We start from the raw sequence: 143,241 nt of genomic DNA, 5'->3' as shown, positions 1-143,241 counted from the left end.
GACTAGGGCTGGGTAGCGGGTAGCTCCTGCACTTGGTGTATGTGTACAGGGAGCGCAGCCTGGAGTGGGGCTGTAGCAATGGGAGGGGATGTGAGGGACAGGACAGTAATGGACAGGACAGTAATGGACAGGACAGTAATGGACAGGACAGTAATGGACAGGACAGTAATGGACAGGACAGGACAGTGGGAGGGGGTGTAATGGACGGGCGTGTGGGAGTGGCGGTGATGAACTGTGGGTGGGCTGTGGCAGGTTGCTCGGAGAGGCGCGGGATTCTCCTCCCTATTGCAAGAAGTAACATTGTTTTTGTCGATGTCTTATGAATGTCCCCTAAAGGAGCGATAAAGAAACTTCTGCATTATAAAACATATTCCAAAACCAATCACTTTTAAACTTTGTAAGTTTATGACTGGAAAATCTTTTGAGGGTAAGTTTAAGCGAAAATATATTTTTCCAAAATTCTTTGCATAAAGTTCCAAATGTTTTTATTTATGTCATATGGTGCAAGATGTAAAGCTAAATTTATCAAACTGTGATCGCTTGGTACTCGTGATTTTATAAAATAATAAATTATTCGCATTTAAATAATCACGTTATTTCCACAGGACTTTTTCAAAGTGGTTCACATCCGATTATTTATTTCTGAAATGAAGTCAGCATTGTTGTTTTGTAGACAACTGTGATGGTCACCCTTTTTCCCCAGGGTGGAAATGTCAAAGACTGGAGGGCGTAGCTTTTAGGTGTGCGGGGCAAAAATTAAAGGAGATGTCCGAAGCCAAATTTTCTTTTACACAGAGGGTGGTGAGTGCCTGGAACGACTGGTGGACGCAGATAAGAAAGTGGCATTTAAAAGGCAATTTTGGAAAGGCACATGTATATACAGGGAATGGAGGCACATGGATATTTCTGTGGTATACTGTTCTACGTTCAATATAGACACAGCAAAGTCCCAGGATGAGTGAAATGACCAGAAAATTGAATCGAGGTGGTTCATTACTCGAGTTCATAACTGATGCATTGACTAATCAGAACACATTTGTGGTCTTGAAAGTGGTGAAAATAATCCAAAATATCTCGTGTTTGGGAAGGAACTGCAGATGCTGGTTTAAATCGAAGGTAGACGCAAAAAGCTGGAGTAACAGCGGGACAGGCAGCATCTCTGGAGAGGAGGAATGGGTAACATTTTGAGTCTAGACCGTTCTTCAGACTGAGTCAGGGGAAAGGGAAACACGAGGTATAGACGATGATGTAGAGAGATACCGAACAAATGAATGAAAGATATACAAAAAGTAATTATAAAAGTAGCAGGCCAATGTTAGCTGTTTGCTAGGTGAGAACAAGACGCTGGTGCAACTTGGGTGGGGGAGAGATGGAGAGAGAGGGAATGCATGGGTTACATGAAGTTAGAGAAATCAATATTCATACCACTGGGTTGTAAGCTGCTCAAGCAAGATATAAGACCAGTGAGTGTCTTTCACCTAGTTGATGGACTTCCAGCAGCACTTGATATCGGTCTCCAAACTTGTCCCTTGAAACAGCCCGTACGTCAGAGAGTCTTCGGTTATGAAGCTGTTCAAGATGAACCATGACAAGGAATTGTGTATCCTTCTTCAGACCCTCTTCCCAAATCCACACTCTGCAAACTAGTGGGCAACCGTCTCTTCTCCTTAGCAGCTGTCCCGAGGGCAATGTGCATTGGCAGTAAGACTCTGATGGTACGAGAAGGATCTCACTAGGCAGCACCCTCTCACTGCCAGCAGAGAAGGGTCTTGATTTGTTCTCATTATCCATGTGGTCCAGTGCAGAGTGGTTCGTGATCTATTGTGGAGCCAGACAAATTGTCGTGGGTGTAGCAGGAGTTTATATGTGTCATAACCAAAGGCACATGGATTATCTGTAGACTGTCTCAAAGCACTTCACTGCAAAGGACAGGACTGCCGCCCGTCGCAAGTCACTTTACCCGTCCTAGGTTTCGGATATGCAAATAAAGGAAAGTAGTAAAATAAGTGAGAGGATGAGAATGCTCTGAGCCCGCATAGCCCTCAAATTACCTCATTTTATGTCGTAAGGAAATATGAAAGAGACTAGTTAATTACACAACAATAATTATAATACATAACAGTATGTTTAGTAGTTTCCCAAAGACCTTTTATGTGTGTTTTCTTCCAGTATTTTAAAACACAGATACATGGATAAGAAATGTTTAGGCAAATATGGGTCAAACCTGGACAAATGGGGCCAGTATAGATGGGCATTTTGACATGGATGAATTGGACCAAAGGATCAGTTTCCATGCTGTACAAGATTATGACTCCATATATTTTCAGAGATGGTGCAAACAGAGACAGCAGAATCATTATCAGTAACAGTTAGTCCAAAGATTGGGAGCGGTGCTTATGATTCAAAGTTATTAAATCTTGTAAAAGATCCAAAAGGTTGTAAAGTGTACAGATGAAAGAGTAGGTGTTGCCTCTTGAGAATGTGCAAGTAAACATTACAATCCTGACAATAAAGACAAGTTGGAGTCAGGTTGAGGTTAATTATGCCAGGATCTGAGCAATAATCTAACCATGACAGAGGAAACCGGGACTGCCAACTCCACTGCCCTGACTCAGAGGTAATTATTCAAGGCTGCCAAACTGTCAGTCTCAACTGAGTCACATCTAAACAAACCCTGCACAAAGTGGAAAATGCAGGAACTACTCAACAGGTCTGGCAGCATCATGGAGAGAGAAACAGGGTTAATGCTTCGTTGATCGTTTACCAGTGGAAGATCGACAAATTGAAACATTAACACCGTTTCTCTCATCCGCAGAAGATGCAACACCTGTCTCTGTACCTCCTCCCTCGACTCTGTCCAGGGACCCCGACAGTCTTTTCGGGTTAGGCAGATGCTCACTTGCACCTCTTCCAACCTCATCAACCTCAGGATATGGACTTGTATACCAAACGCAGACTGGATGATCGTTTCACTGAACAACTTTGCTCAGTCCGCCTGAACTTACCTGATCTTCTGGTTGCTAAACACCCAAGTCGCACCAGCTTCTCATTCTCACCAACAGAGCTAACAATAGCCTGCTTCCTTTAGCATCATTACTTTTTTGCATATTTCATTGTTCTTTATCTCTTTTCTAACCAATTTCATGTGGTTCCTCAGTCCATGGCAGTTCCACCTTTCCAAATTTATTGAGGAGTTAAACCGGTGGTTAAGGGAAGAGGGAGAGTTGGAGATTCGGGTTGCAGGGTGATGCAGCGGTAGAGTTGCTGTCTTACAGTGCCAGAGCCCCAGGTTCGATCACGACTATGGATGCTGTCTGCATGGAGTTTGTACATTCTCACAGTAACTGCCTGGGATTTCTCCAGGTGCTCTGGTTTCCTCCAACACTCCAAAAACATACAAATTTGTAGGTTAATTGGCTTCTGTAAATTGCCCCTGGTGTGTAGGATAGAACTAGTCTATGGGTGATCGCTGGTTGCCACAGACTCGTTGGGCTGAAGGGCCACACTATGTTTCTAAACTAAACTAATTATTTACCACTAATAGATTAAAGTCCCTTACGTATTTTAGTGGGAAACTAATTTTAGTGGATGAAGACAGTTGAATCTTGTGTGCTCCAGTAACTCCTGGTGTTCCTCACATTTCTTCAATGTAAGAAATATGCAGAAGAAAATTCCCTTTTAAGACATTGCTCTGAGCTCTTTAAATGCCATCTAACCTTACTTGTTGCTTCAGAAGTGAACCCTACTCAGCAAGCTGAACCTGGATTTCCTGAATGGTAAAGTTATTCCCAAAGCTCGTAAGCTGAAAAGATAGCTGCTGATTGAACATTCTCCCAATGGTAGGCTCAATTTGGGGGTGGACATATTCCCATTCCCAATCTTCTTCTTGTGGTTCCAAAAGCCAGACTTGGATTCTCCAATTTTAGGTAACCTATACCAACCTCTTCACCCCACCCCACCCCCATGCCTCACCTTGACTCGCACCTATTTCTTCCCTTGCACTCCAGCAACATTCCTTCCTCTGGCCTCACAATTCACAACTCTTCAATCCTTTTGTCTCATGCTTTCTTCTAAAAAAGATCTCCTGGTTGCTAAACACTAAGTCCCTTTCCCATTCCCATACTGAACTTTTGGTCCTGGGCTTCTTCCACTGTAATCATCATCACAGCACCTCATATTTCACTTGGGCAGCTTACACCCCAGCGGTATGAATATTGACTTCTCTAACTTCAAGAAACCCTTGCTTTCCCACTCTCTCCATTCCTTCCCAGTTCTCCAACCAGTCTGACTGTCCCCCTGATTAAATTTTATCCCTGTACGCTTCGTTGTCACTTTCCCCAGCTAACAATGATCTATTCTACATTTTCCTTGACCTCCAACCCCTTTGATGTCTCGTATTCACACCTTACACTTCCTTATCACAGTGTCTCCCTCTGCCCTGACTCGCAGTCTGAAGAAGGGTCTTGACCCGAAACGTCTTTCTATCCAGAGATGCTGCCTGTCCCACTGAGTTACTCTAGCATTTGTGCCTATCCCAGAAAAAACTCACGCGGTCACGGGGAAAATGTATAGACTCTGTACAGACAGCACCCATAGTCAGGAACGAGCCTGGACCTCAGGGGGTGCAATGCAGCAACTCCATCGCTACTCCACCAAGCCACCCTATGTCTGCAACAGATAAGGGCAAAACGCAACTAAAAACATCCATTGATTGCTTAGATCATTAGTGTAATTAATGAAGGTCCATCGCTGAAGATTTGGAATGCTACCACAAGTTTTAGAAACTTGTTGAGACGGGGCTGGGAAACTCATCCAGTTCAAACATCTTGAGGAGACCATGGGTCATTGTTTGAGGGTGCTGATGTAGAAAGGTTTAAAGACCCTGAATTGGAGCCCAGATTATAAAAAAGTGATTTAAAAAGTCTAATGGGATGTTGATCATGAACTCAAGATGGCTGCAACACAAAGGGGCAGAGGCCAAGCTACAGTCAAATGAAACTCTGCTAAGACTGCACTGTGAGTATTGCATTCACTGCTGCTTTCTGGGCTGCAGAAAGGATGCGTTGGCTGTGGATGAAGTGAAGCACACGATCGCCAAGCTGATCCTTGCACCAAAAGTGGTGACTTAAAAAAAGTTAGGTTGCACAAACTATTCTTATAAATTAATCGAGGAATATTAATGGTTGATATTTGTAATTATTAAAGAAATTGTTAGGAACTATTTTCTCTAGCAGGGCAGCCCCCCCAAAAAAGGATATGGGGGTTAGAAGGGAGTGGGTGAGTTGTAGAATTAAAATTAGTTTAGTTTTGGTTTTCCTTTATTATTGTCTCATGTACTGAGGTACAGAATTAGTTATGGTTGACGAGATTCTGGGAAGTGTAAAAGGTAAAGGAAATCTGCATCTCCCTCCCCTAAAACTGAGACTACTTTAATTGCAAAATTCAAATTGGTTCTTGAAACTTGGTCACATTTGTGTTCCCACTTATAGTCAATAGACAATAGAAAATAGGTGCAGGAGAAGGCCATTCGAGCCAGCACCGCCATTCAATGTGATCACCCTCTGACAGCTCTCTCCACCTTCACCCTTCCTCTCACCTGGCTCCACCTGACTTTCTTTTATTCATCTGCCTCCACAGTCCCTGTACTGTGTGCTGAACGTTCTTTGTAAGTGTACAATGGTGGCCACGAGAATGTGCACAGTTTGAGGGCATTTGAATAAAATTTAAGAAAGGAGATTTCTGACGGACCACCCCAAAAAAGAGAAGCTGACAAAGTAATTGGGCAGCACAGTGGCACAACTGGTCGAGATGCTGCCTCACAATGCCAGAAAACTAAGTTCGATCTTGACCTCGGGTGCTGTCTGCATGGAGTTTGCACGTTCTCCTGCATGGGTTTCCACCAGGTGCTTCGGTTTCCTCCCATAGCCCAAAGACGCTCGGGTTTGTAGGTTAATTGGCCTCTGTAAATTTCCCCTAGTGTGTAGGGAGTGGATGAGAAAGTGGGATAACATAGAACTAGTATGAACAGTGTGATCTGTGGTTGGCATGGACTCGATGGGGCAAAGGGCCTGAATCTGTGCTGTATCACTACCTAAATGAAAGATTTTGGTGTGATAGATGGTTGACTATCTAAGTGACTGTCCTCTGTGATTCACTGGCTTCAATCAGATTCCCTGCTGGGTCACTGAGTCTGAAGAAGGGTCTCGACCCGAAATGTCACCCATTCCTTCTCTCCAGAGATGCTGCCGGACCCGCTGAATTAATCCAGCATTTTGTGTCTATCACTGATTTAATTACCGTCTCGCAACTCAATGCCCGCCAGCTATTGCCCATTCCGTGATTGGCTTTATTAAAACTTGCAATAGCTGATATATTGAATATTCATTCAAGGGCCCAGCTTTTTTTTGGGGGGGGGATTTGACAAATAGTGGGAGTGACTCAAATCTGGCACTGAGCGGTTCAACACAGGTCATAACCAATTACATTATCCACAATATTTCAAACAGAGTTATGGATGTTAGCAATATGGAAAGAAGCTCGTAATTCATACCTACCCCTCTCCCCTGAGTGCCACAGCCTACCTTGCTTTTATTCCGTATAGAAGTTAAATACATGGAGCTCGGGTAAGTAAAAGTAACAATAGGGTTTGTTAAAGAACACGAGTAGCAAGCAAATTAAGACACGGAATACTGGAGTAACTCAGCGAGTCAGGCAGAGAACATGGGTAAGTGATGTTTCGTGTCCCGATCCTTCTTCAAACTGATCACTTTGTATCAGGCTGAGTTACTTCAGCACTTTGCGTCTTGTTCACCAGTAAACCAGTATCTCCAGTTCCCTTGTGCGTTCAGCAAGCAAATTTGAACAGGGCAACGGAGTGCCCCGAAAACATGGACTGGATTTCCCGGTGATCAGCGAGGGATGCAGGCCGGAATCACACGCCGGACCACCAGACTGTGTGGGAAAGCTGGCCGGGAACAACGTGGATGCCACGGGACCCAGCATCCGGAGTCAGGAGAAGAGACGTCCCAGTGTCTAATCACTCAGAGAACATGGTTTGATGAAGGTTGTTTGGAGACAACACGTTGTTGTCGTCCTTTGATCTGTTCTGGAAAATGGGCTACTTGGCCATGGAACTGGGGAACTGTTGGCACACCACCGGCAAGATTCAACCGCCCCAGAAGATCAGACATAACATGAGACCTCATGATCCTAATATGTAGCATTGGGAAATCGGGTCACTCACAACTAGATATGAAGGGTCTCGACCATCCCCTTTAATGTTTCGTTTTCACACCTTACACTTCCTTATCTCCGTGTCTCTCTCTTCCCTGACTCTCAGTCTGAAGTAGGGTCTCGACCCAAAACGTCACCCATTCCTTCTCTCCAGAGATGCTGCCTGTCCCGCTGAGTAACTGCAGCATGTTTGCGTCCATCTCCGGTTTAAACCAGCATCTGCAGCTCCTTCCTACACATGTTTTCTCGCCCCTGGTTGATAATGGTGTGGCTGCTACGGGAGCTTGAAAAGAAAAGCGAGAGAAAACCTCGGTGCGCGAAACACGACAGTGGCAATGAGCGATGGAGAAGTTGCAGATTGGTCCTTGGACACGAGGAGCGACAGGAGTTGCGGGTGGGTCTCGGCCTAAGGTTGCAAAATGATGCCAAATTCACACTTCTTCTGATCCAGTCAAACTCGTCCCGCTGCAATACATTGAGTGCAAACTCTGCTCGCTGCCCTATTGTTGAAATTCGATGATAAATATTTTGGTCTATATTTTCAATTCGCCATTCCACGGGGAGAACTGGTTTTCAGTTCTGCCCAAGATAGAAAATGAAAGTTATGTAATGGATAGGAAGAAACTGGGTTCTGCAGATGCTGGCTTACACCGAAGATAGACACAAAATGCTGGCGTAACTCAGCGGGACAGGCGTCACCCATTCCTTCCCTCCAGAGATGCTGCCTGACCCGCTGAGTTACTCCAGCATTTTGTGTCTACGAGTTGTGAAATGGGTTTGGCCGTTCGCTAGTGCCTGGTTCGCGCGTCCGTCTCAAGAGCAATTTCGCTCCCTCCCTGAGTAAACTTGAGACGATATTAGTTGCACATAGGAGTGGTCTCTGCATTACTTCACTGGATGCAGACTGAGCTCGGATGCAGTCTCAGGCTTTCATGCAGGTACGTTTTAAAGGCTTACACGGGAGGCAGACTCGTTCTTCCTCGCACGGGCACCTTCCTCGGCGGAAATCACCAGTGAAACAATTGATCCGCTTCTAATAGGAACTTTCGACGAAATAATGTTCGGATTCGTTTCCTGATATTTAATTAAGCCCGTTGCAAACAAGTCAGCCTGGCAGTGAGTCTGAATAATCTGCAAGAACGACTTGTAATTAAGTTTTGAAAGTTGCAAATTAATTAAGCGTATTATCATTTCAAGGGTGCATAAGGAATGTAACATTTCAAAGCAAAAGATTAAATGAACTTAATTTGCTAATGGTTTCCGTTTAATGTGGAAATATTGAATATCCTGTACACATATATAGGCAATCAAGGCAAAGTAACGTTGTTTCCTGCGTTCGGCTGTGTAGCAGATGTGGAGGGTTCGGGGCTGCCACCCCCTGGGGGAACCGCGCAAGTGCAAGCGCGAAGAGCAGTGTCGGGGTAGTCAGCGAACGAAGGCGATGTACCTGGTCAATATTAAAAGCAAGTCATCGTAACGGGACAGACGGGGAGGACACTTGATAAGATTTTCAGGGGGAAGTTTTAGAGGTGGGAAGTAAATGAAGAAAGTGGCAGAGAAAAGCAAGTAACATATTACACCAAGTGTTGGAGCTGAGCTATTCAGCAGGTCTGGCAGCATCGTTGGAGAACATGGATAGATGACATTTTGAGTTGGGACGCCTCTTCAGGGACCCAGAAACGTCTTCAGACCGAGGAAACACCACCTACCCATGTTCTCCAGAGATGCTGCCTGACTTGCTTAGTTACTCCAGAACTTGGTCTTTTTTTTTGTAAACCAGCAAATATAGTTGCCTGTATCCTAAAATTATCACATTTCATTTAGCTAAATACAATAAACTCAGACAGGGAAAGACAAAATCACATTTAATTCACCCGACTTGGTGGGAGACATTGGAGCAGTAGGAATGAAGAGTTAGCATTGATTTAATAACTGCTCCTTGTGTTGTGCACTCTAATGCTACCAAGCTGCTGTGTGAACGTGTCTTGCCATGTCCAATTTAGTGCAATAAACTCATCGCAGCTGCCTGGTCCTGCCTTGACTTTAACATTCTGATCTTTGCATTTGGACTGGGCGTCCCTATGTTTTATCCTAATTCTGCAATCCGAGAGTTCTGCACCTCCCTAAGTCGGGGTTTTCCCTTATGTCTTGTAGACACAAAAATGATGGAGTGACTCAGCGGGACAGGAAACATCTCCGGAGAGAAGGAATGGGTGACGTTTCGAGTTGAGATCCTTCTTCAGCCTTGCCATGGCATGCCTTCAACTGACTGTGGGCCCAAACTCTGGGAACCTCACCCTCTCCCCCTTCAGGCACTAATCGGGAAGTAATTAGGAATCATGAACCGAGAGCCTCTTACCTGTCTGAGAACGTTCCAAGTTTGGCAATTTGGGATATACAAATTTAAATTGTTGTTCATAGGAGAACTGGATTCCCTCTTGTCCCCACTGTTGTAAACTGCTTTGCCATTGGGAGCATTTTTTCAATAAAATGGAAAAAGGAAACATGCTCAGATTTTATCTTTTGAAATGAAGGTAATAATGCCCGACTATCCTTTCTAAGTTTCATTAAAGGTTTTTTTTTTAACAGAAAATTGTCACGCTGGTAATGGCCACATTCCAACCAACATCAATAGGCGAGGAAGCTTGGTGCCGACTGGAAATTTGATCCCAAAGGGATTCCATGGATTTTGGAAAGTATGAGCTCCAGGAGCCAAATATATTTTAAAAGGTGTTGGCTGAACTGTGAGTAACGTAGCAAAGACATCACTAGACCATAGCAGCATGCCCTAAAACAGTTGTGATTTCCTTGCCTGAAGAGTTGAACATCAAGGGAAGGCTACACAAGCTGGAGTAAATCAGCGGGACAGGCAGCATCTCTGGAGAGAAGGAATGGGTGACATTTCCGGTCGAGACCCTTCTTCAGACTGGTTAGGGATAATGGAAACGAGACGGTGATGTGGAGAGATAAAGAACAATGAATGAAAGATATGCATAAAAGTAATGATGATAAAGGAAACAGGCCATTGTAAGCTGTTTATAGGGTGAAAATGAGAAGCTAGTGTGACTTGGGTGGGGGAGGGATAGAGAAAGAGGGAATGCCGGGGCTACCTGAAGTGAGAGAAATCAAATTAATACCACTGGCTGTAAGCTGCCCAAACGAAATATGGGATGCTGATCCTCCAATTTGCATTTAGCCTCACTCTGACAATGGAGGAGACTGAGGACAAAAAGGTCTGTGTAGGAATGGGAAGGAGAATTAAAGTGTCCAACACCAAGAAATCAGTCTGAAGAAGGGTCTCGACCGAAACGTCACCCATTCCTTCTCTCCCGAGATGCTGCCTGACCTGCTGAGTTACTCCAGCATTTTGTGAATAAATACCAAGAAATCAAGTTGGTTCAGGCGGGCTGAGCGAAGATGTTCCGCGAAATGATCGCCCAGTCTGCGTTTGGTCTCGCCGATGTATGAGAGTCCACATCTTGAACAACGGATACAGTAGATGTGTTTGGAGGAGATGCAAGTGAACCTCTGCCTAACCTGAAAGGACTGTCGGGGTCTCTGGACAGAGTCGAGGGAGGAGGTATTGCATCTTTTGTGGTTCCTTTAAGTGTCAAACTCTACAAAGATACTTTAAATATATCAAGATATTCATTGAGATTGAAATATATTGAAAGCAGAGTATTAATAACTACCATGTAGGAAGGAAGTGCTGATGCTGGTTTACGCCGAAGATAGACACAAAATGCTGGGTTAACTCAGCGGGTCAGGCAGCATCTCTGGAGAAAAGAAGTAGGTGACTTGTTGGGACGAGACACTTCTTCAGACTATTGCTGCTCGAACACTTATTTTAAAATCTCACAGTGACAATGGGGTTCTGATGAAAGGTCATTGCTGTGCCTCTGTCTCACTGCAGATATTGCCTGAACTGTTGAATATTTCCAGCATTTTCTGTTTGTATTTTATAATGGAAGTGAATTTGATGGAAACCAGGATGAGGGCAAGGAATAACCTCAAGTAACAAACGGAATGGAGGGACATTTTTTGCCAAAATTTTCATGGGAATTGCAGGTTGGGCCATGAGGATGAAGTGGGGTCTGTACTGAAAATTATCAGCAGCATATTTAGGTTCCAGATGAGAAATTATTCAGTTATGTTCATGCAAAAGAATTGCCAAATAATTCTAATGGAGCAGTGAAATTTATTGTAAGGCATTGCCCAAGGAGATTGAAAATAAACCTGTAGCTGAAAATCACTTGCTGTAGTTTGAATGGATGAATCTGTAGCTTGCTTGCAGGATGTTCGACTAAATCAATAAATAACAAAGCAGCAAGTGGCTGCTTTGAAACTGTTCTTTTGCTAATTCTCTGGTTACTGATATTCTTTCTGGGACTTTGGGCTCAGTAAACAATATCTTTAACTGAACAATGAAGACCAGAAGGAAGACAGGCACAAAGCGCTGGAGTACCTCGGTGGGTCAGGCAGCATCTCTGGAGAAAAAGGATGGGTGACGTTTTGGGTCGGAACCCCCCTTAAGACCAGAGGAGTCTGGGTTAACTTCAGAAATGGTGGTGAGTTAACTACTCTGAATTTACCACTCCGAGCATCAGCTCTGCAACACTCGTACTAACAGAAAAATCACACAGGACTTCCAGTCTTCTTTACTGATATCTGCTCAAATGAGGGAGCACATGGACAATGTCTGGCAGTCGGGTGGGCATGATCAAACAGCTCGCTGCCTTCAGCATCCAGTTTATAATCTCAGGTGGAGTCATTTGGATAGTTAGGATCTAGAAATAGTTCCCAACATGAGAAAACCGGTTCTCTTGGTGAAAAGAAGGGCAATGTGAACAGGGGCCTTCCCACGTTATCAGCGGATACTCGGTTGGATTTTTTTTTACTGGTGACTTGTCTTTCAAAGGCTTAAACGCCTTCACTGCCTACGAGGCCGTGACCATGCGAATGTATTTAAATTACTCACAGAAGTGGGGGTTGGGAGGGCAGGGAGACATGGATACCTTTCTACTCTCCAGCAAAGACTACAGGCAGCTGCTTTACGCTTGTACTGGGGACCGTGCCAACAGCAGTGAAGTACAAAGTTCAGTTCATTATTTACTAAAGCATTGGAAACTTCAAACAGACTGTGTGGTAATAGGTAAGCACACTTCATTTTTGAATGATGATAATATCTATTGCATTATAAACTTGAGCTGCATGATGCAATGGGAGCGGCACTAAATAAGTGAACTCTTTATTTTATATCTACAGACTCTATGAATAATTAGGAACAGCATAAGCGCACAATTTTTTAAAAATACAATTATTTTAAATTGGGCTTTTAACTATTTGCTGATTGATACAGGGAGAAGGGAGAGAGTAGGACATTGGGATTAATTTGGGATTTATACAGGGAGTTAGGGAGGGAGGAGGGCAGCGTGATTAGTTTGGGGATTAATACAGGGTTGTGCGATCAGTATGGGATTGATACAGTGCTGTGCAAAAAGAATGGAGACGTGGGATGGGTTTTGGATTGATGCAAGCCTGTGGGGAAAGAGCCAAGATGACCTGGGTGCCTCAATGTGCCAACCTTTCAAATCCTGTATTTCACATTGAAGATCAGTATTGGGAGAGGCCATTCCTATGCTACAAAAAGCTCATAGGATTGTATCCGTTCATTTTCTCATCAGCTTGCCTTTTATTGAGTGTCTGCAGGAAGTTTTTCCAGAATTTGTGCCGGAACTTCCACCTCTTCTGGTACTTTGAGGAGGTCAAGACCAGATGCCTAAGACCTGGCATCCACAGGACCCTGGATCTGTGTTGGTATGCATCAGTGACTTGTTCTGTATAAACGTGGCTACCAAATCCTGAAAGTCACTCCCGGCTTTAGGTCTCATGAGTTGTTGGAAAAGTTTCTGTCTAACCTGCTGCGAGATTGATATTTTGTCCTGCTGTATGAAAAATAAAGCTAAAATATTAACATGTTCCCAGCCTCTTCACAGAAGCTGAGACTGTCGCAGAACCCATGTAATTCTTGGGTGAAACCATGAGAAGCACAGAAACACGTAATCCTGTGCATTAAATTTGCAATTTGGTGCAAAACCTCCATCTGTGGTTGAAATTACTGCTATTACCTCAGACTAGCTCCTTCTATGTAAAGACATTGTTGCCAGGCCAAAGTCCAGCAGAGAAAATAACCCATTATAGTCAAAGCAGCACCTAAATTAAACAGATGATATTGCGTTTAAAAATGTGCCTTTTATCCACAAAATAAAGATTAAGGCTTTGTGTCTTTAGTGATAAAGTAAGGGGACAAAACAATATTGCACCGATCTAGCACCTCGGCACATCCTGGTATACATCCGGGCAGAAATATGAAACAGTGTCTGGGGCGCAGGCTGTTTTCTTCTCCTGGTGTCACTTGAAGAGTTTGTTCAAATTAAACTTACCTTCAGGTGCTGCCTGTGTGAATCCTGGGGCTGGCTTGGGGGATATGTTGAGGGAAAAGAGGGATGCCGCTCGAAACTCCTGAGTTACGCAGGATTCATAAGAATGACGATAGAAAACGTTCAAAAAAATTCTGCAGGCGAGGCAACTTTGGCAGAAAGAGAAACAATGTTAATGTTTCAGATTGAGACCCTTTGTCAGTAATGGAGAAGTGTTAAAGAAAGTTAGAGGGTGGCGAGGGATAGATAGAATCAAAGGAATTTCTCTGAAAGGGGAGGTAAGGGTTACCATAGCGATGCGCTGTTTACACAGCCCGTGGGTTGATGGATTAATGAGGGCAGGTAGATAACAAAGGGTCTTGCAAAAGCTGTGAAATTCAGCTCACAACTGTTGCAGAAAATTAAAAGCAGAAGGAGATGCCCAGCAGACCAGGCAGTATCCACGGAGAGAGGAGAAAATGTCAAGGACGAGTCCATTCTGACACAGAGAAAAAGATTTACCTGAAATCATTGAATTTGGCAATGAGACTGGCAGACGGAAATGTCCCCGAATAAAAGATGAGGTTCCTCGAGATTACATTGAGTCTTAAAAGGACACAAAATGCTGGAGTAACTCAGTAAGCCAGGCAGCGGCATCTCTGGAGAACATAGATAGGTGATGTTTCAGGTCGAGACCCTTCCTCAGACTGACTTACATTGGGTCTTGTTGGATCAATGCATTCAGGTAGATCAGCGTGGGATGGAAAACTAAACCAACGGGCAACTGGAAACTCAGGGACATTGTCACGTACAGAATGAAGGCACTCAACAAAGCATTTAGTTCCTTCATTGGAAAGGAAATCATTTCTGGAGCACCCAATGTATTGGAAGAATCACCGTTTCATCTGGAAGGATGGTTTGGGGTCTTGTATGGTGACAAGCGATAATGCCAAAGAGCATCTGTTGCATCTCTTGGAGCTTTGGAGAGGTTTCGTAGAGGTGGGCTTTGCTTACATTTGAAAGAGAATGGGCTACTTAAGCCCAGTCAACATAGCTTGGTCGGAACCAGGCCATGGCTGACAAACTTGACTGATTTTTAAGGATATACCAAAAGGTAGGGCAGTGAACGTTGTCTACGTGGACATCCGCAAGGCATTTGACAATGTCTCTCATAGTTTGCTGATCTTGAAGGTTAAGATGCATGGAATCTGTGGTAATTTGGAAGTTTGGATTCAGAGCTGGCTAACTCATTAGAGGGGAGACGGTGTGTTGGAAGGGCATTACATCTAGCTGGAGGTCTGTGACCAGTGGTATTCTGCAAGGATCATTGCTTGGACTTCTGTTATTTGTGAAATACTGTATATGATATATGTTATAAATGACAGACAAAAATGTAGATGGATTAGTTAGTAAGTTTGCAGATGACACAAAAAATGGTGGAGTTGTGGACAAGTTGTCCACAAGGCTGTCAATGGATACATCTGGATATAAATCAGTTATAGATATGGGTGGAGAAATTGCATATGGAGTTTAATGTACGCAAATGTGAGGTGCTGCAGTTGGGAGGTTGAATGTAAAGGGAAAGTATATGGTTAATGGCAAGACCCTTAACAGCATTGGTGTGCGAGACATAGAAAGGGCAGATAGTTAGAAAAAAAGGGCCTCGACCTGAAAAGTCACCCATTCCTTCTCTCCAGAGATGATGCCTAACCTGCTGAGTTACTCCAGCATTTTGTGTCTATCTTCGATTTATACCAGCATCTATATAGTATAGTTGGAATCCTTATCCCATGGTGGAAAGTCAAATACTAGATGGCATAGGCTGAAGGGCAGAGGGAGAGAGTTTAAATGAGCTGTGCACGGCAAAATATTTGTACAGAGATTGGTGGATGCCTTAAATGTGCTGCCTGGGGCAATGGTGGAAGCAGATATGGCAGTGATGTTTAAGAGACTTTTCGATAGACACATGAATAAGCAGGAAATGGACGGATATGTATCACGTGCAGGCAGAAAGGATTTATTTAATTTGGCATCATGCTCGATACAGACATTGTGGGCCGAAAGGCCTATTCCAGTGCTGTGCTGTCCTAAAAAATATTCAGCCTATTGAGTATATGTTGTCTCTCAGAACAGTTCTACTGATCCCATTTCCCTGTAATCTATTCTCTCCCTTCGAAACAAGGGGAAATGTATGGTAGCTGATAAACTCACCAACCAGGACAACGTTTGATTGTGGGAGGAAACGGGAGTACCCAGGGAAAACCTACAACCGTCACAAGGAGAATGTGCAATGCCACACAGACAGCACCAAGACCATATGTCACTGGAACAGTGAGGCAGCAGCTCCATCTGCTGCGCTTCTATGCTGCCATCTCCCTGTGGAGAAAGTGCTCTGAAAAGCTTGGAAAAAGATGCTTTGGTTGTTGATAATTAAGTTTTATTTATTCTTCAGAGTAAGGGTCAATCACTGTGTACCAATGGAGTGCTCTTGATCTTTTTTTTTTGTTGTAGCTTTAGGGTTATTCACTGTGCAACTATTATAAAGTTCTGTTTTATCCGGCAAGGTTAAGGGTCGCTCACTGTGTAACTGTTGAATTCATGTGTACTTTTGAGGGCCACGGTCATTCACTGTGGACTTGTACGAGCATTTATTTATTCAGGAAGGTAACATTACACATTACATAAATGTATGCAGTTCCTGTTTATTCTGTAGGGGAAAGATCAGAGGACATGCCGCGGCAGTTCACTGAAGGATGTGAATGATTCTTCGGCAGTGGATTCAGAACTGAAAGAGAATACGCAAACTTGTAAAGGTCCCAGGAAATACAGCCATTTGAAATATGTTTGTGAATGTGCCTTCTACAATTTCAAAACCTCTAGTGTTACAGATCGGTTGGGTTATTGAAGGGACAATGGAAAATACAGCTTAGTATTAAGTTTCCTTTATAAAACTCTGCTCCTTTTTCTATTATGTCATGTCTGCAAAGCAGAGGTTCTGAGATTCCTGACTCTGTTTGTTTGTGCGTGTGTGGTCAAAGTCTGTAAGCGGATGGTTGTGTTTGGGGAGGGGGCGGGGGGGGGGGGGGGGGGAGGGCTTTCAGAAGGGTTTGGATTTCCACCCCAAAGTTTACAATGTTCTAAATATTGGCAGATTTCAGCAAAACCGTGGGAAATTGAGAGATAGGAAAAACTGATGCCATTTGTTCAAAATTCAACTTTCCCATAAGCCCATTTAGTTTTCAACCTTGATAGAATAATTGCTGGGACATATTTTTTATTACGGTTATTGCATTAGTACGGGCAGCATTTATTGTCCATCCCCACTTGCCATTGACAAGCATCCGACCAGGTCATTTTTGCTGAGAACCAGTGAACTCAGAACAGTTTTTCTCTCTCCACAGATGCTGCCTGGCTTGTTAAGTCTTCACGGCTATCTGACCATCTCAATTTTCTGTCATAGAGTCATAGAGTGATACCATGTGGAAACAGGCCCTTCAGCCCAAATTGCCCACACCGGCCAACATGTCCCAGCTACACAAGTCCCACCTGCCCGCGTTTGGTCCATATCCCTCCAAACCTGTCCTATCCATGTACCCGTCTAACTGTTTCTTAAATGTTGGAATAGTCCTAGCCTCAACTACCTTCTCTGGCAGCTTGTTCCATACACCCACCACCCATTAGGTGAAAAAGTTACCCCTCAGATTCCTATTAAATCTTTTCCCCTTCACCTTAAAAGCACAGAGCACAGAGTCCTGTGTCTGTAAGCACAGAATTATGTCTCACTCTTCTAGCATTGTGTTTCTTGTTTCTCCCCCCAGTTTGCATTTGCGACAAATGTGACCAACAAATCTTCACACGTCTCACAGGCAGCAGGACCATCACTATTTGCACAATTCAATCTAGCCTCCTATCGATCACAGGCATCCTTCACACTCCCCTCCTTCTCAGCAACTTCAATCGCACAGGTTTGGTAAGTTTTCCTGCTTCTGATGAACGTTCATCAATCCATAGTGTTAGCGCTGTTTCCCTGACCAAGATATTGCCTGATGCCTGACTGACTGAATACTTCCAGCATTTTCTGTTTTAATTTGATTTCTTGCATCTGCAATCTTTCGTGGGTTTCACCATAATCTGATTGGGTTATCGTCAAACACTTAATTGCAGACCGATTCAATTCATTATCTTAAAGTCAAGAGTCATGAGTCAGGATGTTTAATTGTCATATGTACCGACAGCGGGACAATGGACTTCTTACTTGCAGCAACTTAACAGGTCTTGTTCTCTAGCACGTCGGGTAAATCAGGTTATTAATCTATTCCTTTAGATGACTCATACACAAGCTGTGCTGTGGTGCCATTTGGGAGTCATACTTAGAAAAATAAAGCATAGAAAATGGGTGCAGGAGTAAGCCATTCGGCCCTTCAAGCCAGCACCGCCATTCAATAAGATCATGGCTGATCATCCAAAATCAATAACCCATTCCTGCTTTCTCCCCATATCCCTTGATTCTGTTAGCCCTAAGAACTATATCTAACTCTCTCTTGAAAACATCCAGTGAATTGGCCTCCACTGCCTTCTGTGGAGGAAAATCCCAGATTCACAACTCTCTTGGTGAGAAAGTTTTTCCTCATCTCAGTCCTAAATGGCCTACCCCTTATTCTTAAACTGTGACCCCTGGATCTGGTCACCCCCCAACACTGGGAACATTTTTCCTGCATCTAACCTGTCCAATCCCTTAAGAATTTTATATGTTTCTGTAAGATCCCCTCTCATCCTTCTAAATTCCAGTGAATATAAGCCCAGTCGATCCATTCTTTCATCATATGTCAATCCCGCCATCCCGGGAATTAACCCAGTGAACCTACGCTGCACTCCCTCAATAGCAAAAATGTCTTTCCTCAAATTATGAGACCAAAACACAATATTCCAGGTGTGGTCTCAACAGGGCCCTGTACAACTGCTGTAGGACCGCTTTGCTCCTATACTCAAATCCTCTCGCTATGATGGCCAACTTGACATTTGTGTTGGATCCATTCACTAAAAATGGGTCATTTGGTTTGCTGAAGTCCAGTTTCATTCAGTCTTGATGTTTGACACTTTGCCCATCCAGATTCTCAGAATCACTTCAGCAAAAGAGTCAAATGATAAGATGGTTGAGGAATTACAAGATGTTGTTCGCAAAATATTCATGATGAACAGTGTTATTTTAATGCTGCTATCCCTTTAAGGGATGTCATGTGGCTATCTGCTCTATGAGTTTCAACAATATTTATAGAAAGTTTCAGAGATGGCGTGTTGAAAGTCCTTAAACGTGGTGAAAGGAGAGGCAAAAAAGAGACGTTAGGGCAGTATTACATGAAATTGGAGAATTCAACGTTCGTACCATTGGGTTGTAAGCTACACAAGTGGAATATGAGGTGCTGTTCTTTCCGTTTGCATGTGCCCTCACTCTTACAATGGAGGAGGCCCAGGACAGAAAGGTCAAAATGGAAAGGGGTATTAAAATGGTGACATGCAGCAGACAGAACGCAAGTGCTCAGAGGAACGGTTGCCTTGTCTGAACTTGGTCTCACTCATGTATAAGATGCCACATCAGGAGCACTGAATGCAATGAACAATGTTGGAGAGTTCACATAAACCTCTATCCCCACACCTTTCCGTGTTATGGAGAGATCTGCCTCTCCTGTCTCCTTCCACCCAACACCCCCTTCCACCTCTATCCCTCCTTCAGCTTTACATTTCACTCCTCTTCTGTCCTTATCTGGCACCCTTTTATCTCCTTTCCATCCATCTTCCAATTGCCCACCCCACCTATATCCATCGATGCATTGCCAGGCTTTACCCAATCTCACCTCTTTTTTCCAGCTTTTTTCTCCCATCTTCATCATCTCTCCATTCCCTTCACTGATGCTGCCTGACCTGCTGGGTTCCTCCAGCAATATGTTTTTTGCTCAAGATTTCAGCACCTGCAGTTTCTTGCGCCTCCATACCACCTACTAACCCGTTGTCACACCCTTTCCCTGCTCATCTTTATGCTGGCTACATTCTCTCTCCTTTCTCAGTCCTGATGCAGGGTCTTGGCTTGAAATGATAATAGCCTCCTCACCCTCCACTGCCTCCACTTGTTTTATTCCTCCAGCAGTTTGTGTTTTGCTCCAAATTCCAGCATCAACTGTCGCTTGTGTCCCTTGTCGATCTTGGTCTGCACCTTCTCACAGATTTGCTTTCTCAGTTTACAGTTCTCGAATTCTTGACTTGAAATGCAGGTTCTGTTTCTCTCTCCACAGATGCTGCTTGACTCGCTTGGTGTCACAGCATTGTTTTGCTCTTGTTTACAATTAAACCCCGCATGACGAAAGGAGTTTGCTAATTGGCAAATCATGTCACTGAATGGAATGCTATTTGTCATGGCTAAATTGCAAGCATTTTTGGCAGCCATCCCTCTATTATCGAGCAATTATTTTACACTTGTACTTCCAACACTTGTTCTTTTGTTATCTAACCACTTGACAAATTTAAAGAAATCAAAAGCTTTGGGGAAATGGTTCAAGAATTTCTCTTCATTCCTTTTTAAATTCTGCTAAGTCATAGCTGATAAAAAGTTTTTGTTTAGAATTCAAAGTAAGTACTCTACTCCTTTGCTGTGTGATTAACGACACCGATCTCTATGCCAGTGTAAGTGAGAGAGGTATGAATGTGCCCATGCATTTTTTGGGTCTGCAACGCTGCCTTTATCTTAATGTGCGATTCACCACCAGTGGTAACTTGATACTGGCTGGCAGTGCCTCCAAGTCAGATCCATCCTGTACAGTCAGATTCTGACTCGGGATGATCACCATGGAGAAGAGAAGATTGGCCACCACTTTACAATTTATGGATGTGTGAAGAAGGTCTGGAGAAGAATGGAGGGGTCCTTGTCATGGTTCATCCCTGAGCAGTTGTGCAATAGAGGACCCTCTGATTTATGGGCTGTTCCCAAGTGCACTAAAGCTTGGTCCAGCCATCGCATAGGCTAGGTGGAGAGAACCAGTCATCGGTCTTTACATTCCCTGGCTGGACATTGAGGGGCTGAGTACAGTGGGGACACCCCTCAAACATGGGAAGGAATATCATTCCAATGCACAGCAGAATTGTAATCAACAGAATAGTATAGGTACTAAGAATGTTTGAAGTTTTTTGCATGTTTTTGTTTTGTAGATGTGTAGAAAGGTGCTGCTGGTTCCTTGAAGGTCGAGTCATAGGTAGATAAGATGGTCAAAAAGGCTTTAAGATGCGGTGAAACCACATTTAGAGTATTGTGTTCAGTTCTGGGCACCATGTTATAGGAAAGATATTGTCAGGCTTGAAAGGGTTAGGAGAAGATCCACGAGGATGTTGCCAGGACTAGAGGGTCTGAGCTACATAGAAAGGTTGAGTAGGCTGGGTCCCTATTCCTTGGAGCGCAGGAGGATGAGGGGTAATCTTATAGAGGCGTATAAGATCATGAGAGGAATAGATCGGGTATGACTATGACTCTATGGTGCTGGTTTATACCGAAGATAGACACAAAGTGCTAGAGTAACTCAGCGGGTCAGGCAGCATGGACAAAAAGGATGAGTGACATTTCGGGTTGGGACCCTTCTTCTCCAGGCTGCCTGACCCGCTGAGTTGCACTTTGTGTCTATCTTTGTATTGTATATATTTTTTATTGTGAAGAAAGTTTATATTTTGGAAAAAAAGATACTACACCCCGACCAATCCATTCCTGGACTAATTGAAATCAGGGTGCTAATGACATGAGGGTACACACCACTAATCTGAAGCACACCAAAAACATTTGTGTGGCTGTCATCTGCTGAGGTAGAGATGAGGAGATCCTGCAGGGACCTAATGTGCTTCCCATTTCACTGAATTCCATTTGCACATGCTACCAAATAACGTGACAGGGAACAGCCACGGTGTGAAGTTACTTCTGAGATGACATTTCCTCCAATTATTCACATGCAGGTGGAATGGTTGCAAGTATACATCCCGGAACAAGCACACGTGCAAAGACACAGCCATAGATCAATGTTAGGTAGTGTTTGAGGGTCTCATGGTTGCTGACAAGAAGTTATTCTACCCACATTCCCATCAACATCCTGAAAATTTGTCCTTCCCCAGTTTAGTGAGTCAGTATTACCCCCATTTTGAACATCACCTGGAAAGACACACTGAAAATAGAAAGAGACAGAGCATTCTCCAGACGGAAATCCTCAATGTGCATCATCATGCACTGTAACTGAATGAGCTGCAGGGCCTGAAGAAAACAAGCTTCATCTGGGTCTCTAGGAGCTAAAGGGAAAAGCACCAGATGAACAAACATACACGTCCACTCCAATCACCACTGATCGTTAACATATCGGCTCAGTGTATTAACATAGGTAGTTGCAGATCGTAGAAGCTATCATGGGATAATGCTTTCTGATTAAACAAGGTGGTGCAGCGGTGGAGATGCTGCCCTACAGAGCCAGAAACCCGGGTTCAATCCTGACTACGGGGGCTGTCTGTATGAAGTTTGTACTTTCTCCCCGTGGCCTGTGTGGGTTTCTCCGAGAACTTTGGTTTCCTCCCACACTCCAAAGACGTACAGGTTTGTAGGTCGATTGGCTTGGTATAAATGAAAAAAATGTCCCATGTGTGTCGGATGGTGTTAATGTGCGGGGATCGCTGGTCGGTGTGGACTCAGTGGGCAGAAGGGCCTGTTTCTGTGCTGAAAGTGTGACACAGGTAGCAAGGTTGATGAAGAAGCCATTTGGTGTGGCTGCCTTCATCGGTCAGAATATTGAGCACAGGAGTTGCGATGTCATGTTGCACCTGTGCATGAGTTGGTCAGGCCACAATGGAGTACTGTATATGGACCTGATTGCCTTGCTATAAGAAGGTTGTCATCAAACTGGAAAGGAAGCCAAATATACAATGAGTCTGAAGAAGGGTCTCGACCCGAAACGTCACCCATACCTTCTCTCCAGAGATGCTGCCTGTCCCGCTGAGTTACTCCAGCATTTTGTGTCTACCTATACAATGATGTTACTGGGTCTGGAAAGTTTGAGTTCTTTGGATAAGCTAGATAAGCTAGGTCTTTTTTTCCCTGGAGCGTAGGAGACTGAGGGGTGACCTTGTAGAGGTTTATGAAATCATGAAGGGTGTAGATAGGTGAATATCCATAGTCTTTTCCCTGAGGGAAGTGGAGTTTACAACTGGAGGGCATAATGCTCCAGACATTGCTGCTGATAATCTTGGTTAGCAGTGTAAACCTGCACCTGACACTCTAACGCCTTTTCACCCTTTGTACAGGTCAAGAGCTTGATGGAATACTCTCAATGTTCCTAGATTAAAGCAGCTGCATTGATTAGCCACCTATCCACCACTGTAAGCTGTCACTACCTCCACCATTTTAACTGCAGTGTGAGCCATCTACAAAATGCAATGTATTCACTCACACAATCTGACAGCAGCTCCCAAACCTGATATATCTGCCATCAAGAACAAGGATACATGGAAACACCACCACCCATAGGTTCCCCATGGAATTGCACTCCATTCTTCCCTGGAAACATATCCATGAGATATCATCATAGGATCTAAATCCTGGAATTCTCTTCTCACCAGCATTGAAGAAGTACCTTAATCTTACAGAACAACAGCACTAAAAGAAAGTGGTTCACTACCACCTTCTCAAAGGCAATTAGGGACTGGCAGTATGTATTGGCCTTGCCAGCACTGTCCATAACCTAAAATATAAATTGAGCAAAATTACTACATTTCATTTGGGCTTAATGATAGCAATATCTGAGGTATTGCTGATCATCCACATAAATAAAAAACATCCCAAGTGCAGTGACGTGACCCAACAGGGACATAGTTTTATATAGTTCCATGCATAATTTAATTTCTGTACAAAGAAAAAACACAAAGTGCTGCCGTAACTCAGTGTAACTCAGCATTCCTGGAAAACATGGGGAGGTGACATTTTGGGTTGGAACACTTCTTCAGATTGAATAACCAGATCAGATTGGAATCACTTCAGATTGGATACCCATCCAGAAACGTCACCTATTCATGTTCTCCAGAGACGCTGCCTGACCTACTGAGTAATTCCAGATCTTTGTGTCTTTTTGTAAACCAGCATCCACAGTCCTATGTTCCTTGAGCATTCAGTTAACCTTTTGTCTTTGTTAATGTTCATACTCTGCAAGTGGTAAGTGATTAATATATCTCTAAGGATGCATGGATCCAAACTATGGATATTTATTGACCTTTTCAAGGCATTTTCAAAATTTCCCCGTCTTTAAACTCTGAATTCTCATCTCAAATTTCCAACTGTTCTCTTTCTATACTGGGTTTTGGTGAGTTTTGTTCAATTTTATTTATTCATCAGTTCACCCTTAACCGGGTGAATGTGTCCATCTCTGGGTGTCACTTTTTATGAAAGATGTGAATCCTCCACAAAAACAGTATACAAAGAGATTTACTAACATTTTACCAAGGGTTAGAGACTTTATTATGTGGATACACTGTAGAAGTTTTGGTTGTTCCTCCTGGAACATAATGCCATTGCAACGGGGCCTGACAGAGGTAATTAAGATAATGTCAGAGTAGATGGGCTGAAACCTCCTCCATTTGCCAGGAACCAGGACACATAGAATTAAAGAAATTATCAAATGAACTGAAAGTGATGTAAGAAGCAACTTTTCTAGAGCAAATATTTTGGCTCTGGAATGCACTGGTAAGTGGGAATGGAAATAGATTCACTGATAGCATTCACAAGCGAGCCAAATGGGGAGAGAATTGGGAACTGTGACGAGATGGATTGCTTACATGGAAACAATATCGACCTGATGTGCTGCAATCATTCATCCCCTTATGATCATTCTCTTTTGTTCACTCAATCAGAATCTTTCATTTTATTTTAAACATTTGAATGAATTACAATATTTTTATTCGTTACATTGGAAAATTCTATCATCTTGGTGAAGATTTCATAGCGTGTCAGTGTTTATTGGCAATGCCTGTAAATGTTATCATTATATCTCGAGGTAAATGATTTTACAAATAGGGTGAGCTTCAGATTATTAATACCATATTTCAGCATCCATACAGAGAAGCAAAAGAAAATTACTGAAGGGTCTTGACCCAAAACGTCACCCATTCCTTCTCTCCAGAGATGCTGCCTGGCCCGCCAAGTGTCTCCAGCATTTTGTGTCTGCAAAAGAAAATTACTATGGATATTGAAAATTCTAAGTAGACAGAAAATGCAGTAAGCACTCAACGGGTCAAACACAATTTACTGAGAGAGCTAATATTTTGGATCAATGATGTTTCACGGGAACTGATGAAATCAGCACATCAGATGCATCACAGAGCCACGAGATGGCAGTAGTGGAGTTTTTTTTCTCCTGAAGATAGGAATGTATTAAGATATTGAAGTAAGTGAAGAGCTTGTGAATTTATAAAATGCTGTGTTAAGCTCATGCAAAGTAATTATTATATTATGTTTTCCTTTGCTGCATCAAGCCTTCGCTGCCTGTATCTTATGGCAGTTTGCCAAATGTCCGATGCTGCTTTTCTTCTGCACAGATGTGGTTCTGTAATATTATCCTCTGAATTGATTTAAATATTAATGTAAAGGATTTTATCTTGATTGTTAAGCAAGTTCCCTGTTTTACTATTCTTGTAATATAGGCAGTGAAATAATATGCTGCTGTTAGCCTTAATAAATTGCTTACATAACATTTTAGATCTTTGACAAACTGATGTGGGAGCTCAGCAGGTCACGGATCATATGAGGAGGCAGAGGGACACTCTGCACATTTCCCTCCACAGATGCTGCTGAACCCACTGAGTTTCTCTCGCACTTTGTGTTTTGCTCCAGATTCCAGCATCTGCTATCATTTGTGTTATTTTACAGTTGGTATGCCGATGTGGCATTGGATGTTATACCTGGTTGTCTGGAGATAGCGAACCTTGATGCCCCATTCATCATTCACCAGTGACCCCGGGTCGGGGCTAGTCGAACCAATCTAATATTAAGGAATTTGAAGCAATTAGAATGCACTGATTTTGTGATATCTTGCATATTTTTCTTTTTAATATTTCTGCAATGAAATTTATATTAAATTATTTTGTTTATTCATATGTTTTAGCTGATTTATTGCTTATATTAATTCATTATTGGGCGGCACGGTGGCGCATCGGTAGAGTTGCTGCCTTATAGCGAATGCAGCGCCGGAGACTCAGGTTCGATCCTGACTACGGGTGCTGTACTGTACGGATTTTGTACGTTCTCCCCGAGACCTGCGTGGGTTCTCTCCGAGATCTTCGGTTTCCTCCCACACTCCAAAGACGTACAGGTTTGTAGGTTAATTGGCTGGGCAAATGTAAAAGAAAATCGTCCCTAGTGGCTGTAGGATAGTGTTAATGTGCGGGGATCGCTGGGCGGCGTGGACCCGGTGGGCCGAAGGGCCTGTTTCTGCGCTGTATCTCTAAATCTAAAAATTAATGTCTATTTGACAGCTGTCATTTTCCAAATGTGAAAGGTGAGTCCAGGGGAACTCTATCCTTGTTCTATCTGGGGGGAGAGGGAGGGAGATCAGAAGTACAGGACACAGAGGGGATGCAGATGAGGGATCCATTTATGACAGCGGAGGGAAAACCACGTTTACTAAAGAAAGAAGGCATTTCAAATGTCCTAGAATGAAAAGACTTATCTTGGGAATAGATGCAGTGGAGGTGGAGAAATTGAAAGTAGGTGATAGCACCTTTGCAATAGGCAGTGTAGGAGGACGTGTGGTCCAGATAACTGCGGGAGTTGATAAGTTTGTAGTACATGCCAGTCTATAGTCTGTCCCGTGTGGTGGAGACCGAGAGATCAAGGAAGGGGAGAGAGGTGTCAGAGATAGTCCAGGTGAATTTGAAGGCAAGGTGGGTCAATGGCAAAGTTAATGAAATCAATGAGTTTTGTACAGGCGCAGGAGGCAACCCCGATGCAATCGTTATTGTAATGGAGAAAGAGTTGGGGGTTGGTGCCAGTGTATGTTTGGGACAAGGACCGTTCAGCTCAACTAATGAAAAGGCGGGTATAGCGAGCGCCCATGACTACACTTTTAACTTGGACAAAGTGAGAGGAGTCAAAGGAGAAGTTGTTGAGCGTGAGGACAAGTTTCACTAAGCAAAGGAGACAATTAGTGGTGGAAAATTGATTAGCTCTCTGTTCAAGGAAGAACCGGGGGGTCTTGGGACATTCCTGGTTGGCGATAAAAGGACTGGAGGTCGGTGGTAAAGATGGAGCAATGGGGGCCAGGGAGCTTAAAGTTATTGAAGAGTTGAAGAGCACAGAATCTGAAGGGACTGGACAAGGTGGGAGGGGGGAAGGAATCAAGGTATTTGTTATTGAAATACAGCCAAAACGGTACACTGTAGTGCCACAATTTTAGCACCACCTTAATCACCATTGCCTTGTGCTTCAAATGATTCTTATATTTTAATTTTTTTCCACTTTTTAAACATTAAAAATCACCTTCTTAAACTTTAAAAATACCTTTTCCACCTACCATCCTCGTCTGCCGTGTATGATATCACAATCGAAACCCAACGGGTCCACGTGTTTGACATCACAATGGGAACCCAACGCGTCCTTGCCTGCGCAGTTGGGGCCCGTTGATCTGATACTTACCTAAGATCGCCACCGGATCCATGCGTGCGCAGAACAAATGGGTCCATGCCAGCACAGTTGGGACCCGTTGATCTAATACTTACGTAAGATGGCCGTCGGATCCGCACGTGTGCAGTTGGGGGAGGATTGCCACTCGGAGGGGGGCGGATCCCGCCCGAGTGACGGGAGTGGCGGCCAGGGGAGGGGGCGGGGAAGAGGGGGGGGAGAGGATGGGGGGGGGATTGAGTGGGTGAGTTGGGGGGGAGGGAGGGGGGGATGGAGTGGGGGAGGAGGGGACGGGTAGGGGGGAGGGAGGGGAAGGAGGGTGGAGGGAGGGGGATGGAGTGGATGGGGGAGGGGGATGGAGTGGTTGAGAGAGGGGGATGGTGTAGGTGAGTGGGGGGAGGGAGGTGGGGATGGAGTGGGAGGGAGGGAGGGAGGGAGGGGGATGGAGTGGTCATATTGGGGGGAGGGGGGATATTCATTGAGATTAATTTTATTCTAAAAAAAAGCCTGACCCTAACCCTAACCCGAACCCCTACCCTAACCCGAACCCACGATTTTCATTGAGATTAATTTTATTCTAAAAAAAAATGGATCTAATACTTACGTTTTCATTAATAACTGAAATTGTGTTTAGATTATTTTAAAGAACAGATGTGATTTTCCCATGTCACAATGGAAACCCAACAAGGAATGGGCCCAATGGGTCCACTTGGTCTAGTATATATTAAAAATCCCAAAGAGGTATAAGATGAGGAAACAAAACATTTTTAATATGATGTTAATTACAGAATATATATCATGTGGAGTATGTAATAAAACAGCATTCTAAATTTAACCTATTAGATAGATACTTTATATTAAATAGATGAAAATAAAACAAACAATTATATAAAACAAAACAAATTAAAGTGGTTATGCCCAATCTGGATGGTTCTATTCTTCATCATTACTGTTCATAGAAAAAGCAGTCATCATATTTGTTTAATTAATCCTTCTTGCAAGTGAACTGCCTGGTATCTTTAATCTATGCTCCCAGTGATAATAATAGATACATATGGCCACATGTTCTCCATAAATGAGTGAACAATATGGTTAAATATCTTTAGTACCGATATTTTCATGTAACCAGCTATGGGTTTGCACTTTAGTTTGTGGTTCAGAATGTAAGCAATCTATTGCTTCTATATTTCAAACTTCTCAAACCAGAAATTATTTATACAAAATGTTATTACATGATAATGATGTTGCTGCTGAGGGGGTACACTGCTTTGTACCAATAAATTCATTTGAATAAGGAATATTCTGCAGTCTTTTAAAACTCATAGCTATAAATATTAGTATGTGCAAGTTGTGCTTCCTTTACTTATCCAGAGAGCAAATGATATAATTCAAGTAATTTAAAACATTAAAGTCATTTCTAATAACAAACCTCACTTTACAGCAAAACCTGGAGCAGGATAACTTCAATGAAATTTGAAAATGTATAGTTTTGGTAAAATGTATTAATGGAAAATATTTTTATTGAAGCTTTCAAAAATTATTTTATTTTTCTACTTCAAATTTTCAAAGTCTATGAAGATCCATCAAATTATAAACTCAAAGCGAGAAGTTGCTTTGCCCACCAACACTTAAAAAATATTCTGTTGGCTGCTGTTTTATTGGTGATATAGTTTCCCTAATGATGATGTAATTACATTTTGTAACAAACCTCTGATAATGCAAGATGCATAATACTCACAAAGCCAATGTAACAAATCAAATATAATGCAGTTTCCCCTGAAATTAAGAAAAGCTAAACAAATATATTTCACTCAGTCTATTTTGGCCTGAGGGAGGTTAACCTATTAGTACTTTGGTTGCGATCACTTTTATGCCCATTAGAAAATGCAATATTGCAACATTAATTCATTTTTAAGATACACAAAGAAAGTTGTGTAAAATTATTTTATGTGATGGAATCCAAAGTTACAGTATAGTATTTTACATTGATAGCAAAAGAATCCACAAATCAGATTCTCCTTCCAGTTTCTGCATATACTTTACATGACTACAATGACGGATTCAAGAAAGCAGGACATTCACTACAGAAATTCGACTGTTTTTCAACAGAAACTACAAAGAATAATTGAATTAATGCAATATTAAAATATTGTATTTGAAGAGTTTAACTAAATACTATTTCTGCACCATTTAACTTTTAAGTATTAGCTTAAAATATAAAACTTAGGTTTTCTGAAATAATACAAGAAACTAAAGTAAATTAGAAATCAGAATATTAAATACTAATATTTAATGTAGAAAGTATAACTTGTAGGCTACTTATAGTAGTTAGATGGCTAAGGTGAGAGCTGGGGAGAATGGCTGGCTTCTGTCTCCCAAACACAAATATCCTCCTCTTTTTGAAAGTGATCCTGGTTACAGGCCACATCCACAAGAAGATGAAGATCTAATTGAAGCAAAAATCTAATTATTAAACTGTTTAGAATTGTCAAAATACTGCATGAAACGTGTACATCATCTATTTTGAATACAATATTTTTACATTGGTTCATAAACAGTTTAGTTGTACAATTTACTTTCATAGCAATGATATTGTTATATTATGATGAAATAACCTTTTAACAGAGTTAAATACTCAAGTACAATAACCCATTTTCTTAACTTTGGTCATGGATAGAGAAGCGTAATGGCAATAATTGAATTATATTTGCTTGTTTGGTTTGTATTTCTTGGGTAGTGTCTTAGACTGAGATGAATGACACATCCTTTTTGGCACTTTCATAGTTAAGTAACATTTAACTATTTTATAGATCTCGAATCAAACGTTGCTCACTTTAGCTGGCTTTCTGGGGAGCAATGGCTTTGTGTTATTGTTGTAGTCTCTTGAGCTAAGCACGCTAAAGCCTGGTCAATACTTGGTCAACTCCTCAGACAAATGGGTGTTGTAGAACGACTACCAGGGAAAACTAAAGATCCAATTGCAAAGTAAATTCAAAAAACATTTCAACATATTGAGTCATTAAACAAAATGGCTTTTTCAACATTTTTACAGAGAGATAGATCAATAACAGAAGGCAAAATGTATCTTTTCAGCCCCCTCAATTTAGTTTCCTTAATCCATTTTGGGGTTTATATATAATAAAGAAAAGTCTGCTGATAGGGAAAGGATTTAAGCAGATAAATATACTTCATAGATGATAATCCAAAATTCTAAACAATTTGAGGAAATGGGAAAGATTTGTCTATACCATTTTTCTAGTGTTAATATTGAACAGATAGCTAGTACCATTTTGTTTCAAATAGTTTCAAAGAAAATATTCCTTCAATGCAATGTCCTATGCTCAACTAGTTTCAGCTGCTTCATCAATGAACATCACTAAGGGAAAGAGGATGACCTAAGTGAAAATAGTGCTGCTCAGAAACCAAAGCAGACTTCTGTGTGTGGAGCTGCAGGAAATGGATAAGGTCCTCAATATTTATCCTCTCTGATTTTACCATGGAGAAGAGCATGAAGACTAGTAAAGTTGGTACAGTTAATGGAAATGTCTTGATTGTACAGATTGTACAGATTGTACAGATTGTGCTAATGTCAAGGAGACTTGGTTGTCCTAGGGTGTACGCAAGTACTTCAAGGACAAATTGGGAAGTTAGAGAAGTAATTGTGGGAGTCCTGGCTCAGATATATGAATCATCATTAGACACGGGTGAGCTGCCAGACGACTGGATAATGTCTATTTAAGAACGGCTACAAGGTAAAGCCAGGGAACTAGACCATTGAGCCTAAAATATATGGTATGTAAGTTACTAGAGAGGATTCAGAGGATTTAAAAAATATATATATATAAACATAGCACAAAAAGTAAGGAAATTTGTGTTTGGTAGATTATTTCTTTGTTGTAACAATGCTTCTTGGCAATAAATCTTATACAGTTGGAAAGCCTGTTTATTTCCCTTTTAAATGGTGCCACATTTGTAAGGAACATGCATTTGTGGGATGAGCAGCAGAGCTGAGTATGTGGGTTGCGCCCATGAAAAATCTGCCAAATCTTCTCTGCCAATGCCAAACAGCTTATTCTGCCATTGACTCTTGTTCGGTGTTGTTTGGTGGATTGGATGATTGAAGTCTGAAGAAACAAGACATATTGGCAATTTAACAATTTATTCATTTAATAAACAGGAGCCTCAGCAGTGGGAAGAACCATACACAGCCACAACAGCCTGGCACCTCCTCCTCATGCTGGTCACCAGCCTGGTCACACACTGTTGTGGAATGGCATCCCATTCTTCAACCAGCATTTGTCGCAAGTCAGCCAACGTGGTTGTGTTGGTCACTCTGGCACGAACACCACGCCCAAGCTGATCCCACAAGTGTTCAATGGGGTTGAGGTCAGGACTGCTGGCAGGCCATTCCATCCTCTCCACTCCCAAATTCTGGAGGTAGTCTCTGAGAAACCCTGCTCCGTGGGGGCGAGCATTGTCATCTTGGAGGATGGAGTTCGGTCCCAGACTGTGGAGAAATGGGATTGCCACTGGTTGCAGAATCTCATCTCGATATCTCTCTGCATTGAGATTGCCTCCAATGATGACAAGCCTCGTTTTTCCAGTGAGTGAGATGCCGCCCCACACCATCACACTGCCTCCACCAAAAGATGTTACTCTATCGGTGCAGCAATCAGCATAGCGTTCTCCGCGTCTTCTCCACACTTTGACCCTATGATCCAACTGCCGTAGGCAGAATCTGGACTCATCGCTGAACATAACGTTCCTCCACATGTTCAGGTTCCAGTGCACGTGTTGCCGACACCAGCGCAAACGGGCCTGACGGTGAAGGGCAGTCATGGCAGGCCTCCTGGCAGCCCTATGAGACCGGAGATCGGCTGCGTGCAGTCTGTTCCGAATTGTCTGGGCAGAGAGCCATCGGCCATATCGTCCTGCAAACCTTGACTGCAAATCTGTGGAAGACAGCCTACGGTTCCTAAGTGCTGACAGGGTGAGGAAACGGTCTTCTTCGGGTGTCGTCTTCTTGGGATGCCCACTTCGCGGCCTGTCTCTGACATCCCCCGTTATATGGAACTTGGCCTTCACTTTGGAGATGGTACTAGGACTCACTCCAAATAATGCCGCAACTTGGTTTTGCGGAACACCAGCTTGAAGTTGCCCTATCGCACGGGCTCTATCCAGATCAGTCAAACGTGGCATGCCGATTCTTGGAGCAGACACCTACTGACCACTGTAGCAAGGCCCATGCTCAGAGATGCTGCCAATCAGGTGCCAATCAGGCACCTGATTGTCAGCACCTGGGGGCACCAGAAGCTCAAAACAAGAGTCAATAGCAACAGCAGAATAAGCTGTTTGGCATTGGCAGAGAAGATTTGGCAAATTTCTCATGGGCGCAACCCATATACTCAGCTCTGCTGCTCATCCCACAAATGCATGTTCCTTACAAATGTGGCACCATTTAAAAGGGAAATAAACAGGCTTTCCAATGGTATAAGATTTATTGCCAAGAAGCATTGTTACAACAAAGAAATAATCTACCAAACACAAATTTCCTTACTTTTTGTGCTATGTTATATGCATTTGGATAGGCAGAGATAGTCAGCACTGTTTTGTAGGCGGTAAGTGGGTGGTATCTTAGAGAGTAAAGATTGTTATCAAAATTACAGCAGGCTCTTGACCTGCTGGGTAAGTTAGCTGAGGAATAGCTAATGGAATATAATGCAGATAAGTGTGAGGTGTTGCATTTGGGAAATCAAACCAGGGCAGGATCTTCATAATGAAAGATAGGTCTCTGGGAAGTATTGTAGAGCAGAAGGATCTAGGAGTACAGTTACACAGTTCCCTGAAAGAGGCATCTTAGGTGGATAGGGCGGTGCAACATTGGCCGTCATCAGTCAGGGTACTGACTATAGAAGTTAGGACAAGATGTTGGTGAGGCCACACGTTCAGTTTTGGTTATTTTACAAGAGAAAAGAAGTCATTAAGCTGGAAAGAGTGCAGAGTAAATGTATGTGGATGTTGCCAGGACCTGAGAGGCTGAGCTAAAGGGAGAAGTTGGACTGGCTAGGACTTTATTCCTTGGAGTTCAGGGGGCTAGGGAATGATTTTAGAGAGGTGTATAAAATTGACGAATACTCTCTTGAACTTCGGTAGAGAGTATATTGGCTGGCTGCATCATGGCCTGGTGCGGCATCTCGAGCACCCAAGAATGAAGATTACAAAAAGTGGTAGATACTGTTCCGTCCATCACTGGTACTGACCTTCTCAGAGGAGGAGGCGTTGCCTCAAAGAGGCAGTCAGCATCATCAAGGACCCACACCACCCTGGCCATGCTCACATTTCACTTCTGCCATAGGGAAGAAGGTAGAGGACTCTGAAAACCGGGATATGGGTCAAAGGTGGGCAAATAGTTCTAGCGTAGATGGGGGATGTTGTGTCCCACACCCAGCAGGAACTACAGTCACTGATGGACCGCTTCTATCGGGCTTGCAAGGACTTTGGGCTGACCATCAGCCTGAAGAAGACGAACGTCCTGGGGCAGGGTACAGAGGCATTGCCTATTATCACCATTGACGACTACGAACTTCATGCCATCCATCAGTTCACGTACCTCAGCTCCACCATCACCGACAACCTCTCCTTGGACACAGAGATTGACAAGAGGACCGGGAAGACAAGCTACAACTCTCGCTCACCTCACAACTTGAGTGTGGACCAATCCAAAGCTGACAGTGAAGTCAAAGATAGCAGTCTACACACCTGTATCAACAGCATGCTGCTGTATGGCAATAAGGCATGGACTACATATGCCAGACTGGAGAGAAGACTCAACACTTTCCACCTGAGAAGCATCCGCCGTGTCTTGGGTATATCCTGGCAAGACGGAGTCCAATGCCGAGATTCTGTCTCGCGCTGGCCTTCCGAGTATGTACACTCTATTCAGGCATCGCAGACTGCGGTGGCTGGGCCATGTCCACCGCATGGAGGATGGCCGTATTCCAAAAGACATCCTCTATGGAGAGCTAACATCTGGGAGGACAATAGCGTAGGAAAATAACTGCAGATGCTGGTACAAATCGAAGGTATCACAAAATGCTGGACCCGAAACGTCTCGACCCGAAATGTCACCCATTCCTAGATGCTGCCTGACCTGCTGAGTTACTCCAGAATTTTGTGATACGTTCGGCCGCCCCCAGCTAACTTACAAGGATGTCTGCAAGAGAGATTTGAAGGCGCTCAACATCGATATGGAGTCCTGGGAGAGCCTTGCAGCTGACCGCACGAGGTGGAGAGGTACCCTGAACCAACATCTCAAAACGGGGGAAGAAAAACTGATGAACGCAGCAGCAGATAAACGGGCACGCAGAAAGGAGCGCAGCAACTTCACCAGACCAGAGAACACACACAAATGTGACCTTTGCAACAGAGACTGTCACTCCCGCATTGGTCTCTTCAGCCACAAGCGACGCTGCTCTAGCCGGGGTTTGGAGCAAGCAGCCAACTAGGATGCATCACCCATGGTCAGCCATGACCGAGGGGGGCTTAAGAAGAGATGGGGGATGTTCATTGGCATGGATGTGTTGGGCTCAAGAGCCTGTTCCAAGCTGTATACTTTGTGACTCTATGTGATTAAAAGGACCAAATGTGATATTTCCAAAGTCGCTGTGACAATATGAGTAATGATGAAGATACAGGTAGGCTTCAAGGGGATATGGAAAAATTAAATGTATAGATGAGAACATGGAATATATAAACATATAAATTAGGAAGAATATTTGATAAAGCCCCTCAAGTCTGTTCTCCCATTTAATAAGATCATGGCTGATCTGATTACAGCCTTACTTGCATACATGTCTGCCCACAGTAACCTTTAATCCCTTACTCAAATATCTCTGTATATCTGCATAAAAAATATTTTAAGGCTCTGCTTACACTATTCTTTGAGGAAGACTTTTCCAAAGATCTAGGATCCTGTGAGAGAAAAAAATGCATCATCTCTATTTTAAATGGGTGTCCATTATTCTTAAAAATTCAACACCAGTTTGAGATTTGCTGAAGAGAGGAAACATTCTTTCTACATCTGCCATGGGAAGACCCATCTGGATGTTATGTTATGTTGAAACGTAAGTTCCTCTCATTTCTCTAACCCCCAGCAGCTAAACGTTTAGTCTGTCTAACCATTCCTCATAAGTCAATCCACCCATTCCAGAAATTAGGTTTTTGAGTTTCGTAAATAATCCTTCTCCTTATCATCCTTCTGTAAATAAAAAGACTAATACTGCTGACAACAGTCAAGATGTGGATTCACTAATGGCCTTTGTACTTTTGTACTTAATCCCCATTCAATAAACAACAACATTATGAAAGTTTTCTTAATCATTTACTATAGCTGCATATTAGTCTTTTGCAACCAAAGGTGCTCTGCATCTCTAAGTGATGAAATCTTTATCATCTTTATAAAATGTTCCTTTCTTTTTCCTGCCAAAATGGCCAATTCCACATTTTTCTTCTTTAAGCCTCATTTGCCAAATCTTGGGCCATACACTTAACCTCCCCATATTTCTATAAAGCATCTTTATGGACTCTTCACAACATAATTTCCTTCCTGTCTTTGTGACTTTAAATTTATCACCATTCTTTTAATGCTTTCATCCAAGTTATTTATACAAATTGTAAAAAGTTCGGGCCTCAGCACTGATCCCTGTAGCAATCTCTGGTCACATCCTGCCAATCAGAAAAAAGCGCACTATGTCTACTCTCTTTTTCCTGTTAGGTAGCCATTGTAGTCAAGTCAAGTCAAGTCAATTTTATTTGTATAGCACATTTAAAAACAACCCACATTGACCAAAGTGCTGTACATCTGATTAGGTTCCAATGGGAAAAAAAAAGAAACATACAGTAGCACGCAAACAGTTCACAGCGCCTCCTCAATGAGCCTCAAACGCTAGGGAGTGGAAATTGTAAATTGTCATTGCAAAATTACTAATCATGCCTTCTACATTTTCATCCAAATTGTTGATATAAACCACAAACAGCAATGGGTCCAGCACCAATCCCTGAGGCACACCACTAGTCACAGACCCCCAGTCCAAAAAACAACCTTCCACCATCACTCTCTGCCATGTGGAACCTTATCAAAAATGCCTTGCTGAAGTCCACATAGACAATATATACTGCTTTGCCCTCATCAACCTTTTTGATTACTTCTTCAAAAAACTCAATCAGTTTTGTAAGACATGATCTCCCATGTACAAAAAAATGCTGACTATCCCTAATCAGCTCCATCTTTCCAAATGCATATATTTTCTTTACCCCATACAATACTCTCCAGCAACTTGCCTACCACAGATGCTCGGCTCATTGGTCTGAGTTCCTGGGCTTTACCTTGCTATCATGACAATGAAGAAAAAAATTGTCAGACTAGTTCCTGGGATAGCACATTCGTAATTTCAGGTGCAAATGAATGGGCTCCCTATTCTCTGGTGTTAAAAGGATGAGAAGCAAGCTCAATGAAAATTCTTAGAGCTCAACAGTGTAAATAGGGCATATACAGGGAGAATATTTCTCTTGCTTACGTGGTTAGGTATTTGGGAATGAAATGAGAAGTTTCTTCACTCAAAGGGTAGTGAATATTTGCAATTCTCTTGGCTCTAAGGTCTGTGAAGGATCAGCCTGATTACATACAAAAACAAAATTTCTAGATATTGAAGGAATCATGCAAAATGGGGATAGGGTGGGAAAATGATGTTTGAGTTCAAATCAGTTTCATTATCTTATTAAACAATGGATCTAGCTTGAGGGGTCCAAGGGTCTACCCTGCTCCTGTTCTTATAGTTTAATAACCTAGATGAGGGTTTTAGATCTCACTGTTCTGGAATAGCAAAATCCTGGTCACAGCTGGCAGCATTCAAAGTCCTTCTTATGTTGTATGCACGAGGGTGTTAAGCTTAAATCTTCATGGAAGGTGCCTCATCACTCAGAACCACATTATGAAATGGTTATTGGTGTCCCATTGTTCATGTCTCCTCCTAATTAGCCATGATGCTCTCATTGCTATACAGAACTCATACGAAAGTTGGAAGATGGACTGCATTTCATCAGCTGACAACACACCATCAATTTCAGTGCACAGCCTTCTCGTGAGTGTTTTCTAATTGCCTTATCTGTCGCCCCCAGGATCATATTTTGTGTAGTTATCATCTGTGCAGTTATCACCTTGTGTAGTTATCATCTGGTGAGCCCCTGCCTCTGATGTCAATTTATTCCAAGTGTTCCCTCCCATGCATGTATCCACCTGACCTACTTTCATTTTCCCTTGTGTATCAATATCTGAGATGCCCCTATGCATATGTGATGTTGCAATGACACATTGTGCTTTTCATCACCATCACATTCCTCTACCACCGTATCTTTCTTAAATGACCTCCAGCCCAGGTGGATGGGGAGTTAAAGGGCATGTGAAATAAATGAAAATAAGTGGTTGGATGGAATTGCTTTGAGAACTGTTGTAGACTTGTTGGGCTGAACCGCCTCATTGTATGCCGTAAAGAAAAAATATCAGTGAATCATGGAGGGTTGTTTATTTCATATATTTCATGGAAGAACTTCAAACGTTTGTGCCCATCCCAGGAAATCACCTGGCACTAACAGGAAATTAAGTATATAGCCATATACATATGCTTATCAGAGTATAATGATGATCATTGTATAATTGTGCTTGTCTTGAATGTCTATTTGATTAAAAATAACATGCTTATTTTATAATAATTTGGTGAAATCAGGAACTCTCCACTGTATGTATAACATTTTATAATTCAACATGTGCTCACCAACAGTAAACAAAATTGCATTTTAACCCAATAGCAACACAATCAAATTTTGGACTTTTGTTGGAAGCATCTGTAACTATTACTAAAAACATTTAAAAATATTGAGAAAAGATCATGGAGGTCAATACATAAATACAATAATAGTCAAACAACACATTGTCTATCAATTGAGCAAAATGTACTAAAGCTGTAAATGTATTAGCTATTTTAATGATAAATAGTTCTTCCTATCCTTACCTAAAACTTACAGAAACAAGACTTTATGAATTCTGTAACAATATTTTTGAATTCATACTTTACCTTTTTTTTAAATTATGGAGAAGTAAAAAAATACAGAGGCATGACACACCCGTGCATAGGTTCAAGCTTATATTTAATTTAGATTTTCTTACCAGGAGACTTAGCCTGCTGGCTACTGTTTTGTCGTCTTGATTTGATAGGAGTAGATCCAATAGTATTAGCTGCAACTGTGTCTTTTGGTATGTCAAAGTCAGATAGCAGCGCTGAAATAATGGTTCTTGATCGATCAGTGTTCTGGATGGAATCCAAGGAGCCAGTTTGATAGTCAGTACCATGTACCGTCTGCAGGAATGAAGATTTACATAAATTTAAATAGCATAAACCAATTACATTGTTACGCTTTAAAATAACTGAATTGATTGTCATGATTTAAGGCCTTTGGCCTTGAAAGATGCAGTGTAAAGCAAGTATTTTATTTTAAACAGTTTTGATCCACACTACTTTGAACTGATTTAGGAATACTAGTTCAGAAATGTCTTGGCAAGTGTTTTAAGTGTTTTAATCTGTCAAGGGCGGCACACCAATAACCAATTTATTTGTGGGTCCACTATTGAAAATCTAGAAATGTCTGAGGTACAAGGGATCAGGCACCACTGACTTAGTCTTACATCAAGATATTAAAATGCAACAGTACAATCTATTTGAAAGACATATGTAGAAAAAGTTACAAAAGAAAAATTATAAATGTTTTTCAATTATTTTCAAGAATGCCAGATTAAAGGAATGTTCATTTATGCTACCTTTTTCATCGTGGAATTGTATTATTCAAGTTATTTCTATCCGCAGGTTATATAAATGTTTCTCCCTCTTTTGTAAACAAAGCGATACACAAGCAGAGGAGACAACAACTCATTATGGGGTACAACCAATGTTACGTGATCTTACCTGGATGGAGTAGACGGAGCTTACCATCATTGGAACAGCTATTGCCAAAGACTGCAGAAGATGATGTTACATTTTATATATTTGTTTGCGGATTTTGGGCGGCATTGGCATTATCAGTATTCATTGTGAGCTTCTAATTGCCATTGAGAAGGTGGTGGTATGTTGCCATTTTGAGTAATTTAAGTCCTATAGGTGAACCTAATTCTCCTTCTCATATGCCATCACCTACTCACTCCACCGCTTCTGAATTAGAAAGTGCAAATTGTATAGACATGCACTTCCTGCATTCATGCTCAAATCCTTAGTACATCCTAACGCATTTCTCCTTTGAAGTATCCAAGAACTGTAACACCCATCAACTGGTTACCAACACTGGTGAACATTGCTCCTCTGAAATCAGAAGCCTGGTTCCTGTCATTTGCTTTGTCTATCACAGATTGACATTTCCATCACACTGATCCACTACAGAAATGGAGATATGCCAAGATGATGGCTCAAAACAACTATACCACTTTAAAAGTGACTCCAATTATATACCATGCATTCATGAGGAACAATAGAGGTCATGATACAACCAGACCAACGACTCATTCAAAGACTACATCACCAACCCAATAAAAATGTGCCTGGAATAGTCTGGTAAAAATGTGACTTTTTTTTACACTGACAAAAGCTCAAATCCTCCTAATTGTGAATGCTGCAACTAAGATTAAATATCGGAAAATATCACCAAAGAATGCTATCTGCAAAATCCTTATCCTTATCCTAAAATTCCATGGTTGCCATGATGGATTTCAAACTCATACCTCTGGCTCAACAGTTTATATGCAGAATGACGTGGAACAGAACATTCAAAATATGACAATTAAAGCCTCTTGACCTCTGGACTCTTAAAATCTGGTTGTTACTCCAGCAACTTAACCTCAAGAATTGACCTGAAGACCCTGCCACAATATTATCTGCAACACTTCTCTGCACTCATGCAAGAACATGGATAACTCTACCCTGACCCAACATTGAAAACAAAGTCATGGAGTATCACAAGCAGGCCTGATCTAGTGCTGTAGACACAAAATGCTGGAGTAACTCAGTGGGACAGGTAGCATCTCTTGAGAGAAGGAATGAGTGAAGTTTCGGGTCAAGACACTTCTTCAGAACGAAAGTAAAAAAGAAGTTTGTAAGGACTTTCAAAAGAAGCTTTCAGGAAGACTACTTTCTTTGATTTCTCATATTTTTCTTCATATAATGAACATTATAGTTTGATTCCACCAAGATCTTCCACTTCATGTCTATCTACAGACACTGTTTGCTCTATCTTTCTGATATCACTTCGATGTGTGATTCTATATGTAAGATAACCACGAGGTGTTCTTCTCACACAAAATGATTAATATTCCTATTATACTAAACCTATTTTTTACATTGCAAAAGTTAAATTAAATTTAAAAGCTGTAAAATTCTTCGAGTAAGTCCCCCACCACTGACAAATTCCCCACTTGCTCTTGTGACAGTGTTATATCATCTTGTATTTTTCTAAAGTTGTTCTTGGTGCAAATCATAGTTAAAGAGATGAGAAACACATCAATCTGTGCATGAAGCATGTCACAAAATAATAAGAAGCAGAAGAGTGGTCAGCTGAGGTTGGGCCAGTAGAAACTAATAATGTTGTATAGAAATGCACCTGGTACAGTATAGACTTTCAAGGCAACTATTAAGATTGTAGGAGCTCATAGTCTTCTATGGGATTCACATGCTCTTCCATGATAGTCAGCTTCTATGCCATGAGTGGGTCACCACCTGTTTGGAGGGATAGCCTGAAATTCCTGGCAACTTTAGTCTGGAAAAAATGTATTTGTGAAGGTATGTGTTTGCAGTTACAGTGGATAGCAACCCATAAACATCTAAGAGCTGCCTGATGTTATATTCTGGTGGGCCTCTACATGAAACCCACCTAACTGAAGCAAGCATAAAGCTGCTTTTCTATTGTAAACTGTGGTTGTGGGTCTCTTGCAGTGTAAGTGTAAAATATAGTTAGAACCTTTTGGAGATATTTGGCAATGTGATTGAAATTTGCAGGAAGTTTGTTACACTCTCTCTAGCTGGAGATAGCCTTTATCAGGCACATGCACAAATGCAATGTACCTGTTAAAATCTAAATATACCTGTTTTTTAGTTTAGAAGCATGGCTACTTCAATGTCAGATGGAATGATAATAGACCAAAATGTTTTTATGTTTAGATCACTTAAAGGAAGGTTTTCAACAGAAACAGAAAATGATTAGCAGGCATTGAAAGATATCTTAGAACAGAATCTAGCAATGGTAACTATCTCAGGTGTATGACTCTAGTCTCAGAAATTTCTCTGATTCCCAGTGACTTCATTTACAATTCCTCCTTCGAGCCACATACAGATAAAATGCTTGAAGAAGAAAAAAATTAAGGACATGAGGAGAGAACAGGGTTATGGGACTGAATAGACAGCTTGCTCTTCAAAAGACCTGAAAACAATCCATGTACTCAATGGGATGCTCTGTAATTTCCTCTGCTTTAGAGTAACCAAATACAGATTTGGTGATTGCTTTGTGAAAAGCATGTATTCAATTCAAATGAGTAACTCTGATCTTCCATCATGAGCCTACTTTGACCTCTCTTATTTTGGCATTTTACAGTCATCAAATTTCAACTTTGAATTCAAAAATATCATATAATCAGCCTTTAGTTTGTCTTTGACCTGGCCAGCCCCAATGAAAGATCATCAATTGTAATGTTAACTCAGTTTTTCTCTCCCAACAGATACTGCCTGTCTTGCTGCTATTTTCATAATTCTCTATTATTTCAGATGTACAGCAATTACCTCACAGTATCTTACAGCATCAGCACTGATTTCTGTTATGCTCACACCTGTTCTCATTCATTTTCTTCTATATGCATTCCTCTGTTTGCATTCCAGTCTCTTAGTTTCCACATTTTCAGCGAGATCTTCTTCTTTCCCCTTCTGTGAAACTTGAAATATGCTTCTTTTATAAATGATGATAAATTATCTATCTGAAATATTAACTGTTTCTCTCTATGCATATGCTGCCTGACCTGCTGAGTGCTACTCACACATTCTGTTTTTATTTCAGATTTCCAGCATCTAAGGGTATTTGCCTTTTGTTTGTTTCCGTGCTGCACTTATCTATGATTCTTTAAAATAAACTTGACAATTACTATCAACAAATGGGATTGCGTGCTATTGGAAATGCATAAGTAAATACTGCATATGAATACTCTAGATGGACTGAAGGACTTCAATCCGTAACCATATTGCTGAGGTTATTGATATACTCTTGACTCTTGAATACAGTTAAGTGACACAGAATATCACAAATAACACAGCAAGTGATTCAACATCTGCAAGGTAAAGGACAATAAATGTTCTGGATTATTTTCTTTTCTCATTTCCAATTTAGGTTGATACTTGAAATATTTGACTACCTTTTCACTTTAACATTTGTACTACTATCTGTATTTGTTCCAGATTTTCAGCATTTGTCCTTTTTCCGTATATTTCGAGAAAGTATGATAATAAATAAAAACAACACACTCTGTGCTCCATCTGCTAATTCAACAGAGATATTAACATTTTATTTTTTTAAATGGGAGATATTCATATCTGATCAGAAAATGAAAACAAAAATGTTTAAATGATAACTTTGTTTTTGTCTGAATTTCATTGATTTATGTGAGGTCAAAGCTAGTATTTACCACTATTACATACTAACAAATCCAGCTTGGCCTTTCATGGCCTTTCACACTTTAATAGAATGGTGAAAATAAATTCCTGTTGAAGAATTTCATAGAATTTTATCCAGACTTGATGTGCAGAATATATAAATATATTTCTTTACAGCTATGAAGCAGAATATTAATACAATTGGAGATAGCATTGTAACGCTTATAAAACTGGCTTTCTTGTGTTTTTCTAGTGATGATATGGTCTATTATTGTAAGAATGATAACTGCTCCTAAACAAATCCATTAATCAGTTTGCTTACAACATGTAACTTTTTCACATACTGGGTTAACAATGTTTCTCTTATAACTTACTCTTTCAGAGCTGGATTCTGGTCCATCCTCAACAAACACTATTGGGTGCAGAGATGCATTATGGCACAGCTTAGACACCTTGCCTTGAGGTAGACATTGATCAGGAGGTACTGATTCTGGTACAATGCTTAGAATGGTTGTATTCTCAGATGGCTGTGAAGTAGTTGTATGCATGCTGTCAGCAACTACTGGCAGTGAACATGAGAGTGGCTGGTCTGTTGTGGCTGCTACCACAAAAGACTTAATCTCTGAGACTGCGGAAGTGAGAGACTGAATTTTCATTGCTTGTTCATTGGCTCCTGCATTGTCAGTAAATGTTGGAGTGCTAGGGGTCTGCTGGGTGTTCCGTGATTGTTGCATTGGTGATGAATTCTCAGTGGTATCCATTTTCACCAGCTGAATCTTTGGAGAAGCTCTTAATTCATCCACTATCTGAAAAACAGTTTCCAAGTTAACTTCAGACTTTTTGGATTCGTCTGTAGCAGTGCAGTGCCAGGCTGCTGGATTGTTGTGTAGAACATCAACAGGATATGAAGACTGCATGGCAGCATTCTAAGGGCAAGAAAATTGAAATTTCAATGTGCATATTGCAATATAAATTTGGCTTAAAAAAACTATAATTGTATTTGTTTAAAACACTGAAGAATTTTTACATTGTCTATGCAGTATATATAACTTAATTTTTTAACAATTGTGTACTTCCTTTTTGTACAACTAGACATCTTGTTGATTTTATGTCAATATTATTCCATCAGAAATTCCAGACCCTGGTTCATAATTCAGATGAAAGCAGGTGGGGCAGGGGTGAGTGGATGGGGAAAACAAAAAAAGAGAGCAGAAAACAGGGTAGGCAGGTGAGTATATAATGGGAGTAAAAGATTGAGTGTAAATTACTTGAAATTAGAAAATTCATTGTCCATACTGTTGGATTGTAAGTTCCTCAAGCAAAATATTAAATGTTATTCTTCTAATTTGTATTAGCCTGTCCATAGCAATGTGGAAGCTGAGCACAGACAGATCAACACAGGGAATGAGAGTTAAAACAGCATGCAACCACAAGCTCAAGGAGTGCAAGTGTTTTACAGTAGTTGCTTATTCTCCATTTGTTTTCCCCAGTATGTTCTTTTCATGTAAATACCAATCACGATTCCACCAGATCTAGATTTTTCCTCAACAGCCTTTGACATTTTTGGCATTAAATTCATCAGCCGAGAATCCCATTCAATTATCTTACATAACTTGCATAAACTTATCCCCATCAAAACAATATTGTTCTGATAATGGTCATATTTCAAACAGAATGATCTTTAATACAACAGATAGGTAACAAAACCAAGCAATTCATGGACTTAAATCAATCAAGATAAAGAGCGTACACCTAAATACATGGGATTCAGCGGAGCAGCAAAATATGTTGTCTATATAAAGGCACACAGAGTCACATGGATATATCACATGAAATGAAATTTAACTGTAGATCTGTTATCTATTGGCATGTACTTAGACAAATGTGAGTCTGGTGGATAGTCAGAATAATATAATTTGAGGGAATCCTTGCATTCGCAAGGCCAGGTGGTAAATCAGCGTGGAGAACAAAGGGAAGTAATGATAAGAATAAGCACAGTTTGGACTTAAAACAACACATTTTCAGCTGCAAAAACACTTGTTCAATACTAGTAGAAATACATCACTGGATCATTGGTGGATTGACCACCAAGGTACCTGTGAGTACGTGGGGTTAAATTCATAATTTAAAGAGAGAATATATTGGAAATTGCTGTTATTGTAATGTCTCAATATAAGTAAAAACAAACCATTAAAGAATAATAAATTATAATTTGTTGCTATTCATTAAATTCACTGGATTAGATTCCTGTACAATTGATTACTCGTTCAATTCCCAATGGTAGAAACACAGCCAGGTTTAGTGGAGGTATTTCATCTACATGGGGGTATACTTTAATGTGAATATAGCTAGAGAGTGATGGAAGAATGAATGTAAAACTCTGAGTACAAAATAAATAAAAACAGATGTAGAACATTTATTTCTTCTGTGTCTGCTGTGATAATTAATAAGACCATGGCTGATCTTTTACATTAGCAAAACTGCCTACATTAACCCAATAAGCTTGATTCCCCTAATATATGAAAAAAAGAATCTCTATCAATCCCTGGCCCAAATATGATTAGTAACTTAGCCTCCACACTCATTTTGGGTAGAGAATTTCAAATTTTCATTATTCTCTGGAGGACATTTCTTCTCATCTCTCTGAAGACTCAAGAGAGTCAAAAGTATTTTATTGTCATATGTACCAGATAGAACAATGAAATTCTTACCAGCTGCAGCAGAAACAGAATATATAAACATAGTACACTGTACACAATATGATAAACGAGAAAGAAAAAAAGTTCATACTCACAAGTACCCAGACATATGATATAAACACCGATCAGCCAAAACATTATGACCACTAACAGGTGAAGTGAATCACATTGATTATCTTGTTACAATGGCACCTGTCAAGGGGTGGGGATATATTAGGCAGCAAGTGAACAGTTAGGCAGCAAGTGAACAGTTAGGCAGCAAGTGAACAGTTAGGCAGCAAGTGAACAGTTAGGCAGCAAGTGAACAGTTAGGCAGCAAGTGAACAGTTAGGCAGCAAGTGAACAGTTAGGCAGCAAGTGAACAGTTAGGCAGCAAGTGAACAGTTAGGCAGCAAGTGAACAGTTAGGCAGCAAGTGAACAGTTAGGCAGCAAGTGAACAGTTAGGCAGCAAGTGAACAGTTAGGCAGCAAGTGAACCGTTAGGCAGCAAGTGAACCCGGAGACTCGGGTTCGATCCTGACTGCGGGTGCTGCACTGTGGGGAGTTTGTGCGTTCTCCCCGTGGCCTGCGTGGGTTTTCTCCGAGATCTTCGGTTTCCTCCCACACTCCAGGGACGTACAGGTATGTAGGTTAATTGGCTGGGTAAATGTAAAAATTGTCCCTAGTGGGTGTAGGATAGTGTTAATGTACGGGGATCGTTGGGCGGCACAGACTTGGTGGGCCGAAAAGGCCTGTTTCCGGCTGTATATATATGATATGATATGATATTATATGAACAGTTAGGCAGCAAGTGAACAGTTAGGCAGCAAGTGAACAGTTAGGCAGCAAGTGAACAGTTAGGCAGCAAGTGAACAGTTAGGCAGCAAGTGAACAGTTAGGCAGCAAGTGAACAGTTAGGCAGCAAGTGAACAGTCAATTCTTGATATGTTGGATGCAGGAGAAATGGGCAGGAGTAAAGACCTGAGCAAAGACCTGAGCGACTTTGACAAGGGCCAAATTGTTATGGCCAGACGACTGGGTCAGAGCATCTCTGAAACGGCAAGGCTTGTGGGGTGCTCCCGGTCAACAATAGTGAGTACCTACCGACAGTGGTCCGAGGAGGGACAAACCACAAACCAACGACAGGGTGTTGGGCGCCCAAGGCTCATCAATCCACGAGGGCAATGAAGGCTATCCTGTCTGGTCCGAAATGGCAGAAGGTCTACTGTGGCACAAGTCACAGAAAATTTTAATGGTGATCACGGGAGGAAAGTGTCACAATGTACAGTACATTGCATCCTGCTGCGTATGGGGCTGCACACGGAGGACCAACAGCATATTTGGTGAATGTTTTGGCTCATCAGGTCATAATGATTTGACTGATATATATATACACACACATATATATACACACATGTACTCAAAAAACAAATAATAGTAGTGCACTAATAATAATAATAATAATAATAGTCTATTGTAATTCAGAGCTTATTTGAGGTTGTAGTGTTTAATAGCCTGATGGCTATAAGGAAGAAGCTGTTCCTGAACCTAAACATTACAGTTTTCAGGCTCCTGTACCTTCTTCCCGATGGCAAGGGTGAAATGAGTGTGTGGCCAGGATGGTGTGGGACTCTGATGATGCTGGCTGCCTTTTTGAGGCAGCGACTCCAATAAAGCCCTTCGATGGTGCGGAGGTCAGAGCCGGTGATGGACTGGGCAGTGTTCACAACTTTTTGCAGTCTTTTCCATTCCTGGGCATTAAAATTGCCGAACCAGGCCATCATGCATACTGTCAATGTGCTCTCTACTGTACAGCTGTAGAGGTTCAAGAGAATCCTCTCTAACATACCATATCTCTGTAATCTTCTCAGGAAGTAGAGGTATTGATGTGCTTTATTATTATTATTTTTTTATTTTTTATTTTTTAAAGCATATGTACAAATAATAATAAACGACAAACTGGTTATAGAGTTCTTACATAGCTTCAGTTTTTAAATTTTTAAAGAAAAAATAAAGATGAAAAGAGGCTGGAAAAAAAGACTATAAAGTAATAGAGAGCAAAGAAAAAAGAGAATTACTAACATAAAGATTATGGGGATAGATCCGGGAGTTAATGAGTATAGTTGTACATCCAACCCTAAACTCAAGTTTTAACTTTAGTTTTAAATTTTAGTTTTGTGACAAACCCATTTACCTTTTTAAAAATTCAATAAATGGAGACCATATTTTAAAAAATAGATCTGGTTTGTCAATTAAGGCAAACCTTATTTTTTCCAAATGCAAGGTTTCGGTCATTTCCGTAATCCACATTTTAATTGTGGGGGTTACTGTTTTTTTCCAAAATTTAAGTATTAATTTTTTCGCAGTTATTAAACTGTAGTCAAGAAAGCGTCTCTGACTTAGTGTAAAGTTTGTAATGTGTTCTGATAATCCTAAAATGATTAATTTTGGATCTAAATCCAGTTGGTTATCGATAACTTTAGAAATGATTTTTAAAATATCGATCCAAAAATTTTGCATGTTTGTACAAGTCACAAAAGTGTGAGTTAAATTGGCTTCTTGAAATTGACATTTATCACAAATAGGAGAGATACTTGGGAAGATCCTGTTTAATTTTGTCTTCGAATAATGTAATCTGTGTAATATTTTAAATTGTATTAATGTCTAGTGTTTAAGGAGCATTGATGTATGTGTTGTAAACTTTCGTCCCATATGTCTTGCGTTATGGGTTGAGCCAATTCGTCCTCCCATGCTCGTCTATATGATTCTGATGACGGAATGTCGGTATCTAAAAGAGTGTTATAAATATAAGATATTAATTTATTTGTATTGTAGTGACGGTTCAAGCATTCATCAAGAATTCCTGGGCCTCTAAATCTATATTCTTGTGTATGTGATTTTACATAATCTCTGATTTGTAAATATCTAAAAAAATTATTAGCATGTAATCCATACTTCTGTTGTAATTCCTGAAAAGAGAGAAAAGTTCCCTTATGATAGAGGTCTCCCACCATTTTAATTCCATAACTTTTCCATTGAATGAATCCTCTATCTGAAACAGACGGTTTGAAAGAAGGGTTATTTGCAATGGGTAGGAAGAGAGATAAATTACTCAATTTTAAAGTGAGTTTTAATTGTTTCCAAATACGGATAACACTATGTATAATCGGATTTCCTCCATATGTTTTTTTATTCAAAGTTATTGGGGCGAATAAGATCGCACCAATATCAAATGGTAAGCAATCCTCCTTCTCCAACTTTAACCAATCTGGTTGCCGATCAATGTCGTTCAGCCAGAAGGTTATATTTTTAATATTAACTGCCCAGTAATAAAATAGGAAGTTTGGTAAAGCAAATCCTCCATTAGTTTTAGACTTGCATAAATGTCTTTTATTTATTCTATGGGTCTTATAATCCCAAATAAAATTAGTAATAATTGAATCCATTTTTTTGAAAAAATTTTTTGGAAGGTGTATCGGAATTGCTTGAAATAAGTATAGTAGCTGTGGGAGGAAGATCATCTTCCTGTATGAAACTTTCCAATCCGCTCCAACCACAGTACTGAAACTGCGCTCCTCAAAATCACAAACGACCTTTTCCTCTCCTCTGACGCTGGCAACCTCAACATCCTCATCCTACTTGACCTCAGCGCCGCCTTTGACACCATAAATCACTCCATTCTCCTCACCCGACTTGAAACCTCCTTTAACATCACCGGCACAGCCCTATCCTGGTTCAAATCTTACCTCTCTGACATCCTCTACCTGTTCCCCCTTGGTCAATTAATCCGCCGTCATGGTCTCAACTTCCACTGCTTCGCCGATGATATCCAGCTCCTCATCTCCACCAAGTCAATCTCCACCACCACACACTCTACACTGACAAACTGCATCACTGAAATAAAATCTTGGCTTCAATCAAATTTCCTCAAACTCAACTGCAACAAATCTGAAATCATCATCATTGGTCCAAAAACGCTCACCAAATCCACCCAAAACTTCATCCTCAATATTGATGATTTTTAAGTATCAATAAAATTGTCCCTAGTGGGTGTAGGATAGTGTTAATGTACGGGGATCGCTGGGCGGCACGGACTTGGTGGGCCGAAAAGGCCTGTTTCCGGCTGTATATATATGATATGATATGATATGATATGATGGTCTCCCAGTATCCACCTCCCCTCACATCCGGAATCTTGGAATCATCTTTGATCAAACCCTCTCCTTCGACAAACACATCACAAAGACAGCCTTCTTCCACCTCAAAAACATTGCCCGTCTCCGTCCATCCCTCTCCTCCACAGCTGCAGAAACCCTCATCCACGCCTTCATCACCTCCCGTCTGGACTACTGCAACAGCCTCCTCTATGGCTCACCCTCAAAAATCATCAGTAAACTTCAATACATTCAAAACTCCGCTGCCCGTCTACTCACCCACTCCCCGATCCGTGACCATATCACCCCCGTCCTTTACAAGCTCCACTGGCTCCCCATCCCCCAGAGAATCCAGTACAAAATCCTCCTCATGACCTACAAAGCCCTCCATAACCTGGCCCCATCCTACCTGACTGACCTCCTCCACAGGCACACTCCCACCTGCACCCTCCGCTCTGCTGCTGCCAATCTCCTGTCGTCCCCCCATCCGGACCAAACTCAGATCCTGGGGGGACAGGGTTTTCTCCATCGCTGCTCCCACCCTATGGAACTCACTACCCCAAACCGTCAGACTCCTCCTCACTCACCACATTCAAAACATCACTGAAGTCTCACCTGTTCAGCACTGCCTTCAACCACTGACCGTCACCTCACCTTCTGTCTCCTTTTTCTGTTCGTTTACTTATTTATCTATTTACTTATTTATCTATTTATTTACTTCTCTATGTTCTAGTAATCCCTGTAAAGCGTCTTTGAGTGTTTGAAAAGCGCTATATAAATGTAATGCATTATTATTATTATTATTATCTTTATAGCATTAATTCGACCAGCTAGTGAAATGGGGAGTGTTTTCCAAAATTGGATATTTCTATGTAATTTAGTAACTAAAGAAGGGAAATTTGATTTAAATAAAGAAGTATATTTCCTAGTCACGTAGATTCCAAGGTATTTGAACTTTTCATAGGCAATTTTAAAAGGGAATTGTTGAAGTATAGCTGGATTTTGTTCCGTAATTGGCATGATTTCGCTTTTGAACCAATTAATTCTATATCCGGAGAATGAGCCAAATTGAGTTATGAGATTTAGTAAATTCGGAATGCTAATTTCAGGGTTTGTGATGTATAATAGTACATCATCCGCATATAAGGAAATTTTGTTAATTGTATGTTTAGTGTTGTAGCCGTGAATGTCTGGGTGTGATCTGATACTCTCGGCGAGTGGTTCTATAACGAGGGCAAATAGAAGCGGAGATAGTGGACATCCTTGTCTACAACCTCTGGATAAGTTAAATTTTGGTGACAACATTTGGTTTGTCAATATTCTAGCTGTTGGAGTTTTATATAAAAGTTTCACCCATGAGCCACGAGTTGGAATTTTTCCATCACGGAGAAAAGATAGGGCCATTCCACTTGATCAAATGCTTTTTCAGCGTCTAGCGAAATGATTGCTAAGTCTTCGTTTAATATTCTATTTGAGTATATTATATTGAACAAACGTCTTAGGTTATAGAAAGAATATCGTTTAGATATAAACCTGATTGGTCAGGGTGTATTAATTTATCAATGACTAAACTTAATCTATGGGCTAAAACCTTAGCTAATATCTTCTGATCAGTATTTAAAAGAGCTATGGCTCTATACGAACCAGGGTCTTCAGAATCCTTATCTTTTTTAGGGATAAGTATTATTGTTGATTCAGTCAAAGTTTGTGGTAATATCTGTTGTTTAAAGGCGTAACTATATACAGTTTGTAAGCGTGGGGAGATCAAGTCACTAAATATTTTATAAAATTCATTATTTACCCCATCAGGACCCGGGGTCTTCCCATTTTTCAAGGACTTAATGACATCTTCAATGTCATTCGTAGTTATTTCTGCGCCCAGTAAATTTCTCTCATTGTCATTTAAACCAGAGAGGTTATATTTCTGCAGAAAGTTTTGCATATTCGCAGGGCTATCTATTATGTTTGATGAGTATAATGTCTGATAAAATTGCAAAAATCTCTCGTTAATGTCCTTGGGTAATTTAAGCAAGTCTCCGTTGTCTGATCTGATTTTATGAATTGTGGATTCGTCTTCTAATTTACGGAGTTGTCGGGCTAGCAATTTCTGTGGCTTATCTCCAAATTCAAAATATATTTGTTTAGTGTGCTGAAAAAGCCTTAAGATTTGAGCTGAAAGTATATGATTTAACCTATATTTAAGAGCAGCAATTTTATTATGTATTATCATATCATATCATATCATATCATCATATCATATATATACAGCCGGAAACAGGCCTTTTCGGCCCTCCAAGTCCGTGCCGCCCAGTGATCCCCGTACATTAACACTATCCTACACCCACTAGGGACAATTTTTTACATTTACCCAGCCAATTAACCTACATACTATATTATAATGGAAGGAGCGATCACGTTTGTTGTGTCTAGCTGTTTTATCTGTCTTTCTAGCTCATGTTGTTCAGCTCGGTTCTTCTTTTTTTGGGATGCCTGAAAGGCAATAATACATCCTCTCACAAACGCTTTGAATGTTTCCCAGAGCAGGGAGGCAGATGTTTCAGGGAGGTCATTTGTCTGAAAAAAGGTTTTAATCTGCAAGTTGAGATAGTCGTAACATGCTGTTTCGTTTAAGATTTGTGGGTTGAATCTCCAATTAGTCTGTTTCTCCGTTACTCCTTGTAGTTTTACCCTAAATGTTAGAGGGGAATGATCGGATATAATAATGTTATGATATTTTGAATTATACGTATAAGGAATGAGTTTGGAGTCCACTAAGAAGTAGTCAATTCTTGAATATGTTTTATGCACTGGTGAATAAAAAGAATACTCACGGCCTGAGGGGTTTTCAATTCTCCAAACGTCTTTTATATTTGCACTGTTTATATATGAATTTAATCATTCACATGACTTGGATTTTATTTTCCTTTGAGTTGACGATCTATCCAAATAAGGATCTAATGTACAATTTAAATCTCCTCCAATTATCAAATTGTATTGTCCAAATTCTGGAATAGTATTAAATATTTTCTTAAAAAATAGAGGGTTGTCAAAGTTTGGTGCATAGATATTCACCAATATCAGTTTTGTAGAATACAGTTCACCCACTAATATGACATATCTACCTTCAGTATCAACAATAGAAGAGGTATGTTTGAATGGTATACCCTTACGGATTAAAATGGCTACCCCTCTTGATTTAAAGGATAATGATGAATGAAGCAATTTGTCAATCCATTTGCCTTTCAGTCTATTATGTGCCACGTTTTTGAGATGGGTTTCCTGAAGAAACATTATATCAGCATTAATTGATTTTAGATGTGAAAGTACTTTACCTCTTTTGATTGGTTCATTAATGCCCTTGACATTCCAGCTACAAAATGTAATACCTTTACCTCCAGATTTCGTAGTAGTATCTTGCATCTTAAAGATTAAATGGTCTGTGATAAAGTAAATGGTTTGTCACACGAACCATAGCATTCTTCTTGAGTGGAGGTTGGGTGGTCTTTTGTGATATTCGGAGTATCACCCGAAAGTATCTCCCAAAATGATATAAATACTTAATAATAACATAGTGAAAAAAATTAGAAGTAAGATAAGAACGTAGAGAGTTAAAAGAGTGCAGGAAAAGAAAAGAAACATCTAAAACTACAACTACAATTAGTGCAGTTAGTGAAAGCCACCCTATGGTGGCAAAAAAATTAAGGACTTCCGTAGCTTGTGACAAAATTAATACTAGCTCCGGTTTAAAAATATATATATTTTTAGAAGCAAGGGGAAATAAACAGGACAGGCCCAAAGGAATTTAATCCAAAATAGGCCCCTAGGGTGTATTAGTTAAATGTTAAAAGTAAAATTTACATGAGTCAAGTGTTACTTGAACTTCTTATTGGTAGTGATTAATAATATTTTTTTGTTAATAAAGATTAATAGTCATATAGCTTATTCACTGGTCTTGGAACTTTAAATTATAACGCCTTATAGCCCAATCAGTTCTCTGCCAGTGATTACAGCCGTGAAGTGGTATTCATCCCTTCAGCGAGTTTTCAATCTCTCGGGTGAATTCGAATGCTTTATTTTGATCAGTATAAAAGGTTTCTGTCTGCTTGTAGGTGACTCGCAGTTTGGCCGGGTACAACATTCCGAATCTGAGCGATGGGATCTTCCTCAGAATTGATCTTGTCTCATTAAAAAGTGCTCTTTTCTTAACCACCTCAGCAGGATAATCTCTAAAAATACGGATATTGTCGCCTTGGAATGATAAGTTTCTGTTGATAGCGATTCTCGACAAAATATCTACTAAGACGTGAGAGTAGTGTACCTTTAATATCAGATGCCTTGGGGGAGCGTCAGCAGCTGGCCGAGCTCTCAGTGCTCTGTGGGCTCGATCCAGCAAAGGTTTTGTGTCCAGTTTCAAAACATCCCGTAGGAGTTCAGCAGTGAAATCACAGAGATTTTTATCTTTCTCTTGGCCTTCTTTAACTCCAACAATCCTTAGGTTCTGACGTTTAGAGCGACCCTCTAAGTCAATGCATTTCTCGGTTACTTTCGCTAGTAGATCAGATAGGCGTTGAGTCTCCGTTAATACCCTTTTTGTTGTTTCAGCACTTGTCTCAGCTAGAACTTCCAACTCGCGTATAGCCTCGTCATGTTGATGTACCGTAGTAGTAATATGCTCCAACTTACTGGTAAAGTCGGAATCCAGCTTTTGTAGTTTAGAGTTTACTTCCACCATATGTTCGTTCATACTATCACATATTTCTTTCGTCACTGATGATAACTTCTCACTGATGATAGTTGATATTTCTCCCTTCAATCCTTTCAACGATATTAATTCATCTTTCATTTCCTGAAAATCATCCTTCATACTTGAAAGCTCCTCACCAACTATGGTTCGAAATTCCTCCAATCCAATTTTTTTAGGCTGTGGCTTTCGGGACTGTTTGGGAATTTCTTCTTGGGTCGGCACTGGAATTGAGGCTGAGGCTGAGGCTGATGCTTCCATCTGACCTGATTCCTCTTCCGGCAGCCTGGCCTTGCCAGCTCGTTTTGCAGCAGTTTTTAACGGGGGAGTGCGACTTATCGACATATAAACGGTAGGAGTCACGATCTAATGACTTCACTCACCCTTCGTTGAAAGTTATCGCCAAATTTCAGTGGACCTGTCCCGTTCTTTCCCCTTTAAGATCGGATTTTCTTCGGAGCTAGTTGACGCGTGGCTTTATCAGAGCATAGCGCCACCGGAAGTCTGATGTGCTTTATTTATAATTGCATCAGTGTGCTGGGTCCAGGAAAGATCTTTGGAAATATGCATGCCCAGGAATTTGAAGTTTTTGATTCTCTCCACCATGTTTGATATAAACAGGATTGTGGGTCCTCATCCTTCCTCTTCCAAAGTCCACAATCAGTTCATTGGTTTACTGATATTGAGAGCCAGGTTGTTGTGCTGGCACCATTTGGTCAATTGGTCGATCTCACTTCTATACTCTGATTCATCACCATCTGTACTTCTGTCTTCACTAAGGAAGATACAAACAATCTCCCAGATGTTCTAGTGGCCAGAGATCCTAGGGTAACGGAGGAACTGAAGGAGATTCACATTAGGCAGGAAATGGTGTTGGGTAGACTGATGGGACTGAAGGCTGATAAATCCCCAGGGCCTGATGGTCTGCATCCCAGGGTACTTAAGGAGGTGGCTCTAGAAATTGTGGACGCATTGGTGATCATTTTCCAATGTTCTATAGATTCAGGATCAGTTCCTGTGGATTGGAGGGTAGCTAATGTTATCCCACTTTTTAAGAAAGGAGGGAGAGAGAAAACGGGAAATTATAGACCAGTTAGTCTGACATCAGTGGTGGGGAAGATGCTGGAGTCAATTATAAAAGACGAAATTGCGGAGCATTTGGATAGCAGTAACAGGATCGTTCTGAGTCAGCATGGGTTTACGAAGGGGAAATCATGCTTGACTAATCTTCTGGAATTTTTTGAGGGTGTAACTAGGAAAATTGACTGGGGAGGATGTGGTGTACCTCGACTTTCAGAAAGCCTTTTACAAGGTCCCACGTAGGAGATTATTGGGCAAAATTAGAGCACATGGTATTGGAGGTAGGGTACTGACATGGATAGAAAATTGGTTGACAGACAGAAAGCAAAGAGTGGGGATAAATGGGTCCCTTTCACAATGGCAGGCAGTGACTAGTGGGGTACTGCAAGGCTCGGTGCTGGGACCGCAGCTATTTACAATATACATTAATAACTTGGATGAAGAGATTAAACATACCATTAGCAAATTTGCAGATGATACAAAGCTGGGTGGTAGTGTGAGCTGGGTGGTAGTGTGAGCTGGGTGGTAGTGTGAGCTGTGTGCAAGATGCTATGAGGTTGTAGGGTGACTTGGACAGGTTGTGTGAGTGGACGGATGCATGGCAGATGCAGTTTAATGTGGATAAGTGTGAGGTTATCCACTTTGGTGGTAAGAATAAGAAGGCAAATTATTATCTGAATGGTGTCAAGTTAGGAAAAGGGGACGTACAATGAGATCTGGGTGTCCTAGTACATCAGTCACTGAAAGGAAGCATGCAGGTACAGCAGGCAGTGAAGAAAGCCAATGGAATGTTGGCCTTCGTAACAAGAGGAGTTGAAAGAGGTCCTTCTGCAGTTGTATAGGGCCCTAGTGAGCACCTGGAGTACTGTGTGCAGTTTTGGTCTCCAAATTTGAGGAAGGATATTCTTGCTATTGAGGGCGTACAACATAGGTTTACTAGGTTAATTCCCGGAATGGCGGGACTGTCATATGTTGAAAAACTGGAGCGGCTAGGCTTGTATACACTGGAATTTAGAAGGATGAGAGGGGATCTTATCGAACCATATAAGATTATTAAAGGGTTGGACCCGTTAGAGGCAGGGAACATGTTCCCAATTTTGGGGGAGTCCAGAACCAGGAGCCACAGTTTAAGAATAAGGGGTAGGCCATTTAGAACGGAGATGAGGAAAAACTCTTTCAGTCAGAGAGTTGTAAATCTGTGGAATTCACTGCCTCAGAAGGCAGTGGAGGCCAATTCTCTGAATGCATTCAAGAGATCTAGATAGAGCTCTTAAGAATAGCGGAGTCAGGGGGTATGGGGAGAAGGCAGGAACGGGCTACTGATTGAGAATGATCAGCCATGATCACATTGAATGGTGGTGCTGGCTCAAAGGGCCGAATGGCCTACTCCTGCACCTATTGTCTATTGTCTATTGTCCAACAACGGTGATGTCGTCAACGAACATGAAGATGGAGTTCGCACTGTGACCGGCTACCTATCAGCAACTGAGCATCAACCCTAAATTAATTGCAAATCCATGTAAGAATTTTGCATATTTCAATTAAATTACTTCTCCGTTTGCACTCTCGGAGATGCAGGTCCACATATATTTAGGTATCTGAGATGCAAATATTTTTTTTATCACAGGTGAATTCTAGTGCTCTAACATTAACTGAGACAGAGTCAGTGTAAAAAGATAATACATGCAGAATTCTCATAAAGAATTATTAAGCAATATGTGCATCTCAACAAGAGAGTAACTCTGGACTTAGTTTTAGGCAATGATTCTTGTTAGGAAAATTAACAGTAATGGGGAGTATTTTGGAGATAATGATCATAATTCAGTTGTATTTAGAGTAAAGGCACACCAGCAGTAAATGCTCTAAATTAGAGTAAAGGCTATTTTACGAGGCTGAGATAAGATTTCTGAAATGTTTTTTGGAAACAACTAATTGGAGTAAATCTGTTTCAGAAGAGTAGAAGCATTCAAGGAAGAGACAACATTCTGATCAGATTTTTGAGAAGTTAATGTTTTTAAAAGGTTCTAGGACTAATTACTCTTGAGATAACAATTGTGATGGTGAATAACCTTCTTAACTGGATGGTTTATAGTTGGTTAGTTGGTTAAGAGCTAGAGATGAGTCACATTGCTAAAGGTCTGGAATCACATATTGGCACGGATAGATTAAAAAAAAGTTTTCATCCTCTGAATGGCAGATGGGAATTAATGATGATCTAGTAGTTTGTTGACTGACATAGCATCTAAATTTAATTCCAAATCATTGAATTGTATGCCACTAAAAGTGAGGGATCAGCACAAAGCTCACCATTGATGTTAAGCTGATTAACATTTTATTACTTGGTCTATTCCTTTCATATCCCTTTCTTCTTAAAAGGTCTTTCAGTCCTCCAAAGAGGATTGCAAAATTATGTTCAGACTGCAATTTTCTTCCTTACCCAGTTTACTTGGGACACACATCCACTTTTAAAGAAATTAAACTTAAAATTTACTCGACTTAGGGGATATGGTATGATTTAAAAAGTTGGGGATGATATCAAAACTATCTCTGTGGTTAATTATAATGGTACTTTGTACCTCTAGGAATCAAATTAGAGAGGTGAATCTAAGTGCCTGCATATTGTAGCTATGATCGGTAATGGGCAAATTTACTTAGTACCCTGTTGAGGCAATCAATCCATACATCATCTGCCTTCTGCATTTATGTGATGACAAATGTGAAAAGCTTTCCAAAGGTGTCTGGAACAAAGAAATAGAAAATAGAGGGAAATTATACTACCTGCAGTCATATGTCTAAATGGCATTTAAACAGGGATTGCGTCTATCACTGTGAGCTGTAGAAGTCAATTATCATTTAATGTGGCAAACACATCCTGCAGAAGCATTGTTTTTCTAAGAGGTCAAGGAAACTGAGCTGCAATCTGTAAACGTTGTAAAGTGGGCAGTCTCTGATTTGATCTTGGATTTCTCCTGTGCATTGTAGATTGTAGAGTGGCATTTGAAAATTGCAAAAATTGTGTCAATTTAGTATCACACATTGATTGTTCTAATAATTTGTTGACTTTGCACCATGCCAACAGTCACTGCTTGTGCTTCAGAAAACCCGTTCATCAATAGAGCTCCTAAACTGACAAAATTGTACAAAATATATATTTAATAATAATAATAATAATGTATTTTATTTATATAGCGCTTTTCATATACTCAAAGACGCTTTACAGAGATTTAGAGAACATAGGGAAATGAATAAATAGATAAATAAGTAAATAAATAAACGAACAGAGAAAGGAGACAGAAGGTGAGGTGACCTTCAGTGGTTGAAGGCAGTACTGAACAGGTGAGACTTCAGCGATGTTTTGAATGTGGTGAGTGTGGAGGAGTCTCTAACGTGTTGGGGTACTGCCATAGTTGACGTTGACATGGACTGCAATGCAGGCATTTGCAAACATCATCCTACAGCCTCTGTCCTAACTTTACACAACTGAATATGTTTTAGGAGACATTCATAGACAAGTTAGACTCCCATTCCTTTTGTGCTTGTTTTCCATGTTCATTGTGCAAACTTGAGTCGCTTCCACAATTATTGCAAATTATGATTGGGCTTATTTTGTTACTGATGTTTCCATTGCTTCTGTTCTTCCAATCCACAGTTTTAAATGAATGACAGCTCTATTTCAATCAAACTAATTACAGGCACTTGTTAATGATTGCCAAATATTCAGTTCCATATTTAGCATCTCTGGAAATAAACTAGTGCATGCTTGCAGCCCTATTGACTCTATAGATATAGGCTGGCAAGTGACATTGACACAAAGAGCCTGCAGAAACACCATCACCTGAAGGTTCCTCTGTTAGATACACATCCTGATTTGGAAGCATATTATTTTCCTACATTACCACTTAGTCTAAATCATTAATATGTCCCAAAATTCCTACTGAACAACATTGTAGGTATATCTTCCTCAGAAGGGATTACCTTCATCACAGTGGTTCAATTAGGTGTCTCATCACCAACTTTTAAGGACAACAATGGATGGGAAACATTGATGGTATTGGCAGCAATGCTCAAATCCCCCAAATCAAAGAAAGATGAACAAAATAAACCCCTCTCACATTCAGGACCACATCGCTTGTAGGAATTTTGGCTTGCTTTTCTCCTCTTGTCTGGCTCCAACTGTGCAACTGGTCATTTGCCCTTAGTTTTTTGCACTGGTGAACTTCAGTTGCCAACCCACAACCAAGTAGTCACTGGTATGTTGTTCAATGATCATTTAGTGTATCTTTGAACATTCAGATTAATTTCTAAACCAACCTTTCCGTTCCTAATAAATTCACAGGGTTAAAGAGTGCTTTATTCCTCACTTTTTAAAAATAAAACCTCAGGCATCTCTGTTCTCTGTTCCCCACACGTACTTTCAGAAATATATGTTGGTGCTTATGACCAAAGGCAATATTAGTCTTAGTTTACAATAATGTTAGATGTAATGAACACCAAGAATGTTAATTGCTACAACAATAACAGATATAATAGGTCCTCCAACTGAACTTGACATTTGAAATGGGACATTTCATCAGAAGATTGTGACTTTCCTGATCAGTACAGGTGTCAGAGGTTAAGGGGAGAAGGCAGGAGAATGGGGTTAGGTGGGAGAGATAGATGAGCTATGATTGAATGGTGGAGAAGACTTGATGGGGCGAATTGCCTAATTCTACTCCTATCACGTATGACCTTATGACTTAATTTTATTTGCAAATAAAAGGGGGCAATTTAAAAAAATGTGTCACAGAAACTTTGATTTAAAATTATTACTAAGCCATCTTTGAATAAATTGTAAAGAGGTGTCAAAATAAATACACTTAAAATCAAACTGATTTGAAAGGAGTAATGGAATGATTTAGAAATAGGAACTAGAAAGGAAGAAAATGGGCCAAGGTAACTGAAGGCAGGCATTGGAGTGAGACAATCCATTTATCTTGTAAAACAAAATAGTGCTGCACTGTTTCTAACACTCATAATGGACCATGCATGACTTTTTATATATTATGGTGAAGCCCTTCTAGCATTTTGAGTAGATGTAATATGATATTATGCAAGAAAAAGAGAGTTCTGTCATCCTGGTAAATATTTTCCCCTCCAGTAAAAACACATGATCCGGTCACTAGCCCGGGCTTTTTGTGGGTGCTTGCTGTGTTTTCTACAAGCGACCACACCTTTCACAGCAAAACTCAGACTATAAAAGACAATGTAGATATGTCTTAATTTCCTTTAGGATATTCCTTTTGGCACTCTTTTTAAACATCAATTGTTTTATTTATCTTCAATACTCTGGATGAAGTATGGGGCAGTTTCTCATCTTGTTTAAGCTGTTAGTGTTTGTAGTGGCATACATTGCACTGGTGCCGTGGAGATAGTTTATGGAAACTATTTCATTACTGGAGATATCATGAGCTAATGGAAGGAGATAATTCAAATGATCAGATTAGCAGATAAGTCAAATTCCATTTAACATTAAATTAAAGCAAAAAGGTACATCTCACAGAATTGAAACAATTTTAATTTGGATGATGAATATTTTTTATTTCAATTGGCACAAAATTATATATTTGGGCAGCTAGGTATGTAAACAGAAGCTAACGTTTCTGATCAATTACATTTATAAACCTGAAACGTTAACTGTCCCATGGAGCATTTTGTGCATTTTCTGTTTTATTTCAGATTTTCAGCATCTGCAATCTTTCTTTTGGATCTGCACTATTCAAATTGACTGTACTTTGATTCTATATTCAATGCAATTCAATGCAAACTATAACATTGACAGTCGTATTGTAAAACTGTGCTTTAACCAGGAATGGGGACCATCATAACTCATTCAACCCTTATCTCCACAAATGTATTATATTTAGGATGTTTGTCTCAAACTCCCCTTCTGCTACTTAAATCACATGTTAAAAAACTCAAAGTAAAATAATTAATCTTTGTTTCAATAAGAGAGGATTCAAGGCAAGCTTAAAAGGACATCGTTTTATAAAACATCTTTTAATAGTTCTGAGCTTATTTTCTAAACTACAGAATTTTCACTTTGGAGGTCTGCGACCAATGATATTCCACAAACATTAGTGTGGGCATCTATGTTGTTTGTAATATGTTAAATTATTTGGATTAAAATGTTGGGTGGCTGGTTAGTAAGTTTGTAGACACCACGGAAATTAGCAGAGCTATGGATAGTGAGGAAGGTTGTCAGAGGATACCTCTGGATGTAGATCAGTTGGAAATTTATGTGCAGCAATGGCAGATGGAACTTAATCCGGATAAGTGCGAAGATGTGCATTTTGGAAGGTTAAATGCAAGGGCAACAATACAGTAAACGGCAGGACCCCTAGGAGCATTGATGTAGAGTGGGTAGGGTGTTAAAAAACAAAGTGCTGAAGGAATGCAAAGGATCAGGCAGCATCTGTGAAGGAATTGGACATGTTTCTGATCGGGACCCTCCTTCAGACTGTGGGTGGGGTGGGGGGGGTAGTCTGGTAAGTGATAGGTGAATAGAGGTGATTACAGGTGCAGGTCGTGGGGGTGATTGGCAGATTGGTAGAGTAGTGACAAAGGATAGAGGTGAAAAGGAAACAAAAGGGTATCAGATAAGTAAAGAGAAGTGAAATGTAATGCTGGAGGAGGGATATGGGTGGAAAGGGACCGTGGTGGGGATAGAGGGTGGAAAATATGGGAGATGAGTGAACAGAGCAAAGGAAAGTTGGTGGCTCGGGCGGTGGAAGATATTGAGAGAATTATGTGTGGACTGGGGTGGGGGCAGAGGAAAAAGTGGGGGGGGGGAGGGGCTATTACTTGAAATTGGAGAATTCAATGTTCACATTATTGGGTTGTAAGCTATCCAAGTAGTCCATGAGGTGCTGTTTTCCAGTTTGTGTGTGACCTCCCTCTGGCAATGGAGGAGGCCAAGGACAGAAATGTTAAATACTAGAGGCCATAGGCTTAAGGTGAGAGTGACAACGTTTTAAAAAATGTTATTGAGGTAAACCTTTTAAACAGAGAATGATAAATGCCAGGAATGCCATGCCTGGGAATGTGGTCAAAGCATATACAATAACAACGTTTAAGGGGCATTTCGACAACCCATAAAAATGAAGGAAATAGAAGAATATAGACCATGTATAGGCATTAGGGATTAGTTAGATTATAAGCATTGCCAGTGCTAACATGGTTGTCTGAAGGGTCTGCTCCTATGCTGTACTGTTCTATATTTAATGTTCTATGCTCTATGTTCTATGTTCTATGTCGTATGAACGCACCTGATAATAGTTGTAGTTAGGATAAGAAGAAGTGTTTGTATTGGGACAACCTGTCATTGGATCCAGGTGGGAGTTAGGAGGACAACACTGCAAGACAGCTAGAAAAAGAAAACCCTTGTCAGTAAAATATCTTTAAAATGCCACATGACAAATTTCACAAGGGCATATTGGCCCGAATCACCTGCAAATCACTAATACGCATGCTTTCCAGTCTGCTGCATGCAGAACCCATTCTTACCTGAGCAGAACCCCCATAGTGTGAAATTCCTTGGATAACCTGGCTCCGAACTGATTAACAAGACTGAGTAACATAAAGCCTTTATTTTCATAAACAACATGCCCCAGCCACAGAATGGGTATCAGTTGGTAAGCCATAACTTCAAGCTTACTGGCTGTCAAAACTGTCAAAGAGATTGAACGTTTGTGATTGTTTCTGACACTATTAAACAATTAAATAAATATAAATTAACTCAAGTAAAGAAATAAAAATAAATGTTTCTACTTAGTTCTTGTGTTTACCATTGTCCTTCCCCATTGAAGTGAATCTGCTTGCTAGTTTTGCCCCACATCTCACCAGGAATGCAAACAGAGAGTAAATTTCCCATCAGAAGGACTGAGAAATCATGGAATTTTATATTGTGGTCTTGAATGGGAATCCCAAAGTTTGGCCCAATAACAAGTTTTTGGGGGCGATTTGCTTGATACTTGGCTTTCCAGTGGAGAATTGAAGCAATATGATCACATGAAAAATTAAAAAAGTTCAGATTTATTAGTTATTTTCTGATGTGATTGCAAAAACTTAGAAACAAATTTGCGTTAACACAATAATAACCACATGCAAACATGTAGATCCTCTCAAACTGAATTCATTTGAAATAGAAAACATCTGAGAAATCTGTTTATGAAAACTATGTTTAATATGCTGAATCGTAGTTTGATGTTCTAGTGCGTGAGGCCACAAAACATAGCAACAATAGTGAAAGAGGAAATTATCTGGTGCTATTTTGGGATTAACACAATGAAAGAATTTTTGAAGGAACAATATTTTCATGATAAACCAACCATTAAATAATTAGATTTCTCCTTGGAGAGGATCCAGTCAGTATAATGTATCTCATTTTTTAATTAAACCATTCAGGTAAATGAGGCAATAATCAGCCAAAAATATTGGATTTGTTCAACAAACTAGGAAAGATTTACAGTTGGGCAAAATCAAGCTAGATTTATCCCGCTACATAGATTCACCACGTGCAGTCATTGTCTGGATCTACTTACTTGATCTGAATGCAGAGCATGGTAGCCAGAAAAGTGTACTGAGACTTCAAGAGTGATATAGAATATACCACCATACACTAAATATTACATCCTTGTTTCTATATTCTAGTCCTCTCGAAATGAATACTACATTGCATTTGCCTTCTTTACAATTGACTCAACCTGCAAATTAACCTTTGGGAATCTTGCTCCAGCACTTCTAAGTTCCTTTGCGCCACCGACTTCTGAATCCTCTCCCCATTAAGAAAACAGTGTATTCTTCTTATTCCTTCAACCCAAGTGCATGACCAGACATTTTGCTACGCTGTATTCCATTTGTCAATTTTTACCCACTCTCCCAACCTGTCCAGGTTCTTCTGCAGGCTCCCTGCTTCCTCAATACCACCTGCCCCTCCACTTATCTTTGTATCATCCGCAAATCTGGCCACAAAGCCATTAATTTCATCATCCAGATCATTAGCATACAATGTGAAAAGTAGAGGGCTCAACACCAGCCTAGTCCTCTGGAACCATTGCTGACTCTAGTAATTCTTGACAGATTACTACTAATGCCTCCACAATTTCTATACCCACTTCTTTCAGAATCCTAGGGTATAGTCCATCTGGTCCAAGTGATATCCATCATCAGACCTTTCAGCTTCCGAAGCACCTTCTCCTCAGTAATAACATCTTGCACTTACTTCTGTCCCTGAAGTCACTTTAATTTCTGGCATATTGCCAGTGTCTTCCACTTTGAAGGTTGGCGCAAAAATGTATCCAGTTCATCTGCTATTTCTTTGTTCCCCATTTCTTTGTTCCCCACTTCATCTTTCAATAGTCCAGTGTCCACTCTTGTCTTTCTTTGACTCTTTATATAATCTGATCAAACATTTGGTATTCACTTTTATATTATTGGCGAGATTACTTCCATATTTCATCATTTCTCTCATTATTGCTTGTTTAGTTGCCTTCTGTTCGTTTTTAAAAGCTTTTTTAGTTGCCTTTGTTGGTTTTTAAAAGCTTCCCAATCCTCCAGCTTCCTGCTAATCTTTGCCATATTATATGCCTTCTCTTTTGCTTTTATGCTGTCTTTGACTTCCTATGTCAGCCACGGTGGCCTATATCTCCCCTTAGTATATTTCTTCCTCTTTGGGATGAAAAGATCCTATGTCTTCTGAATTACTTCCAGAAACTCTTGCCATTGTTGCTCCATTATCATTTCTGCTAAGGTCCCCTTCCAATCAACTTTAGCCAGCTCCTCCGTCGTGCCTCTGTAGTTAGCTTACTCAACAGTAATAACGATTCATTTCCAGTTTTACGTAATAGGTTCTGATACACTGAAGGTCTTGCTCAGCTGCTTTAGAGAGACTTAACAATTGGCTGTGGCCCTGGAGTCACATTTCAGCTAAGCAAAGATATTTGCTCCCCTAAATGGCTTAATGTAACCAAATTGGTTTCATGACAATCGTGTCGTTTCCTCATCATTAAAACAAAGAATAGCTTTTGTTGTAAAATATTCCAATATTTATTTAAGTGAATTCAATTTCCACAACTGCTGTCATGAAATTTGAAAGCATTGGCAAATTATTAATTGTAAATTGTAAGTTAACTGATAACCATTTGGACCACAATTGCTTACATACAGCAATAGTCCACCTCTTTTTACCCAAGAACAAAACTTTGATTTGGACTGATGGTTCAAATATACTTGGATTATCACAGGATGTCAGGTATTGAACATAGAACATAAAATAGTACAGCACAGGAACAATGTCTGTGCTGAACATGATGCTAACTCAAACCGATCTCATCTGCCTTTACATAATCCACAAATTTACTAACCCGTATGATTTCCTGGCATTTAGTTTTATAGCTGATGAATATTCAACAAAATTCCTTTTGTATCTAGTATAAGGAAGAGTAACATGCAACACTGTAAAAGTAATGCACTTGCGAGCACAAGATTACTAGAATCTCTCTGCAGACTGGAATCCAGCAAGAGAAACTGAAATGAGGAACTTAGTGACTTCCTTTTAACAACAATGGAATATCAAGTGCAAGATACGGTAAATATTTCATCATATAGCCTGGGAAGAAACCAAATCTATGAAAAGTCATTGTCCTGCTCACTTTGATTGTCACTGGCCTCAAGTCCCTGCCTTTTTCTGTGATGGTAGTTATAGTTGCAGCAGGCAATAGATCATAGTGAGAGTTAATTTATTGAAAGGGAAGATTTGTAGATTGTTCCTTACCAAAGTTAAGGTTAGAGAAAGACTTCCTGGACATTAAAATTCCTGAAGCTGATTATTAAGATAGCATAGAACTGCAACATAGAAATTGTTCAGAAAAGTTGATTGTTCAGAAAAGAATAAACTTAGGCCTGATCTGATTCTTAAAATTATGAAGTGATCCAGTAAGTATACAGGAAGAAAATAATCCTAGCCCCTCTCATAGCCTCAGAAAATCCAACCACTTACAGTTAATGGAAAGAAAGAGCACAAGTGTTCCACACTAGGAATGACTTACATGAAGTGGAATTGGCAGGGATTGGTCAGTTAGTTAATCAAGCAACGAATCATCATTCATTTTGGAGCAGGAAAGGTGAAAATTCCATTACTTCCCTTGCTTTGTAATTCAATTTACTCTAGCTCTAGCTTATTTCTAATGTTTTCTATTCCATTTGAAAGATCATTGGCCTGAAATTTTAGCTTAGCTTATTATTATCACGTGTACTGAGGTACAATGAAAGGCTTTTTGTTTGTGTGTTATGCATGCCAAACATCCGAAGCCATCTAAGGAATGGTAACTCTGTTTCTCTCAGCGAAAAGACTATATATGATTATAATCAAGCCGTCCACAGTGTACGGGTACAGGGTAACATGTATAATTTTTAGTGCAAGATAAAGTCTGATTAAAGATAGTTCGAAGGTCTTCAATTAGGTAGATGGGAAGTCAGGACCGCTCTCTAGTGGTGAGAGGAAAGTTCAGTTGCCTGACAGCAGCTGGAAAGACACTGTCCCTGAAAGTGGAGGGAGGCGTTTTCAAACGTCTATATGTTTTGCCTGATGGGAGAGGGGAGAAGAGGGAGTGACCAGGGTAAGATTGGTCCTTGATTATGCTGGTGTCTTTGCCAAGGTAGCGCGAAGTGTAGATGGAGTCCATGAAAGGGAGGTTGGTTTGCGTGATGGACCGGGCTGTGTCCTCGACTCGCTGCAATTTCTAGTGGTCTTGGAAGAAACTGTTCCCAAACCATGCTGTGATGCATCCTGATAAATAGTTTTCTACAGTGCATCTGTAGAAGTTGATGAGGGATGTTGGGGGCATGCCAAACATCCGAAGCCTTCTAAGGAATGGTAACTCTGTTTCTCTTGGCACAGATGCTGCCTGCCATGCTATTTCCAGCAGTCTCTATTTTCAAAGCCACAACCAGCATCCTTTGTATAAATTATGACTCAAATCACTTGAGTGCTTTACCCTTGTTGACCATTGACACCAGATATATCATGGGTCCTTAATGTCATACTCTGTCAAAAGCTACCATTGCAACTATAGAATTTAGCTATTTGGTCTAAATTTAAATCAAGTTTGCGATGATATTTGAAACTAAGTAGTTTTCATTAAACCCAAACCGAATATCAGTCAGCAGGTTGATGAGGAGTAAATGTCAACTAATTGAACTATCAATAACACCTTCCATCTCTTTGCTGATGATAGAGGATATAACTGGTTGGGGAGCAATTGCCTACTTCGATTTGCCCTAGTAGACAATTGTTCCCTGGACAGAACATCCCTGGACAACGAATTGACCTCTACTGGATGAATTTAAAAGAGAGTTAGATAGAGCTCTAGGGGCTAACGGAGTCAAGGGATATGGTGAGAAGGCAGGCACGGGTTACTGATTGTGGATGATCAGCCATGATCACAATAAATGGCGGGTGTTGGCTCGAAGGGCCAAATGGCCTCTTCCTGCACCTATTTTCATATCATATCATATCATATATATACAGCCGGAAACAGGCCTTTTCGGCCCACCAAGTCCGTGCCGCCCAGCGATCCCCGTACATTAACACCATCCTACACCCACTAGGGACAATTTTTACATTTACCCAGCCAATTAACCTACATACCTGTACGTCTTTGGAGTGTGGGAGGAAACCGAAGATCTCGGAGAAAACCCACGCAGGTCACGGGGAGAACGTACAAACTCCTTACAGTGCAGCACCCGTAGTCAGGATCGAACCTGAGTCTCCGGTGCTGCATTTGCTGTAAAGCAGCAACTCTACCGCTGCGCTACCGTGCCGCCCTATTTTCTATGTTTCTAACTCTAAGGTAACCTCCTGATTACCATCAACCATCCTCTTTCAACTGATAGATCTGTAGTCCTCCGTGTTGAATAATTGGAGGACTACAGATCCATCAGTTGAAAGAGGATGGTTGATGATAATCTAATGGATTCTGGTCTAATGTCGAGAACTCACAAAGTTGGTCCCCCTGCCTTTATATCTTTATATCATAATATCAGCTGGATCTTCCCAAACAACGAGGAAAATGTATCTAAGGGTTATAATGGTGGGTCCTGCCAAATTTGTTGTAAATCATGGTTCTATGAATAACACTTCATCAATTTGCTGTCCGATTCATTTGTAAAAACCAAAAGTAAGGAAAATGAAAGCCACATCGGATCCAAGAACTGAAAGGATAGTTGCAAATAGTTTGAGGCCGTCTTAGTAAAACTACATTAAGAATAATAGTTGTGTTTTCTTTATTTTCCTGTCCAAAACATAACTTAAGCCTTGAGACTTTCCTATATTTTAGCAATAAGTTGAAATTCAAGTTCACTGAGCTAACAGAATATATAACGAAGATAATATAAGTTATCGGATGGAGTCATTGGAAGGGTCAAAAAGAAAAATAGACAGTATGGTTTGGGCCATCAAGCATGATGTATGACATGGGAAATGAAAAAATATCTATAAATACAAATAAAAATAACTAGGTTGGAGCATGATTTTTGAGCAAGAATATACTGTTAGCCCAAGAAGCATGTCAAAAGATACCTAATTACAAGTTCAGGTCTAATTTTGGAAACTCCAGGATGTCCTGTGGCAGTACAGTGGAAGCAGACTTGACTCAGCCCCTTTATCTCTCCTTGTACTAATATTGCTTACAAAATATTTGCTTATTCCTCTTAAGTGATTCCATTTTTCATTTGGAATTTAAGTTAAATTAATTTTTAGAATGATTTTACAATATGTGCACGACGCTCTCCATGTATAATTTCCTCTATTGCTCACCAATGCTGTTTAAATAATTACCATAACTTCTCTTAGCACAGAGGGATAAATACATATAGCATATATTGCCCTGAATTAACTTTATGCCAAATCATTAGTTTTGTCACAGTTCCTTATGCAATTGGGAACTGGGATAACGTAATATTTGATAGGAGATTGTGTGCTTTTGAGCAATCGGAAAATGCATTTCATACAATCAATATGAGAGAAAACAACTTAGTGTATAGCAATAACTAGAAATATAATGAAATTATACCTGTTGGATAGAAGGCCTGATGATACTGTGAAGGAGAAGTAAGATAACTGGTATATTTCTGGCCAGTATTTCCTATCTCTTGAGATCCTTGTTGGACATGCACATTATTGGGATTTGGTTGCAGAGTATAGGTGACCTCAGTAGGAAATCGTTGTATGACAGAAAATGGAATAGCTTTGTCCGAAAATGGTGATGAAGAGGTGGTATCAATTTGTCCAGCCACTAGTCCAATAGAGCTGTGCCATGTACGTGGGGGAATCGGAGTTCGATCTAGGCCACCAGGGTTAGAGCCAGATAAATTTTTAATGGACACTGTATGTAAAGGACTTTGATTGTGGGTGGATGATATAAATGGATATGGTGACAGGTTATCTCTGCGGAAAGTCCGTTGAAGTTGACCAACTGTCACAGGTCCTGCACAAAACACAGTAGTGAAGACAATATTACATGGGTGCATCCTTCATACATACATAAGAAATTCTTGCTTATAATAATAAGCTAAAATTCGCTATTGATATCAAAGAATAAACACATGAAACTTCAGCACATTACTTATTCACAATTTCAATGGAGCTATTAATGTTAATGCTTTCAATAATATAATTGGTACTGATGTAGCATTTTCTGCTGATATCATCACTTTAATTTCCAGCTCTCGTCTACAATCTTTGTCACTACATTTCATAGTGAAATTAATATTATTTCAATCCACGAATTATTCGCATGAGTAAATTCCTGACATCATCAAAGCTTTAATAAATTTTAAATTTCCAAATAATCGTTGTCTATAGAAATATCCCAACAGTGTAAAAGGAATTTTTTTTTTGAGAGAAGTTAGGGTTAGAGAAGTCCATTTTTGTGGCTGTATCAAACTTGAGAGATATCTTATTCTGTGTTTTCTAATTTCTTAGTCATTATATTTTGTGAAATTAGAGCAATAATGGTTATGGCAGACTAACTAGTTATTGACCCTTTAAATCCATTTAACACCTTACTACAACTTGCTAATTCCATCATCCCATTTTTTCCCCATTGTATGAATTATTCACTTTAAAGTACTTATACTATATACTTTCAATTGATCCCATTTCCACCCTTTTTACAGACAGTAAATTTCAGATCACAATGGTACTCTTCTTGAAATAAACAATATCTCCAATCCCATAACAATCCATGACTGAAAACAGCTTCCCCCTCTTTACCCTATCTAAACCAATCATGATGTTGTACAACTCTATCAAATCTCCTCTTGAGTTTCTTTGCCTTGCGAAAAGAATCTTAGCTCTCTAGTTCTGCTGTGATCTCTGCTGTGATGTCGAGTTCCCATGTAACTCAGCATGACACCTCCATCTACTGCTATTTGCACCAGTACTGTGGGCGTATTTTCAGCATTCCAGGTAGCGCCAACATTTATCACCATTTAGCACTTTGTAGAATGTTGATTTCAGAATTCAAAATAGATTATTGTTTCAGTAGAATGTGTCAGTTAAATGTATTAAAGTCCTTTGAAGCCATTAAAACTGCAATTTTTTTGTCAGGATTAGGGTTAACTTAAAATCAATTCTCTCTGAAAATTGAAAGATGCTTCAAATCTTTCATAAATGTTGAATGGTTGGAAGTGAAATAGAGCACGAACTTCAGGCACATAACTACTGAATTCTCCTTCAAATTTGTATTGAGAACAGTTTTAATTCTCTCTATAATAGGAAAATCCATTCAGTATTGGTTGATTCACTTTCTATGCTTTCAATTTCTTCAATCAAATGGATTATGTACTTTATTGTAAGTTTAAGATGGCAAAATAAAAGGAATTAAGGTAAATGATGAAAGCCGCCTGAAAGAAGTTGAGTTAGGGCAGCCTTCATCATGTTGTCCAAAAAAGAGCACGCATCTACATCTAAATTAGATTATTGTCATGCATACTGAGGTACAGTGAAAAGCTTTGAAAAATTCATGGTATATTTCAAGTATATTTCAAGACATAGAAAAACTTTTCTATGTAGTTTGCAAAAATGTGTGCATGACTTTCTGAAAGTGTTGAGATCTTCATCAATTCATGTTGCTAGAGTATGGGAATTGTGTTCTTACATAATTTTCAAGACGGCGTTTATATTCATGACAAATTCATGGGTTACTTTCTCCTCATCCTCAAGCTTTCTTATTTTATTAATGATTTCTACACTGCTCCAGAAGTTGGAACTGATTTTATATTTAAAGTAAAATGGACAAGGGAGAGCCAGTGGACATAGTGAATCCCAGACTTTCAGAAAGCCTTTGATAAGGCCCCTCACAGGAGAATATTGGGCAAAATTAGAGCACATGGTATTGGGTTAGGGTATTGACATGGGTAGAAAATTGGTTGGCACACAGGAAACGAAGAGTAGGGATTAACGGGTCCCTTTCAGAATGGCAGGCAGTGACTAGTGGGGTGCCACAATGCTGGGACCACAGCTATTTACAATATACATTAATGATTTAGATGAAGGAATTAAAAGTAACATTAGCAAATTTGCAGAAGACAAAAAGCTGGGTGGAAGTGTGAAATGTGAAGAGGATGCTATGAGGATGCAGGGTGATTTGGACAGGTTGGGTGAGTGGGCAGATGCATGGCAGATGCAGTATAATGTGGATAAATGTGAGGTTATCCACTTTGGTGGCAAGAACAAGGCAGATTATTATCTGAATGGTGTCAGGTTAGGAAAAGGGGAAGTACAACGAGACCTGGGTGTCCTTGTACATCAGTCACTGAAAGTAAGCATGCAGGCAGTGAAAAAAGTTGCTGACCTTCATAATGGGAGGAGTTGAGTACAGGAGCAAAGAGGTCTTTCTGCAGTTGTACAGGGCCTTGGTGAGATCACACCTGGAGTGTCGTGTGCAGTTTTGGTCTCCTAATTTGAGGAAGGACATTCTTGCTTTTGAAGGAGTGCAGTGTAGGTTCACGAGGGTAATTCCTGGGATGGCGGGACTGTCATATGATGAAAGAATGGAGCGGCTGGCCTTGTATTCATTGGAATTTAGAAGGTTGAGAGGGGATCTTATAGAAACACGTAAAATTATTAAGGGATTGGACACAATTATTAAGGAATGCAGGAAACATATTCCCGATGTTGGGGAGTCCAGAACCAGGGGCCACAGTTTAAGAATAATCATAATCATCATAACAATACTTTATTAGCCAAGTATGTTTTGAAACATGCGAGGAATTTCATTTGCCATACAGTCATACCAATAAAAAGCAACAGAACACACAAAATACATTTTAACATGAACATCCACCACAGTGACTCCTCCGCATTCCTCACTGTGATGAAGGCAAAAAAAAGTTCGATCTCTCCCTTCTTTGTCCTCCAGAGGTCGGGGACCTCTAACCTTCGGTTGACGGGTCAGTCTTACTCCCTTAGCCGGCGGCGGGCCTTCCTCATCGAGGTGATCAAGCTCCTGCATCGGGAGGAATCTCAGCTCCCCCGCACCGGGTGATTCACCCCGGGTCGAGGCTAGTCGAACGTCATGCGGCTTTTGGAGCTTCCCGATGTCGGTCTCAACCCGAGACTGCGAGCTCCTTGATGTTAAAGAACACAGGTCGCGGTTGGAGCATCTATCCTAAGCAAGGGATTGCATGCTCTGATGATATGTCCACGCCCCGTGGCAGAGCTCAAAGTCAGTCCCGAGCACAGCCTCCAGCTCCACGATGTTAGGCCGCAGAATGGAGATATGATCCGGAAAACAATTGCATCTCCGGCAAGGTAAGAGATTGAAAAAAGTTTCCCCTGACCCCGCCTACCCCCCACATAAATCAAACCAGAGAACCTTAACACATACTTTTTAGATACACCAAAACGAACAAAAAAAAAGACGAAAAGGACAGACAGACTGTCGGCGAGGCTGCCATCGCAGCGCCACCTGGTGAATAAGGAGTAGGCCATTTAGAACTGAGATGAGGAAAAACTTTTTCACACAGAGTTGGGAATTTGTAGAATTCTCTGCCTCAGAAGGCAGTGGAGGCTGGTTCACTGGATGCATTGAAAAGAGAGTTAGAGCTGTTACGGCTAGCGGAATCAAGGGGTATGGGGTGAAGGCAGGACAGGGCACTGACTGTGGATGATCAGCCATGATCACATTGAATGATGGTGCTGACTGGAAGGGCCAAATGGCCTATGCCTGCACCTATTGTCTATGTATCTATGTGTCTATGTATTGCCAAAGATGGTTTCCTCTGAGCAATGGAACCTTGGAAGGATTGACTAATATTCATTTTAGATTCTGAGTAAAACTTATGACTGAGAAGAATACTTTTGCCATGACTTTCGAATTTAATATTGGGTTAAGATGTGTTTATCTGCAGATGAGCATGCAAAGTTTGACATTTCTACCTGCATTAAGAACTGCACAGAACACACACCTGGTGAAGAATGTGGCCTTTAAGTACTAAATGATAGAGGGGCCCTTTGTTTACTTAGCCATTTGGGAGAGTCCTTCTGAAAAGACAAACATTAGATTTTATCTTGGTATCAGGAGATACCTCAATAATGTAAATGACTTAAGATAATTAATCTGTGCATGACTACATAAAAGCCATGTACTTTCCTGCAGTGAATTATTGTTGGTTATATCTTCAATGATGAAATGCCTAACCGGAAGAATTTAATCAATTTTCAGTTGTAACAGAACTGATAATTTGTTTTCCAATACTATAAATGCATTTCTACTAAATGCATACATGCAACCACTTTAATTTTAAATGAAAATCTCAAATGAGACCAGTGCAGTTTAAGATAAGTCATTTTTTTAAAAAGTGTGGTTATTATGTAACAATATATATAAATAATTTTGAATATTGTGCCTACTGAGTGAAGATGGACGTCAAGTGAGATTCTACCACTCTCTGGGGGTGAATATGCTCCATTGGCCAGGCAATTATACAGCCACCAAGGTGCCTGCAGAGGACCTACTGAATATAATTTGTTGATATTAGGCAGAACTGGATAAGTGGCTGAATTTTCCCTCAAAATTTTATGGAAAATATCTGATAGTTGTGTGATAAGCTGCAGGTCTTTGGGTGCTGTGGCTGTTTGGACTAAAGAATGCATTGGGTGTTTAGAGTATGATGGGCAATTGGAAAGTGGCCGTGAAGAGACCAATCAACAGCAGTGAGCTATGCACTTCAAGAGATCAAGCAGCTGAAGAAAGGGTCAATGGAGGGCATGGGCCATATATGGAGGAAGAAGGTAAATCAAGAGGGACATAAAGGTGGAGGGAGCTGAGATGGAGGGGCCAGTCAGGGGAAAGTGGTGAAAGGCAGGTTAGCTGAATGGGGGAAGTGAAAGAGGTAGGGGAGAGAGTAGCCGGCTCAGGAAAAGGATATTGGCAGTATCATGCATCTATTATATTAGTGTGTTACCTGAATGTGTCTGTGTGCTTAAAATGTCTGTGAGTTGAAATACATATCTACGCTAGGTAAGTACTGTAGAACCTGATCTCCAATTATCTTAAAACTCCTTGCCATTGAACCAAGAATTTTCTCTATCCATACTGCAATTTTCATCCTATTTTAAATAAATTCATGGATAAATTTAAAACGTAGACTCGGCAACCATTTGGCTGAACATTTGCGCTCGGTCCGCCAAGGCCTACTGGATCTCCCAGCTGCTAACTATTTTAACTTCCGTTCCCATACTGACCTTTCTGTCCTTGGCATCCTACATTGCCAGACTGAGGCCACATGCAAACTGGAGGAACAGCACCTCATATATTTACTTTAGATTAGTTTAGATACAGCACAGAAACAGGCCGAAGATCTCGGAGAAAACCCACGTGGTCACAGCGAGAACGTACAAATTCTGTACAGACAGCACCCGTAGTTGGGATGGAACCCGGGTCTCCGGCGCTGAAAGTACTGTAAGGCAGCAACCCTTACCACTGCACCACCTTTGCTTGTTTGGGTAGCTTATAACCCAATGGTATAAACATTGAATTCTCCAATTTTAGTTAATTTCGACAATCACCTCCCTCCCCTTCCCCCTTCATGCCCCCTCCCCACCCTACTGGGGAGTCATGGAGAGAATGGTCCCCACGGAAAGCAGAAATGATGGGAGGGGATGATGTGACAGATGGTGTGATCTTGTAGGTGGCGGAAATGTTGAAGAATGCTGCACTGGATGTGAAGGAGTGGGGTGAAGCATAAGCCCCAGGAGACTCTATCCCTATTCTCTCAAGGGGGTGGGGGGGGGCAGGGGTTCGGCAGTATGAGAGTAGATGTGTGGGAAATGGAGGGTACCATTAATCATGGTGGAGGGGAGAGGACTCCATTGAAAGATGCTGCCTACATAGGCATTCTTCCACAACCCAATAACGTGTGGCTTTGTAGGTTAATTGGCCACCGTAAATTGCTCCTGTAGATAAGCGATTTGATATTTGGGGGTGGCGTGGATGGGAATGTAGAATAAAATGGGTTCAGGTAGAATTAGTGTAAAATTGGATGCTAGATGCTCCATGTGGATTTTGAGGGTCCAAGGGTCTGTTTCCATGCTGCATCTCTCGAGATGTTCATCATTGAACATAGCTCATTGTTCTTCCTGACTTCCAGCTGAGTCCATTCCTGTGGTAATGGCAAGGGGAAGGAAATTCACTCAAAATTGAATCTGTTACCAATGCACTTTTAGCTGCAATATGTATATTTTACAAGGTGCATTGTGTATTTCTGAAATTCCATGATGCCTACCACCCTGTTGCCATGAGCAGTAGGTGCATGGGAACTGCATCAACCGCTAATTCCATACACCATTTTAACCTGGAAATTTCAGGCTTGTCCTTCAATTATTGTAGGTCAAAACTTTACAATTAGGGGGTGCTTAATTAAGTAAAAAGGATTAACACATTAAAAATATTTTCTACCCATGAGTGGTCAAAAAACAAAAATCAAATCCTGGATCAGTGATAATAGAAGATTCATCTCTTCCTTTTAAAGGTGAAATCCATTGCTTCTTGGAGAAAAAAAATCTGCAGGAGAGATATGTAGGAAGGAACTGTAGATGTTGGTTTACACCGAAGGTAGACACAAAATGCTGGAGTAACTCAGCAGGTCGGGCAGCAACTCTGGAGAAAAGGAATAGGTGACGTTTTTGGTCAAGACCCTTCTTCAGACTTCAGACAGAAGCAGGGTCTCAGCCCAAAACATCACCTATTCATTTTCTCCAGAGATGCTGCCTGATCTGCTGAGTTACTCCAGTATTTTGTGTCTATCATCTGCAGGAAAGATCTTGGAATGGAATTGATGCTCGTGCAGAATGGGCTTGATGGGTTGAATGACAAAGAACAGAAGAGGGTCAAGGGATCACAGTGGCTCAAGAAGCTGGCTAATCAAAACTTTCTCAAGGGCTATTTGTGATTGGGAATATTTTCCTAGCTTAACCATCCATATTGTATGAGAGAATAAAAATGAAGAATTCAAGATACCACTGCCAAAATTATGAAACTATTGTATCCAAAGTATACTAAACATCATGAAAAGAGAACTCAGTGGGTTAGGCAACAAAATATGTATGGGTAACATATTGGGTCAGGACTCTTCCTAACCCAAAACGTCAGTTTGAAGAAGGATCTCGACCCAAAACATTACCAATACATGTTATGAGGGATGCCCACTGAGTTACTCCAGCACTTTGTGTCTTCTCTAATTTTGTACACCAGCATCTGCAGTTCCTCGAGTTTGCAGCGTGGAAAGAGTTTCATGTTTTTTCATGTCTGGCATTCATTTTCTATCTCCCCACTACCCATCTGAGTCTTTAACTGTAACTCCATCCCTACCATGTCGGTCTCCTTTGTTCTGGCCAATGGAGTCCATTGAATTGGTGAGATATCTCTGAAAACGGTTGGGTGGTCTGGTGTTGACCTGGAGCCCAGCCGCCAACTTAGCTTTGTTAGCACTGGTTAGTCTTTTCATGTTGATGAGGAGTTCCGGATGATCCTGTTTGAAGCTGGGGTTGTGGAAGTGATGAAGCAGCCCATCCCCTGCCCCTAGCTCGCCGGGCACTGGGTGCTCGCCGCTCCCTTGGCCCATCTTTCTGAAGCCGTAGAGGTTGAGCTGACGGATGAAGCTGGTGAAGTTGGTGGTTTTGAAGAGCAGGTCGGTGTCGGGCTCCAGGTTGGCACCATTGTTGACGTTCTTGATCGGGGTGAGGAGCTCGGATTCGAAGAGTTGCTGGTCAACGATGAGCCCTTCCCCACGGGGGTCCCAGCGGATCGAGCGGTAGCGGGGGCTGTTGACGATGCGCCACAGCTTGGCCGGGAAGTTATTGGGGTTGATCGGGGTGGAGAGAAGGAACTCCTCCATTTCATGGCTCACGACGGGGCTCATCGGAGGGATTGATCCAACTGATTGGCGAAGCATAAAGTGTGGCTGGGAAAAGAGGGGGGGGGGGGGGCGGGGTGGAACAGAGCGCTCCTCCTGACAGCTATCGATCACCCGGCCGGGTTCCGATGCCCATCGATCCCTTCGATGGAACCGTTGGTCCGCGTTCCCGAACTGCCGTTTAAATTCCAAACCCGGCCAATCAGTTTGTGAGCTCGGGCTCGCGCCCAGCGCCCAGCGCCACGCGAGTAAACGCCCGCGGCACGAGGGCACGGCGCCCGCTGCCGCCTCGCGCCCGCAAACGGCCCCACCCCCGGGGCGGACACGCGTGGTGCGCACCTGGCGGACAAGCTTCGCACCTCCAAGGGCTTTCCCTCCACGACTCCAGTCGCCCGCTGTGCGACTCCCGCTCTTCTCGACCCGAAGTTTCTTGCCTACAAGCCAGTTAATGGGATTTATTATATCAATAGTCAATAGTCGTTTATTTGTCACATACACATAAATGTGTAGTGAAATGAAACATTACCCGCAGTTAAACAATAAGACCAATAAGATTAATCAATAAAAATGCAATAACATATACAATCACAACTAACACAAAACAAAAAGAAACATCCATCACAGTGAGTCTCCTCCAGTCCCTTCTCACTGTGATGGAAGGCCAAAAATGTCTTTTTCTCTTCCCTGCCGTCTTCTCCTGCGGTCAGGCTGTATATATATATATATATATATATATATATATAATAAATATATAATAAAACTATGTATATATATAATTAAATATACATGTATATAAATAGTGTGTGTGTATATATATATATATATATATATATATATATAATAAATATATAATAAAACGATATATATATATATATACACACACACTATTTATATACATGTATATTTAATTATATATATACATAGTTTTATTATATATTTATTATATGTATATAATAAATCTAACTATATAACACATATATGTATAACTATGTAGTGTAAGAAAATAACTGCAGATGCTGGTACAAATCGAAGGTATTTATTCACAAAATGCTGGAATAACCCAGCAGGTCAGGCAGCATCTCAGGAGAGAAAGAATGGGTGACGTTTCGGGTCGAGACCCTTCAGTATTTATTCACAAAATGCTGGAGTAACTCAGCAGGTCAGGCAGTATCTTCAGACTGAAGAAGGGTCTCGACCCGAAACGTCACCCATTCCTTCTCTCCTGAGATGCTGCCTGACCTGCTGAGTTACTCCAGCATTTTGTGAATAAATGTATAACTATGCATATATATATTATATAATATATGTGTGTACACATAATACATATGTTATATAATATATACAATCATGTATAATATATTATGTACACATTATATACATGTATATATAATTATATATGCATATTATGTGTACATACAATATAATCTGAAATCATCATCATTGGTCCAAAAACGTTCACCAAATCCACCCAAAACTTCATCCTCAATATTGATGGTCTCCCAGTATCCACCTCCCCTCACATCCGGAATCTTGGAATCATCTTTGATCAAACCCTCTCCTTCGACAAACACATCAAACACATCACAAAGACAGCCTTCTTCCACCTCAAAAACATTGCCCGTCTCCGTCCATCCCTCTCCTCCACAGCTGCAGAAACCCTCATCCACGCCTTCATCACCTCCCGTCTGGACTACTGCAACAGCCTCCTCTATGGCTCACCCTCAAAAATCATCAGTAAACTTCAATACATTCAAAACTCCGCTGCCCGTCTACTCACCCACTCCCCGATCCGTGACCATATCACCCCCGTCCTTTACAAACTCCACTGGCTCCCCATCCCCCAGAGAATCCAGTACAAAATCCTCCTCATGACCTACAAAGCCCTCCATAACCTGACCCCATCCTACCTGACTGACCTCCTCCACAGGCACACTCCCACCTGCACCCTCCGCTCTGCTGCTGCCAATCTCCTGTCCCCCCCATCCGTACCAAACTCAGATCCTGGGGGGACAGGGCTTTCTCCATCGCTGCTCCCACCCTATGGAACTCACTACCCCAAACCGTCAGAGACTCCTCCTCACTCACCACATTCAAAACATCACTGAAGTCTCACCTGTTCAGCACTGCCTTCAACCACTGAAGGTCACCTCACCTTCTGTCTCCTTTTTCTGTTCGTTTACTTATTTATCTATTTATTCACTTCTCTATGTTCTAGAAATCCCTGTAAAGCGTCTTTGAGTGTTTGAAAAGCGCTATATAAATGTAATGCATTATTATTATTATTATTATTATTATTATTATTATTATTATTATTATTATTATTATTATTATTATTATTATTATTATTATTATTATTATTATTATTATTATTATTATTATTATTATTATTATAATTATGTATCTATATGCATATGTGTGTATGCACTGTTTATATATGTGTATATTTAAGTATATATGTATAAAAAGTTTTATTATGTTTATTATATGTATATAATAAATCTAACTATATAACATATATATAACTATATATATACATATGTGTGTGCGCGTACACATAATATACATGTTATATAATGTATATAATCATTTAATATATCATGGACACATATACATGCATATATAATTATATATATATGAATATTATGTGTACATACTATATAGTTATATATCTATAAGCATAGTTGTGTATAAATCCTATTATTTTTCCTATTCCTATTTTTTTTAAATTTTATTATATTACAAATTTCGCTATATTAATATAACATTAGATCCATCTTCTAAATATTGATCCCAAGTGAATGGCTTGGAAGAAAGGTCATTAACATGAAACATGAATTTTAGTTCTCTTTTATCAGATACTGATTGACTTTCTAATTATTTCCAGAATTGGCTATTTTCATTTCAGATTTTCAGTATTTGTGACAACACACAAAAAGGGCTGTCGTAAATCAGTAGGTCAAGCAGTTTATTTGGAGGAAATGGATAGGCAACATCTCAGGTGGGGACCCTTCATTAGAATTTGTTTCCAGCAATTGTAGTTGTTTGTTTCTCATTAAGGAGTAAAATCCCTTAAAGACAACAATCAGAAATATGTACCTCCTTGCCAACAAGTTTTGGTGTTTGATTTAATTAGGAGAGAAACGGAAGACTACCACCTCGCCTCTCAACTCATGCCCACTGAGCGCAGCCAGAGACTGGGAAATGCGGGTTGACCTAGGCCAGAGGCTTTCCTTCCCAGTTGAAATCGCAGCTACCAACCTGCGACCAGACCTCGTCTTCTGGTCCAACTCCTGTCGGCGTGTTTTCATCATTGAGCTGACGGTGCCCTGGGAGGAGGCTGTGGACGAAGCATTTGAAAGGAAAAGGCTGAGATATTCCAACCTTGCAGTAGAGGCAGAGGAGCGAGGTTGGAGTGTAAGAGTGCGTCCAGTGGAGGTGGGGTGCAGGGGCTTTGTAGCCAGTTCCACTGCAAGGCTCCTGAGGGAAGTTGGAGTCAGAGGGAAGGCCCGAAGAAGGGCAATCAAAGAACTTGCAAATGCCGCCGAACGGAGCAGTCACTGGCTGTGGCTGAAAAGAAAAGATACTCTCTGGGCTGCCACGTGACCATCTAGAGGCTAACCATAAGACACACACCCAGGTCTGATCACCCTGCGGTGGGCCTGCCTCAACTGAGGGTGTCTTGTGATAAAAGGCCGAAACACCCAGTGACGTTGAGGTACACAACTGAAGATGTGTCGGAATGGTAGCAACATCGCCTAGTGGTCACCCCCAAGAACAACACCAGTCAATTGTAGTGCAAACCTTAGGGATTGTAACATCTAGTCCTACTAATCAATCAATAATATTCAAAAGGAAAATCTTGTTCCCTTGAGCCAGTTCTGCTATTCGATATAATTATAGAAACAACTTCTAAATAAACCCTTTTTTCCCCAGGATCTGTTTATGCCATGAGTACTATTAAATTTATTCTTGATAAGTGTAAAGATGGATAAATGGTTTGGAAGCTTATGTCAGCTACAATTAAAGGACAGAGTAACTTTACTCCTGTTCTTTCACTTCTTGTGGATTTTCCCCATCTGTTGGCATATCTGGAAAATCAATATAAAACCTTTACATGTTTCAGTTAAGAGTTTCAGGCTACTTTGCTCATAAGTTATAGAGATTGAGAGACCCTTAGATAAAATCCAATTTAGTTTTTTGTCAAGCCAAGAGCTATTATAGGCAATAGATCTAACCACATTCAACTGCATTACCATCACTAAATCCTCCAGCATTCAAACATCAACTTATTATTAAACACAACCCTCTAAACTTAAAACTATTACAGAATAGGACTGGTCCATTCTATTACTTCAGCCTGTTCCTTTATTTAACATCTTTGCTGATCTTCCACATACGGACTACCCTCTTTACGAAATCATTCCTCGAGGAGATAGATTTAAACTTTAAAATGTGAATAACTTTAAAAATATAACACCGAATTCAATGAAACTTCTTCCATTAACACCAAAGGGACAACGGTGAGGAAGGTGGGCCTAAAATTGTTGTGCTATCATGTACCGTTTTGGATGTAGTTCAGGAACAAACAAACAAACAAATGAGAGTTTTAGTATATAGATAGATACTGCTGTACTAGATCTCTTTGTTCTGTGATAGTTGCATGGACTACAGTAAAATGCCTATTTATTGTATTGTCAAATGAGAGGATCAGCCATAACATTGCTACGTTTATATCAATTGTTTGTGAAAATATATTTGGTTTGAAATAAAAAGTGCCAGTTACGTGGACATTCATTGCAGTAAGTACTAAAGAATTTTACAACCAGTATTTTTTTCATAAACTGTATTGCCCAGAGCAGAAGCTTTTTAAACAATTTTGTTAATGACAGGGTAATCTACTTTAGCACTGTTATTTGTGCACTACAGATTAAATTGAAAATGTAAGAAGAAATATACTAAATTTAAATGAATTTATAATATCTGCTATTCTTTTCCATCAGAAATCATTTTCTAAGGTAATCCATTGGAATTTAAGACAACTGGCTTCCTCTTCAGTATGTGGATTCTGAGTTGTCCAATGAAGTCAATATGACAATAGAAAAACGACTCCCAAATAGACTTGTCTAAGTGTATAAACATTAGAAACAAGAAACTGCAAATGCTAGTTTACAAAGAAAAGACACAAGGTGCTGGAATAAGGCAGCAGGCCAGGCAGCTTCTATGGAGAACACGGATGGGTGACGTTTCGTAGAACACTGCCTAATTGTGTATAGACACTAAAAGCTGGAGTAACTCAGCGGGACAGTCAGCATCTCTGGAGAGAAGGAATGGGTGACGTTTCGGGTCGAGAACTTTTTTCGGACTGGTTAGAGATAAGGGAAACGAGAGATATAGACATTGATGTGGAGAGATAAAGAACAATGAATAAAAGATTTGCAAAAAGGTAACCATGAGAAAGGAAACAGGCCATTGTTAGCTGTTTGTAGGGTGAAAACGAGAATCTAGTGCGACTTGGGTGGGGGAGGTATAGAGAGGGAATGCCATGGTTACCTGAAGTGAGAGAAATCAATATCCATACCACTGGACTGTAAACTGCCCAAGCGAAATATGAGATGCTATTCCTCCAATTTGTGTTTAGCCTCACTAAACGAAACCTCTTCCATTAACACCAAAGGGACAACGGCGAGGAGGGAATTCTGCTTCCCATTCCTACACAGACCTTTCTGTGGGGGAGACCGAGGACAGAAAAGGTCTATGTTGGAATGGAAAGCAGCATTAAAGTTTCCAGCAACTGGGAGATCAGATAGGTTGAGGCGGGCTGAGCTTTTTTTTTTATTACTCCAGCTTTTTGTGTCTATCTTCGGTCTACAGTTCCTTCCTGCACTGCCTAATTGTATTCTCGTTTGGTCAGTCAATCCCAATCCCAAAGCCCAAGCAAAAAAACAGTAAATGTTCAAGGTAATGGGGCTTCATTGGGCAGTAAGTTCATTCTACGGAAGTGACGTTGAAACGTGGGACGGAAGTTTTGTTGCTGCACAGAGTATTTTCTGATCATGGCGGCGCTGCTGGAGACGGTCCCGAAGGATCTCAGGCATTTGCGAGCTTGTCTTCTGTGTGCATTGGTGAAGGTAAGTAAGTAAGTATTCGGCGACGAGTCCGAGGAGGTTACCGCATCGAGGTTGTGTGTTCACTTTATTTTGAGATAATTATGGGCTGATTCCGCGTTACACAGCGGAGTCTAAAAGGCCGAAGCTTGGGGTTTCAGTCGTTCTGACCGGCAATAGCACTCCGTTTAAAAAAAAAATCAATTTGCATGGAATGTGTTTTAGTCACAATATAAAAAAGCTAAAATATTTTCGGTGTTACAATAATCCTTCCCTGATTCTGCGGAGTTCGTGTTTTCACCCTGAAAATGACAGCATACAATTGGCATTGCTCTATCACGTATGTGTATAATAGAAGGGTTGTATATCTATAATAAAACTCTAATAGAATTTAGAAAGTGATGAGACAGAAAAGGCATTGACAGCCAAGAAAGAGAAAGTCCCCGCCCCCTCCCCCCCTTCTCATTTTTCACTATACTAACTTCGACATCCAGGGCGTCAGGGGTCATGGAGAGAAGGCAGGAGAATGGGGTTAGGAGGGAGAAATTGATCAGCCATGATTGAATGGCAGAGTAGACTTGATGGGCCGAATGGCCTAATTCTGCTCCTATCACTTATGACACCATACTTTGTCATTTCCACCAACTGCAATTGGATCCAGCACCAGCAGCATCTTTTAGATTTAGAGATACAGCGCGGAAACAGGCCCTTCGGCTCACCGGGTCCGAGCCACCCAGCGATCCCCGCACATTAACACTATCCTACACACACTAGGGACAATTTTTAAAAAACATTTGCCCAGCCAATTAACCTACATACCTGTACGTCTTTGGAGTGTGGGAGGAAACCGAAAATCTCGGAGAAAACCCACACAGGTCACAGGGAGAACGTACAAACTCCGTACAGACGGCGCCCATAGTCAGGATCGAACCTGAGTCTCCGGCGCTGCATTCGCTGTAAGGCAGCAACTCTACCGCTGCGCCACCGTGCCGCCCTTTCACACCCTATCCCTTTGTCTTCTGAAAGGGCTGATGTCTCCATGACACTTTGGTTCATTCATCCTCCCGAGTGCCTTCCCCTACAACTGCACTTGTTCCGGTGCCTCTGTTGCTACCATCCAGCCACTGAAGCTGCTTTTCCAGGCAAACCAATGATTTGCATACACCGCTCATCTACTGCATTTTTAAGAGGATATGGGAGGCATTATCTGCGCAGAGGGTGGTGGTATCTGGAATGAAATGCCAGAGTAAGTGGCAGAGGCAGATACAACTATGATATTTTGAAAAACATTTGGACAGGTAAGGGCAACACATTGGCACAGCGTTAGTGTTGCTGCCTTACATGCCAGAGACCCGGGTTTGATCCTGACTATGGCTGCTGTCTGTAAGGAGTTTGTACGTTCTTCCTGTGGCCACGTGGCTTTTTCCTGGGTGCTCAGGTTTCTTCCCACACTCCAACAACATACAGGTTTGGAGGTTAATTGGCTTTGGTAAGTTTGTAAATTGTCCCTAGTGTGTAGGATAGTGCTAGTGTGCGGGGATTACTGGTCAGCGTGGACTCAGTGCGCCAAAGGGCCTGTTTCTGGGCTGCATCTCTAAACTAAATATGTGGATAAGAAAAGTTGAAAGAGATATCAACCAAATACAGGCAGATGGCACCAGCTCAGAAAGACACCTTGGTTGGCAAGGATAACCATGACTGTGTTTAATGCGCACTTGGTGACTGCTTTGCAGAGCGCTTAAGCCCTGTTCAGAATGACCATTCTGAATTCCTGGTTGCATGCCATTTCAACTGCCCTCTCCATTCCTGCACTTATATGTCTGTCCTTGGCTTCTCCATTGCCAGGGTGAGAGCCAACTCAAAATGAAGAATCTACACCTTATATTCTGCATGGATTGTCTACAACCTAATATCAACAATGAATTTTCCAATTTCAAATAGCTCTTACCTCCTGTGTTCACCTCTCCCTCCTCATCTGCTTTAGCTCCTCCCATTTTTAACACTTCCTTTGAACACCTCTTCATCCCACCCCATGACCCATTTTCATCCCCTCCTCCCTCTTGTTTCATCCTTCTGCACCCTCGCACTTCTCTTCCCCACCCACTCTCAAAGAAAATATGATCCTGACTGCCCTTCATCTCTTCCCCTCTGCTTTAAATCCCTTTAAATTCAATTTGCATTATATTTCAAGAGAAGCTACGTCTTTAATTGCAGTCAAAAACCATGTTTAGTTTCAAAACCTAATGCTTGTGTTTGTATTTTTACTTTAACTCCTACTCCCAACTCCCTTGAAGACCATAGATCAGTTTGAATATGATGGTTGTGATAACTGCGATGCGTATCTGCAAATGAAGGGGAATCGAGAGATGGTGTATGACTGCACGAGTTCTTCTTTTGATGGGTGAGTTAACAACAATATATTTGAAAGGAAATTCTCGTGATTTGAAAGTGAGGTTTTTGGCGGGTGTGAATAATTTAAAAAAAATGATTACACTAAAGATCTCTCCTAATCAATTGCTGTGGTTGCATCAATTAAAGGAGTGTCCATTTTTTTTGTTGGTGAGAGGATGTAATTTTAGGTAGCCCTTGCCTCCTGGGGTCACTTTACACCCATTTGGGATGTGATCAACATCTTTCAGCAGCTACTGAATTATATTTTTTAATATTCAATTACAGACTTGATACTTGGATGTAATGTTGCATCTGAGCAGTTGTTTGGAGTGGAGCTGTTGATCTCTAAAGTTGGCTTTACTATAGACAATAGACAATAGGTGCAGGAGTAGGCCATTCGGCCCTTCGAGCCAGCACCGCCATTCAATGTGATCATGGCTGATCATTCTCAATCAGTACCCCGTTCCTGCTTTCTCCCCATACCCCCTGACTCCGCTATCCTTAAGAGCTCTATCTAGCTCTCTCTTGAATGTATTCAGAGAATTGGCCTCCACTGCCCTCTGAGGCAGAGAATTCCACAGATTCACAACTCTCTGACTGAAAAAGTTTTTCCTCATCTCTGTTCTAAATGGCCTACCCCTTATTCTTAAACTGTGGCCCCTGGTTCTGGACTCCCCCAACATTGGGAACATGTTTCCTGCCTCTAATGTGTCCAACCCCTTAATAATCTTATACGTTTCGATAAGATCCCCTCTCATCCGTCTAAATTCCAGTGTATACAAGCCTAGTCGCTCCAGTCTTTCAACATATGACAGTCCCGCCATTCCGGGAATTAACCTAGTAAACCTACGCTGCACGCCCTCAATAGCAAGAATATCCTTCCTCAAATTTGGAGACCAAAACTGCACACAGTACTCCAGGTGCGGTCTCACTAGGGCCATGTGGGGACACTGCCATGTCTTTGGCAAGGACAATTTAATCCTTGGTGTTAGTTTATCGAAATAAATACTGCTAAGTAAAAAAATAAGTCATTTTATAATGATGCTTTGGACTATTGGTAATTAATTATGAAGGCATGTTTGTTTATAATTTGGCAAGCTCTGACTTCTCACAGGTTTAGAGTATACTTTAAAAAAAGGATAAAGTAAAATAACGAACCCTGATCAACAGTGCAAGATGTCTGGGGCATTGGAATTAATTCTGGGACAAAGAAACCTGTTAAGCTGTTCAGGATAGTTGTTATACCACAATAAGAGCCAAAATGTTCACAGAGAAGTTGATTGTTATTGGTCGGTGGGTTGCTGGCAAGTTTCCAGCAGGATGAAATGTTTAGAGAATAAACGATGCAGCTTCTTCCCTTAACATTACAACGTACAAATAAGCTCCAAAATATATACACCCATTGAACTTTTTTGTTGCATATTATGGTGTTTACAGAGTATTATGATTGCATATCTGTTGTGCTGCTGCAGGTAAGAATTTGATTGTTCTGTTTCGGGAGATATGACAATAAAACACTCTTGACTCTTGATGCACACAGCATTGGTGGGGGTGTGTTGTAGGGTCAAACAATGTGAGAGTACTGAATGATTTAGAAATGAAGTTGATACAAAGGTGATAAGCTTCATTTATTATTGTTGCGTTCACTGAGACACAGGGAAAGGCTTTTGCTTGCTTGCTATCCAATCAAATAATATACATGAATACAACCAAGCCAAACACAAATATAGCAGGTTCAGCAAAGAGAAAAATTCCAGAGTGCCGAATAGTCAGCATTGTAGTGTAACAGTTCCAGAGAAAAAGTCCCATGCCAGCAATGAGGTCGTTTGGAAAATCGGGATTGTATCCCAGCTTATGGCAATACCATTTCACAGTCTGATAAGAGGGGAAGAATCTGTTCTTGACTGTAAATGTTTCCTTTTCAGGATCATAGCAATGATGAGTCCTGAAGACAGTTGGGTCTCTAAGTGGCAGAGGATCAGTAAGTTAAAAGCTGTTTCGGTGCATGTTGAAATATTTCTGCATTCTGTTTGTATTTGGACCATTTCAGATGGGAATATTGATGCAGCAGGTCAACACAAAATTATCCATATTGGTTATCTTGTGTTATGTAATTACTGAAATATTAAATGTTTGATTTTATCGAGATGCATTCATTATTGACTTATCAGTCTAATATAATATTTGGAGATGCAAGACTGCAGTTGTTGGAATCTTAAGCAAAATACTGCTGAAAAAAAGGCAGCATCTGTGGAGGGAAATGGACAGAGAATGTTTCAGGACCCTTCTTCAGATTGGGTAGTATTTGCTTTAACTCGTCAGCCCATTCAGTCAAAAATAAAGATCTTCTGCATTCTATCAAAATGCTGCAATATTCTGTGAAAACAAACAATTTAATGGTGTGATCTCTAAAATGAGTTAATTTAAAATATTGTCCATAGAAACCCTGTGAAACTTATTTTATGCTTCCAATCTTCAGCACTCACTGATAATTGGCTGTTCATGCTAAAAAAGAGAGATGTCATTCTTCATGGCTGTAAGTCTAGCCATTGGAACTTAAAATGAAGGATGTTTTTTGTTTGTTTATGTCATTTATTTCCCATTCTCCACATTGGGTTTCTTGGCATTTTCTGATTTTTGTTGTAGATTCTGCAGTTATTTTTATACCACAAAAGGAGTCCCCCAATATGCTGGTACTAGTCATGCAGCCTGGGAGAATAGGAACACTGTAATCATAACTTATGCAGCTTTCTCGTGTGCCACTTTTAACAGCTTTGGATATATCATGAATGCTAAACTTAACTTGCCATGCTTGTCCCGTCTTTTATTTTCATAACTACAACATTGGCAACATCCCCATCTTTTACAATGATAGCGGCCAAATACTCAGAATCTTGCCTTTGTGCTTTCTTTCTGCATACAGATTTTGGGTCCTGAATGGGGCCCTACTTTTTCTTTATTGTATTATTATTTTTGTACTCATAAAAATATATATTTTTTGTCAATATTTTCATATTCCCTCTGTTTTTCTAAATTTCCTTTTAATTTCACTCCTATATTTCTACAGAGGAGCTTGTATATCTGATTATGTTATATATGGTTATGTCATTACAGAACCCCTAGTTATGTTATGTCATTACATGTTATGTTAGTTCACTAGCTTTAACTGAACTCATTGAACAAATCACAAATTCTATAGATAAAAAGAAATATGCTGTTGGGGTATTCATTGATCTAAAAAAAGCATTCATTACAATAAATCATGAAATATTAATCAATAAATTGGAACTATATGGGATTAGGGGGTTGGCTTTAGAGTGGGTTAGAAGTTATTTAAAGAACAGGAAACAATTCGTGAAGATGGGAGAATATCAGTCTGGATGTTGGACATTGTGTGTGGAGTCCCCCAGGGGTCAGGTCAGTGTTGGATCCTAAACTCTTCATCATCTACATCAATGATATATGTAAATTATCAAAAATATTGAAATTCATCCTATTTGCTGATGACACTAACATTCTTGGTTCTGGTGAAAATTTACTGCAACTTTTGGACAGTGTCACCTCAGAATTTTGCAAAATTAAAAAATGGTTTGACATTAACAAATTATCACTAAACTTGAGCAAAACAAAAATTATGATATTTGGGAACAGTAAAATAAACAATCAAGCACAGGTACAGATAGAGGGTGTTAACATAGAAAGAGTAAATGAAACTAAATTCCTTGGGGTGATAATAGATGAAAAAATTTGCTTGAAATCTCACATTAAACATATCCACAGTAAAGTATCTAGAAGCATTTCAGTTCTGGCCAAAGCAAAACTTTTCCTAGATAACAAATCACTTTGCATTCTGTTCTGTTCACTAGTTTCACCTTATTTAAGTTACTGTATAGAGGTGTGGGGAAGTACATATATAAGTTCACTACAACCACTATTCATACTGCAAAAAAGAGCCATTAGAATAATTCATAATGTCGGTTTTTGTGAACACACCAACTCATTATTTATAAAGTCTAAAATAATCAAATTTTATGACATTGTGGAATATCAAACAGCTCAATTCATGTACAAAGTGAGAAACAATTTGCTACCAAGTAACTTACAGGAAATGTTTTATGAAAGAGAGGGGGGGTATAATTTAAGGGGAACATTAAATTTCAAGATTCGCAATACTCGAACAACAATGAAAAGATTTTCTATATCAATCAGTGGAGTAAAGCTATGGAACAGAATGAATGCGGAATTAAAACAATGTTCAAACATCATCTAGTTTAAAAACAAATATAAACACATGATTTTTTCTAGGTACAGTGAGGAGTGGGATTAACAGTCACCAGGGGTCTACATATAATAACACATTATTATTTAAATAAGTATATCTATATGAACATATAAGGGTGTATGAGTATTTTTGTATTAATATCTGACTTATTATACGGGTGGGTGACTATTTGTATTTATATTTTGTATGTAAATGGTCGGGTATATGTATATATATGTTTGGCCTAATGTATGTATATATATCAGATGTAGTTAATATAGACATTGTGTAAATAGGTATATTCATATGATTGTAGGGGTGAGTGAGTATATATGTAGTTATATATGTATTTTAGGTATTAGTTATTATAGACAATACTTGATAAATATTGATTAGGGAATGGGGGTAGGATTAAATAAGTTCACACTTCTTCCTACTCCTTTTCGCACATGTTAAGTAATGGATGAAATTCTTTGTATTTCTTCTGTTTTTTTTGTTTATTTTGTTTTTTAATTGATGTCTTTTAACATGTTCGAAATAAAATAAAATGAAATGAAATGAATTATAGAACCCCTGTGACTCGTGGTGTGCCTCAGGGATCAGTGATGGATGCTTTGCTGTTTGTGGTTTAAATCAGTAATAAATGAGAATGTACAAGACATGATTAGCAAGCTTGCAGATCTCACAAAACTGGGTGGCAATGTACATAGCAACGATAGTTATCAAAAATTGCAGCAGAGTCTCGATCGGTTGGTTAGGTGGGCTGCGGAATGGTTCATGCATTTTAATACAGGTACGTGCAATGTGTTGCAGTTTGGGACAAAACTAGAGCAGGGCCGACACGGTGAATGGCAGTGATCTGGAACTGCAGGTACATAGTTCCTTGAAAGTGGCGCAACAGGTAGATTGGGTGGTCAAGAAGGCTTTTGGCATGTTAGCCTACATCACTCAGAATATAGAGTATAGAAGTTGGGAAGTTATGTTGTTATAGAAGACAATGGTTTGGCCATATTTTGAATATTGTGTTCAGTTTTGGTCACCCTGTTATAGGAAATATATTTTTAAGCTGGAAAGGATGCAGAGTAGATTTACGAGGATGTTGCCAGCACTCGATGGTCTGAGCTATAGGGAGAGGTTGAGCAGGCTAGGACTTTATTCCTTGTAGCGCAGGAGGAAGAGGGATAATCTTATTGAAGCGTATAAGATCACGAGAGGAATTGATAGGGTAAGTGAGTCTTATACCCAGAGCAGGGGAATCAAGATCCAGAGGATATGGGTTTAAGGGGGAGGGGAAGATCTAATAGCCTGAGAGACAACTTTTTTAAGACTTTGAGTTTTGTCATCAACTAGCAGTTTGCAGTCGTTTTTTGCTAAATAATTTCCTCTTAAATTTGGCCTAAATCCCATTTTAAACACGTACTCCTATTTTATTATTGACCTTTTCCTTAACTCTGCATTTACCTGATTAGAATCTGATAGCCTAAATCTGTTGCTTACTGTTGTTGTTTTGTACTTTTTCAGGTAACTTCAAGCCAGGTATGTACGCAGTATCAGTGACAGGACGGTTACCCCAGGGTAAGATATTATAGCTGTAAGGTTACATTTCAGACATTGAAATCATTTTTGTTACTGTCTCAATCAATAAAATGTAAGTTGGAAAATTGATGAGTTTCTCACCAGCCATGTGATAAAAGCCAAACATTAACATTGGCAGTACATGAAACTTTATTGTCCCTCAATCATTTTTTTGCAGTCAACATATATTTCTTGTAGGCTACAACTAAAATACACTCATTCACTGATGCACTGTGGATATGAATTTCTAAATTGACAGTGAAATAGTTATTTGTGACAGCATGAGAGAATAATAATTTACTTATTTCATGGGTATTAGTAATAAACATTCACTAAGGAGACAGCCAGAGGAACAATTCTTTTGTGCAAGGTATACATAATGGATTGAAAAAAATTAGGTTAAAAATCAATTCGGTTTAAGTTTTACGGTTAGTAGTATTGACCTACGAGCTAAGTTTGCATGTGCATTTATATGAATGTGGCTTTGAAACTCATCACTTGGGACCCACGCTGCATCAGAGCATCAATGCAATAAATCTTGTGAGTTTGGGTGTGACGTTGAACAATCCCCACCCACAGAGCTAAATCGTCCTCTCAAAGCTGTTTGATTTGAATATTTCTGATATTTTGAACCATTGAAAAATCTATTAAAACTGAATAGATTCTAAACAACATAATCAAAATGAGAAAATGGAAAAACAAACATATAAAGAATTATAAGAGATTTTAATTAGATTTTAAAATGTAAATTTGTTAATACTTAATCCTCCAAGCATTCATCTTCGAAATGAATGAAGATGCTGCATCTGTAACTGTCCAATTTGGTGAAGCTCTTCATGCATATTCCTTAGTGTAAATATTGTGGAATTACTGACGTATTCAAAGGCTTGGCGTATGAGGGTGTAGAAATCCTGAGGTTACTGGCACTTGTGTGGAAAAGCAGCTAATATTTTATACTTTAACTTCAGTTTGGTTTACTGATCTGTTTTACAGGTATTGTGAGGGAACTGAAAAGTCGAGGTGTTATCTACAAATCGAGAGATACTGCTATCAAATCTTAATAGGCCAATTTGTACTTCCTATCGGGATGATGATCTCTACAATAGGATTCTTCTATTTGTAACTGGAATCATTTGTACTGATCTCAAAATGTTGTTATGTATCCTGTAATGTAGTATCCAGATTAGTTACGTTTATGGTCATACACCAGCAAAGTTGCAGAGTCTGAATTCTTCAAACATAATTCTCCTTGGTTAAGGTGAACTTTTATCTAAAGGTAACTAATAAAATAAAGCAGGAATACTTTAATGTGACTTTTGTGAGTGTTAGAATAAAGTACCAGTTATATACAAGCCAAGTATGAATGCAATATATTTGGATAATTAAGTGTAAAACACTTTTTCTTTGGGGGGAGTGAGGAAAAAATTAAGCATCCAATTTCTTTTTGAGCTAATAGAACAGCCAGCTAGGCTCTCCTTTAAGTCATACCGAAGCAGGGTTTTCTGTGATGTGCAATCCTGGTTCTCTAAGCGGCCTGTAATGCTGGAGGCAATACAAGTATGTTTGGAAATTACAGAAGTGACATCCAGATGTACGCACCACTGGAACTGATTGTATTTAAAATACGTGGAACACAAATTACTGATTTTAAATGCAACCTCCATAAAATCACCAATTTTCAGTTGTATTTATCTTTTATTGCACAGTGAATGGAAATGTGGCATTGCACAATTAATCTTTCTATGGTAGTCACAAAGATAGACACAAAAAGCTGGAGTAACTCAGCGGGACAGGCAGCATCTCTGGAGAGAAGGAATGGGTGATGTTTCGGGTCGAGACCCTTCTTCAAACTTCTATGAAGTTATGCCCTTCAGAATCTATCCTGATTTGCTCAAGTTGATGTTAGTCTTGGTAATGGACATTATGTTCTGTACCTCTACTACTGGTTTGACATTGAATAGTGCTGATTCATTAGATGGATGAAAGTCAGATGATAGTGAGCAGAGATTTCGCCAGACTCTGGTGAAATAGTGAGAAAGTAGCAGCGTGCAAAGCAATTTATTTGACTTGTACTGTAAAACACAAAATGAATTGCTCAGCTACCAATATTCTCGCACCATAAATTCAACGAGGCAAAAAAATGCATGATAACAGGTTTCAAATCAAATCTGCAAGTTAAAGCGTTCCATATTACATGATCTTAATACATTTTTTCTTGAAACTGATTTAATTTTCAGTGATTCATTGTTATTGAGGCTTTAATGATATTTTAATTAACCAAAATAATGCATTAAAAACTTTGAAAAACAAAGAAACCAGAAAAAAATGTGCTGTTTATGCCTTTCTGTTGACAAAATTGTAATTGTAATGTTTTTCAAACAAGTTCATCATTTATCTGAAGTAGTTTTGTGAATTTCGTCTCCAACATGTTTCCTGGACTTTAGAGATACAGCACAGAAGCAGGCCCTTCAGCTCACCAAGTCCACATTTGAAAACCAGATTTGGAGATTAATATGAAAAAAACAAGTTTTTATTTGTTAAAAAAATAAGACTTTTAATTATTAATGCTGTTGAGAATTGGCCAGAGTTGAAGCAATACTTTTGTTTAGCTAAGAACATTCAATGACAGCATGGAGATAGATTCTTTGTTATCCCACGTATTTCACTGGGTAAGCCTGACAACAAGCTCATCATCTCAATGTTAATTTGCATTTACATTATCATGAAAATATCCCTAGCTTAGCTCTTATGTGAGAATTGTTGGGGTTATACAGATGCATGGAATCTTCTGTTTCTGGTATATCTCCTTATAATACATGGCCCCTTATCTAAATCTGCTCATCCCCTGTAGTTACAGTGTCTTTAAGTTGGGTCTGTGGGGTGCCAAAGATAGTGATTAACTATTGCCATCTCCCCTTCTAATTGTAACTGGAATCATTTGTGTTGATCTCAAAATGTTGTTATGCACCCTGTAATGTATCCAAATCAGTTACATTTATGGTCATACTCCAGCGAAATTGCAGAGTTGAATTACGTCCATTAACCCTATTACAGAATATCATCTTAGCTGCAAACTGATCCGTGATATTTGATGTCAATTCTGTTGCACAGTGTTATTTCTTTGTTTTATTCCTATTGCAGTTTAACATTTTTTATCTCTCTTGCTAGCCAATAACCTCTTTGTTAAATCAAGATCTGAATGTTTTGTTGGTTTAATGCTTTAAAATGGAAAGATTTTACATAAATAATTAGGGGAATTGGATACAAAAGTTGAGAGTAGACGAGAGGTGGAGTGGGATAAACACGGCCTCCATTGGGTAGACATTCCAGTTCCAGCAAGGACGAATTATGATCCAGGATACTTGACACTCACATATTTGTAGTACATTAACATTGAAAATAGGTGCAGGAGGAGGTCATTCGGCCCTTCGAGCAAGCACCGCCATTCATTGTGATCATGGCTGCTCATCCACAATCAGTAACCTGTGCCCAACTTCTCCCCATGCCCCTTGATTCCGCCAGCCCCTAGAGCTCTATCTAACTCTCTTAAATTCATCCAGTGATTTGGCCTCCACTGCCCTCTATGGCAGAGAATTCCACAAATTCACAACTCTCTGGGTGAAAAAGTTCCTTCTCACCTCAGTTTTAAATGGCCTCCCCTTTATTCTAAGACTGTGGCCCCTGGTTCTGGATTTGCCCAACATTGGGAACATTTTTCCTGCATCTAGCTTGTCCAGTCCTTTTATAATTTTTTATGTCTCTATCAGATCCCCTCTCATCCATCTAAACTCCAGTGAATAGAAGCCTAGTCTTTTCAATCTTTCCTCATATGACAGTCCCGCCATCCCAGGGATCAATCTCATGACCCTACGCTGCACTGCCTCAATTACAAGGATGTCCTTCCTCAAATTAGGAGACCAAAACTGTAAACTGCACTCCAGATGTGGTCTTACCAGGGCCCTATACAACTGCAATTAAGGGTAACATTTAAGTATAACTTTAAGAAGTGGATGTTCTGTGGTATGAATTTTGATACATTACTTCACAGACATTGCCATCGATTGAGAGTTTATTGTTGTCAGCAAAAGGATACTTTGTTAATAACTTGTTATTTTCCTTAGCTAAAAATTGAAGTGCCTCTAGATACTATGTAATATACATTCAGAGATATAATTCCTATGCACAGACTCAAGGAACTTACATGAGAAAATGTAAGAAATCTGCACATTAATCCATTTTAAGCATTTCAATGATTTTGTGCTATAGGGGTGCTGTTTTAAATTTGGCACATGTGTTTTTGATGGTGCATACTTTCAGCACTTGGCTTTGTATTCCTTTCTTATTCTTCTGTTGGAAGTCGAAAGTAACTGCTGTTTATTACGAAACCAAAGACATTCTAATACAAGAAAGACACAGATTTCGGTCTCATTTACGGGAACTGTTGACAGTGCAGTTATAGAGTAAAAGCAGAATAGTAACGCTCAGTTTCCTCCAACGCCTGCTAAAATAGATGTCAAATGTCAAAGGCACATGCAGTATTGTGTTTGTCCACAATGGGGCATCATTAACCAAAAAATCATTCTGTGTAGGTGATAGTTCAGGCAGTTCCGGTTTTAATTTCTATATGCCTGATGCTGAGCACTATGTTGCTGGACATTTTATTATGAGATTACTGATATACTGTCATATGCTGGGTACTAAAATAGTTTATAACCTGGTTAGATTTGTAACACACTGTTTTGGCAAATATCCTGAATTTCACAAGACTATGCAAATTTAATTTACCTGGTCTATATATGGATATTCTGTCCTCCAGTACAGCTACACTTAGGGGCTTAAAGACCATTCGTACCAATGTTTTCTGCCCTTTATTGTTCCTTTTCATCATCCAAACTGAATATACATCCTGATATACTGAGCCCGTAACCTTTTTCTTGTCCTAATGCTGTATTGTCAGTGTTTCCTCTACTATTATATTCTGCCAATCGTTTCAAAATCTTAAGTGATCTGAACTGTTCTGTTCACATTCTTGGACACATTTCAATTCAGTTTCAGTAATGACCATTTGATCAATTCAATCTATTTCTAGTTGTACCACAATGTTTTTGACATCTTCAATTTAAGGGGCTTTTGGATAGGTGCCAGAATATGCAGGGAATGGAGGGTTATGGATCAAATGCAGGCAGAGGAGATTAGTTTTTTTAACTTGGTATGTTCGGCATAGATATTGCAGGTTGAAGGGCCTGTGCTGTACACTTCTACGTTCTGTGTTCATCTAGTTTAAATGAATTCTTCAAGCAGTCAGATAAATTCCTCTACTTTAACCCCAGCTGTTGCTGTGCAGTTATCATTGTGTGGTCTATTCAGTTCTATCACACACTACTTGCTTACCATTACCCATCTAACTGCACTGCGCTATTTTTGTTTCCTAAATTTGTAAATTTCCCCTCACCTGGACCTACCCTGCGAGAGAAAAGCAAGAGTAATGGAAAGGAAATGGTAGTGAAACTGCAACGGAGACGCCCATTTTCTGCCAGGCCTCTGCATTATCAGATTATGCAAACATCAGTAAATTAAAAAACATCTCCGCATTCACAAAAAATCCTGCACCGCCAACATGCCTCTCACTAACCATCACATTAACTGATATAAAAGCCAGCAGTAAGAGCACATGCAAATCTGGTTTTATATCATCAGTCATGATAAAATCTGTATTAAAAATAAACATATACTTTACTACATATAATAAACACAATACTTTTGTGCCTGTTTTGCATGCCTTTTTCTTTCTGTTCCTAGGTGGTTCTGGTTTAGAAGGCATTGACTGTCAGCAGCTCTGACCTGGAAAAACAAGCATTAACTGCAATTCTTCTCTGAGACTACTGCAGTTTAGGCTGACAGGGATCAGCAGTGCACTGTTCTAGGGTGAGAGCATACCTGATGTCATTCTGAGAGAGGTCAGCATGTCCTTGGCCATGGCAACACCTCAGCAATGTAGGTGCTTTGGTGGAGAGTGGAATAACGGATTGCGATAAACCAATGAGAATATCTTTGAACAGTAATGTAAAAACATGGCAGCACCAGATTGAGCTTGCCAGGCTGCAGATTGAGCAACCCATTGTGGAATTCAGACATTTAATGACATTGATTTTACAGTATTGGAAGCTGGGACCTTATGGTGCCTTCCACAGATGTACTCCTGATGATGGCCTCCCAGTCTATGTCGGAATGAAAGAACCAAGTTGCAGCTGCACACCTGTCTCTTGACCATGCAAGGCTTATGGGCAGCCTTATGTAAGCACCTGTCTGTTGTCCTCTTGTCTAGGCTGGATCGTCAAATTTTTTATATATGTCCTCTGTAGTTGAAGTAAACTGAGCAGTACCTCCAGGACCTGAACTCTTCTTCAAACATTACCCCTGGTTACTGCCATAAATACCTTTTCAATCTTACAAGTGGTCCTTCAGATCGAGGATGACTTGCGCCATTTCAGTTCTGTGGGTTCTGAGGTGACTGATGAAGCTGATGTGGGAACATATGGACCAGGAAATGCCTGATGGGGTGAGGGATGGCTTGTTTGTAAGGTGGTGTCATTTACACCTGGTATCTTACCACATGCCTTCAATCTGAGTCTCAAAACTATGGCTGAGATGGTGGCCAGAAATATACGATTGAGCGACCATGGCTTTTCAGTTTCTTCTCTCTATTTTTCCTCCAACGGGTAAATAAACTCTTTGGGTTATTAGGCCATTGTGATTAAAAGCTACGAGGAATTATGGGTGAGATAAAGCAAATGAATTGAAGAGTTGATAGCTTAATCGGAAGAATCAGAGTACTCGATAATGCAAAGGCCACAGGACGAGGCAACATCCCAGCTATAGTACAAAAGACCTGTGCTTCAGAACTCGCTACCTACTCTAGCTAAGCCACTCCAGCACAGTTACACATTGGCATCTATCCAACAATACAGAATATTCTTGGATAGATGGGACATCTGTTAACAAAAAAGCATGATAAATTCAATCTGACTAATTATCATCCAATCAATCCACTCTCAATTATCAGAAAGGTGACAAATGCTGTTGCGACTGTGCTATTATGAAGTTCTTCCTTATAAGTTAATTAGCCATTTATCCCATTTGTTTGTTTGGTTAGCTCATCACCACCCATAATAGAAAATAACCACCCTCCCCTACAGAAAATTCCACATGCTCTTGTGCAGTAAGATTTTACAAGCTTATCAGCAATCTTTTGGAAATTAATATATACCACAACCTTTTTTTTCTATGTCTACCTTGATTGTTACGTCTTGAAAGACCTTGAAGATATTTATCAAATTAGATTGTTCATTAAAACACGTGAAATGTGCTTAATTATTAATTTCTATATAGCTTGTTATTGTTTCCTTTAAACTAGATTTCAGCATTTGCCCTATGATAGAGGTAACTAACAAATTTCTATCACCTTTCCTGAATAGGGCTGTTACATTTGCAGTCTTTCAGTCTGTTGGGAAGTTCTGAGAATTTTGGAAGATGAAAACCCAGTGCAATCGCTATCTTTGAAACTTCTCTCTTTAAGACTTGGGTGCAGATCATGCGGTCTATGGGACTTTTCAGTCTCTAATCTCATTAGGTCACTTTGCACTTTTTCTCTAGCACCAATGATTGACTTATGGTCCTCACTGCCTCACAGTCCTCGTCTGGTTCCCTGATAGGCTGATTGATAGCTAAAGATGCGTGGGCCCAAGCAATACCTCTGACCAACAGTCAGCTTATCAGAGAACCTCTTTGCCTGAGTTCATCTGTTACTCATCCTGATTTGTCCTGTTTTTTTCCTTTGCTTCCAGTTTTCCCCCCACTCTTTCCACCACGATTAATCTGAAGAAGGGTCCCGCCCTGAAACATCACCTATCCATTTTCTCTAGGGATGCTGCCTGACCCGCTGAGTTACTCCAGCATTTTGTGTCCGTCTTGGGTATAAACCAGCATCTGCAGTTCCTTTTTAGTACAACTTAAACTTCTAGGCCAGTATCATATTCTACCATAATGTTTATCTCATACTTCAGTAACAGTGCTACTCCACGTCCTTTTCCTTTCTACCCATTGTTTTGACATATCTAGCAGCGCGGCTCACATTGCCACCAGTGTATCTCCAATAGCTATCAAATTTTACTAATTTATATCTTTTTGTGACATCAATCCACCTGTTTTGTAATGAATGTTCAGTTAATTCAGGCACCTTTTTTGTCATTTTACCGGGCAGCACTATCGCCAGTGGCCTGGTCTGATCCTGGCCTGTGCAGCCTGTGTGGAGTTTGTGCATGCTCCTTGCGACCACTTGAGTTTTCCTCACACATCCCAAAGGCACGCTGGGAGGTAAACTGGCTAAATTAGATCAAGTATAGATGCATGATGGGAGAATCAGAGTAGTTTTTGGAGACGTGTTGGAATTTTGGAGGGGGGAATGGGATTTATGGGAACGTTGTGAGAGTTAGCACAGACTTGATGGGCTTATTGGCTTTGTTCTGAGTTGAGGGAATTATCAAAGATATTACTACTTCTCACCATGACTGACATCATGTCCGCCAGTGGATAATAAGAAAATAATGGTCTCCCTCTTCTGTTCCATTTTTGAGCATTTCACGGTATGTATATATTTTTCTAAAATCCTTCATCCACAATGCACCAGGCTTTTAAGAAGAGCAGTCTGCATTTATATACTGTATTAATAATTACCTAAAAAGTTGAAAATACTCTGTAGGTCAGGCACCATCTGCAGAGAGAGAAAAAGAGTCAATGTTTCCTATTGAATAGTTATAATAATCTAATTCTAATAGTTCTAAGAAAGATGTTTAACCTGAAATGTTAACTCAGTTAATCTCTCCACAGATGCTTTCTGACTTGCTGAATATTTCCAACACTTACGTTTTTATTTCAGATTCCAGGCATCTGCAGTATATTCCATTTAGTTACCTTGAAGTGATGCCAGCTGTCCACAATTTGGCCAGCCAATAGATGAAACAATTACAATTGCTCTAGTTTAAGAGCACCATCAGATAGCCTCTTTAATCCTTCTTTGGCTGTGTAGGTATCATGGTTGGTTTGCCTCCCAAAATTAGTGTAAAAAAGGGAATTTAGGGCAAACTAAATTGATACATCTCATACATCTTTATTTATTCATTCAAATGATATCAGCATCACTGGTAATTTGGCCATATACTGTTCAATCATAATTAGCATTAACTTAAAGAGTTATAGAGTCAACCGAATGGTAGATCTCGACTCGCACTTAGACCAGGGTGGATAAAGATGGCAGATTATTTTCTCATTTTCTGAATCTTGTCGTGGAAGTACAGTACATTTAGCAGTTAAGTAAAACTACAAGCTTCCTTTTTCTCTACAAACACATAAATTTCTTCTCAGTCAGATTGGTTCTATTTTTTTTCTGTATCTGAAAATAAAATGCATGAATCCTCAGATGTGAAATGCAGTTCCTGCTCTCTTCGATGCTACATGTGATGTTGAATTAAATTACTTGGCTTGATGATAGCAGGCACTATCAAGAGCTGCTTACCCATTCAGTTTTGGTAGTCTGTCTTTTACTGTCCTATTGCTTCCTTTCCACAGTGCATAGATTTATTTGGTCTTCGCTGCCAAGGGAGATTTGTATGAATTCTGAAAAGTTTTTAGCAAGTTCAAGCAGGAAACTGTTAGTGATACAGTGTGGAAACAGGCCCTTCAGCCCAACTTGCCCAAACCGGCCAACAATGTCCCAGCTATACTAGTCCCACTTGCCTGCGCTTGGTCCTTATCCCATCAAACCTGTCCTTTCTATGCACCTATCTAACTTTCTTAAATGATGGGATAGTCCCAGCCTCAGCGACCTCCTCTGGCAGCTTGTTCCATACACCCACCACCCTTTGTGTGAAAAAGTTTCCCCTCGGATTCCTATTAAATCTTTTGCCCTTCACCTTGAACCAATGTCCTCTATGTCCTCGATTCCCCTACTCTGGGCAAGAGACTCTGTGCATCTACCTGATCTATTCCTCTCATGATTTTTGTACACCTCTATAAGAAATCCCCTCATCCTCCTGTGCTCCATGCAATAGAGACCCAGTCTATTCAACCTCTCCCTATAGCTCACACCTTCTAGTCCTAGCAACATCCTCGTAAATCTTTTCTGAACCCTTTCATGCTTGACAATATTTTTCCCATAGCATGGTGCCCAGAACTGAACACAATATTCTAAATGATGTCTCACCAACATCTTATACAACTGCAACATGACCTCCCAACTTCTATGCTCAATACTCTGACTGATGAAGGCCAAAATGCCAAAAGCCTTTTTTGAAGCCTTATCTATCTGCGCCTCGAACTTCAAGGAACCATGCACCTGTACTAGATCACTTTGCTCTACAACACTACCCAGAGGCCTAACATTTACTGTGTAGGTCCTACGCTTGTTCGATGTCCTAAAATGCAACACCTCACACTTCTCTGTATTAAATTCCATCAACCATTCCTCAGCCCACCTGGCCAATCGATCCAGATCCTGCTGCAATCTTTCACAACCATCTTCACTATCTGCAAAACTACTCACTTTTGTAATATCAGCAAACTTGCTAATCTTGCCCTGTATGTTCTCATCCAAATCATTGATGTAGATGACAAACAGTAAAGGACCCTGCACCGAACCCTGAGGCACACCACTAGTCACAGGCCTCTAGTCCGAGAAGCAACCTTCCACCATCACCATCTGCTTCCTTCCATGGAGCCAACCATGCGATCTAACCTTCCAGAGCAGCCTACCATGCGGAACCTTGTCGAATGCCTTACTGAAATCCATGTACACAACATCTACAGCTCTGCCCTCATTGACCTTTTAGGTCACGTCTTCAAAAGAATCAATCAGATTTGTGAGACACGACCTCCCACGTACAAAACCATGCTGACTATCCCTAATCAGACCTTGCCCATCCAAATGTCTGTATAACCTATCCCTCAGAATACTCTCTAGTAACTTTCCAACTACAGATGTTAAGCTCACCGGCCTACAGGTCCCAGCATTTTCCCTGCAACCCTTCTTGAAAAGAGGCGCAACATTTGCCACCCTCCAGTCTTCCGGCACTTCTCCTGTATTTGAGAACGACTCATAAATTTCAACCAGGGCTCCCGCAATTTCCTCTCTAGTTTCCCACAATGTCCTCGGATATATCTGATCAGGTCCTGGAGATTTGTCTACCTTCATACACGATAGTACCTTCAGTACTTCTTCGACAGTAACACTGACTGCTCTCAAGACACTTCCATTGACTGCCCCAAGTTCCTCCGTCCTACTGTCTTTCTCCTCGGTAAATGCAGAGGAGAAATACTCATTGAGGACCTTGCCCATCTCCTGTGGCTCTACACAGAGGTGATTGCTTTAATTCCTGAGATGTCTCACTCTCTCTAGTTATCCTTTTCCACCTTATGTATTTATAATATCTTTTGGGATTGGCCTTAATGCTATTCGCCAGAGCTATCTCCTGGCCCCTTTTTGCCCTTCTGATCAAAGAATAATCAAAGAATGGCTCAGCATTTCGCATCACTATATTCATTATATCACCATAGTTCTGACCAGTACAGCCCATGTTGGTTATATTACCAAAGTTATGGATGAGCATCCTGAGGAATGCTATGTTAACAATAAACTAAACCTACGGTCCATTTCCTCAAGGTACATTTCACTTGCTCCGCCAACCATTAGCAACTAGTTCTAGATTGCTTCAGCATGCAATTTTGTTTTGGCATGCAGCTATTTAAAAAAAAAAGGTAAATAAATTACTTAGAAGACCTTCTTGCAGAGCTTGCAAAAGAAAGGAAGTTGCAGAATATCCATTTCCACATCAGCATCCAGGCCCCTGGTTTTAACACCCTGGCACAAGTAGCTACCGTCTGGAGGCTCTTGGGAAGTAGAATTGTGCAATCACTTCATCTGAAAAACATTTTCAATCTTTTGTGCCACTTTAAAAAAAAAAAATGCATATAGGGGTTCTTTCTCCACAATGAGCAATCTTGAAAGTTGGGGCTTTGCTCTTGACGCCACTGTTCTCTTAGGTGCTACCACCACTTATTGACTGACCTTGATGCTGCGGGTAGATAACGCATCTCACCTATGTCAGTGGAAAGTTTGCAAAAATACCACAAACTGCTGAAAAGCAGTATTCAGGCATTGGCTCAGCCAATAACTGCTCACCAGCAATGGGCTGGTTCACCACACTCACAGGAACATTTCAGTGTTTTGATGCTGGCAAGGATTTGCTTCACTGCTGCACTTTTGTCATAAAAACCAATGTACTGATATGCTGACTTGATGAGAACGTTTTCCAAAGTTCCTGGTATTTATTTTCGGGTTTGCAATTTCAGTACAAAATACATTTTGCAATGCTGTACTCAATTTTATCTTCCCTCCCTGCGAGCCATTTTATGTAAAATTGAATGACTATTTTTTGTGTCTCCATAGTTGCCGCCTCAACACTCTTCAGCAGTGGCTAAAGTAAAATTTCTGGAAAGGATACACAAATATCTTGTGTAAAATATACAAAACCCTTGCAACCACTGAACGCGCTGACAAGTTACTTATATTATCTTTGCCCCTTCCTAATGCACAAAGTCCATCAGACTCAGACTATAGGAAGAAGAGATATATATTTGAAGCAGTGGGCCTGTAATCTTCAACCTGTGCTTACTGATTTACATTAAGCTCCAAATTTAAAATGCTTATCCTTTTGGAATAGTTCAGCCTGGCCTCACCAGTCCCTTTATCCGTCTCCTTGTACTTGCTGGCCCTTCTGGAAGCATTCCTCCAATGCTAGACATGTGCATTCTTGGCATTCTTTGCCCTACTATCAGCCTTCAGATGTCTGTGTTCCAAGCTCTGTAAACTCATTTAATCCCTCTGCTCCTCCACAACTCCCTTCTCTAAGATGTTCCTTAAAATATGCTCTTTATCCAAGCATTTGATCTCCAGCCGCATTTGATCTCTTTTGCTAATTTCTGTCTCATTATTTTCCTTTAAACATTTGGGACATGTTATTGTGTTCATTAGTGATAGGAACAGAATTAGGGCATTTGGCCCACCAAGTCTACTCTGCCATTCAATCATGGCTGATCTATCTCTCCCTCCTAACCCTATTCTCCTGACCTTCTCCTCATAACCCCTGACACTCGTACTAATCAAAATGCTGTAAATGCTTTAGTGTTAAAATGCTGTAGAAAAAAATGCTGTGTTCTATTTCCCTCGATGTACTTTTTTTTGTAATTTATTTCTATTTTCTTAAGAACTTGAATGTGTTCTCTTTCTATTTTTTCCCCCATATTCTAGTTTTTAGTGTCCTGCATTGGACCATTCTTCATAGTTCTAATTGCCACAAAATCTTCACCTCATGAATAATTCATTTCCCACTAATATCTTCATTATTGGCCCAGTTATTGACACGTTTAAGTCCTTTCTAACAGTTGTTATTCAACTCATCCAGAAATTCCTGATTTTCTCTACTTCAGCACTATTTAATTCCGAGGCAGGAAAACATAAATGTAACTCTTTTACCTGAGGCCATTTTTAATTCTCTTAGGCTTAAAGCTGTTTAATGTGACCCAGTTGTTTCCCTTATTTAACTATATCAAGAGCAATCCTTTCAATCTTCTGCTGCTTCAATTTCCCCCCCTTGCATATATTGTAACTTATTCACTTCTCCAACTGCAAGAACTTTATTTTAACAGTTTAATCTTTCCAAAGTCAGATTTGATTTGGTTATTGTGCTTTGCAGATGTCTTTTTCCTTTCATCAAGGAATGAAAATTGTAAAGAAATATTGTCCCTTTAAAACAAAGGAGTTACAACTTTAGTCCCTTTTTCAACCTGCCTGATGGCAGCACATTCACCAAGTTGAGAGAGGTCTACAGGTAAGTGGCATACCATAGTATATAATATAGCGGGATGACCTGGCTGTACTCCAGATCGAGCGGAGCATGTACAGTATCTCACAGCACAACACAGACCATTATAACTATTTAGATTACCCTTTGCTTTATGGTTATTTCTTCCAAACCAAACATTAAAATATTAAAGCAGGAATCAGACTGCAATTGCTTTCAGATGTCTGTGAAGATTCAAATGGATAGTCTACTGAAGAGTTAGATGGTGTTTTGATACAAGTGTGCATGGCATATCCACTGGAAAGAGCTGCTTAGTATAACATATGTGCTCTGTTATTGCTCAGTACTTTACATGGTGCATGCAGTTGAATCCACATTGAACTTTATACTAGTCTGCCAATGTTGGTGTAGGTTGATGTGGGTGGATAGGATACTATTGCGTGCTGTAGCTTGTAAACTTTCTTTGGTGCTGTGAGCAATTTCTCTCTTTAGGTGAGGTGTAATATTCCATGACAAAGCTATTGTTGTCCATGCTTGTGGAAGATTGCGATCTTTTCATCTCGTACATGACCATCAATGCACTAATTTCATTCCTCCTCCACAGCAGCTATATTTATGTCAACGTATCACCTCAGGAAATGTGAAGAAGAGGATTACTTCACTGATGCTGTGTGAAATTCGAATAATTTCACAATGAAAATACAATAATCTTTTACAGGAAACACCACTATGTTGAAAAAAGAAATGACATGGTCCAATGTGGAATATTACACCACATTATTATTTCTACATGGTATTTAGGTATCGCTGGCAAGATCATCATTTATTGCTCATTCTTAATTGCTCTCAGAAAGTAGTGGTGATCTGTGTTTTTGTCTTGCTGTAGTGCCTATATTGAAGACACTCCCACGGTGCTGTTAAGTTGGAATTTCCAAAACCAAGGAAACTATAAAGCGAGAGTGATATATAAAGTCAGGATAAAGTCAGTGATATATAAAGTCAACATTGTTACCACTGCAGTTGATGCCATTCCTATGAGCCAATGATAAAAGTTATAGGTTGGGGAAACATTATCAAAGAGAACTTGGCATGCTGCAGCAATGCATCTTGCAGATAACACACATTACAGCCACTGTGCATGATTCAGGCTATTAAAGAGAGGAGCTGTGTTAATATTGTTGAATGTCTTGGATTCTTTCCTGTTGCTAATCATCAGTGCTTGGCACTTGTATGGCATGAATAATGCTTGCAATTTCTGACCTGGGTACAGTACATTGACAAGGTCATGTTGCATGTGGGCACAGACCATTGCATTATCTGAAGTAATGCGAATGAAACTGACCTGTGATATCTATTGAGACAATATTTGATCAAGTAGTAGTGATCAGTCAACAAAGTCTAAGCAATGCAGCACATTCTCTACAGCTGAAAATGGGTCTCCATGGCTGCCATGGCTTGGACTCAGATTATTTCCTTACATGAGCCCCTTGGATTTGACATTACATATGTCAAGTTCAGACAACATTGAAACTGCAATGTCCACATAATTTGTTAATATTCTTGTAATCAGATTCTTTGCAATAGTTCTCCAATCTACCAAACAGCCTGAAGATTCATTTCTTCCTGTTTCCAGCACCAAATGGTCCAATTTATTGAATTGCATCAGAATTTGAAGTTCAACATCTGATAGCTTTTTTTTTAACCATGTGGCTGGCTTGGATGTTATTTACTGTTAATCAGTCCCCGAGTGGAACATGAAAGCTCTGCCTCGATGAGTCACATTGAGTCCTATAACTGACTGTGAAATTCAGTTAATTAAATGAAAACGCAGGTTCTTTTGCTGTAACCTTAGTGAAAATCCCTAAAGATTTTTAACATTTCTTTGGGGACAAACATTGAATGTATTGTGGTCATTGATCCTTCTCATTTTCCATCTGAGCTTGGTTATCTTGCCATTGTATTGCCGCTGTTGAGGATACAGTGCACGTCCCTTTTTTAAATTACCGTAGCTCTGGATTTGGGGTACATATTAACCCTGCAGATCATCTGTTGAGACATTATATCAAAATCCATCGCTTTATCTTTGGATTATGTCTGGTATCGTTTGAGCTAGTATTCTATGCATGTTACTCAGAACTTCGGGTGCTGTTTATGTTTTGGGAATGACATAGAATAGAAAGTACTCAGAAAATGTTATGAGTTGGAACATTAACTGGCTGAGGAAAATCCACCATATGACACCAGCTTCAGATGAGAATTATATACCATTTGGCTATGAAGTTATACATGCTCTTGGAGCTAATTTTATCATTATTTCTAGCAGGAAGTACGTGCACGTATTTAGCGTGTCTCTGGCTAATCTGCAAATTGGATAGCATGGTGCTACATGCATCTGTATTGGAAGCATGCAGAGGTGGAAGGCAGTGACAGTAATCCTTGCTTAATCTTGATTTAATATCAGCGCTAACAAACTGAACTGAAACGATTGACAACACCATCTGGGGAAATTTAACCACATTTGCAGTGCAAACTTTAAGACGAGTGGAGTTAAGTTTATAGGAGATGTGTGGAGCAACTTGGAACATGCTGCCAGGGTTGGTAGTGGAGGCAGATGCAATGGTAGCATTGAAGAGGCTTTTAGATGGGCACATGGATCTGCAGAGAAGAGAGGGATATGGATCATGTGCAAGCAGATGAGATCAGTTTATCTTGGCATCATGTTCAGCACAGACATTGTAGGACAAAGGGCCTTTTGCTGTGCTGTACTGTTCTCTGAAAAAGAACAAAGGCTGAAAGCTCTCATCAGATAAGGCAACATCTGTGTAAAGAGAAGCAGTTACCACTTCAGGTCCAGAAGAACGGGGAAAGAAAGAAACCAAGTGGATTTTCAGTAGGAGAGGTGGGGGTGGGGGGGTGGGGGGGGGGGGGGGGGGGGGGGGGGGGGGGGGGGGGGGGTGGGGGGTTGGGGGGCGGGGGGGGGGGGAGGAGTGTGAGGAACAAGGGATTATCTCTGAAAGGCCAAGACCAAATAGGTCCAGAGTAGTTAACAGCAAATTACACTTCCTTTTGGGTTGTGATGTAAATAGTATCACTAAAGGACATACTCAGCAGGCCATACAATACAAACATATTTAGAAAAATTGAGCCTAAGTTATGACGGGCAGAAATTGCCAGTTTGCAAACAAACAGACATATGAGTGAGCTACTTAAATTTGGAGAGTTGGATATTGAGTTCAGAAGGCTACTAAATACTAAAATGGAAGATGAAGTGTGGTGCCTTAAGGTTGTGTTGGGTAACAGTGCAAGAGGATTCAGACAGAAAGATCAGACTGAGATTGGAATGTTGAGTTAAACTGGTAGGAAGCCAGGAGCTCAGGTTCACTCTTGTGAATGAATGCTGGTGTACCTCAAAGCGATCATCCAATCCACCTTTGATTTCGCTGTAGATTCTCATCTACGTTGAACTACACAAAATTTAACGAGCTGCAAGTGCATCACCACTTCATCTGGAAGGACTGCTTAGGTCCTTGGATAGTGGGAAGGGAAGAGGTGAATGGATAGGTGTTGCATCTCTTGCAGTTGGAGGTGAAAGAACAGTAAGACGGGTTGATGGCGGAGACAGATAGTGGACCATAAGAAGCATCACACTGACAATAAAGTTGAATGTGCCGGTAACTTCCCCAGGTAATCTATTTAGACTCACCCCATCAGAGATACTTCCTTCCCAGTTTATCTACTTTCTACTCCCTTTCCCAGTTCTGATTAGGGTCCTTAACCTAAAGCATTGACTGTTTTTCCTTCAACATATGCTACTTGTCCTGCTGAGCGTTTCCAGCATTTTCTCTTGTGATTCCAGTGAGGAGCCTGAACTAAATTGGCAAGACTTTGTAAAAATAACAGCTTTAAACTTTCCCATTGTCAAAAATAAATTGGAAAAAAAAAAAAAATCAGAGATGTAACAGGGTTTAAGCAAGGAGAGAAGGGAAGAGATGGAGATGGTGATGATTGGATTACAGCAGAGGACAGATTATGGTGATAGACAGTTAGGAATGAATGATAATGGTCAAATAAATAATCGAAGGACTCCTTTGTGTCATGTTACTTTGGGGTACAATTTACCTGGATCACTGCAAGCCGATGAATATGCCAGCAGAAACAGATAGGGTTTCTCTTGCTCTCTCTTTTGCTGAAGAAATAAATATGAATAGATCCAAATGTAAAGGTGCACTGATTATAATCTGGCCTTGCATAAATTGGTATGGAGTTCAGAGGCCATTACAGAGCCTAACTAACAGGCAATGAGATGTTCTATCAGCTTTCATTGAGCATCAATGCATCAGCGTGGGAGGCTTAGGGTAGAACAGTTGACATTGGAGAACGGTGGAGATTTCAAATAATAGGTGATCACATGCATGGGTTATGAATGAAGATTGGGAAAGATGTGCTGCTCATTTGGTCTCGTCAATGTAGAAGTGATCATGTCACAAGCATGAAGGCAGTAAATTAATAACTCAAAAGAAGTACAAGTAAAGCATTGTGACATCTGGTAAGAATGATCAGAGGTTTACTTCATTGGAAATAAATAAAGTAGGCGATATTTCTTTATGCTGGCAGTGGAAGGTGCTATAGGAAGAAGATAGAGATGACTTACCGAGGTCAGGGAAGGGAATGGTCCATTTAGGATACAGATAAAAGGGGGCAGCATATAGTATGAGGGTGGATCATGCTGGAAACAGTAACAATTGATGGAGTGTGATCTATTAACTGTGAAAACCTTTGGGATAGAAGGAGAGGACTGAACCATGTTATTTTCACCTGCTTAAGGAATGACGTGCTACAAACAAAATTCCACATGAAGCCTCCTAAATATAGTGCAGGATAACAGGACACACTGTATAAAAAAATGCTGCAGGTATGGTCTATTTAGACACTATGGTCAACTAATCGCATGACCGGGCATTACCAAGTGATATCATTGATGAAGGGATGGCACAGATGGTATTGGGCCTGAGGTCCTTTAGGTTAAATAGCCAACTGACCAAGCTTAGCCTTTGTCATAAAAGTAAGTATTTTTTACATGCATTTTCAGGATATGGATGTCACCACCAATGCCAGCATCTATTGCCCTTCCTGATTTGCCCTTGAGATGGTGATGGTAAACCACATTGTTGAACTGCTTTGAGGAAGTCTTGTGAAGGTCATTGAAGAGGAAGTTTCATGATATAGATCCCAAAGACTGGTGTTATTTTTCCAAACCAATATGTTGTGTGGGCTGGAGGGGAACCTGGCGATGCTGGTGTTCACATGTGCCTAGTGCTCTTGTTCTTTTCAATGGTCAGATCACAGTTTTGGGAGTTCTGTGGTATGTAGAGAAGTATTTTGGATTGGTGTCATTTTAAGTGATGATAATTTTTTATAGGAGCACATATAAAGGAGTAAGATATCTCTGTTGCTGTGATTAAAAAAAAATCCATCACATGCTATGCCAGTGAGAGGTTTCCTTGTCAAAAAGCACAATGATATGATGACAAGGCTAAAAAATGGACCTGTGATTCATGACGGTGACTTGGGGTTTGAGTGGGTCCGTTGTGTTGAACTTAAATGGTGCAGATGTAGGACACCATTGGTAGTTGGCCGAACAACAGTTCTGACTGAGATTAACGCCTCCATCTGTCGAAACAATGAAATTTTTCGCTCATTCCTCCCTCCTGATGCCAGAGTGGAAATATTATTTGGGGGGGGGGGGGAGGGGTGGGGGGTGGGGGGGGGGGGGGGGGGGTGGGGGTTGCTGAGAAATCAGAGGCTGGGACATTGTGGATAGGAATTGGAAAATCAAGGAGCTAAATTGTACTGCAGAGGTAGAATTGGCGATGTGGTGTAGAGTTGTTTGGGCGGTGGGGTAGGAGGTGAAATGGGTTGGAGATGGTGCCAGCATTGGGGGGGGGGGTTGGAACTGGTAGCTAGGAGGGGAGAGAATCACTTTGATGTTGGGCATATTATGGCTTTGGGGGTGGAAGATGGGAGTCAGCTTGGGATTTTGTGTGTGTGTGTGGTAAATGGTTTGCTTTATTGCAGGAGGAAGGTCGCGAAGATGTGGTAAATTAACTTCTCTTGCAGGCCATGAAGGGCAGTTTTAATACCACATTGCGCTAAGAGTGTCCAAGGATGGGTGCCTCATGGGTAACATGACACCAAGAGGCAATACCGAAAAGGATAACTAAGGCATTGCGTACATTCCAGGTGGAGAAATCACTTGGAGGCCTTGACTTACGGCAAAAATGCAACCAGCTGATTTTTTGAAGGCACAAAACAATATGGAAACTGTTGTTATCATGTTTCACTATTGGAATATATTAATTTTAACTGTAAAGCACCAGGAAAAATGGAGCTAAGTGATTGAATTCATAGATGCATTTATCCCTGCAAGTATGATCATAAAATTCATGGCAAACAGGAGTATTCAATGCCATTATCAGGCAAGTTTTTTTTCTCCCTTTAATATATCTCTTGTGAGGGTCCATCTGTGAACTGGCTTGATTTAATGTGTTATCTTATCCCTATATGTAGAAAGGAACTGCAGATGCTGATTGAAACCGAAGATGGACACAAAAAGTTGGAGTAACTCAGCGGGACAGGCAGCATCTCTGGAGAGAAGGAATGGGTGATGTTTTGGCTCAAGCCGCTTCTTCAGACTGAAGACCAAGGTGACATTCTGGAAATGCAGCAGTCACAGGGATAAGACAGACACAAAAAGCTGGAGTAACAGCGGGACGGAAGAAGGGTCTTGACCCGAAATGTCACCCATTCCTTCTCTCCAGAGATGCTGCCTGTCCCGCTGAGTTACTCCAGCTTTTTGTGTCTACCTTATCCCTATGACTGCTGCATTTCCAGAATATCACCTTAAGGATCACTGCAGCAAGTAGGGCTCAAACTCATGATGTTCTGGCTTAGATTGAATGCTTGTTACTGGCAAGTAATTGGCCTCACTGAAAATCTGAAAACTTTTGCAGAACACTCAAATGGGTAGAGAGATGTGTTTTCTACTTTCAAAATTAGAATTTGTTTTCCATTTTGGAAACTCCGAAATATCCTGTTCACAATAATAAGTAGAGCCAGGACAAATGGTGAGACAAAAATGGATTGAATCACTAACCTGGGTATTCAAGCAAATTTTAAACTTATTTGAATTTCACATGCAGACTGACTGTCAGCATACAGCAGTCTAATCAACATGTTACTGAAATTTCCACTTGAAAGATCACCCGTCAGTCAGCGTTTTGCGCTCTGAGGAATAAAGTCTTAGTCTGCGCAATCTCATATGCATTTGAGTCCTGGCAATATCCCTGTAAATCCTATCTGCGTCCTTTCCAGCTTAATGTCATCTTTCCTATAGCAGGGTGAACAAAACCGAACATGATACTCTAAGCACAGTATATCCTCACCAATGTCCAAGGCCCAGTAATGGTCTTTCCCTCGTCTATATACTGCATCAAATAACTCTTGAGTGAAATTCTGCCCCTCTGGGCCTTTAATGTTAAGACAATCTCGGGTGATATTTGAGAAATTGAAATCCTCAGTTCAAATAACCCTACTTTATTTACATCTCTCTGATATCTGCCTACTGTTCCTCTATCTCCTGTTGACAGTTGGGAGGTCTGCTATACAACATCCAGCAAAGTAAACCACCCTTTGTGTTTCTAATCTCTACCCATATGGCCTTGTTTGAGGAGCTTTCTATGATATCATCCCTCAAAACTGAAGGTCGTTCAACAATAACACATGTTTCTATACCAGCAAATTGAATGTAACCTGATTGAGAAATTATTGAGAAAAAATACACAATATGTATTCTGCGTGCTGAATTTGTTACACGTGATTTTGATCAGGAACTAGAGAAACACTTAAAAGTTACTTTGGAAATTCATGAGCAGAAAAAAAGCTGTCTTGCTTTCTAGACAAAACAGTCTATGGAAAAGAAAATGTTTCCATGTAGTATCCCTGCTGCTGCCAGACACTTGTCTCTTTAGAACACAGTCTGCCATTTTCACCACCCGTGGTGTTTGGAATTGGCAACTAATCATTCATATTTAGATGTGCAATGTTACTCTATGAAACAATGTAGCATAGAGCCTTTGATATTTTTTGCTTGCGGTAACAAAAATATACTTATCGCTATTAAAAAGACTTCGTTTTGAAAATCCTGCAGTGAAAAAAAACATTGTTATTGTGAGTCTGAACCACTTTAGCCCCCAACCACCTTTTCTACATTTTTCCAATTGGGTTTCTAAAATGATTTTCTATAACATGAGATTTCTTTGGAATGCAGCTATTGCATTAGAGCAGAACAACTTGCAATGCAATCTTTGACCAGCAGGGTCAAACCTCTTCTCCTTTTACTCCTTCCGCTGCCTGGTCTGAGAATATGGTCCCCCAACACCACTTTCTGAAGAGCAATTACGGGTGCCAATAAATGCTAACTTTGCCTATGATGCTCAGATCCCAAAAATGAGTAAAGCCATTGCACACATTGCTTGTGTAAAATGAAAGCAGTATCATTGGCAATCTAATTTTAAGAAAACGAAACTGTAACTACCAGTGCTATCTAAATATATTCAAGGATTGATTGCATAAAGATTCAGAAAACAGGAAGGGGGATATGTGCAGCATGTGAAATGTAGATATAGATATACTAAAAGTAGATAAAACTGCTGCAGGAGGAAGGGTGGCTTGAGAAAGATTTAAAAAAAATCTGTTGCTATGAAGACCGATGAACATTTTACACCGCCCCAGAGATAAAAGTTGTTCAAACATATGAATAAGAAGATGAAGCTGAGTACTAATCTGATTGTTACCTGAGCTCCTCATTTCCTTCGACCTGTAGCAGCCTTCATTCACTTATTTATCAAGTACCCAATCTGCCTCTGCCTTAAAAACATTCAGACTCTGCTTCCACTGCCCTTGGTTCATTTTTAACTGAGAGAAAAATATTGATACGTAGATACATAGAAAATAGGTGCAGGTGTAGGCCATTCGGCCCTTCAAGCCAGCACTGCCATTCAATGCGATCCAATGCGATCATGGCTGATCATCCACAATCAGTACCCCGTTCCTGCCTTCTCCCCATATCCCTTGATTCCGCTAGCCCTAAGACCTCTATCTAACTCTCTTTTGAATGCATCCAGTGAATCGGCCTCCACTGCCTTCTGAGGCAGAGAATTCCACATATTCACAACTCTCTGGGTGAAAAGGTTTTTCCTCATCTCAGTCCTAAATGGTCTACCCCTTATTCTTAAACTGTGCCCCTGGTTCTGGATGACCCCAACATTGGGCACATGTTTCCTGCACTGTCTAATCTGTTAATAATTTTATTTGTTTCTATAGGATCCCCTCTCGTCCTTCTAAATTCCAGTGAATACAAGCCCAGTCGTTCCATTCTTTTATCATATGATCGACCCGCCATCCCGGGAATTAACCTCGTGAACCTACACTGCACTCCCTCAATAGCAAAAATGTCCTTCCTCAAATTAGGAGACCAAAACTGCACACAATACTCTATGTGTGGTCTCACCAGGGCCGTATACAATTGCAGAAGGACCTCTTTGCTCCTATACTAAAATCCTCTTGTTATGAAGGCCAACATGCCATTAGCTTTCTCCACTACCTGCTGTACCTGCATGCTTACTTTCAGTGACTGATGTACAAGGATACCCATATCTCGTTGCACTTGCCCTTTGCCTAATCTGACACCATTCAAGTAATAATCTGCTTTCTTGTTCTTGTCACCAAAGTTGATAACCTCACATTTATCCACATTATACTGCATCTGCCATGCATCTGCCCACTCACCCAACCTGTCCAAGTCACCCTTCATCCTCAGAGCTTCCTCTTCACAGTTCACACTGCCACCCAGCTATGTCTCATCTGCAAATTTGCTAATGTTACTTTTAATTCCTTCATCTAAATCATTAATATATATTGTAAATAGCTGTGGTCCCAGCAACGAGCCTTGCGGCACCCCACTAATCATTACCTGCCATTCTGAAAGGGACCCGTTAATTCCTACTCTTTGTTTCCTGTGTGTCGACCAATTTTCTATCCGTCAATACTCTATCCCCAATACCATGTGCTCTAATTTTGCCCACTAATCTCCTGTATGGGACCTTATCAAAGGCTTTCTGTAAGGCCAGATACACTACATCCACTGGCTCTCCCTCATTCATTTTACTAGTTACATCCTCAAAAAACTCCAGAAGATTAGTTAAGCAGGATTTCCCCGTTGTAAATCCATGCTGAATTGGACCGATCCTGTTATTGCTATCCAAATTCATCTTTAATATTTGACTCCAGCATCTTCCCCATCACCGATGTCAGGCTAACTGATCGAACATTACCTGCTTTCTCTCTCCCTCCTTTCTAAAAAAGTGGGATAACATTAGCTACCCTCCATCCATAGGAACTGATCCAGTATCTATAGAACATTGGAAAATGATCACCAATGCGTCAACAATTTCTAGGGCCACCTCCTTGAGTACCCAGGGATGCAGACGATCAGGCCCTGGAGATTTATCAGCCTTCAGTTCCATCAGTGCACCCAACACTATTTCCTGACTAATGCAAATTTTCTTCAGTTTTATCACCCAAGGTCCTCTGTCTCCCAGTACATCTGGGAGATTATTTGTGTCTTCCTTAGTGAAGACCGAACCAAAGTACCTGTTCAACTTGTCTGCCATTTCCTTGCTCCCCATAATAATTTCACCTGTTTCTGTCTTCAAGGGACCCACATTTGTCTTTACTAATCTTTTCCTTTTCACATACCTAAAGCTTTTACTATCCTCCTTTATATTCTTAGCTAGCTTACCTTCGTACGTCATCTTTTCTCCCCGTATTGCCTTTTTAGTTACCTTCTGTTGTTCTTTAAAAGTTTCCCAATCCTCTGGCTTCCCGCTCATCTTTGCTATGTTACACGTCTTCTCTTCTAGTTTTATACTAGCCTTGACTTCCCTTATCAGCCACGGTTGCCTCTTACTCCCCTTAGAATCTTTCCTCCTCTTTGGAATGAAATGAATCTTCTAGATTATTCCCAGAAATTCCTGCCATTGCCGTTTCACCGTCATCCCTGCTAGGGTCCCTTTCCAATCAACTTTGGCCAGCTCCTCCCCCTTGTCTCCATAGTCCCCTTTGTTCAACTGCAATACTGACACTTCTGATTTTACCTTCTCCCTCTCAAATTGCAGATGAAAACTTATCATATTTTGGTCACTACCTCCTAATGGCTCCTTTACCTTGAGATCCCGTGTTAAATCCGATTCATTTCACAACACTAAATCCAGAATTGTCTTCTCCTTGGTAGGCTCCAGTGCAAGCTGCTCTAAGAATTCATCTTGGAGGCACTCTACAAACTCCCTTTCTTGGGATCCAGTACCATCCTGATTTTCCCAGTCTACCTGCATATTGAAATCTCCCATAATTCGGGTGTCTTTCGTACCACCGTAGCATTACCTTTGTTACATGTCAATTTTAACTCCTGATGCAACTTGCACCCTATATCCAGGCTACTGTTTGGGGGCCTGTAGATAACTCCCATTAGGGTCTTTTTGCCTTTACAATTTCTCAGTTCTATCCAGAATGACTCTACATTTTCTGATTCTATGTCACCCCTCACAAAGGACAGAATTTAATTCCTCACCCATCCCCTCTACCCACCCGTCTGTCTTTTCGATAGGATGTATAACCCTGAATATTCAGTTCCCAGCTCCGATCCTCTTGCAGCCATGTCTCTGTAATTCCCACAACATCAAACCTACCAATCTCTAACTGAGCCCCAAGCCCATCCACTTTATTTCTTATACTTCACGCATTCATATATAACACTTTTAATTCTGTATTCACCTCCCCTCTCACACCGGTTCCTATTTCACCTGACCTTACTCTCTTATCCCTTCTTGAACTTTCCGTCCCATTAATTCGAGTGTCTTTCGTAACTTTTCCTGTATTCTCTTTCCCTTTATCTCCATCGATATACTTCCAATTTGTTGACTCCTCCTCCACTATTTAGTTTAAACCCACCTGTGTAGCACTAGCAAACCTGCCTGCCAGAATGCTGGAACCCCCCAGTTAGGTGCAACTCGTCCCTTTTGTACAGGTCACCCCTACCCCAGAAGTGATCCCAGTGGTCTATAAATCTAAATCCCTGCCCTCCGCACCATTTATCAGCCACACATTCAGATCCACTATCTCCCTGTTCCTGCCCCCACCAGCACGAGGTATTGGAAGCAAACCAGAAATAACCACCCTAGAGGTCCTGCTTTTCAGCCTTCTCCCTAAATCTTTAAACTCACGTTGCAGAACCTCTTCTTCCTGATGCTGTTTGTGCCGACATGCACAACCACTTCCAGCTGTTCCCCTTCCCCTTCCCCTTGAGGATGCCCAGCAATTGCTCCGGGTCGTCTTGGACCCAGGCACCAGGGAGGCAACACACCATCCTCGAATCTCACCTGTTGCCACAGAATCTCCTGTCTGAACCTCTCACTATTGAGTCACCTACCACTATGACATTACCTGATGTAGGTCTCTCCGGTTGAGTCACAGTGCCAGGATTTGATTGAAAGATACTGGAAGTGTCGTCCATCCTGACAGCTTCCAAGAGGGTGTACCTGTTTTCAACAGGTGCAGCCACCGGAGCCTCCTGCACTCCATGCTTACTTCCCTTCCTCAACATCACCCACCTTCGCTCTTCTTGTATCCTTGGTGTCACAATGCCATTGTAGGTCCTGTCCAGGAAGCTCTCGTTTTCCTGGGAGGTCCTGAGATCATCCAGTTGCTGCTCCAGTTCACTAACACGGTCCTTCAGGAGCTGCACCCGGGCACAATTTCCACAGGTGTAGTTGTCAGAGGCACCAGCAGTGTCCCTGACTTCCCACATCCTGCAAAAGTCGCAGTGCAGCAACTTACCTGCCATAATTTCAGTAGACAAATCCCAATTGGTTGTGCCTCTCACCTTCTCCACCTTTGAGTGTAGTCTTTTAATATTGAATGGGTAGCTGCATAGTTTATCAAACTGTGACACCTGGTTCTACATTTTTCCATAAGAAGGAACAGCCTCTCCACATCCACCTTTTAAACCTGTCACGATCTTATATATTTCAATCAAGCCCCTTTCCCAAACTCCAGCAACTACCGATCCAACCTTACTTCTTAATACTACTTAGCCATTCCAGACATTGGTCTGGAAAACCTTCCCCAAGCATCTTACAAAATGTTTCACCATCCTTCCTTATATAATGGTGCCGACATGGTCCCACCAAGACCTGCAGTGTAACCTCCCTACTTTTGTGTTCAATTCTTCATTAATAGATTATAACATCCTGTTAGTTTTTCTTAACACTTGTTCCACAAGCAGGCCAGTCTTTGACAAATCATGCACTACCACACCCAGACACTTCTGCATCTCTGAACTCTGTTATCAGCCGAGTGAGAATTGTATGAATATGGAGGAACATTGGAGAGCTAAATTGTAAGATTGTGGCTATATTGCATGGATAAAGAACTGGTTAGAAAATATGGACGGGGCAAAGGAATGCAGAATATGGATCTGAGCCAAAGCAGAAAGAAAATATCCTGAGCAATGGTAGTTTAGGTAATTGAGTAAAGGAAAAATGATTTTTTTTAAAAACAGGAAAGATATGAAATGTGACAGAACTTTGACATTTTTCAAATTGTGTTTGATGCAGAATTTGTTCGGCTTAATCTAAATGTTTGTGATCTACATTTGACGTCCTTTATTTCAGACAAATAGCTAGGAGGTCATATGAAGAAGTTTTTGGTTTTTATGCATTTTGTGGCATCTTTTAGTTTTCTTTTAGTTTTTAGAGATACAACGTGGAAACGGGCTCTTCGGCCACTAATCACTTATACACCAGTTTTAGGTTATCCCAATTGCGCATCCTATATGCTAGGAGCAATTTACAGAAGCCAATTAATCTCCAAACCTGCAGAACCTTTTAATGTGCCAGGAAACCGGAGCCCCTGGAGAAGCCCCACGCGATCGCAGGTATAAAATACAAACTCCACAAAGACAGCACCCATAGTCATGATCGAACTTGTGTCTCTCTGTCATCTGTCTCTGCCACTCCCCTCCTCTCCCACCTCATTTAGCCAATTATCCAATGTTCCCTCCCCATGTTTCTCTTGTTCCTCTTCCATCTCTTCTTATGCCGTATCCAGTCTCTGTATCCAACACCTCTCAGGAAATATCTCTGCCTGAACGGACAGACTTGATTCAAGTGGGCAGCTCAAACAACCACCTGATTATTAGAAATAGGCAAGAATTGCTGGTTTTGCCATTTATGTCGCATCCTGCAAGTACTTTAAAAAAATCGTCTTTATTTTTTGCACCAAGCAACCTTGAGCTCACTGACTTACATTGTTCCTGGTTAGGCAATGCTTTGATTTCTGAATTTACATGTGTATTTTCAAAATACCTCTACCTAGCTCTGTAATGTCCTTCAGCCCTTTAAAATTCTGAGGTGCATTTCTGGCCTCTTGGTCATCTTTGAATATAATTGTTCTAAGCTTTGCTACATTAAGAGTGTTAGCTAATGAAAGTAAATTCTTATTTTCCTTGTTGAACCCAGACACAGTGGATTTGCTGCCTTCACAAAAGGCAGTGTAAATTCTGCTGGGCGTAAAAGAGGTTGGGACAAGATTCTCACTCAATCCTTCACCTCTGGTGTTCTTGTGTCATTTTTGGAATCCCACCATTTATTTAATCCACAACCAATGGAAATCTCAACTGTTGAGAACTAACATGTTCTTTTACATGGTCTGAGGACTGCCAAAATGACCAGTCAAAATTAATCCATACTAGAGGAGCAATTAAGTATTACACGCTTGCAAATGGACTAAGCTAATGTTCACACTAGGGTTAGACACAAAAAGCTGGAGTATCACAGTGGGACAGGCAGCATCTCTGAAGGAAAGGAATGGGTAACGTTTCGGGTTGAAACCCTTCTTCAGACTGGTTAGGGATAAGGGAAACGAGAGATATAGACGGTGATGTGGAGAGATAAAGGACAATGAAGGAAAGACATGCAAAAAAGTAACAATGATAAAAGAAACGGGCCATTGTAAACTGTTTGTAGGGTGAAAATGAGAAGCTAGTGTGACTTGGGTGGGGGAGGGATAGAGAGAGAGAGGGAATGCCGGGGCTACCTGAAGTGAGAGAAATCAATATTCATACCACTGGGCTGTAAGCTGCCCAAGCGAAATATGAGATGCTGTTCCTCCAATTTGCGTTTAGCCTCACTCTGACAATGGAGGAGACCGTGGACAGAAAGGTCTGTGTAGGAATGGGAAGGAGAAGTAAAGTGTTCAGCAACCGGGAGATTAGGTTGGTTCAGGTGGGCTGAGCGAAGGTGTTCCGTGAAACGATCGCCCAGTCCGCGTTTGGTCTCGCTGATGTATAAGAGTCCACATCTTGAACAACGGATATAGTAGATGAGGTTGGAGGAGGTGCAAGTGAACCTCTGCCTAACCTGAAAGGACTCTCGGGGTCCCTGGACAGAGTCGAGGGAGGAGGTGTAGTGACAGGTGTTGCATCTTCTGCGGTTGCAGGGGAAGGTACCTGGGGAGGGGGTGGTTTGGATGGGAAGGGATGAGTTAACCAGGGAGTTGCGGATGAAACGATCTCTGCGGAAGGCGGAAAGGGGTGGAGATGGGAAAATGTGGTTAGTGATGGGATCCCGTTGGAGGTGGGGGAAATTTCAGAGGATTATGTGTTGTATGTGATGGCTGATGGGGTGGAAGGTAAGGACAAGGGGGACTCTGTCTCTGTTGTGACTGGGGGGATGGGGAGCATGGGCAGAGCTGCGGGATACCGAGGAGATACGAGTGAGGGGCTCATCTATGATGGGAGAATGAAACCCCATTCCCTAAAGAATGAGGACATCTCGGATGTTCTAATACGGAACACCTCATCTTGGGCACAGATGCAGCGTAGACGGAGGAATTGGGAGTAGGGGATAGAGTCTTTGCAGGAAGCAGGGTGGGAAGAAATGTAGTGGAGATAGCTGTGGGAGTCAATGGATTTGTAATAGACGTCAGTCATTAGTCTATTTCTTGTAACGGAGGCTGTGTGGTCAAGAAATAATAATAATAATAATATTCATTTATTGTCATTGCAACGAGTACAACGAAATTTAAAAATAGCCAATCCTGACGGTGCGTAAAAACATATATGTAATAAATGCAAAACAAATAAATACAATTATATTAAGTACAAAAGTTTTAACAGTGTTGCCTAGTGCAGAAGGTAGTGTTCAGTTCTCGTATGGCCCTGGGGTAAAAACTGTTCTTAAGTCTGTTTGTTCGGGATTTGATCGACCTGAAACGTCGACCAGAGGGCAGATGAACAAACAGACGGTGGCCGGGGTGGGATGGATCTTTTATTATTTTGCCTGCTCTACTGAGGCAGCGTAGGCTGAACAGGTGCTCCAGGGAGGGCAGTGAGCAGCCGATGATCTTCTGGGCCGTCGTGATGACCCTCTGAAGGGCCTTCCTGTCCTTTTCTGAGCAGCTGGCATACCATGTGGTTATACAGTATGCCAGCACACTCTCGATGGAGCAGCGATAGAAGGACATCATGAGCTTCTCCTGCAGGTTGGTTTTCCTGAGGATCCTCAGGAAGTGGAGTCTCTGCTGTGCCTTCTTCACTGTGGTGATGGTGTTGGTAGACCAGGTAAGATCCTCTGCCATGTGCGTACCCAGGAACCTGAAAGCGGGTACCCTTTCCACACAGACCCCATTGATGTAGAGTGGGTCGTATTCTGCACTGGTTTTCCTGAAGTCTATTATAAGTTCCTTTGTTTTGGAGGAGTTCAGGACAAGATTGTTCACTGAACACCATGCTGCCAGCCTTTGGATTTCATCCCTGTAGGCTGTCTCATCTCCTTCTGAGATGAGTCCAACCACAGTCGTGTCATCCGAGAACTTGATGATGGTGTTGGTGGGATGGGTGGGGGCGCAGTCGTGAGTGTAGAGGGAGTAAAGGATGGGGCTCAACACACAGCCCTGTGGTGAGCCGGTGCTCAGTGTAATGGTGGAGGAGAGGTGAGGGCCTATTTTGACGGTCTGGGGGCGGTTGGTCAGGAAGTCCTTGATCCATTGGCAGATGGTTTGGGAAAATCCAAGGTCAGAAAGTTTGGTGACCAGTCTGCTCGGGATGACCGTGTTAAAGGCAGAGCTGAAGTCGAGGAAGAGCATCCTCACATAGCTCCCCTGGTGTTCAAGATGGGTCAGTGCAGTGTGAAGAGCAGTGTCGATGGCATCCCCTGTAGACCTATTTGCTCTGTAGGCAAACTGGTGTGGGTCGAAGGTGGGTGGGAGGCTGGCTTTGATGTGCTGCAGGACCAGTCTCTCGAAGCACTTTGTGATGACCGGTGTGAGTGCTACCGGACGGTAGTCGTTAAGGCCGCTGATGACAGACTTTTTCGGCAGTGGGATGATTGTGGCGGAGAGGTGTCGGAGAAGGTTCAAGTAAATTTGAGTGCAGGATCTAAATTGGTGGTGAAGTTGATGGTCACACTGGGGAGATCAGTGGTAAGTAACATTCATAAAACATAAGTGCCAAATAAAGACCATCTCTGAGAATGTTGAAACAAGAAACTACAGATGCTGGTTTACACAAAAGGACACAAAATGCTGCAGTAACTTAGCGGGTCAAGCAGCATCTCTGGAGAACATAGATAGGTGATGAAGAAGGGTCCCAACCTGAAATGTCACCTATGAATGTTCTCCAGAGATGCTGCCTGACCCGCTGAGTTAATCCTGCACTTTGCAACCATCTCTACGTATTTCCTTTTGATATTCAGTGTTATGATTATCTCAAACCCTTCATCATCAATTTCATGCGAGACAAATTCCACCCGAAAGTGAACCACATTTGGCAGATAAATATTGTTACTACAGCAATTTAGAGACAGGCTTGTTATAAACCTTCTCACACCCGAAAACCTTTCCACCATTTACATTTCTTGTTTCACGGTTTGATGAAATACTTTCCATTTACCAGCATGAATCCTGCTTTAAAAAAAAATCTTGATACTCTCCTGAACAAAAAGTTTGATTCATTTAGTTCTCTACCATACCGTTCACTCCATCCAACATGAGTGCAGCATGTGCACCATTTTAGTAAGATGTACTGCAACAACTTAGCAAGACCTCTTCAACAGTACGTCCTCTGTCCATAACCTCTATCGTCCTGAAGGAAAAGGACAACAGAGGAATGGGAACATCGCTATTGAAGGTTCCTTATCAAAATGATCACCAGCATCACTTGGATTATTTTGTTCCTTTATTGTTGGTGGGTCAAAAGCCTGGAATTTCTTATTTAATAGCCCAAAAAGAGCATGTTCGTCACAAGGACTGCGGCCTTTCAAAACAGTGGCAATGATTGCTAGCTTTGTTACACCAATGTTGATGTGTGAATGAACACATGAACGAGTAAAATCAAATGATGGTTCAGGGTCCTTAGCAGTAGAAGAAAGGACATTTCTATGTTTAGCCTCTTCATAAAAATACACTCTGGCTATTCCACTTCCACAGAGGATCTTTAAGACAGAAATAGACAGATTCTTGATTATTAAGGGTGTTAGGGGTTATAGGGAGAAGGCAGGAGAATGGGATTAGGGGGGAGAGATAGATCAGCCATGATTGAATGGCGGAGTAGATTTGATGGGCTGAATGGCCTAATTCTACTCCTATCACTTATGGCTTTATGACCTTATGATCAGGTTGCCAACCTCTGTTGTATCCTTACATGAGAATGGCATGGTCTTTAAAATTGAAAAGCATTGGGTGTGGAGGTTGGGGTGGGGGCACTTGGTGCCTGTTACTATTGTGGGCTGAGCCTCTGAAACAGCATAGTGGGTGCAGTTTCCTAAATGTGATGTTTATCTATTTCAGCGAACTCCTCCTCATGATTTGCTATCTTTCTCCCTGTTGCTTTTGTGCATTTTGAACCTACCCAGCTTGATAAAAGATGGGGATATTAATCCAGCATGGGATTTCTCCCTTGACTCACACTGCCTTTAGCCCAAGATGTTAACCACAGCTAAAGGCCTGCCTTATCTCCAACAGCATTGAAGGTTCTGCTTGCTGCACAGATAAAAGGTTTCAGCTCTGCTTTCTCTTGTCAACAGGAAGTGCCCTACCATGCAATGCAAAGCAGCTGGTGTTGGCACCCCATGTTTGGGAGGAGGGAGATAATTGTTATTAACATTTGGAAACATTGACGTGGTGTTCTTTGCCAATTCGTTTTCTCAGTTTCCTCCTGGTTGTACAATCTGTGTATATAAATGATTTCATGTCAATCCTGAATGCTGATATTCACCTTGGGACAGAAAAACAATGTAACCATCATGGATGCTCTGTATTGGACTGTTTAATAAACATTGGTATGGTTGCCATTTGCCTCGTTGCAAATTATCTTGTAAATTCATAATTGCTCAAGAAAATAAAGGTTTTGTCTCCTTTTTTGTGAACAGACACAATGAAAAGTTGCAGATTGCTGTCCCTGTGGTTTCTGAACCCCTGCTGCAGGTGTTGTTCTTTATTGCGTTGCTAATATATCTGTGACCACAGTGCTGGGCGGCTGCTGGTTCCAGGTGCAATATTTACTTGCTTCAGTTTGCGATGCTTTTAGCATAGGCCCTGCACCAGCAGGCTTTCACACGCCTGCAACATTAAACTAAGTGATACAAATGTAGAGGGAGTACATGAGGCCCATCAAGCCTGCATTAGTACTGCCTCCATGTTGGAGTTCCCTCATTGGATTCCATTTCCTTTTTCTGTGAAGTTCTTCTTCAATCTCACTCATTTTTACATACTGGGAACGGCAGTAGACATGTATCATCAGCCTAGGGAATTGACAATGCATCATTTCTTCTCTTACTGTCTATCCCATAGCCAGCTGTTATGCCAGAGATAAATGTAAATGGTGCAGTTAGCTAAGGGCCAGAACTTGCAGAAAGGCAGGGTGGCCAGTATTAGTGAGCTGCTGAATTTCACAGAAGTAGGTTACCATCGAGTAGATTAGTTTTCTTGGGCTCTTGGCTCATTGCAAAGATGAATCTGATGAGAAAGGACTATCAATGTGGTGGTTAAACCATTATAGATATCACAAGGGAATAAATGAATAGCTTGTAGTAGGTGAGGACTGGGGAAATGGAGACTATTTCTAGTCATATTTTTTATTCCTTTTACTCCTGGTTGTCAATTTGAAAGGCAAACTTCATTTGTTTGTAAAGTGTCGCATATAAAAAAATATTTAAAGGACTCAAACAATGTTGAACTGCAATTAAGCTAAAATCAGTGGGACAAAGGAGGATATAGTCTAATAATGGGCAGCTGGTTAAACTGGAACAATGGGACAGAACGGTGGAACAGGGCTTTGTGCTTAAATACGAGATTTCAAAGATAAATCAAAAGTTTTAAAATAAGGGCCTTTCATAACTCTTATATTGCTAAGGAAAAGTAGGGAGATATGGGAAAAGTGAAAGAAAATATTGATTCAAAATGATAAAACAGAAAGCAATTCTACATGCATATTTTGATGTAAAAAGATACTTCAGGGTATGTGAGGAGTAGTGATGCAAGGCCCAAGTTATGTTAGAGAGGGAAGCAATGATTTTAGTACCACAGAGGAATATAGGAGCACCTGAGGAGGATGTGGAGAAACCAACGCTAGAGATTAATCACTCTAAAAGCGTAATGTACAGAAGGAAATAAGGTCATTGCGGCTAGATGGCATGCATGCAGTCTAGAGGTTGGAAGAGGGAAGATATTTGAAGCAATTATTTAGGACTCAATCAGTATTTCTCTTGTTTTACTGTGGAGAAAGACAGGAAGACTGGGGAACTTAGGACAGTTCACGGTGAAGTCTTGAGGACAGTCCGTATTACAGTCGAGGAGATGTCCTAAGGCATATAAACGTGGCTGAATTTCCCAGGCTTGATCAGATATATTTGCGGACACTGTGGGAGGCTTAAGAAGAAATTACAAGAGCCATGGCTACGATACATGGATCATCATTAGACGGGTGAGATTCCAGAAGATTGGAGGGTGGCTAATGTTGTGCCTGTATTTAAGAACGTCTGCAGGGAAAAGCTTGGGAACTATAGACAAGCGAGCATAAAATCTGTGGTGGGCAAGTTATGGGTGAGGATTCTGAGGGATAGGATATACTCGACCAAGTGGACCCGTTGGGCCCAAACCTCTCCTCCCCCCCTCCCCCTCCCCTCCCCCCTCCTCCTCCCCCTCACCCTCCCCCTCCCCCTCACCTTCTCCCTCTCCCTCTCCCTCTCCCTCTCCCTCTCCCTCTCCCTCTCCCTCTCCCTCTCCCTCTCCCTCTCCCTCTCCCTCTCCCTCTCCCTCTCCCTCTCCCTCTCCCTCTCCCTCTCCCTCTCCCTCACCCTCACCCTCACCCTCTCCCTCTCCCTCTCCCTCTCCCTCTCCCTCTCCCTCTCCCTCTCCCTCTCCCTCTCCCTCTCCCTCTCCCTCTCCCTCTCCCTCTCCCTCTCCCTCTCCCTCTCCCTCTCCCTCTCCCTCTCCCTCTCCCTCTCCCTCTCCCTCTCCCTCTCCCTCTCCCTCTCCCTCCCCCTCCCCCCAACCCCCTTCCTCCAACCACCCTTGCCCCCTCCCCCTCCCCTCCCCTCCCCCTCCCCTCCACCCCCTCCCCATCCCCTCCCTCCACCCCCCTCCCTCCACCCCCCTCCCTCTACCCCCTCCCCCTCCCATCCCACCTTCCCCTCCCTCCCACTCCATCCCCCTCAACCCCCCTTATCCTCCCTCCTCCGTCCCTCCCTCCCCCCTCCCTCCCTAGGAGATAGATTTAAACTTTAAAATGTGAATAACTTTAAAAATAGAACTCCAATTTCAATGAAACTTCTTCCATTAGCACCAAAGGGACGACGGTGAGTAAGGTGGGCCTAAATTTGTCACGCTATCGTGTACCATTTTGGCTGTAGTTCAGGAACAAACAAACAAACAAATGAGAGCGTTAGTATATAGATGTATAAAGTTGTGGAAATTCCAGTTAGAAGGACTAATATCCTTTATTCTAGAGGTTAATATCTGGGGAGGCGGTGTATGTGGCAATACCTGTACTGTTGGGGGTGCGGGAGGTGGAGATTTTTTTTCACTCTGACAGTGATGGGGATCAAGGACTCAATGTTTGACATGCTGCTCTATATGACTCATGATTCAGTTCTATAGGACTTCGGTTAGGCCACAGTTAGAGTATTGAATTTAGTCACCCCATTACAGGAATGATATGGAGGATTTAGAAAGGGTGCTGAGTAGGTTTACCAGAATGCTGCCTAGATTATAGGGTTTCAGCTAGGGGAGATTACATACTGTAGACTTGGATTGCTTTCTCTAAAACATCAGAGGTTGAGGGGAAACTTGATAGAAGTGTATAAAATTATGAGAGGCATAGATAGAGGAGACAGTCAGATCCTCTTTCCAGGGTAGAAATATCCAACTCCCGTGGGCATAGTTACAGGCTGAGAGCGGGAATGTTCAATGGAGATGTGAAATGGACAATAGGTGCAGGAGTAGGCCATTTGGCCCTTCGAGCCAGCACCGCCATTCAATGTGATCATGGCTGATCATTCACAATCAGTACCCCGTTCCTGCCCTCTCCCCGTACCCCCTGACTCCGCCATCATTAAGAGCTCTATCTAGCTCTCTCTTGAATGCATCCAGAGAATTGGCTTCTGAGGCAGAGAATTCCACAGATTTCACAGATTTACAACTCTCTGAGTGAAAAAGTTTTTCCTCATCTCCGTTCTAAATGGCCTACCCCTTATTCTTAAACTGTGGCCCCTGTGGGGGGGGGGGAGGGGAGGGAAGGAGGGGTGGGGGGAGGGGAAGAGGGAGCGGGGAAGGGGGGAGTGGGGGAGAAGGGCGAGGGGATGGGGGGGTTGAGGAGAGAGGGGAGGGGGGGAGGACAGGTGCTGCACCAATGCAGGAGATGTTTGGGCCCAACGAGTCCACTTGGTCTAGTTTGATACTAAAACTGAGGCTGTCTGTTGTTAAAGGAAATTGGTCGAGAAAAAGCTTTTAAGGAGCAGACGAGAACTAATATTTTTCTATTATTATCTCCTGAGATGCTGCCTGACCCGCTGAGTTACTCCAGCATTTTGTGATACCTTCAATTTGTACCAGCATCTGCAGTTATTTTCCTACACTCATTATTTTTTGTTCAGATTATTGAGATACATTAATTGTGTGCTCTGGGTCCAAAGCCAAGATCATGTTTTGTTTGTTGTTAGCATAAATTGAGCATTGTTTCAGGAAGAAAAATACTGAAGTTGAATGCAGGACACTGCAGGGAATGATGAGTGGGGGGACTACACTGGTGATAGATACAGTTCAACTTGGAGAAATATGAAGAAACATATTTGTGGAAATTTTAAGATGGTAAATGTACCAGATTCAAGGCCACATCTTCATTAGTTATATGACTTTTGTAGACTGGGAGTATGTATCAGTAATCTAGGAATGAACCCTGCCTAAAATTAATAAATGGAAAATTGTGAATCTACATGGTTGATTTCTGATATGAATTTCCAACAGCATCTTTCAAAAGGGCAGCAGAGTGGTGCAGCGGTAGAGTTGCTACCTCACAGTGAGAGAGACCCGGGTTTGATCCTGACTATTGGTGTTGTCTGTGTGGCTTTTGTAGGTCCTCCCTGTGACCCTGTTGGTTTTCTCTGGGTGCTCCGGTTTCCTCCCCCATTCCAAAGGTGTGCCGGTTTGAAGATTAATTGGCTTCTGTAAATTGTCCCCAAGTGTGTGGGTAGGATGCGAAAATGCGATAACATAGAACTAGTGTACGGATGGTCAATGGCCGACATGGAGTCGAGAGGCCGAAGGACCTGTTTCCACGCTGCATATCTAAACTAAACTAAGCAACATTTTCAATTATAATTTATCCCATAAATCTTTGGAGTTGACAGTTGGAGCAGAGCCTTAGGCCCCAGTAATTAAACTTTAATTCGCAACCAGCTCCCATTCTGATCTTTCTGTCTGTGACACCCGGGCTGTCACAAAAACAATGAACACAAGTTTGAGTAACAGCAGCTGTCTGGGAACACCGAGTCTCCAGGAATATATGTCAAGTTACCTAATGTTCGCTAACTCCTCTTTAAGTTGGTGTCAGAACTTGCCTTTTCTACATGTTTCTACTGGTTTCCAGGCCCCCACTCCCTCATCTTTACCATGGATGTCCAGTCACTCTACACCTCCATCCCCCACAAGGATGGTCTTGAAGCCCTCCGTTTCTTCCTCGACCGTAGAACCAGCCAATCCCCATCTACTAACACTCTCCTCCGCCTAGCAGAGCTGGTTCTTACCCTTAACAACTTCTCCTTTGACTCCTCCCACTTCCTCCAAACCAGAGGCGTAGCTATGGGCACTCGCATGGGCCCTAGCTACACCTGCCTCTTTGTCGGGTACATCGAACAATCCCTGGGTACATTGGCCCCATCCCCGAACTCTACCTCCGCTACACAGACGACTGCATTGGTGCTACCTCTTGTACCCATGCAGAACTCACTGACTTCAAACACTTCACTACCAATTTCCATCCTGCCCTTAAATATACCTGGACTATCTCCGACATCTCCCTCCCGTTTCTGGACCTCACCATCTCCATCACAGGAGACAGACTAGTGACTGACATCCTCTATAAACCCACTGACTCGCACAGCTATCTGGACTACACTTCATCCCACCCTGTCTCCTGCAAAAAGTCTATCCCCTACTCCCAATTCCTCCGTCTACACCGCATCTGTGCCCGGTATGAGGTGTTTCACACTAGGGCATCAGAGATGTCCTCATTCTTCAGGAAACGGGGCTTCCCCTCTTCCATTATAGATGAGGCTCTCACTAGGACCTCTTCTATATCCCGCAGCTCTGCTCTTGCTCCCCCTCCCCCCATTCGTAACAAGGACAGAATCCCCTTCGTTCTCACCTTCCACCCCGTCAGCCAATGTATCCAACAAATCATTCTCTAACATTTCCGTCATCTCCAACGGGACCCCACTACTGGCCACATCTTCCCATCCCCTCCCCTCTCTGCGTTCCGCAGAGACCGTTCCCTTCGTAACTCCCTGGTCCACTCGTCCCTTCTTACCCAACCCACCCCATCCCCGGGCACTTTCCTCTGCAACCGCAGGAGATGCAACACCTGTCCCTTTACCTCCCCCCTAAACTCCATCCAAGGACCCAAACAGTCTTTCCAGGTGTGACAGAGGTTCACCTGCACCTCCTCCAACCTCATCTATTGTATCCACTGCTCTAGATGTCAACTTCTTTACATCGGCGAAACCAAACGCAGACTCGGCGATCGTTTCGCTCAACACCTTCGCTCAGTCCGCCTTAACCAACCTGATCTCCCGGTGGCTGAGCACTTCAACTCCCCCTCCCATTCCCAGTCTGACCTTTCTGTCATGGGCCTCCTCCAGTGCCATAGTGAGGCCCACCGGAAATTGGTAGAACAGCACCTCATTTTTCGCTTGGGCAGCTTGCAGCCCAGCAGTATGAACATTGACTTCTCCAACTTTAGATAGTTCCTCTGTCCCTCTCTTCCCCTCCCCCTTCCCGGTTCTCCCTCTATCTTCCTGTCTCCACCTATATCCTTCCTTTGTCCCGCCCCCTGACATCAGTCTGAAGAAGGGTCTCGACCCGAAACGTCACCCATTCCTTCTCTCCTGAGATGCTGCCTGACCTGCTGAGTTACTCCAGCATTTTGTGAATATATTTTCTACATGTCATCGTTTTGAATCAGTTTTTCTTCTTTTTTATTTATAGAATCCGGCCAAGGCTGGGCATGTCCCACAACCTTACAATTAGCATCACATTACACAAGGACGCATAATCTAATCCTAACTGCAACTCCTACTGATTCCTTCATGTACCATGTGACACCTCATCAGAGACACTACTTTTGTTCTACCCCGTGCTCCTCCACTTTTCCTGCTACTGAAAACTGACTGATTTTCACTTTTTGCTCTGAAGAAGGGTCCCGTCTCGAAAAGTCACGTAACAAGTCTGAAAAGGGGTCCTGACCTTAATTGGCTTCTGTAAATTGCCCCTCGTGTGTAGTGCCCCTATTGCCCCTTGTCATAAGGTCATAGGAATAGGAGTAGAATGAAGCCATTTGGCCCATCAAGTCTACACCGTCATTCAATAATGGCTGATCTATCTCTCTCTCCTAACCCCATTCTGCTGCCTTCTCCTGACACCTGTACTAATCAAGAATCTATCTCTGCCTTCACAGCCTTCTGTGGCAAGAATTCCATAGATTCGCCACCCTCTGACTAAAGAAATTTCTCCTCATCTCCTTCCTAAAAGAACATCCTTTAATTCTGAGGCTATGACCTCCAGTCCCAGACTCTCCCACTAGTGAAAACATATGTGGCCACGAGGGAATTGCATGGTATTGGAAAATAAATATAGGATGTAGATTAGAAAATAATCTGCACAGACAATGAAGATGACATTGACAGTCGATGGAGTGGACAAGATTAACTGTGCAGGGAAAGATAGCATCAGTTTCAGAGCATCAGTAGAACATAATCTATCTGATGCTAAATGAGGTTAATTCTATGAAATGAACATCCGCTGGATGTATCTACCCTATGATATTGGTGCAAAGGCGATTAGTGATCCTTCAGCTCTACCTAGGAACAACATGTAATGCTGATGCAAACTATTCATCTTGATGCAGTGTACTTGAACCCAAAGGGCTATGTGCTATCGACGTGAAGACCACTCCAGTATCTCCTGCGAGATGTTCTTCGAAAAAGGTGACCAAAAGAATTTTGAGATGTGCATTTCATTTTACTAGTAAGATGTTGTAACAATGCTTAGAAATCTTGCAGTACAGCAGGTGGCACTGATAAAGAAATACAATGAGAGAATGTGAAGAATGTTCCAACACAACCCATGACTTCAGCTATATATCTCAATGATAAACGAGCAGTCATGTTTCAGAGAACAGGAAGATTAAGTAGAGGTGAGTATGTAGTGACGGTCAAAAAAAGACACAGTGCCGCCATGGAGATACATTGGACCGGCCAACACTGCAGGATGAATAGATGGGGAGGATGAAGCCCAGATTAGATCGATACTAGATTGGGAAGGTGCATGCCAGACTCTAGATCACATGACTAGGAAGCAACCGTGGCTGACAAGTGAAAGTTAGGGATGGAATAAAACTAAAAGAAAAGATGTATAACACAGAAAAGAGTAGCTGGAAGCCAGAGGATTGGGAAACTTTCATAGGACAACAGAAGGTAACAAAATGGGCAATATGGGCTGAAAAGATGAAGTACGAGGGGAAGCTGGCCAAGAATATAAAGAAGGACAGTAAAAACGTCTTTAGATATGTTAAGAGAAAAAGAATAGCAAAGTCAAATGAGCGTCCCTTGAAGGCAGACACGGGTGAAATTATTATGGGTAACAAGGAAATGGCAGAAGAGTTGAACATGTACTTCGGATCTGTCTTCACTAAGGAAGACACAAACAATCTCCCAGATGTACTGGAGGACAGAGGATCTAGGGGGGTAGAGGAACTGAAAGAAATTTTCATTAGGCGAGAAATAGTATTGGGTAGACTAATGGGACTGAAGGATGATAAATCCCCTGGGCCTGATGATCTGCATCCCAGGGTCCTTAGGGAGGTGGCTCTAGAAATAGTGGACGCATTGGTGATCATTTTCCAATGTTCAATAGATTCGGGATCAGTTCCTGTGGATTGGAGGATAGCTAATGTTATCCCACTTTTCAAGAAAGGAGCGAGAGAGAAAACGGGGAATTACAGACCAGTTAGCCGGACTTCGGTGGTGGGAAAGATGCTGGAGTCAATTATTAAAGAGGTAATAACAGTGCATTTGGATAGCAGTAAAAGGATTTGTCCAAGTCAGCATGGATTTATGGAAGGGAAATCATGCTTGACTAATCTTCTGGAATTTTTTGAGGACGTGACAAGTAAAATGGATGAAGGGGAGCCAGTGGATGTAGTGTATCTAGACTTTCAGAAAGCTTTTCATAAGGTCCCGCACGGGAGATTGGTGACTAAAATTAGAGCACATGGTATTGGGGGTAGGGTGTTGACATGGATAGAAAATTGGTTGGCAGACAGGAAGCAAAGAGTAGGAGTAAACGGGTCCTTTTCAGAATGGTAGGCAGTGGCGAGTGGAATGCCGCAAGGCTCGGTGTTGGGGCCGCAACTGTTTATCATATATATTAATGATTTGGAAGAGGGAAATAGAAGCAACAATAGCAAGTTTGCGGATGACACAAAACTGGGTGGCAGTGTAAACTGTGAAGAGGATGTTAGGAGGTTGCAGGGTGACCTGGACAGGTTGAGTGTGTGGGCAGATGCGTGGCAGATGCAGTATAATATAGATAAATGTGAGGTTATCCACTTTGGTGGCAGAAACAAGGAGGCAGATTATTATCTCAATGGAGTTAGGTTAGGTAAGGGGGAGATGCAGTGGGACCTGGGTGTCCTTGTACACCAGTCACTGAAAGTTGGCGTGCAGGTACAGCAGGCAGTGAAGAAAGCTAATGGAATGTTGGCCTTCATAACAAGAGGATTTCAGTATAGGAGTAAAGAGGTTCTTCTGCAGTTGTATAGGGCCCTGGTTAGACCATATCTGGAGTATTGTGTACAGTTTTGATCTCCTAATTTGAGGAAGGACATCCTTGTAATTGAGGCAGTGCAGAGTAGGTTCACGAGATTGATCCCTGGGATGGCGGGACTGACATATGAGGAAAGATCGAAAAGACTAGGCTTGTATTCATAGGGATGAGAGAGGATCTTATAGAAACATATAAAGTTATAAAAGGACTGGACAAGCTAGATGCAGGAAAAATGTTCCCAAAGTTGGGCGAGTCCAGAACCAGAACCAGAACAAGGGTGGCACGGTGGCACAGCAGTAGAGTTGCTGCCTTACAACGAATGCAGCGCCGGAGACTCAGGTTCGATCCTGACTACGGGCGCCGTCTGTATGGAGTTTGTACGTTCTCCCCGTGACCTGCGTGGGTTTTCTCCGAGATCTTCGGTTTCCTCCCACACTCCAAAGACGTGCAGGTTTGTAGGTTAATTGACTTGGTAAATGTAAAAATTGTCCCTGGTGTGTGTAGGATAGTGTTAATGTGCGGGGATCGCTGGGCGGCGCGGACTCAGTGGACCGAAAGGGCCTGTTTCCGCCCTGTAAAATCTAAATCTAAAAATCTAAAAAACCAGGGGCCACAGTCTTAGAATAAAAGGGAGGCCATTTAAAACTGAGGTGAGAAAAAACTTTTTCACCCAGAGAGTTGTGAATTTGTGGAATTCTCTGCCACAGAGGGCAATGGAAGCCAAATCACTGGATGGTTTAAGAGAGAGTTAGATAGAGCTCTAGGGGCTAGTGGAATTAAGGGCTATGGGGAGAAGGCAGGTATGGGTTATTGATTGGGGATGATCAGCCATGATCACAATGAATGGCAGTGCTGGCTCGAAGGGCCGAATGGCCTCCTCCTGCACTTATTTTCTATGTTTCTATAACAAAGAGGGCATCGCAAATCAGAAATAGTGCATCACAGGAAGACTGAAGTGGTCTGTTTGATGAAGCAGATATTGGAACACTGGAAGAACCATGTAAAGTGATAACACTGCAGTTCATCAACACACTCCAGGAGAACCACATCCAATTAGAAGCAGGTCTCTAAAGTGCTTCAACTCAAGTTTCAGCATGGATCCTGACAGGACCACTTTTTCAGCATGAATGTAAACTATGGCAAGGATGCTCTCTTTCACAATTTCTGTTTTGTTCAGTGTTGCCCTGTCGTTAATCAGACTAATTTTCCATTATCTTAAATATACTGAGGCTGTTCCTCCTTCTCCCCCTTCTCCCCCTTCTCCCCTTCTCCCTCTTCTCCCCCTCTCCCCCTCTCCCCTCTCCCCCTCGCCCCCTCTCTCCCTCTCTCCCTCTCTCCCTCCCTTCCTACTGCATCTTTCTCTCCCTCTCTCTCCCTTCCTACTGCATCTCTCACTGCATCTCTCACTCATCAGATCCCTCTTGTTCCCTACTCATTCCCTGCCCCCTCATTTCCCCATCAAACGTTTGCCCTCACAATAATACTCTCCTTTCTGTGCCATCGCCCCTCTTCCTATAAACCACCTCTTACCCCTACCTTCTCCTTCCCAATTGGCCCTTCCCATAAAATCTTCCTCACAACCCCTCTAATCACTAAATTAATTCATTGGTTCTCTTGAACTGCCACCTAAACTATTCCTTGGTGTTAGAGAATTGCAGAAATACTCTGCCTGGCTTCATCTGGTATTCGTGGTTTCTGACTGTGTAGGTGATAGACCTCCATCACAAAGCAAAGTCTGAGTTCTAAACTATTAGGTGAGAATACAATTAGACATAAAGTCAGAGTATGGAAGCAGCCCCTTCGTCCCAACTTGTCCACGCTGATCAAAGTACCTTCCTGCACTAGTACCCATTTACCTGCATTTGGCCCATATCCCTCCAAACCTTTCTTATCCACGAACCACTCTAAATGTTGTTTAAGTGTTGTCATTGTACCTGGCCTTGCCACTTCCTTTGGCAGCTTGTTTCATATACCCACCATCCTCAGTGTCAAAACCTGCCCCTCTGATCCCCTTTGGACCTTTCCATTCAGTTTAATTTGCTGGTCAAGAACTTTAAACCTAACACGATCTATCGTGTATGTATTCACAAGGAACTGCAGAGGCTGCATTACAAAATAAAAGACACAAAGTGGTGGAGTAACCCAGCGGGTCAGGCAGCAACTCTGGAGAACATGGATAGGTGATGTTCCGGGTTGCGACACTTCTTTTGTCCTGCCCCCACCTCTCTTCCAACCCCCCCACCCCCCCCAACCCACCCCCCGCTCATCACAATCAGGCTGTGTAAGGGTCCTAAACTGAAACATGATCTACCACATGTTCTCCAGAGATGCTGTCTAACCCGCTAGGGTACTCCAGCATTTTACGACCATCTTTCATGTGGTCTTGGAAACATAGAAACATAGAAAATAGGTGCAGGAGGAGGCCATTCGGCCCTTCGAGCCAGCACCGCCATTCATTGTGATCATGGCTGATCATCCCCAATCAATACCCCGTGCCTGCCTTCTCCTCATATCCCTTGATTCCACTAGCCCCTAGAGCTCTATCTAACTCTCTCTTAAATCCATCCAGTGATTTGGCTTCCACTGCCTTCTGTGGCAGAGAATTCCACAAATTCACAACTCTCTGGGTGAAAAAGTTTTTTCTCACCTCAGTTTTAAACGTCTTTGCATAGTATAGCAATCTCTTTGCTTGCACAGTGACACATATTAGGTGTGTGTAGCCTTTGCTTTAGAAGCCATCTAACTGTTTCAGAACTTTACACTCATTTAGCCTGAAGGTCAGTCTAGATTACTGGGGAAAAGTATGAGTGCAATCACCAAAAGAAAGACTCACGGTGTCATTTCCGCCCATTTTATATTACTTTCCGAAATGGTTTCATATCAGCTAATTTTACAATATTGAGCTTTTGACCCAGCCAGGAGACAGCAAAATCAGCAATGAGCTAAAAATCCCTCTTTAGTTAAGAATAATAAAGAATGCATTGCATTCATTGTCTTTGAGAATTGTTGCCCGACAGTACCTAAGGGTAAATTAAATTGCAGTCAGTTTGAAAATGAACTGGCAAAGTTCCAGTTCTACGAAGAGCTATATCAGTCACACAGTACTGAATACTGATTGGATAACAGTTTGCATTTTGCCTTAAATGGCGATTATCATTTCGGATGGGCATGAACAGCTCGATGAAAAAAAGCGTTTGAAAAAAAAAAACCCGCAAGCTCATTTGCAACACGTTAACTTTTTATTTCTAAACTCCGATTTTGTCAGCTGCAGAAGTTTCCAAATTGATCAGCTTTGGGCTGAAACCGTTGCCTGGGCGGCGCTGAGTTGGATTAATTCCGCAGTTTTGCAATGAGGCGGTGTTAATTTGCAGCAGCGTCACATACAGAAAGAGAAGGCGAAGGCGGACCAGTTGAGGTGGCGTGGGTGGTAGAGTTTGCAGCTTGGGAATGCAGTCAGTTCTCAACCACAGGCTGGGGAGGGGAAGTTGCTGTTCGAACAGATAAGAAATATCTGCTACCCCACAGGAGCGCTTCAACCTCGCCACTTTCACAGTGGTGCACATTAGTTGTCGAATGCCTGTGCTCTACAAGCTAACTTCCTCATTTGGAGTAAGAGACAGTCAAGGTGGCCTCAAGGTCACAAATGGGTCCGCAATAAAACTGCTGAAAACCCAGCCCCCAACTCAAGATATATGACTGATGCAATGTTTCGGCAAGTACAACTTCCTCTTTCCATGAATAGTTTTATTTCAATTGTTTCAGTTCTTCACATGATGAAAGTCACCAGGCCCCAAATTAAAGCTTGCATTGAACTTCCATCGACTGTATGTTTCTTGTGAGAAATAAAGCATACCATTCCCAAGAGCAATCACACTGGAGCCAATCGAGGAAGTTGGATATCTTGCAGATGGTCATAAATATTTGAAAGTGGATTCGAATTAAAAGATTTGGCTGGTTAATATTGGAAATAACTGTCACCATAAAGGGTTAAAGGGTCAAATCTAATCAAGGAGTTTGGATGATTTATGTTAGGATTGACGTTTAGCTTGGATGTGCTGACAGTACAGATGTCTGCTGAGGGGTGTAAATCTCAGAAATTGATGGTAAGCTATTGGCCCATGTTGGCCATGATCCAGAAGCCACATGGTTTTCAGTTGAGGAAACTAAGTGACACACAGCTACAAATGAAAACAATTTATACCATTCTTTTGATGCCGCATGTTACTTTGTGGGAGTGCAGTAATGACTTTGTCCATGTGAAATGTCAGTAAAAGAGCAATTAGTCCTGGCCTTCAGTTAACCAAATTTCTTAACTGCTGAAGTTGAAGTTTCATTATTGAAGTATGTTCCCTTTACCATAACAATAATTTCTTCTTTCTCCTTCCTGTCTTTTTCCATTTCCTTTAACTCTTTCTCTGGTTTCCCTTCCATGTTATTTTACTCATTGCACCTAAAATATTAGACGGTGAAAATGTATTGATGATTCCTTTGGGTCTTTTACAACTGTATCAATATGTCCCAACTTCTGTACTCATTACCGTGTCTGATGAAGGCTAATGTGCCAAAAACCTTCTTCCCCACCCGATCTACCTGTGATGACACGCTGAAGGAATTATGTGCCTTTACTCCTAGATCCCTTTGCACCACAATTCTCCCCAGAGCTCTATCGTTCACTGTGAAGGTCCTGCCCTGGGTTGACTTCCCAAAATGCAACACCCCGCACTTATCTGAATTAAACACCATTAGCCATTCACTGGGCCACTTAAGATACCACAGTAATTCTTTGTAATCATCTTCAATGTCTAAGATGCCACCTACTTCAGTGCCATCTGCAAATTTAGTCATGATGCCTTGTATATTCTCAACCAAATCATTGATATAAAAGTGCCAGTTGACTCTGGTTGTTACCGTTGAGTAAATGCTTATCGTTTAATCATTGAAAATGGTTTACATTGAAACAGATGAATAAATGCAGATCGTGAAGTGTCCATCATCTCCAAGGAACACTCTGGAGCATGCTCAGAAATTGTCTTTGGTGAGGTTTTTTTAAACTCTGATGGCAGATATTGAGTTATAGAACCAGTTCCTATGGTTACGATCAAATAGCTCAGTTTCAGCTCTTCTACTTAAGGAATTACAATGGTTTGTAAATGAAACAGAGAATGGATTCGGAGCGGTGATGAGATTTACTTTAAAAAATGATGCTGAAAATGTAGGACCGAATGAATATATACTTGAGAGCTGGCTTCTTAATGGGCAAGTTGTAATGCCTGGTAAGTTTGGTAATTGAAGGGGTGTCCTTTAGATCCAGGCTAGAACAATGGAAATAAACTGAATAGATTAGCCTTCGGCTGTGGAGAAAATATAATGTAGAAAGTTAATCAGCTCCAGCTGACATAATAAGATTCAGCCCCATTTTGTTGAAAAGGTATTTTTTTGAACATTTTATTTGTTTTTATTGACTATATTGTGTCTTACCTTTTGCTTCCAGGAATAACCAATTGAGAAACAGCTAAACAAGTCACTAGAAGTAATGATGCAGATAAAATGCAGTAGAAAAGGGGAAAACAAGTGATGAGATCGTTTTTTTTAAAGAGGGAAAGAATTGAAATGCAGAGAAATTATGCTTAACGTACCATACCTTGTTTGGATAATGCTTAGAGCACAGTACACAGTTTTGGCTGCAATATTTATGGAAAATACACAAATTATTGGCACAGTTGCATTGAAGGTGATGCAGCGGTTAGTGCTGTTGCCTCACAGCACCAAAGAGACAAGTTTGATCTTGACCTCTGATGCTGTCTGTGTGGGTTTGCATGTTTTGTGACCATGTTTAGTTTAGTTTAGTTTAGAAACACAGTGCAGAAACGGGCTCTTCGGCCCACCGAGTCTGCACCGACCAGCGATCCCTGCACATTAACACTATCCTGCACATACTAGTGACAGTTTACATTTATATCAAGCCAATTAACCTACAAACCTGCAAGTTTTTGGAATGTGGGAGGAAACCAAAGATCTTGGAGAAAACCCACGCAGGTCACGGGAAGAACTTACAAACCCATACATGGGTTTCCTTGGGTGCTCTGGTTTTATCACACACCTTGAAAGAAATGCTTGTTTATTACCGTAAGTCGTGGTAAGTAAACAACTACCGTGACTTACCCTGAGTAAGTAGGTGGGTGTCAGGAGACTAAGGGTGGAGTTGATGGGCACAGGAGGATATGTGGCATTAGGATTGATCTGAGAGCCGGCACATATCCTGATGCACCAAACTATTTTCTTCCATGTTGTAAGAAAATATGCTATGTTTCCTATGGTCCCAAAACTGAGGATATACATATCTGGAAAAGATGAGGAAGCTGGTCCTTTTTTTCTGAAAAGTTCTTTGAGGTGATCAAGGATTATAATAAGCTTGCAGTGGAGAAGATTTTCCGGGAAAGCCCAAAACCATATGTTAGGATTGAACCATATGTTAGGATAGAGGTGGCGCAGCGGAGAGTTGCTGCCTTACAGCGAATGCAGCGCCGGAGACTCAGGTTCGATCCTGACTATGGCCGCCGTCTGTACGGAGTTTGTACATTCTCCCCGTGACCTGCGTGGGTTTTCTCCGAGATCTTCGGTTTCCTCCCACACTCCAAAGACGTACAGGTTTGTAGGTTAATTGACTGGGTAAATGTAAAAATTGTCCCTAGTGTGTGTCGGATAGTGTTAATGTGCGGGGATCGCTGGGCGGCGCGGACTCGGTGGGTCGAAGGGCCTGTTTCCGCGCTGTATCTCTTAAAAAAAAAAGAAAGGCAATCATCACCAAATCCAATGGGGAATTCAGGGGAAATCTCGAGGACACATGTAAAAGGTTGTGCTCGCAATTCTTCCCTTCCTACAATGTTTGTCACTGTGTACCACACTTACCAAACAGGCAAAATCCATTTTCTTGAATCCCCAATGATAATCCGCTTGGGCCTGCCAGCTGCCTCATTGTTATTTTAGAATGTGGAGAGAAGCGCGCCCTGGAATTTTGTAACTAACGGTAGGTAACTAAAATGTCCATGACTGGTGGGTATTGGCTATGTAAACCTATCACTTATTCCCTTTAAGAGAGAAACGACGAATTGCAGATGCTGGTTTACAAAACAAAAGTCAATAAAGTGCTAGAGTTAATCAGTGGGTCAGGCAGCACCTCTGGAAAACATGGATAGATGACGTTACAGACTGAAGAAAGGTCCCAACCTGAAACGTCACCTGTCCATGTTCTCCACAGATGCTGCCTGACCCGCTGTGTTACTCCAGCACTTTGTGTCATGTTACTTATTCCCCTTCACCCTGCCACTCCTGCATACATGCTCTGAATTAAAAGTTGAGCTAATATTCCCACCGACAATGCGCTCAGACTGTGTCTGAAACTAAACAACACGGATCTTTTTCAAATACTCAAGTCAAGTCAAGTCAAATTTATTTGTCACATACACATACACGATGTGCAGTGAAATGAAAGTGGCAATGCCTGCGGATTGTGCACAAAAAAGACGTATCTTACACCATTGTGATTATACATTGTTACTATGTATACATGGTGTGTAATGTAACAATGCAACAATGTCAATTACATTGAAGGGTGCTACAATAAAGGATACTACAAATGCCATTTATATCTCTGTCTGAGCAATTTCACAAAATGTAACTAAAAAAAACCCTCTGTGCTTCAATTCTAAGAAATCAGCCAGGTAAAGTCAAGCGGCTTAAAAGTTGGAAATAATTTTAGAACAGAGGAAGTCATGATAAAACCGTTACAGTGCTCTGGTTAAACCACAAATCGAGTATTGTGTCTAGTTCTGTTCACAAATATGACAAAGGAGTCATTCAAGCCCTTACGGGAGACCATTAAAGACCCGATCCCACCATGGGTGTCTTAGTTATGAACAAGGAGCCAACTGAGAGATAATTGTTGTGGGCATATATGATTGCAAATGCTATGGATAGTGTATCTATAAAATTAATATTAATTAAATTGCATGTTGTTAGGTAGACAAGCATTTTAGAACAGTAAAAGCAATGGAATGTATATGGAACGAGCAGTCAGAGGTGGTAGTTGAGGCAGGTACTATAACAACATTTAAAAGACAT

The 143,241-nt window shown here is 41.1% G+C and overlaps 2 protein-coding genes across 3 annotated transcripts; one reads left to right on the top strand and one right to left on the bottom strand.

Moving 5' to 3' along the window:
* Positions 1–29,666: 29,666 nt before the first annotated feature.
* On the bottom strand, positions 29,667–78,205 carry hsf5 (heat shock transcription factor family member 5). The gene is made up of 6 exons (XM_078422482.1): positions 77,623–78,205; positions 69,820–70,233; positions 63,016–63,113; positions 43,433–43,984; positions 38,552–38,741; positions 29,667–29,776 (listed from the first exon to the last, which is right to left on the bottom strand). Exons 1-6 carry the CDS (start codon positions 78,203–78,205, stop codon positions 29,667–29,669), a joined length of 1,947 nt encoding a protein of 648 aa, XP_078278608.1.
* A 5,986-nt stretch (positions 78,206–84,191) lies between these two features.
* On the top strand, positions 84,192–95,452 carry supt4h1 (SPT4 homolog, DSIF elongation factor subunit). 2 transcript variants are annotated; one of them, XM_078422356.1, is made up of 5 exons: positions 84,192–84,294; positions 86,565–86,671; positions 88,587–88,642; positions 92,444–92,458; positions 93,491–95,452. In XM_078422356.1, exons 1-5 carry the CDS (start codon positions 84,220–84,222, stop codon positions 93,556–93,558), a joined length of 321 nt encoding a protein of 106 aa, XP_078278482.1. In that variant the 5' UTR covers positions 84,192–84,219; the 3' UTR covers positions 93,559–95,452. The 2 variants fall into 2 exon arrangements, with proteins under 2 accessions (XP_078278482.1, XP_078278481.1); XM_078422355.1 differs by having other exon boundaries at positions 92,444–92,497; positions 93,491–95,444.
* The last annotated feature ends 47,789 nt before the right edge of the window (positions 95,453–143,241 follow it).

This window comes from Rhinoraja longicauda, chromosome 26, assembly GCF_053455715.1.
Source record: "Rhinoraja longicauda isolate Sanriku21f chromosome 26, sRhiLon1.1, whole genome shotgun sequence".
NCBI lineage: Eukaryota > Metazoa > Chordata > Chondrichthyes > Rajiformes > Arhynchobatidae > Rhinoraja > Rhinoraja longicauda.
Note: the sequence above shows the minus strand (reverse complement) of the source record. Positions and strands in the feature narration are given on the sequence as shown.

Coding starts and splice junctions, on each gene's coding strand:
- hsf5 (XM_078422482.1), bottom strand. CDS start 78,205: ATGCTTCGCCAATCAGTTGGATCAATCCCTCCGATGAGCCCCGTCGTG. Junction 70,234..77,622: donor GAACAAAGGAGACCGACATG/GTAGGGATGGAG, acceptor TGTTTTGTGCAG/GACCTGTGACAGTTGGTCAA. Junction 38,742..43,432: donor CAGAATCCAGCTCTGAAAGA/GTAAGTTATAAG, acceptor TCATTCCTGCAG/ACGGTACATGGTACTGACTA.
- supt4h1 (XM_078422355.1), top strand. CDS start 84,220: ATGGCGGCGCTGCTGGAGACGGTCCCGAAGGATCTCAGGCATTTGCGA. Junction 84,295..86,564: donor TTCTGTGTGCATTGGTGAAG/GTAAGTAAGTAA, acceptor ACTCCCTTGAAG/ACCATAGATCAGTTTGAATA. Junction 88,643..92,443: donor CTCTAAGTGGCAGAGGATCA/GTAAGTTAAAAG, acceptor GTACTTTTTCAG/GTAACTTCAAGCCAGGTATG.